At 38.3% G+C, this 121,114-nt stretch overlaps 6 protein-coding genes across 12 annotated transcripts; 2 read left to right on the top strand and 4 right to left on the bottom strand.

Moving 5' to 3' along the window:
• The first annotated feature begins 12,028 nt into the window (after positions 1–12,028).
• Positions 12,029–15,040, top strand: LOC132132394 (prolactin-releasing peptide receptor-like). The gene is made up of 2 exons (XM_059544758.1): positions 12,029–12,486; positions 13,594–15,040. Exons 1-2 carry the CDS (start codon positions 12,029–12,031, stop codon positions 14,228–14,230), a joined length of 1,095 nt encoding a protein of 364 aa, XP_059400741.1. The 3' UTR covers positions 14,231–15,040.
• Positions 15,041–27,659: 12,619 nt separating this feature from the next.
• On the bottom strand, positions 27,660–31,083 carry brf2 (BRF2 RNA polymerase III transcription initiation factor subunit). Its single transcript, XM_059544910.1, has 6 exons — positions 30,929–31,083; positions 30,653–30,808; positions 30,499–30,558; positions 29,056–29,377; positions 28,798–28,975; positions 27,660–28,404 (listed from the first exon to the last, which is right to left on the bottom strand). Exons 2-6 carry the CDS (start codon positions 30,798–30,800, stop codon positions 27,790–27,792), a joined length of 1,323 nt encoding a protein of 440 aa, XP_059400893.1. The 5' UTR covers positions 30,801–30,808; positions 30,929–31,083; the 3' UTR covers positions 27,660–27,789.
• A 983-nt stretch (positions 31,084–32,066) lies between these two features.
• On the bottom strand, positions 32,067–49,089 carry rab11fip1b (RAB11 family interacting protein 1 (class I) b). Of its 2 annotated transcripts, XM_059544980.1 has the most exons (6): positions 48,589–49,089; positions 41,512–41,939; positions 38,465–40,328; positions 35,541–36,833; positions 33,073–33,184; positions 32,067–32,937 (listed from the first exon to the last, which is right to left on the bottom strand). In XM_059544980.1, exons 1-6 carry the CDS (start codon positions 48,936–48,938, stop codon positions 32,731–32,733), a joined length of 4,254 nt encoding a protein of 1,417 aa, XP_059400963.1. In that variant the 5' UTR covers positions 48,939–49,089; the 3' UTR covers positions 32,067–32,730. The 2 variants fall into 2 exon arrangements, with proteins under 2 accessions (XP_059400963.1, XP_059400964.1); XM_059544981.1 differs by lacking the exon at positions 35,541–36,833 and having other exon boundaries at positions 48,589–49,084.
• Positions 49,090–55,509: 6,420 nt separating this feature from the next.
• On the bottom strand, positions 55,510–64,417 carry gpat4 (glycerol-3-phosphate acyltransferase 4). 2 transcript variants are annotated; one of them, XM_059544281.1, is made up of 13 exons: positions 64,260–64,417; positions 63,322–63,841; positions 60,083–60,152; positions 59,727–60,009; positions 58,370–58,444; positions 57,906–57,995; positions 57,694–57,787; positions 57,490–57,605; positions 57,341–57,396; positions 57,161–57,246; positions 56,946–57,074; positions 56,366–56,445; positions 55,510–56,274 (listed from the first exon to the last, which is right to left on the bottom strand). In XM_059544281.1, exons 2-13 carry the CDS (start codon positions 63,487–63,489, stop codon positions 56,166–56,168), a joined length of 1,356 nt encoding a protein of 451 aa, XP_059400264.1. In that variant the 5' UTR covers positions 63,490–63,841; positions 64,260–64,417; the 3' UTR covers positions 55,510–56,165. The 2 variants fall into 2 exon arrangements, with proteins under 2 accessions (XP_059400264.1, XP_059400265.1); XM_059544282.1 differs by lacking the exon at positions 64,260–64,417 and adding an exon at positions 60,316–62,151 and having other exon boundaries at positions 63,322–63,461.
• Positions 64,418–65,081: 664 nt separating this feature from the next.
• LOC132132708 (calcium-binding protein 1-like) lies at positions 65,082–88,242 on the bottom strand. Of its 5 annotated transcripts, XM_059545196.1 has the most exons (8): positions 78,312–79,150; positions 72,184–72,343; positions 70,477–70,507; positions 69,711–69,854; positions 69,313–69,422; positions 68,160–68,234; positions 68,004–68,076; positions 65,082–66,131 (listed from the first exon to the last, which is right to left on the bottom strand). In XM_059545196.1, exons 2-8 carry the CDS (start codon positions 72,244–72,246, stop codon positions 66,106–66,108), a joined length of 522 nt encoding a protein of 173 aa, XP_059401179.1. In that variant the 5' UTR covers positions 72,247–72,343; positions 78,312–79,150; the 3' UTR covers positions 65,082–66,105. The 5 variants fall into 5 exon arrangements, 4 of the variants coding, with proteins under 4 accessions (XP_059401179.1, XP_059401177.1, XP_059401178.1 ...); XR_009429065.1 differs by lacking the exons at positions 72,184–72,343; positions 78,312–79,150 and adding an exon at positions 87,521–88,242 and having other exon boundaries at positions 69,308–69,422; XM_059545194.1 differs by lacking the exons at positions 72,184–72,343; positions 78,312–79,150 and adding an exon at positions 87,521–88,239.
• A 10,163-nt stretch (positions 88,243–98,405) lies between these two features.
• LOC132132597 (glutathione hydrolase 5 proenzyme-like) lies at positions 98,406–110,629 on the top strand. Its single transcript, XM_059545031.1, has 12 exons — positions 98,406–98,612; positions 102,895–103,022; positions 103,421–103,516; positions 104,673–104,868; positions 105,548–105,705; positions 105,823–105,969; positions 106,063–106,193; positions 106,609–106,790; positions 107,332–107,423; positions 107,511–107,617; positions 109,900–110,010; positions 110,225–110,629. Exons 1-12 carry the CDS (start codon positions 98,452–98,454, stop codon positions 110,375–110,377), a joined length of 1,662 nt encoding a protein of 553 aa, XP_059401014.1. The 5' UTR covers positions 98,406–98,451; the 3' UTR covers positions 110,378–110,629.
• The last annotated feature ends 10,485 nt before the right edge of the window (positions 110,630–121,114 follow it).

Consider the following 121,114-nt stretch of genomic DNA (forward strand, 5'->3'; position numbering starts at 1 on the left):
GGACCTAATCCATGCTGGTCGCTGAGGAAATACATCAACTTTGCACTGTGGATCGCCAATATGCACTGGATAGCTGGCCAATCAGAGAACACCTCGCTTTTCAGAAAAATTGACACTTTTTAGAAGGCGGGGCAAAGAGGAGAAACAATAATGTACAGTATGTGGGAAATAATGTTTTTTTTTTTACCTTAAACCACATAAACACATTTCATTACACCAAATAATGTTCTTTTTAGCAGTATCATGTGACCCCTTTAATGTGTTTCTTCTTGAGCCACTTCTTTGTTGCCTTGGCAGTATGTTTCGGGTCATTGTTATGCTAGAAGACCCATCCATGACCCATCTTCAGTGTTCTGGCTGAGGGAAGGATGTTCTCGTTCCAGATTTTACAGTATATGGCCCCATTCACCCGTCATGGTCCATTCACTCATTTGCTTTATGACTGGGGTCCCAACTGCCTTAAGATCATTAACAAGCTCCTCCTGTGCAGTTTGGGGCTGATGCCTCACCTTTCGTATGATCATCCTTTCCCCATGAGGCAAGATCTTGCACGGAGCTCCAGACCAAGGCTGTCACAGTGTCTGGGTTGTGTTCCCTGGGTTTTCCACTAGATGTCCCCCTTTCCCACGGTGTCTGTCACTTTATGAACCTTCTGTTCCCTTATTTGGTCACCTTCCTCCTTGTTTGGGTTAATTGATTAGTCCCCACCTGTCTCCAGTTCCCTCATTACCTTCTGTGTATTTATACCCGGTCTGTCTGAGTATGTGTCACGGAGTCCTTGTTGAATGTTTATTCATGTCCGTCAGTTCGTGCCCTTGCCTTGTCTTCTTGTTTAGTTTATGTTTTGGATGGATATTTCCTATTGACCCCTGCCTGGACTGTTTATGCTATTTGGATTACCCTTTAATAAAAGACTTTCCTGCTATTGGTTCTCTCTCTGTGGTTTCCTGTATCACCGAATGCTGACAGATAGACTCCGTCACTGCAAGAACCAGCGGGATGTCTTTTTCCCGTTCCCCAGCCAGGATGGCGGAGCGGAGAGCAAGGTATCTCCGGTTAACCGCCCTCCGCCAAGAAGGCAATGAGGTGGGTGCCCTGGCACAGGTGTTTTGGTCCCTGGCCGAGGGCATGGGGTACAATGATGCGGCTTTGAAGGACTACTTCAACGGCGGGCTGGATGATCCAGTGTCTCAGGAGGAGATGGCACATTTAGAGACACTGGAATTCTGGGAGTTTGTGTACTATGTGCAGCATCGGCTTCTGTGGGATTCACCAGCCACTCCTGTCTCTTCCGGCGGGGTGGTCGCCAGCCCAGCACCACAGCTCAAGATGGCCGCCAATCCAGCGCCACAGCACAAGATGGCTGCCAGCCCAGCACCACAACACAAGATGGCCACTGGTCCAGAGCCACGGCCCAAGATGGCCGCTCATCCAGAGTCCTGGACCAAGATGGCCGCCAATCCAGCGCCACTACACAAGATGGCCGCCAATCCAGCGCCACTACACAAGATGGCCACCAGCCCAGCACTACAGCACAAAATGGCCGCTAACCCAGCGCCAATGCCCAAGATGGCCACCGATCCAGAGCCACGGTCAAAGATGGCCGCCCGTCCAGAGTTATGGCCCAAGATGGCCGTCAATCCAGCGCCACAGCACAAGATGGTCGCCAGCCCAGCACCACAGTACTGGATGGCCGCCTGTCCAGAGTCAGGACCCAAGATGGATGCTTGCCTAGCGCCGCTGCATGAGATTACAGTCACAGCTGACCCTCCGGAGTCGAGTCAGGCTCCTGTTGATCCCCCAGCGTCGAGTCAGGTTCCAGTGGACCCTCCAGAGTCGAGTCGGGTTCCAGTGGACCCTCCAGAGTCGAGTCGGGTTCCAGTGGACCCTCCAGAGTCGAGTCGGGTTCCAGTGGACCCTCCAGAGTCGAGTCGGGTTCCAGTGGACCCTCCAGAGTCGAGTCGGGTTCCAGTGGACCCTCCAGAGTCGAGTCGGGTTCCAGTGGACCCTCCAGAGTCGAGTCGGGTTCCAGTGGACCCTCCAGAGTCGAGTCGGGTTCCAGTGGACCCTCCAGAGTCGAGTCGGGTTCCTGTTGACCCTCCAGAGTCGAGTCGGGTTCCTGTTGACCCTCCAGAGTCGAGTCGGGTTCCTGTTGACCCTCCAGAGTCGAGTCGGGTTCCTGTTGACCCTCCAGAGTCGAGTCGGGTTCCTGTTGACCCTCCAGAGTCGAGTCGGGTTCCTGTTGACCCTCCAGAGTCGAGTCGGGTTCCTGTTGACCCTCCAGAGTCGAGTCGGGTTCCTGTTGACCCTCCAGAGTCGAGTCGGGTTCCTGTTGACCCTCCAGAGTCGAGTCGGGTTCCATTTGACCCTCCAGAGTCGAGTCGGGTTCCATTTGACCCTCCAGAGTCGAGTCGGGTTCCATTTGACCCTCCAGAGTCGAGTCGGGTTCCATTTGACCCTCCAGAGTCGAGTCAGGTGTTCGTGGACCCTTCAGAGTCAGGGCTAGTCACCGATGATCCTCCAGAGTCAGGGCTAGTCACCGCTGACCTTCCAGAGTCAGGGCTAGTCACCGCTGACCTTCCAGAGTCAGGGCTAGTCACCGCTGACCTTCCAGAGTCAGGGCTAGGTACCATGGACTTTCCAGAGACAAGGCTGGTCACCGTTAACCTTTCAGAGTCAAGTCAAGTCACTGGTGATCTTCAAGGACTGTTTACCCCTTTTGGATTGCCCCTCAATAAACATCGTACCTGCATTTGGATCTCTCCTGTGTTTCTTGTATCACCGTACGTGACAAAGGCTGAATGATGGTTGTTTTGCATTTCTTCCATTTATAAATAATCGCACCAACAATTGTCTCTTTCTCACCAACCTCCTATAACCTTGTGCAGATTTAATCTTGTCTCTGGCATCCTTTGACATCCACCCCAGATCTTTGGTCTTGTCCATGGTGGTGGGAGAGGTAGGAATGGAAGATACAGATTGTGTAGACAGATGTCTTATACACCTAAAGAGCTGACATAAGGAGTAACTTTTTAAAGTGATAGGACTAATCTGTGATCCACATGGGCACTTAACCAATCTGTGGGAGCCAGAATTCTTGTTTGTTGGTCGGGGATCAAATACTTATTTCACTCACAGAAATGCAACTCAATTTCTATCCCTTTATTTTATGTATTTTTTTCTGGATTCTTTGGTTGATATTCTGTCTCTATCTGTTACAATGAACCTACCATAAAAATGAAGACTCTTAATTTCTTTGTAAATGGGCAAACTTACAAAATCAGCAGGGGATCAAATAAATATTTCTCCCATTGTATATAGATACTGTTGGTGTCACAAGTTTACACAGCCCTTGCAGAATCTACAAACTGTTAATAAAAATTGCATGTTATTTTTTATTTAGTGTTATCCTTAATAAGCTATTTCAAATAAAAGATTTACTCCAAGACAAAATAAAATTTATACTTGATTCTTAATACTTTGTTTTAATAATATACTGTGAAATTGTTCACTAAGTCCCTTGATTTTCCTGAACAGTTAAACTGCACACTGGTCCTGCAAATTCTTTGGTTTACCGGCATATTTTCCATATTTTAACCCTTTCCAACAGTGCCTGTATGTTTGTGAGATCCATCTTTTCACACTGAGGGATTCATACACAAAAAGATCAAACATTCACTGGTTATCAAGAAGAAAACACGATGCATTAATAGCCAGGGGTGAAAACTATTTGAATTTCAATTATTATAATTTAAATGATTCTTCTTAACATTCTGCAGGTTATGCAATGTGAGCCTATGACCACAACTGTATATACATACAGAGAGAGAGATTGAGTGAATAATTTCAGTAAATTTATAACCAACAACAACCACTTAAAAAAAGCATTCAATACTCCATCTTCAGCAAAGACAGATATAGAGCACAGATGGCACCTCCATCACTAAACCTGCCTTGAATTCAGTCAATGTCAAAACAATACTTCTTCATTTGCTATTTTTGCATACGTGTGCCTGTTTCACTGATGTGTGTGTTCTTCAAATAGCACACATGCCTACTACACTACAAAGACACGGGAGGATAACAAGCACAGCTGCTGCAAAAGTAGTGCAGATTCATCAGGACAACAGAGAGAGAGCCCTCATAGTAGTTTAAAAGACTTTTCTCATTGTCACTTCAATGCAAAAACCTTCAGATCATCCATTCAGACTCTTCAGGAATTAAGAAAGCAGGAGCTGAGATGAATGATGTATGTGGAACAATAGAGGAAGGCACTTTTAGCATCCAGGTATAATCTGTTATCATGATGGGTACAAGCAGAAAAACATCAAGACCACAGTTATTGTCAATTATTACTGCTTTCTTTACCTCTTAATAATAAATACACTACTAAACCATAGAAGTATACGATTATTCAGAACTGAATTTCAATTGATAAAAGACTTTTGAATCAACAGTGCAATATATATATATATATGTATAAATATATATATATACGATTAGAAATTTCGTAAACACTTTGCTGAAGCATATAAATTCGGCCTGATAGTGCACTTAAAGGGAAAATGTAATATGTTTTTATCTACAATTAAAGTAGCTTTAATTGACTGCAGATATTCTAGACTCCTTCCTAGCTCTAAAAATAGTATATTATAAGGCTGGAGTGTGAACCCGTAGAGCTCTAAACTTCAAACATATTCTTGTGAGTACCTGGTTGCGATTTAACGAAAGAGCCAATGGGGAAAGATTATACCAAAAAAATATTTCACCTTTCAATTTAAGGATCTTTCATAATCTTTAATCAAAATACACCAGATTTAAGGCAAATCTGTCATTGTATGTGAGAGAGAAAGCGTCAAAGTTACCCTCAGGCCGTCCAAGATGTAGATGTGTAGATGAGTCTGTTTCTTCTTCAGATTTTGTAAAATGTTACATTCCATCACTTGCTCACCAATGAATACATTCTGAGGGCACCCATTCACTGCATAGGATATTGTGACATCTCTCAGATTGAAAATGATACAACAGGGGGAAAATTAGGGCAGGATTTGATTTTATTCAATAGGAACTGAATCACAATAAGTGGGCTATATATGAAAGCCTGCTCATTATGATTGAAGACATTACATGCATGGATGAACTGTTCGTAAAAACACAGTGCATTTAAAAAGTTCCTCATCAAATTCATCATGTTCTGCTCCATTTAAATGCTTTTTACGTCTTCAAAACTGCTTAGAAAAGCTGAGAGAAAAGGCTTAAACAGGCTAACCTCAAAACAGTTTGCCATTCAAAACCACGAATGAAAGGCCTTCCGTTTATGGGACAGCAAACAGTAATGGGGCTTCATACTGAGAAAAACTAACTCTTTCAGAATGTGAAAGTCCATCAGCAGTCAAAATAGATTTACAACACAACAGCAGCTGAAAATGTTCATGAATGCATGTACACCCAGTGCAGCACTGTTCATGGTTCGCTGGAAGTAGAACATCATCCTCGTCTTGAAGATCTTGACAAACACATCTTAGCGAGGGGGCTTTGCAGGATGATAAGTTTCATTCACACTAATTTTCGTTTGGACAAATTGACAGTGAAGGAAAATCTTCCCTTGAAGGCATGTTCTTCCAAAACTGAAGAAAAGACTTGCAGGTTACACAGATTTTGAACTACACGAGGGTGAATATTATATTTTGCTTTCACAGAGAAAACACTCCATATGCTCTGTACAAACATCACAAATGAATGAATCTGTTTTGAAGGTCTATCCATGCAAGCTGAACGCATGATGTGGCATTCAGAGTGCATAAAATACAGACATTCATTTTATGTGATCATTTCCCATAGCAACATGCAAAAGGCAGATTAGTGAACACTATTAACAAGATTTCAGCATCCACAGAGATGCTTTCGGATTTTTAGAGACCTTTAATCGGATTCTCAACTGTGACAACGATCTTACAAACAGAGATGGGAGGCAAGCAAAAGACAGAATATAAGAATGAAGTGAAGTAAAAATAGAGATGGTCGTCATGAGAAATAGAATTATGTTGTGACGTAGAGAGAAGCTGGGAACTGTGGTCACTAAAAAGCAGAAAGGATGGATGTTTTGTGAGAAGGAGAGTTAAAAAGCATGATTTAAATGTACCATCTTACAACAGAGCTGACGCCATGGATTTATGTGTCCAAAATGATTTGTCATCCTTTGGCATCTTCCATAGAAAATGTTCTGCTACATAACGACATAGCAAATAAAAGCCATTAACAACCAGAGAAGACAGCTGCTATTGCCAGGCAAACAGTTCTTGGACAGCAGGACCGTAATTGGCTTGAGCATGTGGAAGCCATCGAGCCCTGATCAAATAAATCTAAATGAAAAGCCAAAGTCACATTGATTCAATAACAATGATAAATGTCAATTGATTTTTACTGCACATATTTAATTTAAATTGCAGAAATAATCATGAGTCCCCTCAGACTCTGTAATCAGACTTTTGTCTATCCATCTACAGTATTTATCCATCCGACTGTCAATCCATCCAAAAAAAAAAAAAACATAATTCTATATGCATTTTAAAAAGGCTGTACAAAGAAGTACACACAGAAACTGCTAATGCAAATAGAGGGCCTCTTTCAGTCTGAGGTCTGCATATGTAGCACTGGAGTATTATGGAAATATACTAATGCATTCTACATAGCAGTCTATGAATCATATTCCACAAAACACAGAAAAACATATCTGCTTGTCCTCTTTTGGGAACATGTTTGGAAGCTGTACATGTATTGCCTTTTAAATACATGCAAATCACATTCAAGTAGAGAATATTTTGTGTAAACTTATTAAAATTAAAAAACTAACAGCTTCAAAAAACAAATTTGACTAAAGCATATTGCAAAAAACCATTTAAGTCATAAATATTATGTGCCGAAAGAGACCAAAATCCTTCAGTAGTCAACTTTGCACCCAAAAGTGTCACATACACGACTCTCAAATAATGTAGCCTAATATAAATTAGAGAATGTGTATCTGTTCTAAATGGGATGAAGGCTGTAAATAGTGTGCCAATTTAAAATTCACTTGCTTGAGTAGAAGCGTGTCCCTTGTTTATTATAATAATATGCAGACCAATATGATATTAATTCAGCTTGCAGTAACGCCACTCGCTGATGACGTCAGGTGCCACATTATGTTTTCCCCTAAAGCCCTTCCAGTTCTGATATATGAAATGTCCACAGACAAAGATGCACAAAGAGCTTTTCTCTGAATGTCAGAGCTGTGCAGCTCGCTTCAATTGTTTTGTTTATCTCTTCATTACCAGCATGCACTGCAGCAGTGGGAAAATTTCTGTCAAAAAGGACGAGCCAGAGACATCAGACCAGAGAAGATGCTCGGTGTAGATCATTAAGATAACTCATTAAAACATAGCAGACCAAGAAACAATCAGAGCAAAGAATAAAATGTAATAAAAGCACTTGCGACAAATCAAGTCTCAAAAGCCAAGCAAATGATGATAGTATGCCACTAAATGGTGGTGTAAATTAGATTGAATGTTTTTATAGGTCATTACTATTCATCAGAGCAGGTGTTTGCCTGACAGGTGCTTGTTATTGGCAGCACAAAAGAGCTGATTTCTGATCCTCAGGCCATGAATGCTCATCATTTAAAACTAAGCATAAAAGTACAGAAAATTAATGCAAGCTCATTAGTTTGCCTTATTACGTTGACCTCTGGGCTTGTATCAAATTAGCATTTTTCCAATTTTACTTATATGGATGGTGTTTTGAGTCACTGCTTACTATTTAATGCTTATCTGTCCCAAAGGACTAGTTCAACTTTACCCCAGAGTTAAAATTTGCTCATTTATTTACTCACCCTAATGTCATTCCAAACGTTGATGTTTTCTTTCTTCACTAAAGTAGATGAAGAGGTTAGCCTCTGTCCATATTGATCACTATCAATCAGTGTTAAGACAGCTTCATGAGAAAGGTAATCGACAGCAACTCGATGACGTAGGCTAATCATTGAAAGCTAATCAACATTTTTTTTTTTAGCGACTCTGCTGGAAAGTAACATAAGAAATGAACTAGCCCTGAACATTTTGTGATAAAAGCAATTTCCTCATATGTACAACAGACATATATGGGTGATTCTCCACCTATGGTACTTTTTGGACCTGGACATTTTCAGAAAATTAAACATTTTTTATTAAAATATTACTGCAATAATTTGTTTCCCCAGTATGCCTAGATACCTGCCCTGAAGTTGGCTGTACTGATTTTTATGAAATAATAAGTTTGTTTTTTTTTTGTTTTTTTTTCCAGACATCGCAAAATAAATTGTCATTTCCACAACCGAACAAAAACATGTGTTTTCAACCAAAAATGCTGAAATATTTGTAGTTATAAATATATTGGGTTACACATTACACTTGCATCTTTCCAAATTGTAAATTGATTTATTTCTCTGAAATGCAACTGTTAAGATTTTACAAAGTTAACACCAAAATAACGCTGAACTCTAAGCCACTGAAACCTTTCATTCATATTTCTGACATTTTCAAATCTGATATTTTTCAACTCATATACGTATCCTTTACCCTTAACTACTAAATAATCACCACCGCCACCATCATTACCTTAACTTTAATATTATTATTTTTTTATTTTTTACCAAAAAATATTTATAGTTGTGGAAATGACAAGGGAAAGGCGGGTTATGGTGAAAATAACATTTCAGATATAAAACCTGTAGTAGAATTATAAATGAGGGAAATGCAAATGTGAGTTATGACATTGATTAATCTCAAATTCAAGTTTGAAGTTTATTCTTATTTTTATTTCAAACAGGGATAGTGTATTGATGAACATCTGGCCTAACAACAGTAAAAATAAAAAAGATAACTCATTCCATGTGTCAAAAATTATTTGAAACAAAAACAATATCATAAACACAATCATCCTCATGTTTTTATAAAAAATAAAAATTATAATTTGTGTGAAAATGTTTCACCACTCCCTGAACCAGAGCAGTGTATATGGGCCAAGGTTCAATCACAGATGAACAGGTGAACCCAAGGGACAAGTGTTCAACATATCTATCTCTGTCTTTCCCTAGCATATTTAATTGAATCAGATTTTAGCCTTTCCCTGAATAGTCTGGACTTCTTTGCTGGTGTTTTGGGAAGAACGTCAGAGAAACAGTCAGATTTTGTTGTAAACAATAAAATATCTCAATTTAAAACATTCTCTGACATTATATGTAAAGTTTATGTGTTTACACTATACTTTTAGTACTATACTCGCAGTATTTCTCATATTTACCTTGATATATCTCCAATTTATTAACCTCTGCTCGGACCATTCTTTCATTCAGCCATGAGGTTTCCTCTGGAGCGTAAGTTACTATGGTTACTGAGTATACACATCTAGAGCACCGAGCCTGGGATTGCATTTAATGCAGAGGTGTGGAAATGACAGTGAACCCAAGGAAGTGTTCAACATGTTTAAAATATGTCAAATTGAAAGGAAATATATATATAAAAGTGTATATGAAAAAAGTGTAAATGTTTTTTAGTTTTTTTTATATCTGTCAAGGACAGAAAAAGTACCATAGTTGGAGAATCATATATGTAGGAAATTTTGACTTCAATGTCGGTCGACGTCAGTTTAGGGTGGTCGAGGTTCGTCTCGCGCAACCGTATTGGAGCCACTACTTTACATTAAAGAGTTACGTTACTTAAACTATCAATCAGAGTTTTTTTTTTTTTTTTTTTTTGTGGTGAGTGATATCTAATTTTATTGCTGGGCTGTTGCTGATTTGTAAGATTATTACTCGATAATGCGGTTTAATTTTATGAAATTATGACTTGTGCATTGAGATTGTTTTTATTTCACGAGTATATCCTGCCCATATTTATACTGCTTTAGCAAGGTCCCCGCAAAGGCACTGTCCATTACTTCCTCACGAGCGTAACTTTCTCTGACTAATTACTGAGTAGCATAGATAGATATATAGATATTTTATTTTGCCTCAGTTAAGGGGATTAGAGCCTTAAACCCCACCCAATTCTCCTATTCGAACGGTTTTCACTGACTCAGGGTGACAGAAGTTGAGCTTCAGTTTGCATGAGTAAAGCGGGGGACAGTTGTGAAACACTTGTTACTGCAGCACGTTCGTCTCCCGCTGATGCGTGTGGTTTGCTTGCCGGAGACGGAGCGCTGCGCGCGTCAGATGCGCCCCGGCGCGCCGTTTGGAAACACTCGGCGCACCGCACCGGAGAAAAAGGTGCATTCACACACTTCTCAGAGGCAGGAGTATCGCTTTATATTAGGTAATGTAACAATTTTATATTCCAAGCTAAATATCCTGGTAGGCTACTGATCATTTTACTATACATCGGATTTGTATATTTCTACAATTAATCAAAGGATATATAACAGTATGCATTTATTATGAGTTCTGCATGTAGGCAACATGCTATCCAGGGTGACAAAAGCTAAGCACCTGTTAAATTTTGCAGCTTGTGTGTGCTATTAATGAGATTTATAACGATTATGCTAAATCTGTTTTAATACCCTACGCAGAAGTTACTTAAGGCTCAGAAAAAGAAAAAAAAAACAGAACAAAACTGACACTTGGGTGGTACTCTTTAAAAATATATACACGCAAGCTATTATTATGTTCTTTTAAAGTTAATGCATGGGTCTTCGGGGTACTAATATATCATTTGGAGATAAATAAGGTTTTGTACCTTAGGGTAACGCCTTACGCCTTACCTTTTTTCCTGAGTGTTGAGAGGTCATTTGGGAAGCTTTAAGGATGTAACTGAAGACTTTATTTCTGAATAGAGAATAATTTTCTATTATCAGTATAATATTCTGCTCTTCCAGAGTTAATTAACACGTATGGTTTAGAGAATAAATGGGTTTATTTATGGTACTGCATACTTACTTCCACAGAGAACATAATTATCCTGTCTGGACCTTTTCAGATAGATAAGGCATGACCTTTATTCTGATGTATTTTGTCAAGTGGCTTTTTATCCACTGTCCCCATTAGCAGATTATATGCGATGAGATGCTGGCCTTATGAATATGATGACATTACAAACTTGTGTTAAGTCTTTAGGAATTTTTAATGAACTCCAGATGTATGAAATGCATGAATTTGAAATGTATGAATCTTATAAATTAAAAGATCTTAAAACCTGAGTGGAAAAGGAATATTACACAATGTTTGAAGGAGGGCATTTTATGAAACGGCAAAATTTCACCTTTGCAAAACTGAACTCAGAATGACTGGCATTTAAATTGCATACATTTATTTTATTTTTTTTTTACATTTGCACAAATTACATGATTGCAACATTTGAATTAGGGAGTGCATACCTGCTAAGTTTGACATTTATCCTTCTTATTTGCCTGACATTGATAAACTTAAACATTTATATTTCATCTCCCTAAAATACACAGAAGTAGTTCCTACTGAGGAATCCCAAATTTCATAGTGCAACTTCAATAGACACAATTCATAATTCTTACCATACAATGCTTAAAAGGGGGGGATTTTATAAAACTGCAAAGTTTCATGTTTGCAAAATTGAACTCAGCAAAACGCATGAAAAGAATGCCAAATTTTGAAATGAGTGGCATTTAAGGTAAATAAAAAGTCTTTTGTATTTGCACAAATAACATGAGTACAATGTGAGTTTAATCAGCGTTTAAGGTTTGACATTCATAATTCTTGACAGTGAAGGTACACTGGCTCTGTGGAAAAATACATCACTGCAGGCAAAGAATTCTGTGTTTTAAAATCCCTGGATGCTGGGAAAAAGTCAACAAAGACATATCTTAAGATCTTTGTTTTCTGAAGTCGCTGTCATACAGGTACATTAAAGCATTTCAACTCACAACTGAACAGTTATGTAACAGAGTATTCAAGACTGAGCGAGAAAAAATGTAAAAGTTTAAGAAGTCACCACTGAAAAGCCCACTCCGATCAACTGTTAATCGGACTATCACACATTAACCAGCGATGTCCTTTGTGTTTTCGTCCAGCAGGTGGAGACAGGAGCGTTGTGATCAAAGTATGGAGGGCTCTGGCTTGCAAGGTGGAGAAGAGCCTTTGGTGGTCCAAAACGCCACGGCCCCTCACAACTATCCCTTTGCAGACGTCGCCCTGCTGCAGACCTTCAAGCCGCTTATCATCCCCTGTTATGTTCTTGTGCTGCTGGTGGGCGTCTTTGGCAACTACCTTCTGATCTACGTCATCTGCCGCTCGAGGAAGATGCACAACGTCACCAACTTCTTCATCGGCAATCTGGCCTTCTCAGACATGCTGATGTGCGTGACCTGCGTTCCCTTCACGCTGGCCTACGCCTTCAACCCTCACGGGTGGACGTTTGGGCGCTTCATGTGCTACCTGGTGTTCCTGATCCAGCCCGTCACTGTATACGTGTCCGTTTTCACCCTCACGGCTATTGCGGTTGACAGGCAAGTGCAAGCACCTGACCCGCTAATGATCTCCCTAATGGCTCACACCATTACGAGACGCAGATATCAAAGCTCAGTGTGGTTGAACTGGGTCAGAACACTTGAGATGAAAGGATGTCCAAGGATGTGCACTGAATGATGATTTTGAAAAGGTTTTGGACTTTTTTTATGTTGAATGTCTTTGGAGATCATTAGATGTTTGGCTGGAAGTGATGTTTTTAGGAAGTGAATACTGCAATTTGAAACTATACGATCACTCTATTTCCAATCGCTTTGATTTTATGTTGACAAAATATATTTTTTTATTACTTTCTTAACTCAAAAAATCTATTATATTTATATATTTATACCCCATAAAGTGATTTTTTTTTCATGACAATTTGTGCCTGCATTTCCTTATTACCACAATTCATTTAATTTTTGAATTTGAATTTATGCATTTTATTATTCTATTACTGATACTAAAACGTAAAATGAGGTAAAAGTACTTAATGCTAAAGAAATTATATATATATATATATATATATATATATATATATATATATAATTTATATAATTAATGTGTGTGTATATATATATATATATATATATATATACATAAAAATTTAAATACAAAAAATGTATGCAAAACAAAAAATAAATAATTAAAACTTTTTAATATAGTATAAAATGCTATATTAATTCTATGTAAATAGAAAATGTAAATTATTTTTATTTAAAATAAGTAAATTATGAGAATTATTTATGCATTAGTCTATTAATGAGAATATTATTTTTTAAACCCTAACATTCAAAAAGTAAAATCTCTAGATGAATGTAATAAGAATTTGAAAATATGTGTTTTCATTATTATATGCTTTGATATGGGGATAATATTTGACAGAAAAATAAAAAATATTACAGCAACTGTTAATTCTGTTGAGAATTAAAAAAAAAATTATATGAATGAGAAATTATTTATTCCACATGATTTTGAGATGAATTTTTAAGAATGAAAAAAAATATTTTCATGTTGTAAAATATCTTGATTTTGGGCTAATATTTCAACGGAAAATCATTTAATAATATAATATATAACAATGCTGAAATCTGTGTGTGTTGTAACAGGTACTATGCTACTGTGCACCCTTTGAAGAAGCGAATCTCAATGGCGGCCTGCTCTTACGTGCTGTCTGGGATCTGGCTGCTGTCGTGCGTGCTGGTCGCCCCCGCTGTGGCCCACACGTATCATGTGGAGTTCAGAGACGAGGGTCTGACCATCTGCGAGGAGTTCTGGTTGGGCCAGGAGACGCAGCGACTGGTGTACGCCTACAGCACGCTGCTACTGACCTACATCCTGCCTTTATCTGCAGTCTGCGTCTCTTACCTCTGCATCTCCGTTAAACTCCGCAACTGTGTGGCCCCCGGACACCGAACACGTGACCAGGCCGAGGCCCAGCGGGGGCGCAAGCGGAAGATCTTCAGGCTGGTGTCTCTCGTTGTGGCAGCGTTCGGAGTCTGCTGGCTGCCCATCCACGTGTTCAACATCCTGCGCGACATCGACATCCACCTCATCAACAAGCGTCATTTTCTGCTGATCCAGCTGCTGTGTCATCTCTGTGCCATGAGCTCGTCCTGCTGCAACCCGTTCTTGTACGCGTGGCTTCACGATCGTTTCCGCGCAGAGCTGCGCAAGATGTTCACCTGCCACCGTCGCATCGGTATACCGGCCAACCACTGCGCCATGGCGAGCGTCGTGCTATGATGTAACTGTTGGCTTCAGAAAGGCTGAAAACACATGAAGTGCAATTTAAGATCTATAAATGGCCCACGAAATGTACATAAAATAAACATGTGGGTGCAAACAGCTAGAACTGATTGAAACACTTGTGTAATTAAGGGACTGCAAATGCTAACTTAAATGATTCATTATGTGTAATTCATGGAAATGATTCATTGCTATTTGCTGAAATAAAACAGATGATGGTAACCTTCATGTTGGGCTATTCTCAGAGTGCTCAAAGAATCCCACAAGTGTTACATGAGGTGGCATTCGCAACCCATTTTGTTTCCTGAATGTGATGTTTTATGAGTCAATATTGTCCATCAGGACTGATTGAATGGTGAAAATTGTCTCTATATGAAAAGTGGAGATGTTGGTGACCTTAATTTAAAAAGGAAATGTAAGAGTCTGTGCAAGATATTCTATTTTGAGAGTTATTACAAAAGAATATGTTTTACTTGGAATCACGCAGAATAAATCCAGAAACCTGCATTAAAGAACTTAAGAGGGTGAGTTTTGATTTCATGTTAACTCCATTAATGACTGTTTTTTGGCATTTACTTTTCCATTAGCAGTTTCCTGCTTATGAATGATGGATCAAGAGGATGTTGTGATCATTCGGTACACTAGAGCTATATGAGTGTGTAGTGCAATATGTGAAGCCTCACGTGATAATCAAAGACGTCAAAGTCTGATTCATAATGAAGGGAAGAGCCTAGGTGCAGGCATATGAGTCAAACACACACGCATAAAAACAGAGAACAAAAATCATCTGTACTTTGAGGAGAACGCTTCTGTTTTTTCTGTAATTACTGCATGCTATTCATTAAAAAAGATTTAAATTTAATCAATTGGTGTTTTGGTGATTTTTTGATTTACTGTACAGTCGTGGCCAAAAGTTTTGAGAATTACATAAATATTGGAAATTGGAAAAGTTGCTGCTTAAGTTTTTATAATAGCAATTTGCATATACTCCAGAATGTTATGAAGAGTGATCAGATGAATTGCATAGTCCTTCTTTGCCATGAAAATTAACTTAATCCCAAAAAAACCTTTCCACTGCATTTCATTGCTGTCATTAAAGGACCTGCTGAGATCATTTCAGTAATCGTCTTGTTAACTCAGGTGAGAATGTTGACGAGCACAAGGCTGGAGATCATTATGTCAGGCTGATTGGGTTAGAATGGCAGACTTGACATGTTAAAAGGAGGGTGATGCTTGAAATCATTGTTCTTCCATTGTTAACCATGGTGACCTGCAAAGAAACGCGTGCAGCCATCATTGCGTTGCATAAAAATGGCTTCACAGGCAAGGATATTGTGGCTACTAAGATTGCACCTAAATCAACAATTTATAGGATCATCGAGAACTTCAAGGAAAGAGGTTCAATTCTTGTAAAGAAGGCTTCAGGGCGTCCAAGAAAGTCCAACAAGCGCCAGGATCGTCTCCTAAAGAGGATTCAGCTGCGGGATCGGAGTGCCACCAGTGCAGAGCTTGCTCAGGAATGGCAGGTGTGAGCGCATCTGCACGCACAGTGAGGCCAAGACTTTTGAAGAACTTCTCTCCAAAAAAAAAAAACATCAGGGACAGATTGATCTTCTGCAGAAAGTATAGTGAATGGACTGCTGAGGACTGGGGCAAAGTCATATTCTCCGATGAAGCCCCTTTCCGATTGTTTGGGGCATCTGGAAAAAGGCTTGTCTGGAGAAGAAAAGGTGAGCGCTACCATCAGTCCTGTGTCATAACAACAGTTAAAGCATCCTGACACCATTCATGTGTGGGGTTGCTTCTCATCCAAGGGAGTGGGCTCACTCACAGTTCTGCCCAAAATCACAGCCATGAATAAAGAATGGTACCAAAACACCCTCCAACAGCAACTTCTTCCAACAATCCAACAACAGTTTGGTGAAGAACAATGCATTTTCCAGCACGATGGAGCACCGTGCCATAAGACAAAAGTGAGAACTAAGTGGCTCGGGGACCAGAATGTTGAAATTTTGGGTCCATGGCCTGGAAACTCCCCAGATCTTAATCCCATTGAGAACTTGTGGTCAATCCTCAAGAGGCGGGTGGACAGACAAAAACCCACTAATTCTGACAAACTCCAAGAAGTGATTATGAAAGAATGGGTTGCTATCAGTCAGGTTTTGGCCCAGAAGTTGATTGAGAGCATGCCCAGTCGAATTGCAGAGGTCCTGAAAAAGAAGGGCCAACACTGCAAATACTGACTCTTTGCATAAATGTCATGTAATTGTCGATAAAAGCCTTTGAAACGTATGAAGTGCTTGTAATTATATTTCAGTACATCACAGAAACAACTGAAACAAAGTTTTCTGAAAGCAAACTTTTTGAAAACTAATATTTATGTAATTCTCAAAACTTTTGGCCACGACTGTATACTGTTCAAAAGTTTGAGATCAGTACGAAAAGTCTCTTATGCTCAAGTCTTTTGTTTGATCAAAAATACAGTAAAAACATGAAAATTTTATACAATTTAAAATAGCTGAGTTATATCTTGATATATTTTAAAATGTCATTATTCCTGATGCAAAGCTGAATTTTCAGCATCATTAAGCTAGTCTTCTGTGTCACATGATCCTTCAGAAATCATTATGCTGATCAGGTGTTCAAGAAACAGGTTTTATCGATGCCCTGCTTAATATTTTTGAGTAAACCGTGATACAGTTGTTTCAGGATTCTATGATGAATAAAAGGTTAAAAACAACAGCATTCATTTGAAACAGAAATACTGGTAACACTTTACAATAAGGTTCAATAGACTAATTACAGTATTTATTCATCTTTGTTAATAAAAATAGAGTAGTTCATTGTTAGTTCACAGTGCTAATGTTAACAAGTCAACTTTTGATTTTAATACTGAATAAGTAAATGTTGAAATTAACCTTAACTAAGATTAATAGATACTGTAGAAGTGTTGTTCACTCTTAGTTCATGTTAACTAAAAAAATGTTAATTAAATTAACCTTTTTGTAAAGTGTTCCGAGATCTTTTAAAAATGTCTTTGCTGTCAGGTTTTATTCTGCATCCAAACTTAACATTAACTGCCAAAAGCATGTTCATTCATGCCCTTTCTTTGGAATAAATGCCGGTTAAATTGATAGGCCTATTCTGCTATTATTGCAATGACATTCAAACATTTTGAAGTGGTCGATACCTTGTGTAAATGCATCAGACATCAGAATGCAAGTACTCGACTGGGCTCCTTAAACCCATCAGCTCTAGTGTAGGACTATACAAATATGATAAATGATCGTGACCGCCTTCGTCGAGATCACACACCTGCGGGACACATTACTGCCTCAAGCACACAGCACGTGCTACTAATAATGCCGTCACGAACATGACGCGAGCACTCTGCATTAACAATATCAACGATCTCGGAAAAGAACGTTCATGGAATGATATATCCACAAGGACTATGTGTTAAAGAAAATCAGTTTGTTTTGGACACGGACTTCAGAAGCTGCAATTTACTTGTAAAGCCGCAGGCATCGATCAAATAATATGAAGTTACACGCTCCTGACATGATTATAAATAACTTGGAAACACGGATATTCATAACAGCCCTGCATCTTGAAATTAAAAACCGCATAATATTACCTAAATAAATAATACAAATTTAAAAAGTTTCATAATTTTCTACTCATCTGCAGAATGTTAAAAAAAAATATATGTAGAAAAATACTCAATTTAATGTCAAAGAACTTAAGTTTTTTATTATGTATTAATCTATATCTAGATGTATTAAAACACCCACAGATGTAACAGAAAACGTGCATTTTTTTTGTCTCTAGCCATAATTCTAAAGTTTTTCTGGTGATAAAATAAGACTTTTTCACCTTACAAACGGTTGTCAAAAGCAAAAAAAAACTACTACAAAGTGCATTTTTTGGTAGAAAGTGACACAACAGATAATGTGTGTAATCAGCATCCCAACATTATACAAGTATTGAATATCATTAAGGAAATATTATACAGGAATAACAGTGGTGTACCCCGATTTCTGATCTCTGCCACGTGTACATTTGCTACGTGCTCAAAAGCACAAGACAGTCTGTTCCAGAGGCCCTAACTGGCTGTCACAGACTTTAGAAGACTTCTGCAAGAAGATATAAATATGAAGATAGATGCGCTGTAATTTTCCATTAGCTGAATGTAGCCTGTGGGCTGGGTTAGGATTGGGATCCTTTAGTTCACTCTCTTTCCCTGACGCTTTACTTTCATGTTTAATTACATCACTAATTTGGGAGTGGAGTAGGTATTTAGTAAACCACTTAATGTGATAGAAGCCGGCTTATATATAAGCCTTAGACTGGAACCGTGTCAATTTACTGCTGGTTCTGGTGTGGTGAACCAGTGATTTCAAGGGCTGTGTTTGAGTGTTCAGGTACGTTCATAAGCGTTTTCCTTGTTTGACGTTTTCACTGGGGTTAAGTTACCAAGCGACTGTTTGTTCTAATAGTGAGCAGATGAGCCGACGCTGACTGAGCTGCGGTGCAACATTGTTTCCCTGTGAGACCGTGAATGGGCGAGCGAACTATGGCAAAGTAATGCCAAACGACTTCCGTGGTTAACAAGTGTCGACTGGATACCACGATTATAGTGGGATGTTTACATCCAATTTAGTGCTTTCTATTTCACTGTTAATGCTACGACAGGTATGTTTAATTTCCCTTCGTTGTTTTAACATATGTATATAGGAGGGTATTTGTTTTATATGCTTGGTATATGAAGACCGTTCAATGCAATATTGACCAACTTTTGTTTGAGGCTATTTTATCATGTAATGTGTGAAGATTACATCTAAAACGTGAGTTGTATTGAATGTGAATCATGATCAACCAAATATTCTTAATGGTGTGGTTGTGCTTACAGACCTGTACAGCTACACCTGAGTTGCTGGCTGCTGTTCTCCATATTGTGTGATTTGATTGTGTGGTGCGGCTTATAGTATATATTCTATTTTCATTTCTTTTGCTGTTTGTTTTTTTTTTTTTTCCTCTAGCCTTTTGGCGATATGTAATTGTATGTCACAGGCTAGAGTGGTTTTATTTACTTTCTTTTTTTTTTTTTTTCATTTATTCCCAATTCTTTTGTTTATTTTTTTTGTAAACGGCCTCTGTGTGGGTGGAGCCAGGGTAGTGCAAGAGACTTCACTGTAAAGTGGGTTTTTGTTCTTTTCTTTCTTTTTTTTTTTTCTAAGACCTTTGCAGTGTAGTGTGAACCTTAATGTCTCTTAACCATACTTATTAGTGCTGTGAGTTTGCGGTGTGTAGACGTTGAGCTCTAGTGTGTACTACTTATAAGGCTCTGTGCCTCTGTCCACTGGTGGTAGTGAGAACTTGGCCTTCTCTTAGTGCTTTCTCAAACCGCTCTACTGGCTCCCATGCTGATGATTTGTTGACTTTTTTTAGTTATATTTATTTTGTTTGACTTATTTATTTTTGTTTACATTTAGGCCAACCAACACCTTCAACTATTAATAAAGATTGTATTTTTATACTTTTCTACGAACCTGTGTTTGTACCTTTTATTGGGGCAGAGTTCTCCTTGCTCTGACACTAGATACCAGCTAAACTCAAGAGGTGGCGTAGTCAGTTGTAGAATTAGGGGGCGCCACATCTTGGCGTAGTCGGCAGGGTTATTTTTAAGTGTTGTTGGCCATACGGAGCAGCACCGTGTGTGTGTGTGTGTGTGTGTGTGTGTGTGTGGAGAACAGCAGCTTGCAGCATGATGGACTCGGACAACGCCGGTGGAGGATTGGAAGTGCAGCTGCAGCAATTGCAAGAGCGCGTAGCCCAGCTCCAAGCTGAAAATGAGAGACTGTCAGGTGCACAAGGAAGCGACGCTGGCGTGAGTGGTTCCCTGCCAGTACGAAGAGAGCAGGCCGTATATCTGCCCAGAGAGAGACGGTGCTCTAAATTCTCCGGCTCTGTAACAGCTGGGTCACTTTCTGTTGAAGAGTGGAGTGAAGAAGCACAGAGTTGCATTAGGTCGAGGTACATGTCTGATTTAGAAAAAGCAATGTTTTTGTATGACCATTTAGAGGGCGAAGCCCGAAGTGAGATTAAATACCGACCTGTAGCTGTAAGGGAAAACCCTACAGAAATAATTTTAGTGTTAAAAGAGGTATATGGATGTTCTAAGTCATATGTATATTTGCAGCAGCGTTTCTTTGATAGAAAACGAGAAAATGAGTCATTATTTGAGTTTTCCCATGCATTAATGGAGCTTATGGAAAAGGTGAAACAATCCAAGGGGGATTCAATTACTAATCCGGACATAGTGTTAAGGGATCAATTTTGTGAGTGTGCGAGATCACATGCTGCGAAGGGAACTTAAAAGGCTGGTACGGGCTGATGGGCATTTGTCTCTCTTGGATGTAAGACGGGAGGCCACTAGATGGGTAGAAGAGGGTCAGACAAGTCATGACCGGATTCACCGTGTACTGGGGCGTAGTAGTGAAACATTTTATGTCTCGGTGTGACTCCACTGTTGCTCAACCCTCTGAAATGGCAGAGTTAAAGGAGATGGTTTTAAAGCAGCAAGCCCAACTAGATATGCTGGTCCAACATTTGGGACAGTCTACTGGTAAACCTTACGCCCCTCAGTTAAATAGGGAAGGCCGTTTTAAACGTGCTCCTAATGGTCAGCCTATCTGTATAAGATGTGATCGACCTGGACATATAGCCCGGTATTGTCAATCTGCCCCTAGCAACAGTAGACCTATCTCTCACACGTTATCGGATTCCATCAGTCAGCCAGCGCCCCTTGCAAGTAGTTCTAATAGCCAGCTGGGAAACTAGAACCCCCCAGTGTGCAGAGCCGCACACTGGGAGGGGAGGTTTCTGGCTCTGTATGTCCTTCCGTTCTTGGACAGTTAGTGGGGAAATGCCCTGTGTTGAGTGTGGTAATGGGAGGTGTGGCAGTTCCTTGTTTAATTGACACCGGATCAATTGTTACAACTGTAACTGAGAATTTTTTTTAGTAAGCATTTTAGCAATTTACAGAGGAAAGATTGCAAGTGGTTAGGCCTTAAGGCAGCTAATGGGCTAGACATACCTTACACTGGTTATATTGAGTTGGATGTGGTCGTTTTAGGACCGTGCATTCCGGGAAGGGGGATATTGATTGTCAGGGATCCACCAAATGGAGCCCTTCAAGATCGCAAGGTAGCTACCCCGGGCATATTGGGTATGAACGTACTTTCAGAGTGTTATAGAGTTCTCTTTGAGCAGCATGGTTCACAGCTCTTCCACTCCCCTCCAGTTAAGTCGGCGGCCCCAGCAGCTCTACGGGCCCTGCGACATTGTGAGATGGTCCAGACCCTCTTCAACGCCCCCAAGCCATTTAAGGTTAAAGTCCAGGGGAAGTCTCCGGTCCGCATTGGGGCCGGTGCCTTGACTATGGTTCCAGTTACATGCCCTCAGCTGGAGACCGTTGAGTTCCTGCTCGAGCCGCTAGGTCTTGAAGATGGACAACTGCCTGAAGGTCTTCTGGTGTCTCCTACCCTGGTCTCTGCCAAAAAAGGCCTGTTGTATGCCCCTGTAGTCAATGTTGGGTGTACGGAAGTGTGGCTTTCTCCCCGTCGTGTCGTTGGGACTGTGCAAGCAGTAGTGGCAACCTCAGTTGGAAACAAATCTGTCGCCATTGAGCCCTCATGGGAAGAGTGTTGTGCTTATGTCTCTACTCGGGAGGCAGTCACTTGTTCAAGTGTCTTTGAATCTGTTCTCCCTGACCTTGAGGGGCTGACTCCACAGCAGGTTGTCCAAGCCAAGACCCTCTTTGCCCGGTATGAAAATATTTTCTCCAAGGGTGATGGAGATTTGGGATGTACCTCCCTGATTGCTCATGAGATTCCGTTGGTTGACGATGCTCCAGTCCGTCAGCCCTACCGACGAATTCCGCCCTCTCAGTATGAAACCGTGAAGGCACACATCCAACAACTTTTAGAGAGCCAAGTTATAAGAGAAAGCAGCAGCCCGTACTCTTCTCCCATCGTCTTGGTAACAAAGAAAGATGGGAGCCTTCGCCTTTGTGTGGATTACCGGCAGTTGAACTCCAAGACCCGTTGTGACGCCTACCCTCTTCCCAGGATAGAAGAGTCTTTAGATGCCCTGTCTGGGGCTAGGTGGTTTTCCACCCTTGATCTCGCAAGTGGGTATAACCAAGTCCCAGTGGCAGATAAAGATAAGTCGAAGACTGCCTTTTGCACCCTGTTTGGCCTCTTTGAGTTCAATAGGATGCCATTCGGGCTCTGCAATGCTCCAGGCACCTTCCAGCGCCTTATGGAGCGCATGTTTGGAGATTGCCGTCATAAATCAGTTCTCCTGTACCTTGATGATGTGATTGTATTCTCCACTACTGTGGAACAACATCTTGAGCGACTAGGAGAAGTGTTTGCTCGGCTTGAAAATCAGAACCTGAAAGTCAAGTTGTCTAAGTGTCGATTCTTCCAGCATCAAGTGAGCTATTTGGGGCATGTGGTCTCTGCTGAGGGGGTGGCCACTGACCCTGCAAAGATCGAGGTGGTAAGGGAGTGGCGGCGTCCAGGCCACCTGGCTGAATTGAGATCTTTTCTTGGCTTTGCAAGCTATTATCGGCAGTTTGTGGAAGGCTTCTCCAAGCTTTCAGCCCCATTGCACCATCTTGTCGGGAGGCTCAGCGGACCACGGCGGAAGGGGAAGACTCCTCCAGTTCCTTTAACAACAGCATGGGATGATGGTTGTGAAAATGCTTTTCGGTCTTTGAAGGAGAGACTTACCTCTGCCCCAGTCTTGGCCTATGCTGACTTTAGAAAGCCCTTCATTGTGGAAGTAGATGCCAGCCATGGGGGTTTGGGGGCGGTTCTCTCTCAAGAGTATGATGGGAAGGTTCGCCCGATCGCTTTTGCTAGTCGAGGGTTGAAACCCAACAAGAGAAATATGGAGAATTATAGCTCCATGAAGCTTGAACTTCTCGCACTGAAATGGGCAGTGACAGAAAAGTATAGAGAATACCTGCTGGGGAATCATTTTTCCATTCTGACAGATAATAATCCTCTGAGCCATCTGCAGACAGCTAAGCTGGGGGCAACTGAACAGCGGTGGGCCGCCCAACTTGCATCTCTTAACTTCACTATCAAATACCGCCCAGGGAAGAACAACCAAAATGCTGATGCATTATCCCGGCAATACCTGGACCGTTTTGCTGTTGGGACAGACGTCCCCTTGCTGGGAGCCCTGGCTGGGATGGGCCAGCCACCTGCCGTCGAGGGTCACTGTGGAGAAGTGGTGGCGCTGCCTGGCCGTACGCCTCAGGACCTAAGCCTGCTGCAAGAGGCTGATCCAGTCATCGGGCCGGTACGTAAATGCCATCAAGTAGGGCGACATCCAGGAGCGGAGGAGCGGGAGTTGCTGTCTCGCTCCAGCAGGGCACTGCTGCGTCAATGGAACCGCCTAGTTGAGAAGGAAAGGGTATTGTACCGCCTCATTCATTCCCCAGGTGGAGGCCCGGAGACACTCCAGCTGCTGCTCCCCCAGTGCTTGCAGGAAGAAGTCCTCCGTAGTGTCCATGATTATCAGGGGCACCAGGGCACCGAGAGGACCCTCCAGCTTCTACGGAGCCGGTGCTTTTGGCCGAATATGACCAGGGATGCTGAAAGGTGGTGCCAACGATGTCAAAGGTGTGTACTGGGGAAGGCTGTCCAGCCCAAGGTTTGTGTCTACTGGGGCACACTGCAGGCTACCCATCCAAATGAGATGTTGGCTATCGACTTCACAGTTTTGGAACCTGCAAGTGATGGTCGGGAGAATGTTTTGATCTTGACCGATATCTTTACGAAGTACTCTCAAGCCTTTCCCACCAAGGACCAAAGGGCCTCCACTGTGGCCAACGTGCTGGTCCAGCAGTGGTTCCATCGTTTTGGTCCCTCTGCCCGTATCTATTCTGACCAGGGGCGGAACTTTGAAAGCATGCTGATTCAACAACTTTGTCAGATGTATGGCATCCAGAAGAGTAGAACCACCCCTTACCACCCCCAAGGCAATGGACAGTGTGAAAGATTTAACCGTACTTTACACGACCTGTTGCGCCCCCTGCCCTCAGCCAATAAACGACACTGGCCCCGCCATTTGCCGCAGCTGACCTTTTCCTACAATACGACACCCCACCAGACTACCGGGCATACCCCATATTATCTCATGTTTGGTAACCACCCGAGATTACCCGTGGATTTGGCAACCTGGAGGATTGGATCCAGAAACATCAACAGAGTATGCGGATGACGCAGGAGCATGTCCGGCAGAGATCAGATGAGTTGATACATCCACGAAACCAGAGCCACAATGACAAGGTGAATGACCCTGGACTTGAAGAGGGGAGGCTGGTGTACTTGCGTAATCATGTGCCTGGACAGAACAAGATCCAAGACCATTGGAACTCTGCTGTGTTTCGGGTACTACGGAGTCCCTCTGGGACTGGAACGGTATACACTGTGGCCCCTAGAGATGGAGAAGGACCAGTCCGGCAGGTGCACCGGTCCGAGTTGAGGGCTGTTCCGGAGGAGTTACCGTCAATGGCAGAGGCGGCCACTCCTTCCATGAGACGGGCTGACTTCTCTGCCAACTCCACGATCAGGGAAGAGGAAGGGCAGGAAGATGTGGTCATTTTTCATCCTGAGGAGATCCAGGAGGCCCTAGATTCACCCAGTTCCCTCGCTCCTGCTGAAGTGGAGGCTATACCTGAAGACGTAACCATGACTCTGCGAAGCTCTGTTAGATCTACAGCAGGCCAGCATCCTAACCCCTACCGGCTCCCTCGAGCCGTTTCCGCTGGGAATGAGGAGGGGATACTTCCAAGAGGTGATGACCAGAGTATTGGAGTGTGAATTGCCATTGTCGGGCCGCCGATTCACTTGGAGGGGGGTGGAATGTAGCCTGTGGGCTGGGTTAGGATTGGGATCCTTTAGTTCACTCTCTTTCCCTGACGCTTTACTTTCATGTTTAATTACATCACTAATTTGGGGGTGGAGTAGGTATTTAGTAAATCACTTAATGTGATTGAAGCCGGCTTATATATATAGACTCCTGGGGTCCTTAGACTGGAACCGTGTCAATTTACTGCTGGTTCTGGTGTGGTGAACCAGTGATTTCAAGGGCTGTGTTTGAGTGTTCAGGTACGTTCATAAGCGTTTTCCTTGTTTGACGTTTTCACTGGGGTTAAGTTACCAAGCGACTGTTTGTTCTAATAGTGAGCAGATGAGCCGACGCTGACTGAGCTGCGGTGCAACATTGTTTCCCTGTGAGACCGTGAATGGGCGAGCGAACTATGGCAAAGTAATGCCAAACGACTTCCGTGGTTAACAAGTGTCGACTGGATACCACGATTACAGTGGGATGTTTACATCCAATTTAGTGCTTTCTATTTCACTGTTAATGCTACGACAGGTATGTTTAATTTCCCTTCGTTGTTTTAACATATATGTATATAGGAGGGTATTTGTTTTATATGCTTGGTATATGAAGACCGTTCAATGCAATATTGACCACCTTTTGTTTGAGGCTATTTTATCATGTAATTTGTGAAGATTACATCTAAAACGTGAGTTGTATTGAATGTGAATCATGATCAACCAAATATTCTTAATGGTGTGGTTGTGCTTACAGACCTGTACAGCTACACCTGAGTTGCTGGCTGCTGTTCTCCATATTGTGTGATTTGATTGTGTGGTGCGGCTTATAGTATATATTCTATTTTAATTTCTTTTGCTGTTGTTTGTTTTTTTTTTTTTTTTTTTCCTCTAGCCTTTTGGCGATATGTAATTGTATGTCACAGGCTAGAGTGGTTTTATTAACTTTTTTTTTTTTTTTTTTTTTTTCATTTGTATTTCATTTATTCCCAATTCTTTTGTTGTTTATTTTTTTTGTAAACTGCCTCTGTGTGGGTGGAGCCAGGGTAGTGCAAGAGACTTTTTTTTTCTCAAGAGGTTTTTGTTCTTTTTTTTTTTTTTTTTTTTTTTTTTTTTTTTTTTTTTTTTTTTTTAAGACCTTTTGCAGTGCTGTGTAGTGTGAACCTTAATGTCTCTTAACCACACTTATTAGTGCTGTGAGTTTGCGGTGTGTAGACGTTGAGCTCTAGTGTGTACTACTTATAAGGCTCTGTCCACTGGTGGCAGTGAGAACTTGGCCTTCTCTTAGTGCTTTCTCAAACCGCTCTACCGGCTCCCATGCTGATGATTTGTTGACTTTTAGTTATATTTATTTTGTTTGACTTATTTATTTTTGTTTACATTTAGGCCAACCAACACCTTCAACTATTTATTAATAAAGATTGTATTTTTATACTTTTCTACGAACCTGTGTTTGTACCTTTTTATTGGGGCAGAGTTCTCCTTGCTCTGACACTAGATACCAGCTAAACTCAAGGGGTGGCATAGTCAGTTGTAGAATTAGTGGGCGCCACATAAACAAAATGTTTATATTTTGAGCTTTATGATTTTGTATGTCTGAATATTAGTTCCACAATGTTGTTTTAGAGCTATTTGTGATTTCAATATGTCTGGGTTTAGTTCCACATGTCTGTATCTATAATTATATTTAATCCTTTTGAGTTTTGATGTATTTTGCAACCCTGTATTCAATTCAGCTGATCATAACAACCTTGATCTTATGATGACCTTCTAAAATGTGGAAGTGAAACTGGTCTGCAAGGCTCTCCGGTACTTTGGAATAGATAAGCATGAGATCAGCGTTTTTTGCATCTTATCTGAGACGTGGCTGCAGAGACGTGGCTCCGGTTAGATCACGAGGCTTATTGTTTTGACAGAGGTCTTGAGAGTATAAGAGCTAGGCAATTTTCACCCCTCCCTTCAGCTCTGACTGAGTTCAGGCTATGGCTCTACCTGACTGAACTCTGGTTCTCTCATCTGGTTTCTCATCTTTATCTTCTCCTAGAATTTTGGGCTCACTTGAATACTTTGAACTTCTTACAGGTTTATTTAAATTAGATACCTATAACTTTTGGATTTGATAATTTAACTTTGAATTTTAATACTTTGACTTGTATTATTTTGACTTTTGATATACAAGTTCTTACATGCTTTGTATTTTGAAATACATTTTGGACAGTTTGATTACTTTTGAATATTATAATCCTTTGTATTAACCTTAATTGGGCAACATCCATCATATATGGATTGCTTTTAACACCATATTAATTTTGGGATTTGTATTTTCTATATTTGAAGCTGATTTTAATACTTACTAATCTGTTTGCAAGTTATGAGTTGTATTCTCATTGCCTATATTCTTTGAATAAATTTGCATACTAAAATACCACCCACCGTCTGACTTGGATTGAAAGTAAATTTTTTGCATCAAACAGAAATAACTGAAATGTACCAGTTCAAGCAAAAAAATGATTTTTATTAACAACGAACAGAACTAATCCAAAAAAACCATGAAATAAAATCAATGTAACGAAAAACTGACTGTATCAGGAAATCGGCAGTAATTATTTATATGTAAACAACAGCACAAAATCATGTCTTTTTCTTTAGCTCCTTCCGAACATTTAGATACATTTCAATTTCATCCTGGGAGCGAATGTATGACTCAATTTCGCTGTCCGATATCTCTTCATCTCCAGTCACTTCCGGCTGCGGAGCGTCAACCCTCTGCCGCTTGCGATTCTTCACACATGGGGGTAAAAACAAGTGCCTTTTACTCCAGTGGTTTGGTGGCAGCTGACCATCTGTAGCTTCTTCATCAGGAGGATTCTCACACCCGGCCTGATCAGGATCCATGAGCTCAGCGGTCTTTGAACAATGTGAATCGGAGCGGTCAGAATCTGATCGCTCATTGTCACACGCTGTCGTTTGTGCAGTTTGGGACTCATTTTGCAGCTGTTGTTCGTGGTTACTAACGGCCCTCATGAGTAAAGCTCTGTGGTTCTTCAGGATGTCATCCACCAGTGTGACCACAGTGTTGGGCTCCACCGTGCCACCCCTCAGCCACGGCAGCGCTCGGCCCAGCTTACACAGCACGTCCCGCAGCTCTTTCAGCCGCTTCACCACCGAATCTCTGCTCCTGTGCCATGATTGTTCCGGCGCTTTTCCGATCTTGCAGAACTTAATAAAGGTGTATTTCATGCGGACCTGCAAATATGATGCATTCTATAATACAGGGTACATTTCATGTCCACTGATAAAAACACAAATACAAGACCAGCATCATGTGATACTGGTTTCTTCTGCAGTGGACAATTGTGAACACACTATGGTAACTGTTCTATATTTTATCTCCAATGACTTCTTGTCAAGAAGTATATACACTGGCCATCAACTATATTGGAAATTGCTGTGGTTGGCAATGATTACTGGCTGCTCAAGAAACATTTATGTTGAAAGCAGTTGTGCGGTCTATTCTTTGCTTAGAAAGCACTTTTTTTTTTTTACTTTTGCAAACTGCAGATTGACCAGAAATGTCTCACTTTCAGTGTCAATCACTGAATTGACACATTTATTTGAATATTAGGCTACGTCTCTCACCTTAGGATTTAGCGACTGCCAGGCCAGATACACTGCTGCAAACAGGAGGGGCAGAGGCTGGCGGCCCGTCACTATCCAGGCATCAGCGGCTAGTTCGATCAAAGCAGAAGTCCTGTCCACCAGCCGTTGGGGGGGTTCAGCAAACACCTCATCCACCTGTTGAGGACCCAGCTTGAAACTACAAAAACACCGCAAGTGAACAATCAGATTTTTAAATCAACTAAAATATTGTGCAAGTCATAAAAGCGTTAGACATACTCATAGCAGAAGCTTTCCAGCAAGTCCATGATGCCCACAGTGTTGATTTCAATGTTCAGAGCCTTTGTAAACTCCCGATAAACAGCGCCCAGTGCTGCATTGTCCACCCCTAACAGGTAACCAATTGTTCCCATGGCAACAGGCCAGTTGCACTGGCGGCAGACAGAGAGTACACAACAGCCTCCCAAGATCTCTTTCTTGGATAAGGTCACAAAGATGAAGTTCGGGTGGTTGTAAGCACGCTCAAAGAGACTCACCACTGCCGACTCCATGTCACTGGATAATCGGAGGATACGACACAGCGCACGGACCCGAGAAAAACCTGGAGAGAGAGGAACATTGTAAACTGACAAAAACATTTCGGGAAATTTCATAACTGAAATAAAACCAAATATTAAATAAAAACTGTCTGGATGTAAACTTTAGCGTTTGAAGTAATAGTTTCACCTAAAAAAGAAAATTTGCTGAAAATGTATTTAACCTCAGGCCATCCAAGATTTAGATGAGTTTGAGAAATTTAGCATTGAATCACTTCCTCACCAATGAATCCTCTGCAGTGAATGGGTGCCGTCAGAATGAAAATATAACTCCGAATTAATCATTAACATGTTTTTAACTTCAAACTGTTGCTTCAGACTTAAATACGGTCCTCGATCTATAATATTGCTTTCTCTATTGAAAAAGTCATATCACCTGAATCAGGAGAGAAATATGCACAGACCAAACACTGTTTGCAAGTGAAAACAGTTCAAAACATGTCTAAAGAAATATGTTGCAGTGGATATGATGTGAGAGGACAACAGAAGATGGACTTTTTCCCTGGAGGAAGCATCATTATGGATAATGGACTCGTATCTTGGCCAGAAGAGAGGGTTTAAAAATTAAAACATCTTAATCAGTTGGTTTCTTACAAAAGAGCAGTTTTCCATTTCACAAGACATAAACTGATGGACTGGAGTAGTGTGGATTACTTGTGGATTATTGTGATGTTTTTAGCAGCTGTTTGGCCTCTCATTCTGACCGCATCCATTCACTGCAGAGCATCCATTGGTGAGCAAGTAATGGAATGCTACATTTTTTCAAATCTGTTCAGAAGAAAAATTCATCTGCATCTTGGATGGCTTGAGGGTGAATTTCTGTGTGTGTGTGTGTGTGTGTGTGTGTGTATATATATATATATATATATATATATATATATATATATATAAATAAATTTACAGAAGTACATAAACTTAAAAATATAAAAACAGATGCTAATTCAAAATATTTTATAAATACTATAATTGTACAAAAGTAATAAAAAAATAACACTGTGACATACTCAAGAATACCAGAAAGAGACATTTTATAATAAAGAACCCAATCACTGAACCTGACAGCAAGCTCCAAACATTTTAAGAACTGTTAACTAGTTTGTTAAATATTATGAGCTGTTGATCTTACCAGCAATTAGATTTCTACAGGGTTTCTTTATCGCCTCTGTGGAAGCATGATAGGGCACAGCTGGACAAAACAAAAAAAGCAGATGTCAAACCAGCAGTTTTCAAGCAGACTGAATTAAGATCAGTTGAAAGCGAAGTGTCCCGTGCTTGGTTACCTCTGCCCTGGGTCTCATCGCTCACTGTGGTGGTCAGATGTCCCTCAGAGACCACTGACCCACAGTCCACACACACCCACTGCCTCTGAGAGTACAGATCATCCTCCACCACATTAGATGAGCCACACTCGGGACAGCTGCTCGGCATACCTGCAACTACAGGCCACCATCAGACGCTCAATATGTAATGTGGAATTAATGAAAGAGGGTCATACTGTTCAGCAATTGTCAACACAAACAGACAACGTATAGTATTAAAATATTTGGGGATCTTACTGTTGGCAGTTGATCCTCAAATGGTCGGTGGAATATTACTATGATAGACAATCAGTACGGGTCCTTTCTGTTGCGCACAAACGACTGAAAGCGGCTTCTCTCGTCTCTTCTTGCGACATGTGTACGTTTGTTTTTATCGCCGCCGCGGCGCTTCCTGATGACGTTTTGGTCCGGACGGAAACGGGACCATCAGTAAAAGTTCCATAACAATAAGTTCCTAGTACTGGGGGAAAAATAGAAATAATAAAAACACACATGTCCAATATGTAAAGCCATTAATTATTAATTGTCAAATCAAGGGACTATTACAAAATGAATGATGCAAACATATTCAAATATGATACACTTTCAACATTTGCTGTAAAGCAGCTCAAAAGATAACAGTTATTCAGCTTGAAAGTTCACTGTTGTTTCAGAATTAGATTCGATTCAATAACTTTAAAATTCATCAATTATAAAACAAGTTCAATTCAGCTCGTGCCGTCATTCAGCACGAGTCTGTTCAATGGTTCAATGTTTATTATTTAGTTCGATGTAGCAACATTCGTAGGCTCTAGGCGGCGAAAGATAGCGAGGCTGTAGCGAATTACAATATCATTTTCTAGAAATTTCTGACTTAATGTTTATAAATATTTTTGTAGTTGGAAATGTTTTATTGTTAGTTAAAGACAAGTTCCCATGTGAACCATAGTGTCCACAAAAATGTTTTATAAAATAACTAAGATAAACAACACAATACAACTGTGTATATTAGTGGAAACTACAGTTACCATGATATTTTCCACCCCAAAAATATCATGAGACTAACTAGGTATTGTTACTTATGTAAACCCCATAACAATTAATATGGGGTCTCCTTCAAACCGTGAAGCTTCCACATTTAATCCTTTCATTATGACAGTGGAGGCTATAACCTCCAAGTGATAAGAAACTGACACCATGGTCAATTTCATTGTGTTAATGTTTTTTTTTTTTTTTCAATCCTTCCTCAATCTTACAAGGACAGCAGCATGTAAACATTGTCAGGAAGGCTGAGAAGACAGCCTGCATACGCAGCGTCTGACATTCCCTTAATGCTTGTTTAAAGAATAATGCTTAAAAGCTTAACTTATATACTGAAAAATACACACAGACGCAATGTTGTGACGCTGGCCTTTGTAGAGCCACGCCTGTGACATTCTTTATTTCAAAAGCAGAGAATAATAAAGCTTTCAGTTGACATGACAAAAGGCATAACATACAAATGATCACATAGCCTTCTTTATTTATAGATGAACTGATTATTTTAAAGTGCTTAATTGAAAAGGAAACAATGTATTAATACAGAGATCTGTCTACAAAATATTTTACAGCTTTGTAATACATATAAAAAAAAAATTAAGAATATATGTAGTGCTATTTTGTTCAATTATATAACACGTGGGTTGCGTCCATCGAACGCTTTGACCAAAATATTGAATAGATGATGTATATAACACTAATTCAAATAGGAAAAAAAATGGAGCGTAAAAACCTTTGGAGATAATACTTAACATGATTTATTTCAACATGTACAAGAATGCATCAGTCACATGGTTAGGTGGATCTGAAGTAAGCCAAACAACAAACATTCATGTCGTCACCATTGTGTCCAAGACATCAGGTATACACCCTGATCTTCAGCGCACTAGTGTGTGTGTGCAGTTATAGCTACTGGCTTTAGTGAAAGCCTCTGTGATTTACCCACAACCTTGTACTGTTGTTCATCCCATATTTGTGATTGCAGTGCAGATTAAAGACATACCAGTCTGCTACAAAAGTACTCAAACTGACTTCTTCATGGAGCTCAAGGACATTAAGATGTTGGGGCTATCCTCCATGACACGCACCAGAAGATTGTCTATATAAAGCTCCAGTTCCCCAATCTTAGCATCCTTCTGAGAAAGCTGCTGCTTCTGCTTTTCCAACAAGTTAATGAGTTCTTCATAGGTTAGCTGGGAGTACGGCCCATTCCCTTTAGTCTCTGGGGCCTGAAAGATAGTTGAACACAAACAGCATGCTTAAAAGTCAGCTGACAGGAATAACATCTTAAAGAGACATATTTTGATTCAAAACATAGTAAATGGCTACACATTACTTTAAGAAAAAAAGAAAGCTCACGCTACCTTCATCTTGACTTGTATGCCATCTGTAATTTTAGCAGATCTGGAACCTTCTTGGGTCTCTCTGAGGTCTGGTTGCTTGTCAGTGGTGCTCAGGGGTTTCACTGCATGGGGCCTGAAAAGAGAAAGAGCTGTATAAGACTTCAAGGCAGATCCGGGATTTCAAGGGTGGAATACAAAGCAGTCAATCGCAGAACTCTGCCAGAAGACATAATTTTGATATAATCCTTTCTTAAAAAAAAAAAAATGAGAGAGAGAGAAAGGGTGACGAATACATCCTGTCCTAAATTTTTGGACTTCAAAGAACATTGGAGGGAAAATTGATGCCTTTATTTTCAAAAATGAAAGTATTCATATCTGTGGTTTTCAATTATCGGATAATGGTTTCAGAATTAATGGAAAAATCAAAATGTTCACACTGGGAAATTAAACACCCCATCTATACGATCTGAAACTCTGAAAAGACAAGTTTAAACCATTGCAAACCATGTTCTTCAGAAAGAACAGTTATGTGGAAAGTCCCAACAATGAGTAATCTAGGGTCCATTGTGTAATACAACGTAAACAGATGCACGTATGTTCATGAACAATCAAGCAATACATTACATGAACTGGTGGTCACAAGTTGTGACATAACAACCACTGAAACTTATACGACCCTACCTTTTATTCTTTTAATCAATCTCATAAGTAGTAAGTAACAATTAAGACAGGACAGCAGTCAAATTCTTCTAATTAAAACAGCTAACCAGTAAATTAAGGTGTCCAATATTGATAGAAGCTAGGGCTGTGCGATTAATTGAAATTGTCATAAAATCACGATTTGGGTGTGGGCGATTTCTAAATCACTTTATAGCACGATTTTCCACGACCCCGACCTCCCGCAGTATGCTATCTAATCCAATCAGAATGCAGCGTGCCTAAATGGAGCGCGAGAATAGAACAGACTGGGCATATGCCTACGTAACTCCAGGTTCACACACACTTTCTGTGGTGGGTATTTTTTTCAGAGCCCATGTTAACGGATCAGAGCGTTCACACTGCATGTGGTAAAAGATATGAAAGATGTGAACAGAAAAGGTTAGAAATAGAAAGGTGCTAAAATATTTTATATCAATCACATGAGCATAGAGAGAGTGCACAGAACACAGTTTTAGCTAGATGAGAGACACATTTTAAGTGCGCGCACTTTTTCCGGGCCAGAGCAGCATGTATCGGAGCATGCGTGTCTGGTTTTGTGACAAAGAAAATCTGCATGCGAGCGGAGAGATTCGCTCTTGCGCATTATTTTAATGTGCTTTCGCATTACAATAATGCACTCTCGCAGCTGCTTCTGCACCGCATACACATACTGTATATGCACTGCAAACGGAGTACGTGTGAACCTGTATAATGTATAACAAATATATTTGAACACCTGAGGCACCGCTACATTAAGCTCGATGACCATTACATGGCAAAAAAGAAAAAAAAATTCCCTGGACACGGGATTTATTTATTTATTTTTTGCTATATGCCTAGACATTTTGTCACAGCTTTACTTAGTGATTTTTTGGACTTATGTCTGTTCTAGAGACATGTTACAACTTTTTGATAAAGCTCTAATTGGTTTTCTTTTGGAAAAATGTTTCCAATTTATACTGAATACATTTATGACTGTAAAGTCTGTGTCAAAATCATAATTAAAATCGAAATCGCAAAATTGATGAAATCGCTATAGATTTTTTTTGTTCATATCGCACAGCCCTAATAGAAATCCAGGCCAAATAGACTGCACTGACCATTGGTACCAGTGGTTTCAACAATTTACTTTATCCTACAATGCTTTTGAGAAATGGTGTGTATGGGAAAGTTGAAGCCAAACTCTGCAGAACAGTGGCCCTCCAGGAGCAGGATTGAACACTACTGAGGTTGTAGATCTAGATGAACATCATGTCATGTAATTAATATTTATGACCAAAGTTGGTGAGTTTAATAAATTTTCCCTACTTTTCAGATCATTCTTAAACCACTGTCCACGGAAAATGAGTGATTCAAAATGACAAAATCAACAGGAACACTTCACAGTTATTCTAACAGGAACCTACGGGCAACTGCTACTTTGCTACTGCTATGAAGTGTGTTCAACTGTGGATGAACGAGTTAAACATATGCACAGTACTACATAGTGGACTCTTCAGTCTCAACATTTTACCTTCCTTGTCCATTCCAAGTATACTTTGGCCTTAGAATACTACAGAAACACTAAGAGAGCCTTTATTATTTAGCCTGTGAATACAGGTCATGGATATGCCTTTCAGTGGAATTGGTAAAAAGGAAGACGTTTGGGAAATGGATACTGCAAGAGGATTACTTAAAACTTTTACAACCTCTAAAAATTCAAGAACTACTACTGGAAAGCTAACAGCAACCTACCGTCAACTTCTGCTACTACATCTAAGGGTCTGTAGAAGTTCAATGCATGGCCTCACCTGCAGGGTTTGAAGGCAGGATCACCTGCTCTCTCACTTTCACTCCCATTTTTCTGCCCAGTGAGGGGCTGAACTTCAATAGGTGACACTCGGACAGGCGGGAGAGGCCGCTGCCCTGACCCATGACTTGCTTCCATTCTCAGAAGAGGGAGAACTTGACTGGAGGTTGAAGATGACTTCACCAGGGATTCAGTAAAACAAGAAGTTGACTTGCTACTATTAATAGTTAGTGACTTGTCTTGATCTTGTATGTTGGGTTGACTAGTTGAGTTCAATGCAGCTTCTGGTTGCTGGCCGGATGCTAATTTGGCAGGAGGCAATGGGGCCCAACTCTTCTTTTTGAACATACCACTCTCAAGCAAAACATTTTCAGTATTCTTAGGATCATTCACATTGCAGAGAACCTTTCCAATGAGTGGATCAGACCTAGAAGGTGCGTCTTCTCCAAGACAGACTAGTTTATACTTTGCTGGTAAATCTATTGAGGAAAGGTCATCAGAGTGCACAGGCTCGGGTTTTGTAGAAGGCTCTTCAGATGCAAGAAGATCATCAAGCTTGTCAGTCGACTCATCTAGTTGATCAATGCAAGAGATTGAGGCAGCAATGGTTTCGTGTCCAGTCAAATGGAAATTACTTATTGCTAGGTTGTTGGGTTCTGTTTCAGATGCAGATGTCTTGCAACATTTTGACTGTAATAAAGGCTTTGGAGCTGGTCCCTTGTTGTGTTTAGTTGTTTTGACCTCAGTAAATATAAAAGGGTTGGTTTCTTGTCTGTTACTGGGATGACCCTGGCTAAGATTTGTTAAACTGGTGTTCCCAGAGTTGACTGTATCAGAGGTCCTAGACTCATCTTGCAAAACTGGTCGCATTTTATTAGTCTGGTCTTTTTCCTGGAATCTAGTGGTTCTCTGTTCTCCGGTATGAAGAGGTGTAGTAGATTGGACTGCATGTCCATTTTGCACTTCTTGCTTGTTCTTTGGTGGTAAAGGTGCAGGACGTTTGTCCCGTTGTAAACTGCAGGAATCCGAGTCTCCATCGCCCTCAGATCCTCTAGATAGAAAAGCTTGTGTGGCTTCAGGAATTGGTGGTGCTCTTGGAGGGATGTCTGTTTTTCCCATCTGCGTCTTGTTCAGGGGAGGCATTGGTGCACGTCGTTTTTTATCTGACCTTTCTGCGGTGTCTCCGAAATTAACAACTTTCTCAGTGTTTCCACTATCAACATCAGAGTCATCTAAGAATGGATTGGTGTTTGGGATAGATGCTTGCGAAAAGAAGATTCCAGAAACAGAATAACTGAAGAAACAGGATAATGAAAGGGAACATTAAACTCAATCAAACACATCTGCTAAATATCGAAATAAATTGGCAAGCAAGTTAAAGCCACTTCGCTTTGGTCAACAACCATGAAAACCACTGAAAGGACACTTTAAGTCATTAAAACTGACCGTTTACTTTCATAAAACATGCTCCTGTGTTATTGAGCAAATGTTATCAATATCCATAAACTTTTTAAAGGGATAGTTAACATCAAAATTTAAATTCTGTCATCATTTACTCATCCTCATGTCATTCCAAACTGTCTGGATTAAGTTGATGGACATTTATTACTTTCAAGCAATAAAGATTTCTGAGAGAAACGTGTAAAAAACTTCCCTACTTTAACTGCTGCCTTAAAGAGATAATTGGTTTAAATTTAAAGAGCCACCCACAAATCATGCCATTTGCTCTCCAGTCTCCTACACATTCCAGAACTGTTTAATGAAGCCCTCAATTGCATGAGTCAGAGAAAAGGAACTGCCTGATCAGCTGTTTTCCAGGGAAACAGATTTCTCCAGTTTCCCCTGGGTTAGAGCTCAATCAAGTACCACACAAGCACTAACACAATGAAGGTTAGAGACCTTATAAATAACTGTCAGCATTAATGCATCTCAGCAGAAATAAACAGATAAGACCATGGTAAGAAAGACTCTTCATTCATATTTGGTTAAGAGTTACTCAGATTAGTCGCATGATAATAATCTTCAGAAAATATTTTGAGAAAAACAAAATGTTAATGTGAATTATCCTTACTTTGAGTCCTTGAAAACGTTTCAAAAGAACAGAATTTCATGTCAGATGTTTTTTTGGACTTGTACAGACACGCACTCATACCAACACACACAGTCTACTGCATATTTCATTATAGTGTCAAATGTTCTTACATGATGGCGTTAATCATGAAAGCATGGTGTTATGGGCGCTACCGCACTGAAACAGAGTTAGTCTAAGCATACTACAGAAACACTGAGAGACAGTTCCATGCCTTTAATATTCAAGCTGTGATCATGGGTCATGGATTTGCCTTCCAGCAGAATTGGTAAAAAAGCAGACATTTGGAGAATGATTTGAAACAGCTTTGAGAAATGATGAAAGTATGAGTTACAGTATGAAGAACGTTGAGAGTTCTTAAGAGTTGCAAAGAGGTTTAGAGTCAGCCGAATGTCTGTCAAGCCACAAACTTCATGAAAAAGAAGTGTTTCCTTTTGGTTCTGATTGGTACACTGAAGATAAAAGCATTCAAATGACTGGTCAAGTGTGCTTGTTTATATACAGATTTTTTTTTTTAAGTGGCCCACAGTGACATCCCAATTGCCCAAAATCTGACCCACGTAGCCATGCTGTATATTAAATATCAAAAGATGTTCCGAGTGGCTGATTTTAACACCTCACACAGCATTTGGCTTTCATTGAGAACAGATAAATTAACAAGTTGCCATGTTGTGTTTTGGGGCCTAATTCATGTAACACATGCATTTTTTTCCATTCTTAGCCAACAGCTAGTTTCACTTACAATTTACATTAAAAATAGTTTATGTTTCATGAATGAGGCCAAATGGATGTAATTTAAAAACACAAACTTCTGAGATTTCAGGAAAGACACTGACCTTGGCTTGACTGCAGAGACTTTGGTGGACTGATTGAGGGCTTCAGTTTGAGAAACTGTGGGATTGGTGTAACTCTCATCGAATGAGAGAGGATCTTCAAAGGGATTGGCAGATGGGATGTAGTCCGGGTTAATCTCATCAGGGGCTTTTTTACTCTTATTCAGTCGAGCACTCCTGGGTTTCACCACAGGCCGCTGTTCTTTCTCTTCCTTCTGTCTCTCCATTTCTACTTTCTCTTGCCTGATTCTCTCCTGGTCTGCTTTCTCTTTCAGCTTCCTCTTCTCCTCCTCTTCCTCAGCCTTTTTTCGCGCCTGCTCCTCTCTCATCCTTTCTTCCATTTTCTTGTTCTCAAGCTCCAGCTTCTCTTTTTCCAAATGTAACCTTTCTTTTGCTCTTCTTTCTTTCTGCTCAGACAGTCTTCTCTCTTCTTCCTCTATCCTTTTCCTCTTTTCCTCTGCTTCCAACTTTTCCTTTTCCTTTTGTAGTCTTTCCTCTTCTTCAGTGCGTCTTCTTTGCATCTCGATCATTCTTGTCTCTTCTTCTTTCCGCAACTTTTCATTCTCAAGTCTCTCTTCCTCCATTCTCCTCTGTTCTTCTTCCTTCCTAGCCTTTTCCTCTTCCTCCATTCTATTCCTTTTCTCCTCTTTGATCCTCTCCTCCTCAGCTCTCCTTTCCTCTTCCTGTTTGTTCTTTATTCTGATCATTTCTTCCTGCTCAAGCCTTTTTCTTTCTCTATCCTCTGCCTCAATTCTTCTCCTTTCCTCTTCCTGTTTCCTCTCCTCTTCTCTCTCTATCCTCTTTATTTCCTCCTCTCTTTCAATCCTTTTCCTCTCCTCTTCCTCTCTTTCCAACCGTTTCATCTCCTCTTCCCTCTCCAATCTCTTTTTTTCCTCAATCCGTTTCATCTCCTCTTCCCTCTCTATCCTCTTTCTTTCCTCCTCTCTTTCAATCAGTTTCCGCTCCTCTTCCTTCTCTATCCTCTTTCTTTCTTCCTCTCTCTCAATCCTTTTCCTCTCCTCTTCCTTCTCCAATCTCTTTTTTTCCTCAATCTGTTTCATCTCCTCTTCCCTTTCTATCCTCTTTCTTTCCTCCTCTCTTTCAATCAGTTTCCGCTCCTCTTCCTTCTCTATCCTCTTTCTTTCTTCCTCTCTCTCAATCCTTTTCCTCTCCTCTTCCTTCTCCAATCTCTTTTTTTCCTCAATCTGTTTCATCTCCTCTTCCCTTTCTATCCTCTTTCTTTCCTCGTCTCTCTCAATCCTTTTCCTCTCCTCTTCCTCTCTTTCCAAATGTTTCCTCTCCTCTTCCCTTTCCAATCTCTTTTTTCCCTCAAACCGTTTCCTCTCCTCTTCCCTTTCTATCCTCTTTCTTTCCTCCTCTCTCTCCATCTGTTTCCTCTCCTCTTCCCTTGCTATCCTCTTTCTTTCCTCCTCTCTTTCAATCAGTTTCCGCTCCTCTTCCTTCTCTATCCTCTTTCTTTCTTCCTCTCTCTCAATCCTTTTCCTCTCCTCTTCCTCTCTTTCTAATCTTTTCCTCTCCTCTTCCCTCTCCAATCTCTTTTTTTCCTCAATCTGTTTCATTTCCTCTTCCTTCTCTATCCTCTTTCTTTCTTCCTCTGAGGTACTGGAGGTTTTCCTGTCATGACCTCTGCGCAGGTCCTCCATGGATCCGTGGCCTGAGCTGTTCAGGCTGAAGGTGGAACCAGCCCTGGATCCTCTGCTCTCTGGTTCTTCTGTGTAGACGTGACTGCCGTTGATGCACACGTTGCTCTGCACCATGCCCAGTCCAAGAGAGCCGGTGCCCTGGGAAACCTTGCTGTCAGAGCTTTCGGTCCGCTTGTGCTTCAGAAATTTAAATTTCTTTTTGCCTTTGAAGATAAAAAAAAGAGAGGAAATTACAATAATACTACACTTTTGAAATTTTGCACCAGTTATCAGTTTTGGCAGACCCTACCTTCTGCTAATTATGTAGGGATGCACAATATATGGGTACTATAGTGATTATCCGTTTACATTTCTGGAGATTTGTGTGGTTTATTAGCAATTTATTAGTTGGTATGGGATATTTAATTTTTACATACAGTATAGACTACCTTTATCATCATCTAATACTAACTTAAAATCAGTGTTATTTTAGTATAACTGAGATACTATTATGTTTTGAATAAGGTTTTATTTTATTTTAATATGTTTTAGCAATTTTGTAATTTAGTAATTGTGTTTTGGTACAAATCTGTTTTTGGTACAAATCTTTTTTTTTGTTTTGTTTTTTTTTTGTTTTGTTTATTATTTATTTATTTATTTTTATTTCAGTTAAGTTATTTCAGCCATAAAGTAAAAAATAAATAAACAAAAAATAGAAATATTGCCTTGGCGACTGGCCTTTTATATTTTCTATATATAAAATTATTTTATTTTATTTCAGATAGTTGTTTTTATTTTAAATCTTTTTTAATTGTTTAAGTTTACTATAATAACCCTGCTTAAAATGAATTTTTGAAAATACCAATAAATTTAATAACATTGTCATATATAATATAAAAATTAAGCTCAAAATAAATATCTATTTCTCATACTATACTTTATAATTTTGTGATGCTAAAATTCACTTTAAATATGAATTTTGCGTATTAGTGATTTATTTTTAATTTATATATACAAAATACCAGCCATTTATCAGTTATCAGACATAACATGATAATCAATTCTCAGCTTACTGGGACGAGCCTTTTATTTTTTTTTATTTTAAGTGTCGTGGGCAAATGTTCGTGTTTTACATTTTAAATTAATAAATATGATTCCAACTTCAGCCAAATCAGACTAAACCAGTATAATTAATATCAGAAGGTTTCAATATTTACATTGCATTTAGCAGATATATTTATATATACATATATTTATTAGTTCACGATTTCTCTGGTGCTCAAACCCAGGACTTTGGCATCACTAGCATCATAGTGTATTGATTGACCTGCAGGAACAATATGGTAGCCAACATATCATCTATCCCTAATATTGAAAATATTACAGCAATAAATAGTGTTGTGATACCTTCAGGAGACTCTACATTTAGGCCAGAAGATCTGCTCAGACTGATGGCCGAGTCTTTTTCAGGCAGGGTGGCGAGCGTGGACATGGACTGGGAAATGTTACGCTGCAGAGAGGGCTTGGGTTTGAAAAGAGATTTGAGTTTATTCTTCTTTTTGGCTCCAGGTGTGGAGTCAGGTTCTTCTTCTCCCTCGCTGTCAGTCAGTACCTGGCTGACTGAAGGCACAATGGCAGAAGCAGAATCCGACATCCCATCTTTCTTTTTCCCTTTCAGCTTATCTTTAAGCTTCCCAAGCCGTGAGCGTGACTTGTCCTGCCCGGAGAGGTCGTACATGCTGGCCGTCATGTTGTTCTTCATAAACTGAATGTCTAGGAGTACCTCACCCCTGTCTTTATCAGCCTTCCCCGTCTTGCCCATCAATTTGAACCATCTGTATGAAAGCAAATAGCACAGGATGTTTAGTTTCAAGCATTTTGAGTTTCCCTAAGCACCTCCCTCATCAAAGAAAAGAAAGCCAGAGGCAAAACCGAGATAAAAGATATGAGATTATGTTGTGACATGTAGTTACACTTTGCAAAATTGGTTAGAACTGCAATAATGACAAGGTTGTTGTGCGCTCAAAGCCATGGGATCCCAAAGTCCAAGTAAATAGTTTCACAGGATTGTTGACATTCCTCAACGGCTATAAACCAGAACAGCACATGACGGTTCAATGACCGCGACACGGCCTTATCATAACTCAGGGACACTATTGGAGAACAATGACTTCATGTTCTAAAACAAACATCCACTGTGTGGGGGGGGGGGGGGGAGACTCGAATGAATGAGAGAAAAACACACATTTTCCCTTTAGACATCAATAAAATAGGTCCATCAATCTAAAAAGGCCAAAATATAACTCGCAGCCTTCAGCAAGCTGTTTCTTAGCTACAGAGAGAGATGTATCATGTTGTTTTCCAGCTAAATGTTGTAGGAAATGACTGTCGGGCTAACATGCCTGTAAGGAACAACAAACTTAAATCCATAAAAAATGGAAGAGGAATAAGATGAGGACAAAAGGGTGCGGTAACTCCATGCAGGACTCATTTCATGGAAACTTATGTTTGCAGTAGCGTTTGGCTGCGAGAATGGAGTGGGTGGCTTAGAAAGGCAATTTTGAGAATGCCACAATACTGACACCCGGGGCAGAAAACACAAATTGGCAGATTAGGGTCAGGTTTGAGAGGGATAAATGGAAATTCACTAAAACCTTATAAGCCAAACTTGTTTCAAACTAGACTTTAAGAATTGCAGAAAAAAAAAAATGGCATAATGTGCCTGACATAACGGCTTGGAGATAAAATTAAATTTAATTAAAACAACACAAGATCCTAACTCTGCAGTTTCACGTGATTGTTGACATTACTCCACGGTTATAAACCAGAATACCCTGCGCTTTAATGATCAAGTCTCAAGGACACTAGAGAATAACAACAACTTCAGGGTCTAAAACACACATCTACTTAGTAGGACAAAGGACAAAAGGCTTGAATGAGTGCCAGTAGAAATTAAAATCCATTAAATCTAAAAAAATATAAAATATAAAATGTGATACATAGCTAAACAAAAAATATTAGTGATATATTTGAGTATCGAAAAATGTTGAGATACAACGGTCTTGTTTTCTTCTTAAGCTTGACATATCAGAACCTAGAAAATCTCAATACAGTAACCATTAACAGTCTTGTTTCTCAACCAGTCCCTTCAACAGAAGCTGCTACTTCAGTGTTTATGCTGACAGAAAGTGCTCTGGACACAGTGAGTAATGCAGTGCTAATGCTACAGAGAAAATAACATGTTGGGCTTGTGTTTAAATGACTTTGTGGCTGTCTGCTAAATAATACTGCAATGAGTCTAAAGCTAAATATAGCAACACACCCTGGGACAATTAGCGAATGATTCCTGCTGCCCGTCTACGCCTCAATAACATTTAGCACCATTACAAGGCACATATTACGTCAGAGAATAACAAACTAACTAGCGGAGATAAACAATACAGCAAAAAGCAACTCAATTTCGTCTGTAATATTTATTTTCTCTGCAATGGCTTTTTTCAAAGAGATCATAACAGACCTTTAATGCTGCTAAGCAGAAGTGAAACAAGAAGCAATAAAAGTATTGTTTTGCACTAAATTAACAAAGAACCTAATGGTTTTTATGCACCAACTTAAAATATATAAACAGCCATATTCACCTATGTGGTCAAAATTTTACATAAACATTTACATAAACTCCAAAATGTTAATTATTGTACCTAAATAACAAGGGACTCATGAACAACTATCACACGCACAAAAAACGAAAGAATCAAGCATATGTAAACTTATAAACAAGGTCATTTTCATACATTCAACTATGATTTTCTCTTGTGGACTATATGTAAACATCTTTTACAGTATCTGAAATATCTTACTCAGGTCAGTACTAAATAAGAAATAACATGCATTTTGTATGATCCCTCTTATGACTATGAGTCACACTGAAGGCATCAAGGGCTATTTGACCAAGAAGGAGAGTGATGGGGTGCTGCACCAGATGACCTGGCCTCCACAGTCACCGGACCTGAACCCAATCGAGATGGTTTAGGGGTGAGCTGGACCGCAGACAGAAGGCAAAAGGGCCAACAAGTGCTAAGCATCTCTCGGGGAACTCCTTCAAGACTGTTGGAAGACCATTTCAGGTGACTACCTCTTGAAGCTCATCAAGAGAATGCCAAGAGTGTGCAAAGCAGTAATCAAAGCAAAAGGTGGCTACTTTGAAGAACCTACAATATGACATATTTTCAGTTTTTTCACACTTTTTTGTTATGTATATAATTCCATATATAATTCCACATGTGTTAATTCATAGTTTTGATGCCTTCAGTGCGAATCTACAATTTTCATAGTCATGAAAATAAAGAAAACTCTTTGAATGAAAAGGAGTGTCCAAACTTTTGGTCTGTACTGTGTATGTATATATATATATACATATACATATACATATACATATATAGCCAAAAGAATATTATTGAAAATTCTCTAAATATTTTAATCACCAGGCTTTGAATATGATGCTTGACCACATTTGAACAATTACATTCAAACAATCTACAATTCGACATGGTAGAGTTTTTAGACTTTACTAACCATTAAACTGAGTCTGAATAACTGCAATCAGTGTGTAAAATAGAAGTGGTTAAAGGGCTGGTAACCTGAAAGTTGCTGAATCAAATCCTGGAAGGAGTGAACCATAAGCGCAATTATGCCTTCCAACAATTAAAGCTGTTAAACCACATTTTTTTTTCTTTTGCTAATTACACAATGACAAGAGAAATAGCCCTGCAGGGGGGGGGGGGGGGGGGGGGGGGGGTGTTCATTTGACATGACGTGTTCGGACAACACCTCAAACCCGTGGAAATTCACTGATGCAAACAAGCAGCTTCTGCTGTGATGTCACTCAGAAGTTACATTGCAGTTCTGGTCAGAGGAGGGAAGTTGCAACAGGGTGTTGCCGGGTTTGAGAGGAGTTTTAGACAAGCTTGACAAGCCTTTATATACAAAATATTACCCTATCATGAACATCTGCTTTTTATTTATTTATTTATTTTTATTAAAAGTCTGCTTAAATGCTTCTATTTATTGGAAAGAAAGGAAAAAAATTATGTTAGGCCTTATTTTGTACCATATTAGTAGAAAGTGTCAGTTAGATAAAAAAAGAAGACTTTAATAAGCAAAGTTCTTAAAACTCATCTGTTTCGCCTTGTAAGATCCTCAATAACAGCGGTTCCCTGACAGGAAGTGAAGGCAGCATCAGATGAATCAGCACTGGATGTTTCATTGTTCCAATGTGTCTCTCAGCAGCTTAACTTCCTGCATGTGCCAGCGCACTGATAAGTGTGTTATGTGACAGGACTGTTTTATCACACACAGCAGCGCAGGAACCTTTCTTAAGCTCAACCTTATAGAGTTTCAATTCAGTTGCTGTAAGATATTCAACAAAATATGTGTGAAGTTTAGATAATTGGACGCATTTCTATCATGTGACATAACAACATGGGATTTTGTTGATTCTTCCAGCTGCCAGAACATTACTTTTGATAACATGAAGGATTCAATATTCAAGTTCACATAATATTGAATTGTTTCTGCTGATATAAAAGACGTTGGATTTAACACTATATAATGTAAACTTTGTTGGTTGATGGTTCAGAGCAGACAGGTGACATGCTCCCATTCTGCCTCGAATCAGGAAAGAGCTCCTGATAACGTATCAGCACAAGGTCACGCTCGATCAATCTCTTCTGTATTAGCATGAGGCGTTTAGCATATTTTAGGCACATCCTCTGAAGCGTCCTCTGTATGTGTGACTGAGAGAGAGAAAGTGTTTTCTCGACTTTGAAGTCTGAAGCAGTTGACAAGCCTTGACTTTATGCCATGCTAAGAGAAATGGAGTTATCAGGCAATGCATGTCACGTACGTCAAAGCCTAAGAGAGAACTGGGGCACAAACAGAACAATCAGACGCCAGAAAAGGGATGTTAGATATTTAACCTTCTCCAAAATACGGTTTTGTTTAAATGACTGCACAATATAACAGAGGAAATTTGAGTGGAAGAAAAAAAAGTGCACAAAGGGGTGTGAGTTAAATGCACAAATCTAATATTAAGGTTCTGAGGGTTGTTAATATGAATACACTATACTGTTCAATAGTTTGGGATATGTAAGATTGTTTTATGTCTTTAAAAAGGAGTCTCTTGTGTTTAACAAGGCTGCATTTATTCGATAAAAAATATGGTAAAAACTATATATATTATTTTATACATTATTACAATTTAAAATAACTGTTATTTGATCAAGAATATAGGGAAAATAGCTATGTTTTAATATTTTATTTTATATATAATTACAATTTAAAATAACTGTTTTCTATTTTAATATTTTATTCCTGTGATACAAAGCTGAATTTTCAGCATCATTACTCTAGTCTTCAGTGTCACATGATCCTTCAGAAACTTGTAAAGAAACATTTCTTCTTATCAAAGCTGAAAACTGAAAACTAAGCTGAGCTTAGTAATATTACCATTATACTATTTTCAGGTTTCTTTGATGAATAGAGAAAGAAGAGCATTAATTTGAAATTATATATCATAAATGTCTTAACTGTCATTTTTGATCAATTTAATGCACTTTTGCCAAATAAAAGTATTAATTCTTTTTTTTTTTACTCACTGTGACCCTGACCTTTTGAACTTCACAAAGCAACACTGTAACACGAAATATTATTAATTACAAGAATTTATTTTTAGATAAATTACAATTTCAATTGGTTACGGTAAAAGAACCAGGAACTAGTTCTGGGAGCAATAGAAATGAGAAAATACTGATATGAAGATCAGGGAAATTGACGACAATATAGGAGAAGAACAGGAAGTAATTAGTCTTCTGATTCATCCAATGCAGAAAGAATGAATCGGCTCCATGGAAATTAGAACAATACTCTGAGTTCAACAGAAGCTTAATCGATGTGGCATAATGTTGACTGATTACCACAAACAAAACAAACACACACATACACACACACACACACACACTAATATGGGTTACACTTAGGCTACAATAAAAGTGAATGGTGGTAACAAAATGAAAATTGAAAGATTGGTTCAAATGACCAAGCTGCTCCTAACGTAAAAAGAGTGACATCACATTAAAGTGATCTCTTCTAGTGATAAAACCCTGGTGATGTCAACCACAAGACTGTCAATCTTACACACACCCCCGGCGAGATCACACTTCAAAAATCACCATCAGAACTGCCGATTCTTTTTCTAAGAAACACAGAGGTCCAGTTTCATATGAGAGTCGGCTTACTTAAAGAGCCTTGAATCAGTTTCCGGTTCCTCTGACCCTGGAGACCAGCAGCCCACACGGTTACAGCACAAGATATGACTTACTTAGCATAATAGGCTCTATCACTTGACAACAAGAAATGTCTCAGTCAGACCCAAAAAAAAAAAAAACCCAGGAGCTGAGCTCTCTAGTGGCCTAGTTCATTAGAAAACAGCTTTCATTCTGACTCAACCGTCATTCTACTCTATAAGCTAAACTTGTAGAGTAAAAATAATTATTCGGCAGAAGGCCAGACAAGCACTGGCTGTCTTTGTGCATGAGACTGAATTAGATCTTTGAAATGAAAATGACCAGGCAGGTTCTAATAAAAAACTCTGAGCATTTACAAGCAAACAATGGAAGTCATTCAGAGAGCAGGTGAAGAAACACAAGCTCTTCAAAACCAAGGTCAGAATGCTTTGAAGGATTTATGTGATACTTTGTAAATTGTAGTCGAAAAAAAACTTTGCTTACTGAGAGGGGAACATAACACTGATGTTACAATGATGTCTAGAAGTAAACTAATTTATTCATGAAGTCTGTGAATAATGTAGACTGTGTGATCCTGGATTACAGTGAGATGGAATAACCACCCGATCCAGTCAAACAGATTTGCACTGACCTTTAACAAACATTCCAAAGGAAAGCTAATTGAATTTCATTAAAATAAGATGGAAGACAAGAGGAATTTAAACGATATTTGATTTTGTTTGTTTTTTATCGTATAACAATTGCCTCCGAATTACATTAGGAATCTGATCCTTAAGAAAACATCTGTAAAAACTCAATAATGAGGCATTTGTGGAGGCCTGTGACGTCTCTGGTTGAGGGAAAAAATACCAGCCTGGTCCTTTCGGTCTACCATGAGCAAATCCAAAAACATTTGAAGCTCAGTTCATTCTTTCCACATAAGGAAGTTGTGATGCCATCTTTCAGCACAGAAGTATTCTAGTAGAAGTGTCCAAACTCTTATAAGAAGCTGAGTAAAGTCAGATGCACTTGAGAAGGGCCTTTATGTTTTGCCAAACATATATATATATATAATTTATATTTGAGGACCAGAACTGTTGCATATAAATAAATTAAACATGAGGCTACAATTTGTGTGTGTGTGTGTGTGTGTGTGTGTGTGTATACATATATAATGTTTATATAATGTATAATTTTCACTCACTCTGTTTTATTACGGGATTTATTGTCTTGGAGTTCCAGGAGGTTGATGGTCGCCTGTCCGAGCACTTTATCGGGTCCCATCAGAGCCCGGTGCATCACACACACCTGTAGGGTGCAGCGCTCCGCGTTACTGGGGTGAAAGAGCGGCAGGTCGAACGCGGCCTCCTCTTTCCACACCGGTGCGACGGTTTTCTCCGCCACCGAGGTGGAGAACTTATCCTTGGCCACCTGCATGACGGCGTACGAGTCGTTAGTGCCATTCTTCCCTTTGGTCCGCAAACCCCTCGCCTGAAGCACCGTTACCTGGACGCTGGTGGGGAACCACTGCTGGCTTTGCTCTGCCAGAGACATTTCTATGAAAACCCAACCCGTTTCAGTTTGGGCTGAAAAGACAACAGGACGCGCGAGCTGTCTTACCCAGCGAGAAGTTTCAACGTGTCAAAGGTCCGTTAATGTCTCGCTGGAAAAGTTTCACCTTATCCAGTGAAGCAACAAGTGAGCGTCACTCTAAAGCCACGCCCACAGTCAGCGGCGCGTGGGCGTGGCCTGCTGTAACGCACCGAACAGAGCGGAAGATTAAAGAGTTAGTTCACCCAAATATGCAAAACAGGCCATAAATTACTCACCCTCAAGGTATCCTATGGGTATATGACTTTCTTCTTTCAGACGAATCCAGTCGGTGTTATATAAAACATTTTCTTTGATCTTTCAAGCTGTTTAATGGCACTCAGCAGGGATTTCAGTGCTTCATTCCAAAAGAACCAAAATAAAAAAAAGTCGATTTAAAAAAAAAGTGTCTCACAAGGCTCAGGGGGTGAACAAAGGCCTCCTGTAGCAATCGATGTGTTTTTGTAAGAAAAATAACCATATTTAAAACATAATAATCAATTTAATCCAGCTTGCTCTCACTGTTGTACACAGAAACTCCAAAAAAGTTCTGGACAGATGACATATGAGGCCGACTTAAAAAATACACATAAATACACACACATATTACATTTCACTGACATAACAAGGCCTAAATACTAAAACTCACATACTGAGTGCATAGTGACCTGTATAACAATAATAATAATAATGATTTTAAGTGAAAGTCATGACATTTGCCAATTATGGTTACCCATACTCAGAATTGGTGCTCTGCATCTAACCCATCCAAGTGCACACACACAGCAGTGAGAAGTGAACACACACCCAGAGCAGTGGGCCGCTATAGATCCAGCACCCGGGGGTTCAGTGCCATAGAGAGTAGAAGAGATCACTGTTCAATAACTTCCTCCCACCTACAACTCCTGCCAGCACCGGGACTCAAACCAGCGACCTTCTGGTAACTAGTCCGACTGTCTAACCATTAGACCACAGCTGCCCCTTATAATAGCAATTCTATGATGCTCCTTTCAATTATGACTATTTATTAGAGATGTGTAATTAAAATGTCCCATGACTAAATTTAGACATTAGAGAACTGTAGCTCTGTGGCACTAAGCTACAATTATACTCTAATTGTCATGCTGGCAGTGACAAGTTCTAAATGTTCATTAAAAAAGAGAACACACATTTGTCCTTTTATTGCAAAAGAGTTTTAAATCTAAAAAGACTGTGATGTAATTTCTGCAAATAACACAGTCGTCACTCTGATATAAAGCAAACCAACGGAAATGAGGAATGTAACATACTTGAAACACTTCCAACCATTTTATAAAAAATATGTAAAATGACCTAAAACAGAGGCAGATTAGACAAAAAAAGCATGCTTGTGGGAATCATACCACTGTCTTCTATTTAAAGCTTAAATTGAAGTCCTTAAATGAATTAACACCTGTTTATTACTGGGAATCTCCTTTGAAACAATCTGTATTATATAAAGTGCAATAGAAATAAATTTGACTTGTTTCATAATTCATAATTGTGAATCAATCTGTTTTTCCACAGCCAGTTAAACAAAACACCAGGTATTAACACAAAGTCACCATCATTCATTAATGATGAATCTCCATTGTCATTTAAGGTTTTAAAATAAATATGATGTGAACAAGCCCCATGTTCCTTCATAAGGATAATGTGAGTTTGTATTGTTCCTGAAACCTGTCATTCAAGGCCTTCATAGTTCTGCATGGGGAGTGGAAGTCAACAGGGCACATCCCTTTAACAACTCTCTGTCACTGTATTCCTTTACATAATGCAATTAGGTCAGACTGCAGGCTACTCAGGTGAATTGCTATTCATGCCACAGCAGTAAAATAAAAAATAGACATCTACATTATGTTATGGAATACTCTTTTTTTCTGTGTTATAGCTGTGGGATGCATTCCAGTGATGTCATCTCTTTCGCAAAATTACAGACATTAACTGAAAGCATATTTTCATCATGCAGCTACAGCTCAGTCACAAACTGTAGGTATTCAATTATTGGAACGCAATAGTGAAACATGAGAAAACACTGCCCTCTAGAGAGGACTTACAACTCATGCAATAATGAAATAACTGCCAAAAATCTAAAATTCATTCTGCAGAAGATATTTTGAAGAATGTTGGTAACAAAAAATGGTTGGAGGTCCCATTGACTTCCATAGTATGGACAAAAAATACTAGGGAAGGAACCAACACTGTTTAGTTACCAACATTCTTTAAAATATATCTTCATTTGTGTTCTATATAGAAAAAAGAAAGTAACATGCTGTTTTGGAATGACTTTATATGTGAATAATGACAGAATTTTCATTTTTTGGCAGGATTTCAGTGTGTTATTCACATAAAGCTATCAGAAGTTTTATTATGCTTTTATGGTTTTTCTTTGTCCTTTTTGATAATCCTGGACACCATCCACTTTCATTAATTAGAGGGGTAATTTGTCCTTTTTTATTGCATCGAGTAAAATAAGGCAGAATTTTTAGGGGAATTATATGTTTGCAACTATTATAAAAGTTTTAAAGGAATTGCATTTTTATAAGCATCATTAAAAAACATGACCATGAAATACACTTAATCAAAACCAATGCTATTATAGTTATATTATAGAAAAATATTTTTGTTACTTGAAATAAAATAAACATTAACTGGAATAAAATATTTAAAAAATTTCAATTTCACCTAGTTGGCAAGGCAAATTTCCCATTTTAATTTTGTTTAACTTTGTATACTAATTTAACTAAAGCTGAAATGCAATACAAAATATATAGACATATATAGAATACAAGAAATACAAAACAAGTTTCCTTTAATAGTAAATAAACCAGTATATATATTGAAGGATTCTTACACAATGATGTAACCGCATCTCTCACAAGTGCACTATGCTGGACTGCTCTTCCTGTACAATTCATTTATTTTAGGGATTTGAATGCATGAATGAATATAAAAGTCCCTCTTGCAATATTCTGAAAGTGTAGGACTGTCTGGACTGCTGAGGTTGAACTGGTCTTCTCCTGATTCTCATCAGCTCTGCAGGGTCAGCAAGCCCATAGCTCCAAACTAGATCATTAAAACTTACCCTGAGACAAGAGAAAAAAACAGTAATGTGAGTTCAACAGGAATGAGAGAAAATAGCATGGGCTATGCTTGGAAGAAATTAAACGGATTAAAACATTTATAATGTTACATACGATTTTGATTTCAAATGCATGCTTTTCTTTATCTCCTGAAAAAAATGTATCAAGATTTCCACTAAGACATTAATATAAAACTTACAAATATTAAATAACTGTAAAATTCATAAAAGTGAGTAAAGCTTCTTGAGCACCAAATCAGCATATTCATTATTCAGCATAATCATGTGACACTGAAGACTGGAGTAATGATGATGAAAATACAGCTTTAACATCACAGGAATAAATTACATTTTATCATTTAGAAAACTACAATGTTAACCACTACAAACTATGGATTTTTTTATTTTATTTTTATAGTATGGCTACAAAGTGAATTATACAGAAAATAGTACATTAGTATTTTAAACATGATACTGTTATTACTTTTTCTTGGCAGATTCGCATGCCGCTGTTTGGATACAGTCAGATAAAGTGTTTTAGTGGACTCCTGCAACCAAAAAAAATATATTTTTGATTTTTTTAACTAAAACTAAAACCATAAAATAAATAAAAATTCCTAGAAATAAAATAAAATTAACTGAAGTAATAGCACTTTTATTTAGCTAGTTTTCAATGCAATATTTCTCAATGTTGTTTAAAACTAAAATGTAAAACTTAAAAAGAGTAAGCAATATTACTAAAACCTTATCTAACGTTAAAATCAAAATATAAAAATAAATGAAAAAATATATCTATATCAATAATACTTAAATGTCACTGCCAATAAAACAAGGGATTTAATTATAAAATATTTCTTCAGATTAGGCTTCTTTTTGTTTTTTTACTGGACCACAAGATGGCAGCAAAACCTTTAAAAGACTTAAACATTAGGTTGTCCATTTTATGATATTAAGCTAAATGTATAAACCTGAATTCAAGCCAAACATCACTAAAATATAAAATTACTACTGCATGTTTCCACATATGGTGTTGCTTCAGCTGCTCTGGGCTGTAGTTTCTCTCCAGTGGGGTTCTCAAACAAATGAACAATGAGAAACACATGTGAAGTTGTTTGAAGACATCTCAGTGTGGTTCTGGTGCACTAACCTCTTGGACTGATGGCTTTGCTTTGGCCAGACAGAGGGGTCCTGGGTTGAAAAGAACAGCAGGAAGTTTCAACACACAAAACAGGATTGTTTTTACTAGTTTTATTCAAACAAACTGAATGGGCCTTTACTGTAGCAACATTAAACATTAATATTATGTTCACAAAGAGCTGGTCAGTTAACTGTTTGAATAATTAACCAAATTAACAGGAAGTCTTGGAAAGAGGTCACCGCAGCCCTGTATGATGTCAGTTTTTGCAGGTGTGTAAGATAATAAGAAACTTATTCAGAGTTTACACATAACATACTAATATGCTTTTATTATCCAAATCCGTTAAAGGATTTTTAGGCTGCATTAATTAGGTAAACCGGAACCAGAAACACTTCCCATAACACCCTATGTACTTGCTACATCATTAGAAGAATGGCATCTATGCTAATATTTGTCTGTTTCTCTCTTGTTCCGAGGTCACCGTGGCCACCAGATCCAGTCTATGTCCAGATCAGAGGGTCACTACAGTCACCCGGATCCAGTACGTATCCAGACCAGATGGTGGATCAGCACCTAGAAAGGACCTCTACTGCCCTGAAAGACAGCGAAGACCAGGACAACTAGAGCCCCAGATACAGCACCAGGACAAGACCACAGGAAACAGATGATTCTTCTGCACAATCTGACTTTGCTGCAGCCTGGAATTGAACTACTGGTTTCGTCTGGTCAGAGGAGAACTGGCCCCCCAACTGAGCCTGGTTTTTCCCAGGGTTTTTTTCTCCATTCTGTTTCGGTTCCTTGCCGCTGTCGCCTCTGGCTTGCTTAGTTGGGGACACTTCATCTACAGCGATATCGTTGACTTGATTGCAAATAAATGCACAGACACTATTTAACTGAACAGAGATGACATAACTGAATCCAATGATGAACTGCCTTTATCATTTTGCATTATTGACACTGTTTTCCTAATGAATGTTGTTCAGTTGCTTTGACGCAATGTATTTTGTTTAAAGCGCTATATAAATAAAGGTGACTTTGACTGACCTTTCAATCAGAAGCCACAACTCATGTTCAGATGTCTTCATTTTGTTCTGAGCCTCTCTCTATATTCAACATAGCTCCAGTGTCCTGACCATCAGTTTAGTGTCCCTCACCTGCAGTCCAGCATCATCTGCTCGGCTACCTTCACAAACCTGACAAAACACACTACGATAAGTCCTCACAGCTCCTTAACACACCATAAACCAAAGGCATCAAGACAATCTTATTTTAAACAATTTCGATATTTTGTTCATAAGAAAATGTATGCCAAATATCTTCAACTCATCTTTAATACAATCAGGGTTCTCCAGAAGTTTCTTCCTTCATACAAAACACCCATGTGAGTGGACCTGTCAAATTCACTCGAAATGCCATCTGTCTGTCACAAGCTTTCAATGTGAATGCCCTTTCAGAACAGCAACACTGGTTTGTGTTTAGGAAGGCTAAAGCGGTCAGTCGTGTATTTATATGAACTTCCTCTGAAGGTTAGAGATAGAGGCTCTGTGTGTCTGGAGTCAACACCATCTATGAACACCTGCACACAATGTTCTCAGCTGATTGTAGCTTCTGGTAAATAGAAGACCCCAGATAAATGTAAGAAGCATTACGAAAATAAATGTACGTTTTGTAAACTGAAAATAACCAATTAGGTGGGTGCTGACGCACTTATTAAGGCGGGAAGGTGTCAAGTGCACGCTCGTGGCTGCCTGGTAAACATACCAATAGCCGCTCGCTCGCTGTATCAGACAGTACATGGATAAAACATAATTACAGTCATTATTTGTCACGTTATTACGTTCAGACGGAACTCGTTTCCTGTTTTTCTAGGCTCGAGTGTTCGACCATTACTTTTCGCGCTCTCTCAAGTCTTGTCACGGTGTTCTAAAAACGCGCCGTTCAAGTTAAAAATGGTATATCTCTTTAAAAGCGCTCCTCTTTTTTATTCCACTATAATTGATATATATATATACCACCTTTTAAATCTTTAAAATAAATAATTGCAACGTTTTACCTTGAAATTCTGACTTTTATTCTCGCAGTTCTGAGTTTATTACACAACAAAAAACACAAAGCTTGTGATATTAACTTTTTTTTTTAAATGAATTAACAACTATTACAATTATTTCCCCCAACACAGAATATAAATAAAATAAATAATAAAATTATGAAAATTATTAAATAATTGCAACTTAACTCACAGTTTTGACTTTTTTCCTCACAGCTGCGACTTTATATCTTCCAATTGGCACAAAAAAGTGCCAGTACTCTTTCCTAAATGGTTAGGTATTAACATTTCGATAATGTTTGAAAAATGTCTAAAAGTACAAATTAAAAAGTAGATGTCACATTGTTTAAAAAACATTAAAAAAAAAAAAACAGACCGAAGAGCACATTATAGAGGCAGCCATGAGGAGATGAATGTTGAGCAGCTAAACACGTAACGGACATTATTCTTCATGGCTCTACCAACACTAAAGTTCTACGCACACGATCCTTTCACTTTTTCCTGTGTTTTTTTTTTTTTTTTCAAGCTTAAATAAATTACTTCAAACTCTTCCACTCTTTCTTCTCCTTGGACATCATGCATTATAGTATCAGAGCACAAATATTCAAAACTGTAACAGACTGTGTAAATATGCCATATGTAACTCTCACTCTAAACTGAAATCATAGACCAAGAATTGAATGCCAGAGACAATCGTGCAATGATGCAAAAGCTCCTGAGGCGCAGCAGTGATCTGAGGGTCTGGATGCACCATTTTCCCATCAACTCCCAATGACTTCATCAGTTCAGCTCGAGCAGGTTCATGAAGGGGCCAGTGTAGGGCCGCACGGCATCCGCTGAGGTTCCAGGCTCTCGCCGTGAGCACATAGCAGCACGTGTTGAAGTCAAGAAGACAGCTGCATCCCTTCACGAGCGACTGCGGTCTTCACTGCTGCCCACTAAAACCTTGCTGTAAAGTTTCTGCTGCTCCTCCTTGAAAACTTCTTTGACTTTCCCTCGTTTTAAACCACCATCCCTGTGAACATGCAAGAACACAAAAGCTTTGAGCTTCGTTTCATTTTAAAATGTCAAAGAGTGTGTTTGACACTCTTTAAAGAGGAACTCACCACAATAAGTCTGCCAGTCCTCCCTTTCTAGCGATGGCTGCTTTGACCCTATTAGCAAACTGTACAGCGTCCTCCCCTTCCTGTAAAAATAAGAAAATAAATTAAAACTCACCTAAATATAGTGACAGGATGACCAAAAAAACACTATTTACAAGTTTAGGGTTGTGAAATTGTAAATGCTTCTCATAGAAGCTCACCAAGACTGCATTTATTTGATTCAAAATACAATAAAAACAGTACAATTTAGTTTTTAACATTTTAAAAGATCTATTCATGTGATGCAAAGCTGAATTTTCAGCATCATTACTTCAGTCTTTGGTGTCACAGGATTCTTCAGAAATAATTCTAATATGCTGATTTGCTGCTCAAGAAATCTTGGATTAATAGAAAGTTCAAAGGAACAACATTTATTTGAAATTTTCACATTATAAATTACTTTACTGTCACTTCTAATCAATTTAATGCATCCTTGCTCAATAAAAGTATTATTTTCTTATAAAATCTTACTGACCCATCAATCTTTTGAACAGCAGTGAATATATAATGAAATCTACGTCTCATTCAAAGCTTCACCACTCACCATACGGCTCATTGGTGGAAGGTACCAGACGCTACACACAATGGCCCAGCTGCTCATCATGTGCAGCAGGTAGTTCACCATCCCAAACTTGCTACTGTTCCAGAACGCATCACCAAAACGAGGGTCATACTGCCAAAATAACAGTCAAAAGTCATGTAAAAACACTTTATCAACATCAAAGACAGCATATAACAGAAAACAGAGTCTGTTCTCACTTTTATTGCCACAGGGTAAACTTTGCAGCCGATCTCAAAGCTTCCCTTCTTGAACATCATGACTGAAGTGTTGTTTATACAAGTTCCTTTAGAATAAAAAAAAAAAAGTGTATTTATGCCATATATTTCATTGATATACTTCAGTATGAAATGGTAATAAGCAAGATTTCTAACACTTACCCTCTGGGAATATGAGGATAGGCAGTTTGCTTTCGTCTGCAACATGGTCACTTAATCTAAAAAAAGTAATACGTTTGTGACAAACAGAAATGATCAAAACGTAATAGCAAATTGGAGGAGGTAAATACATCAAGGAAATGCAATGTTACCGTTTGGCCACTAGGTGTCGGTCCTTCACTTCAGACCTCTCAAACCAGATGTGAGGACAGGCCTTGACCATCGCCCTCTGAATGACCCCCATCAGACCGCCATGGACCTGACCCACCTGATCCACAGAGAGAGACAGAGTTAATGCACATATTACATTCAATATCAACACTGAACCGAAATCATCAACACAAACATCACACTACCATAGCGTAGCACCCGTCACTGGCCAGGATGATGACATCGATAGGCGAGGTGTGATTGGCCACGCAGATTCCTCCGTTTTTGGGTTTATTCTCACTTGAAGCCAAAAGAAAAAGAGAAAATACTAAGAAATATGGAAAATAAAACCACACAACAGGCATATACATGTAGTAGTGTTTAATATTGCCATATGGTAGTGTTTATGTGTCAGTACCTGTCATGGTAGGTGATGATGGCTGTGAGGGCTCTTACACAGATCCGGTAACACATCAGATGAACCTTGTCACTGAGATAATTCTTTATTCTGCACATTAGAGCACAGACATCAGTGTTAATATACACATTTACATACCGAAAGAGATCAATTTATTCTTGTGATGTAGAGCTGATTTTTCAGCATCATTACTATAGACTTCAGTGTCACATGATGCTTCAGAAATCCTTATAATATGCTCATCTGGTGCTAAAGAAATATTTTTTTCTTATTATCAATGTTGAAAACACTTGATGTGTAATATTTTTGTGGAAACATTTATCTCTCAGGATTCTTTAATGAATAGAATGATCACAAGTACATTTATTTACAGAGCACAACTGAGCCAAACTGGTGCATCATAGGACAGACAGACATAGTCTACTGTGATGTTTTAAATCACAACACAACAGCTTCAGACATACCTTCCGTTTGGAAACAGTCCAACAACTGATGTCAGAACCACGAGAAGACCGACACCGGTGAAAGCAAGCGTGACCCTGTTAAGAGCAACAACAGCAAATGTTAAAAGCAAAATCTAATAAAGATAGTTGCTTAGCATAATCACTGCACAAATATTATGTCTGCATTAGACTAAATAGTGAAGCTTACGAACAGCGCCAGGTGACTTGCACATTTCTTCAGCATAGTTCTTTTAAATAAAAATATAAGGTGTCAGTTTAACCTTGAGCACTTAGCATTTGGCACCTGAAAGCCTTAAAACTGCTGATGGTTTAAAATAGCTGACAGTTTAAAACCGCTGTCTTGCATCGGATTTTAAGGTTTGGCTATTTCTCACTGAAATACACTACACATTCGTTTCAGACATAATCCAGACCAAATATTAAAACACTAGGCCAGTGGTTCCCAACCTTTTTCAACTCGCGGCCCACACAACCTAACACATATGTTTGCACGGCCCACTGCAAAAAAATTAACTGGCCCCTAATTTTAACTATTCTTGGTTTAATCACTTAGTACTCAGAAGCTAGATTGTTAACTGTCTTTATTGAATGAACTGGAAATGAACAGAAAATAACTCTGCAAAAATATCTAAGATAAATTGGCAGTTTATTCTTAAACCAATCAGCGAGCTCGAATAGTGGAAGCATAGTTAAAGCTTAATACTTATTTTTTCTTATTTAGTTATATATATATATATATATATATATGAAATGATGTTATTGTGTTATGACTTAAACATTTTTACATATATGAACAATATTATTATTTCTTTTAATAGTAATTGGCAGCCCACCCTCAATACCACCGCGACCCACTAGGGGGCCGCGGCCTACAGGTTGAAAACCACTGCACTAGGCGTTACATACTTGCTGAATTTGTAAATAGTTACAGAAAAAACTGGGCATTTTAGACTAAACTGAGAATCACACACAAACACACACTAAAATGTTTGATATCTTCCAACCGGATGAAATTAAAAGAAAAAAAATTATACACAACATTTTGTGAAATCTATCAACTCCAAAAGACTGGCTCTGACTGTTTGTTTTGCTGAAAGTCAGAGCCAGTCTGCAGATTTTGGAGTTGATAGATTTCACAAAATGTTGTGTAGTACATATAATTTTTTCTTTCAGGGACAAATCTGTGCAAATTTGTCTCAAGTCTGATCTATCTGCTAGTATGTCATTAAGAAGGAACAGGAATACATAAGCTTTTATGAGTCAGCTCAACTCCTTTTAAGAGATTACCAATTTCAAGTACCACCAATCATATCCATCTACAAAGCATTCATGCAGTATCCACAGATCTTCCTCTCACCTGAGTGGGAGCAGAATCCCATAGCGGATGAGCACTCCCACCCCCCAGAGTGCCGTGAGCCTGGTGCTGATGTGGTGGAAGTTGTAGTTGCTTCGGGTCAGCAGGTTCCAGGACTCCAGCTCCTCTGCCGTGAAGCGTTTGGTCACCTCGTCATCGACGATGCTCTCCACACCTCGCCGGCAGAAATAGAAGATGTCAGACATGTCAAACTCAGGCTCCGCACCACCACGCCTCATTTCCTGGATCTCCTGTTCAAGGGACACTGGCTCTTTAGCAATAATCCCTGGAGAAAAAAAGAGCAGGGTTATGATGATGTTAAAGATATGTTGGTGGCAATGATCTTTTTAGTGTTTCACCATTGCTGTAGGGTTTGTAGAGATGCTGATTCTTCTCTTTGGCTCCTCGCTCCATTCTTAAGGTCGCCCACTGAAAGCAGAAATAGTCCAACAAATTAAGTAAATTGCAAACTGTAATAGTTCAGCACAGTATCCTGGCGTGTGCACAGTCATATCGCATTAAAAAGCCTTAAAACAGTAATAATATCTTTCTAACTGTGGTATTTCCACAATTTAAAGGAGCAAATACTTACTGAATCGTTTCATCATGTTCTGGTGATGGATGATCGGTTCCTTATGGAATTACATTACATGAGTCATGACATCTTAATTGAATCACTTAATCATCCTCTTGTAAACACCATGTTATATATCCCCAAGGCAGGCTGGACTCCAGACCCCACGAGAGCTCATACAGCTGTCATGAGGACGGGGAAACAAACAACATTCAAGCGGTAAACAGCCTTTAGGGAGTCAATCCCACAGATTCACAGGCAGCCGCCCAAAACACCAGTAGGGAGGAGAACACAACGGCTGATCCATGCGTCTTCACTAGAACCTGGAGCTCAGCCACTGACAGTAACACCGACCTAATTTGAACCAGTTCTTTTCAATGATTCACAAAACATCTGTCAATTACTAACAATGAAACCTTTAAAACCTCTTTTAAACAAGCAATAAACAACATTTAACCAAATATTTACTTAAAACGCAGTTTCTAGGGGCACTTGACCCAAACGAATCAGTTCAGATTGAAACGAACATGCTAAAAGAACCCGTCTGTCTTAAACATGCTGCTGCTGCATCATACTAAACTGAATACAGCGTTTCTGCATAGGTTTCAAAAACTAATTTAAGATGTACAACCTTTTTTAAGATTAAAATTATAGAGTTGCCCATGAACAAATTTATACAGCCCCAAAATAAACCATGAATACCAGATTTTATTACCACTAATACTTCAATAAATACAATTTATATGTTGATCGATACTGTATTTTGCTGATAGGAAAATAATGTGTTTAAAGAAAAAGTTAAAAATATTTTTTTGCCAATACTAGTCTTTATAATTAATGCGTTAAATAAAATGCTTCGTTAAAGGCCCACAACAAAGCAACAAGGGTTAATGTTGTATTAAATGCCAGATATACTTGTGTAACCAAAATCCTAATAATATCCAGATTTTATGCATTTTTTAATGAATGTGTTTTGAACATTTTATGAACCAATTCTTTTGAGTCAATTGCTCCAAAAAAGTGCATTTTAATTAAATACTGAGTGAGATTTATTTTTAAGACTTGTTAAAGACCCACAGAAACCCTGTAAATGTTTTCTATGTTTAGCCTTGTTTATCTATACATGCACATGTATGTACACGTGTACACACAACATCTGATGTTGCTGTTACTGCATCTGAATTTTCCCTTAGGGATCATTAATGTGGATTAGTCAAGCAAGGACAGCAGCTGAGCACTGAGTGTGGAAAGATGTCCATGCACTGTGTGAAAGTAAACAGTGACTCTCGCAGGCGCTGATGATGCTGTGACTCTGGGAGATGCGGAAGCGAAGGTCAGGATAGGGAAAGAGTGAACAGTCAAGCTGCTTGTCAGACTAAATCTCGCTACCCTGTTCAGGGTCACCAGACAGAAGAGTACGGAGAAGTTAGTCACTGGAAAAAAGCCATCTGGAGTTTCTTAGGGAGTCTGGAGAGGGTCGGACCGAGTGACTACATCAGTCCAGATGGATGAGAGGAGAGTGGCACCATAAGAGACCATCAGAATTTATTTTAGGTCATACACATAGCTCTTACTGGCATGCATTATGCAAAAAAAATATTACAAAAATTAAAAACATTTAGGGACTTCAGGATTTGATTTTAATTTAGAAAAACACATTGTGATTTAAAAAAAATATTCTTGAGGCATCTCAATTACAGAGCATTGGTGGAAAATCTTTTTAGCATTAAAGCATGCATTAGACCTAGTGATTTGGTTAACGCTATCCAAAGTAAGTAAAATCTTTGATACTTTGTTGTCAGTTCCAAAATGAGAATCTTCAAGCATCAAGAACAGGACACTGTTTCTCCATTTCTGTGTGGAAACATGCAATATGATTTCAGCAAAGTTAAAAATAAATAAAATAATGTTTAAATATATATATTATTCCAATATTCCAGTTAGGGCTGGGCGATATGGCAAAAAAAAAATAACTCTTGATTTTATTTTTAGAACGTTTGACCCGATTTTAACTAGTCAACTTGAAAATGTTACTACAACATGATTCAAGTAAATAAATTTCTATTTCAAGTGCACCACACATGAAGTTGTCAACATGGTGTAAATGTTAAACAAATCACTTAAATATCTTTGCAAAAAAGATGCATGAACTACAACCACATCTTGTACAAACTTGTCTTATACAGGTCAGAATAATACAAGGAAAATGCTTAAAAAAAAAAAGTCAGGGTAATTCAAAATGACTGAAAATATAACACCATAGTTTTTTCAATGTTAACATGGACGTGTTTGACTGTTGCACTCACTTCTCTTGCAGCATCTCATGCATAAAAAAGGCATTCTAAAAACGCAGTGTTCAAGATAAAATAAGTCCTGCATTTTTTTCCTATTCCACTGCCCACGTCACATCTTTGTCAACACAAAAGTGCATTCAGTGTGAATGGCACCTAGTGATATATTCTACTTCTGGTCCTTCACAGATAGGTACACAGTGGTAGATTAACATTTAGCGACTTTTTTAGACTTCCATCTTCACAAATTCAAACAAAGGGTAGCATTTTGATTTTTTGAAGCAAAAATATTTTTCATCTCGTGCTTAATTAAACAGACTAACACCCACTGGAGGAAACAAGTTTCTAAAACTGGCACCTCTACAAATAACTCTGAAAAGACCCAAACTAACAGAGTCCTGCAACAATGCATGTTGTCCATAAAGTTTTGAATATGAAAGAATGTGTGACAGCACAGGATAAAATGAGGCAAAGTCAAATGACAGCCAGACCCTCCAGACTCACTAATTCAGTCAATCATGAATCTGTGTTCTATTTTGAGCCTTAGTGAACGGAAAGAGTGCTGACTGCAAAAGTAGTAAAAACACACCTGAAAGACTCCCTGAATGACCTCCCAACTTATATTACACTGCACCACAGACAGAGCATCAAACCTGCTTTCCACAGCTTCAGATATTCTTGAGTAATTTAATTACTGTAAAATGACAGATATACTCAACATCAACTCACTCACCTCAAAAAGCTTGATGAGGGACTTCATATACAGTCTGCGGATCCCAAAGGACACACCGAAGATTGCAGGTACGATGATGAACACCAGAAGAAGGGTGAACCACACCGTGAAGGAGATGCCCAGGAGCATACAGATCAGGCTATCGAAAGGGAAGAGGTAGGACTCCATCTTGACCACAATGTGGAGACCGGACGATTCAAAGGAGACAAAACTACCTAAACACAGACTGCTGGACTCCTCTGATATGCTTCAATTTCAGAAGCCTACGCTGAAACACAGCTTTCATGGGCATGTAGGGAAAAATATAATTTATGCATGAAACAAAAGGATGAATATCCACTGAATAACCACTATAGACATCTCAGCGGGACACATCAAGGTTAAGAAAACCCAGAATGGGACTATGCATAAGCATAAATATCCAATCCTTCCTGCTTTTACAGTCTCTTGGGAGGAATATTGTGCTTCAGTGATCCATGTGAAACGGTCTCAGTTCAGTCCACTGCCATTTCTGTTATATCTAGAAAAACAGTAAAGAAAAACAATATGCATATGAAGTTTTCAATTTAGCTCAAAATAAAGGACTTACATAAAATATTCAGACATTCTTTGCTAAATAAAATGATACATGCCCTTTTAGATTAATTATTTAAACCAGAATTAGATTCTAAATAATGAAATGTGTTGATAGACACTATTAAATATCTATATATAACACTCTAAACATATTCTTCTTTTTAATTTCTGAGATGCATTTAGATTTATATCTAAAATGCATCATAAATTGATTAAAACTGTGGTTGAATGAATATGAAACGGTGTTTGTTATACAGATGTGAATGACTGGATGCTAAAGGGCTAATCCCTAGCTTCTCTTTTAATCACGTAATTAATCCGCCAAACGTCTTTAAATGTATGAAACCCGTTGTTACACTGACCTTTTCAAGGACGATGTCGTTTAAAAGCTCATTTGTCTTCTCAATATAACAGTTATTTTTACATTCGAGCATCGTGAGACGCTGCTGTTGTTGTCGTGATTATACAACAAGTTTAAGCGCATCAGCAGCGGCGCGAGGCACTGCTGCCGCGACTTCCGCTTCCGGTGGGCTCGGCTGCTACTGCTGATCTCCGAGCAGCTGTTCGATCAACGGTCGCGTTTCAGAAACGAATAGCTGATTCCAGAACAGCGGCGTCTGAATTATCAATTATATTTTGTTAAAAATATCATTTTGTTAAAATCATTATGCTTAGATTTTTTACATATCCATTAGTCCATAACATAAAAATAAATTATTATGCGTAAAAATAATAATACAAAATAATTTATTGTAATATTTAATATTAATTTCAATTTTACATTTAATTTCGATATTATATTAATTTATTTAAATTATTTTGAATTAATAACAATTATTTATTTAGATTAAATTAAATTGTTTTTATTTTGTCTTATGGTGTAATTTTCACCCAAAATTAAAATTTAGCCCCAAAATAAACAGACAACAGTGCGAGTGAAGAGCAGCCTTGAGATAAAATGAATCACGTGATGTGTGAATTTGTCAAATGGTGTAAAAATTGTGAAAATATTATTTAATTGTGTGCATTTAGGATGCACGAAATACTAGTGATGTGCTGGAAATGTTCATGTCATATCATGTTCTTACCTTCAGTCAAGGTGGATATGTGATTCAGTAATACAATTGCTTCGTTATTTTCATTTTTTTAGTCACAGTGTTTTAAGAATATTAAAACAGAAACTGTTTTATTGCACAACTCTTTAATGAAATCTACACTCTACAAAAAGTTGTTTTGGCATGCATAGAATAACTCAGGTAAGACAAACTTGAAAACACGCAAATAAGACACAAGAAAACCAATCCAACCTCTCACGCTCACATTCACTCACACAAATAATGAATTAAGATCAAAGATGCTCATTTGACTGTTAACTAAACTTACCACATTTAAATACATGACAAAACTACACAAAGTGTGCTTATAAGTTTATGCTACTCAGCTGTGTTGACTCAAATGAATCAGCACTAGCAGTCATGCAAGACAGTGTGCAAACAAGAGCAGTTTAATGTTTTCTTTATGGCAAATCTTTCTCTACATTTCAAAAATATGTCCACTCATACAGTAGTGCATAGGTCCGATGTACTGTACAATAATAGCAAATGACTGATAGCAAAGTTTTCCAGCATTTCCCAGTATATTGATATACAAAATAAAATCTTTGTGTGTAATAATCAATCATAGGCTACTGTAAAACAACCAGAGTCTTTTAAAGGGAAACTACACACACACATCTCTCTGTACTTAAATATTTATAAATAGCTTAAATATGAAACAGCAATGTTATTGCAATTCATCTGATGCTCTCTATTGTTACAAAGTAGATGTGAGATGCCAGTAAATGAAAGTACTGGATATTTTAATATTTGAGTTTTATCAGTTTTGAATGGTTTCTCTCGGGGCATATTTTTTGCATCAGACACTTTGCAGGCTTTGATAAAGGTTAAAAACCCGTTACGCAAATATATTTCAGGGATTACAGTATTTATATTAGAGTCTTCCTCTCATCCCCACTGTTCTGGCTTCTGGGTTTATGGAGGGTTATAGTGCAGTTCTTTCATTTGTGCTTTGAGGTCAGAGGTCATGTTCCAGAAGTTCCTCTTGTGAGGCTGCTCCCGTTTCCTCCTAATTTTTCCTCTCCTTCATCCTCCTCTATTCATGTTGGAGCACTAGAGATCCAGTTTTTCATGTGGTTTGTCTACCTTTCCTCTAGCGTGACATCATTCGCACAAATTCTGAAAGAAGAAAGACCAGAAATTGTTTTATTTAAATATTCACTTATCAACACTATAACAGTGGTTCCCCACTGGTTTTGCTAAAGAACTCAGCTTTTACACTGGACATCAAGAGGCGACCCAACACGGTATCACAAATTATACACTTGTGTCAATATATTTATTGCACACAAATATATAAAATTTCTTAAAAAACAGAATACAATCCTTAAAAATTGTATGTATGAAATAATACATTATTTAAATATTATGTTATACAAATATTATGCTTAGGTTTGTTTTACTTACATTTAAAATTAACAGACCACTTTTCTCTTTTACACTTTTTTCTTTCCTATTTTGAATTATTACACATGAAACAATTATTTAATTCTTAAAATATTTTTGTTAGTTAACCATTTTGAATAAAATTAACACACACACACACATATATATATATATATATATATATATATATATATATATATATATACGGTTTCATCGGGCGCACGCGCCTGGACCAAAGTTAACTTCCGGTCTGTGTTGTGTATATTGGTCTGCCTAGCGGTGCCGTCTACAAACGCAGTTAAAGTCAAGGTGATGAGTAGACTGAAGTTGGGCTCAGGTGGTTGTGCTGTGGGATGTGTCCCATACATTTATTTATTTTTGGAGACTCGCCACAATTTTAAAACTGATCGATTTTCAAAAAGGCTTCGTTGAATAAACATGAGTAACGTTACATACTGCACGTTTAATAATAATAATTCCGTACATTTATATGTTTCAATATCAAAACGAGGTACAGGTGTTTTTATATCGCTGTATTTCTGAAGGAAGACTTGCATGTTATATGTCTGATAAAGCAGCGTGTGAGGGTACCAGCTCTGCTTTGAGTACAGCTGTTACTGGGGAAATTTCTCGCGCTTTATGTCTGTGCTTTAAAACATCTCCTGCTGGCAAAGAATGAATTAGCATTTTCATTAAGTCCTCCTGATCCACGCAGCAAACATATTTTGTTTGTTATCAAAAAATATCTACTCTAGAGGGACTTGGCTGTTGTTATTGATTCTATTTGGAAGTCTACCGGAAGTTAAGTTAGGTCCGCAAAAGCGCGCATGCGCAGTAACATTTGTTTATGTTGTTACCGTTGAAACCATCTATATATATATATATTTGTTTTTTTTTTCATTCTGTTACTGACAATCCCTTACATTTTGAGTTTCATGCAAATACATACTATACAACAATGGGATGTTCCACTGTCACACCTCCAGTCATCAGCAAGAATAACAGTGCCAGCTATTTTTGTCCTTCCTGTTTTCATGCTCTTTTTGAGCATGGTTAATCTGAGAGGTGAAATAATCCTGTGGTTAAGAGATAATCTGGTTGACAGCTTTACTACTGTCACTTTACCACCTTCACGAGGATGAGATTCAAGCTAAACTGTGGGACACACAGCGGCTCACAGCAATCAAGTGTTATAGATTTCTTACATCAAAAAAGTAATTTTCCATCTTCTCTGTTGTTTCAATAAATGTTCTGGTTAGACTGAAGAGTTTAGATATATATCATATGGTATCATATATATCATATGGTTGATTGCAATAATTTTGAGAACAAAATTAAAACAAAAAAATTATAAAATTCAAGATTAAACCCTGGAATTATTGCTTCCCATAATAAAGTTTTTACTGCAGATTCCAAAATATGGACAAGAGACACGGAGGGAACATGAATGTAATATTTTTTTGGATTATTGTGGACAGATCATTGCGATCATTTTTCCCCATGCTGCATAAAAAGATTTACTACACCTAGAACAGTAAAAAAGACACTGCAGCATTAAATTAGCATTACTAATTAGCAAAGCAAAATCAACACAAGGTGGCTCACCTTCAAAGTCCACGTGCCCGTCTCCATTTAAATCGATATCCCGCAGAATGTCCTCCAGATCTCTGTGACCCACCTGAGGGAATAGTAATCAATAAAACGATGAAGGGAGAATTGGATGAGGGCTAAAATGCTTTTTAGCAAAGTAACTAACAGCACCTGCTGGCCCAGCAGTTTCTTCATGGCCTCTCTTAGTTCTGCTGTACTGATCTGACCGTCTCCGTTGGTGTCAAACTGAGAGAAAGGGAACAAAAGAAGAGAGGTAAGAGGTTTAAATCAATTCAAGCATTTTCCTGCTCTTCCTGACAGTTTTGGGCAGTTTTTTTTCTATGTTTTACAATGAAAGCATGAAATGAAATGTGCATTTGAGCCGAGAACAACTGTACAGTGTCTAATGTTATTTCTTCATCCATATTTACAGTTTATTTTTTGCTGTTTTATTTATGTGCTGTTTTCATTCACTTAACATGTCTCCATTGTTAATTGAAATTAAATCGAAATTGCAATATGGCTTTGATTTGGTAGTGCAATTATCAAATCCCAAAGGTTGTATTAAATAAATCTATAAATAAATATATGTGCTGCATGTTTTATTAGTATAGTAATTTTACAGTTACAGTAATGTAATATAAAATTATTATTGTTATATTATTTTTAATTTGACTGTTTTTCTTGTTTTATATTTAAGTAATTATTTAGGAATAAAACGAATACCCTTATTATTATTATAATTATTATAATTATTATAATTATTATTATATAGCCATATTGATATATTTTGGACAAATTGTGCAGCCCTACAAACTAGCACAGCAAACCTGGAATTTTTTAAAAATCGCATTTAAAAAGAACTCTTTCCCAAAAAATTGCAACTTACCTTTTTGAAAGTGTCACTATTAATTGCAATAAAATATAAACTGTGATATGGCTTAGTGCAATTATCAAATCAGAAAAGCTGTAATTTAATAAATAATATTTGCTGTGTGTTTTATTTGAATTGTAATGTTACAGTTGTGATGCAAAATAAAAATGATGCTGAAATTATTTTTCTTAAATACTCAGTTTTTACTTTACAGTAAATTATTACAATTGTAAAAAAAAATCAGATAATAAGAATTATTATTATTATTATTATTATTATTATTATTATTATATAGGCATACTGATATACAGTATAATCACAAATTTTGGACAAATTGTGCAAGCATAAACAAGCATAGATATTTTTCAAATCTCATTTTAAATTGCAAGAAGTTTAATTTAATTTAATTTAATTTAATATAATTTCCCAAATCATGCAGCCCTACCTCACCTCTTTGAAAGCATCTCTCAATTCCTTTACTCCGATCATATCTGCCGTCTCAGCCAGAAGTTTGGGGCCCATCAACTCCACAAAGTCCTCAAAGTCCACATGTCCTCCCACTATAAGACATAGGACACAAGCTGTTACAGAACTCTTACAAAAAAGGGAGCTTCCTGAGCTTTCACAAAGGTTCCATTATGAACCTGAAACATCCATTTAAACATTCCACTGCACAAATGTTTCTTTAGATTATTGCAATTTTCTTCAGAAAAAGACGGTCCTTTTAGGAACTGATCAATGAAAGGTTCTTTGGGGAATCCAAAACGGTTCTTCTATGGCATCACTTTTGGAACAAACAGAGCCATATACATTTCTAAGTAAATGTTGAACAAAACATGTTGATTTACAGTTCATGTTGATCTGCTGGCTCAGTTCGATGAGCTCCATCTCAGTGGGCATGTATCCCATGGTTCTCATGCAGTTGCCCAGGTCTTTGCAGCCAATGAAACCATCTTTGTCTTTATCAAACTCTTTAAAGGCTTCTCGTAGCTCTGCAAAGACAGAAATCAGGAAATAAAAGGACAGTTGAATGTGAATCAGGGATTATGAAAAGAGAATATTAAATAGTACAATTATGTTTCCCTCATGCACTTTGCTTTCAAAACAATTTTGAAGACAATTACAAAGCACTTACAAACCACAACAATGCATCTCTGAAACACTTGTAACTAAATGCTTCATTGCAAACACAATGAAATTTTTTTTTCTATTCACAATGAAATAAAAGCTCTTCAAATTAAAATGGACAGCTGACACAGAGTGTGCTAGGAAATGTTGTAGTGAGCATTTGCACACATTGATGTGATCAAAACTCTAAAGCATTCTGCAGACTTCAGTTTAATATCAGAAACTCTAAACACTGCATGTTTACTATGGAGGGCTTCTGTTTATTATACCTTTGATAACCATATTTTAAAATGTATTCCTATGATGCAACGGTGAATTTTCAGCATCATTACTCAGGTCTTCAGTGTCACATGATCCTTCAGAAATCATTCTAATATGCAGATTTGCTGCTTATGAAACATTTCTGATTACTGTCAATGTTTAAAACAGTTGCGGTGCTTAATATTCTTGTGGAAACTATGATACTAGCAACGAGGTAGAACTTACCATCCATTTCCTCTGGTCTCAGCTCTCTGTTCTGCAACAAAATAAACAATGTAATCACCGACAATACAGACTAATTTGTGCAGTTTTGTTCCATTAATGACACAAGTCAGCTGGCGTTCTCTTCCTACTCTAAAGAATACAGTCATTTAATTTTATGCACTATTTCCTGCTAGAAAGAAACTCATTACAGCATTAGGATCACAATGGCACATGTAAACTAATACACCCAACCTCTTCAGGGCTTTTTCCCCTGTCTCTAAAGGAATTAATGTCTGGTTTTTAAATTCGATCTTCCCATTTGGATTAAGTCGTTTTGGAACGGCACATATAAACTCAGGATTGATCTCTCATAATCAGCTCAAGCTGTTAGTCTCTTTGATGCCAGCATTCCCTGCTAACACATCTCCTCAAACACAAGTGCAAGCATGGCTCACCTCCAAACACTCTCTGAGCTCCTGCAGAAGAACTCAATCACGTGAGCCTGGCCCAAGTCCCCTGCAGAGGCTAATAAAGGCAGATCCCTGCAGTTCGAACATAAACCCAAGCATGTAGCACTGCTTCTATATGAACATCTGCAAAATGCCTGTTTTTGAGAAGAACAGCCTTGAAGATGCATCAGTGCTTCAATATATATATATTCACAGCTCAGGTAAAAATTATTTCTTTTGCTGCAGTTCTGAAGATTCAACAGCGGGGAAACACTGTTGCTGAAATGCAGTGCAAGATTTCTTATATAGGTCCTATTTATCATAATCTTTAACAAACTGTCCTGTGGAGTGACAAATATTTACAATTTAAGAACAAATCTCATATGTAGTCTCTAAGTGAGCTCATAAAAGCTGCTTGCATTATACAACCATACAAGAAGACGAAGTGAAGAAGTCATGCGATGTGTGGCCAAGTATGGTGTCCCATATTTGTAATTGGTGCTCTGCATTTAACCCATCTAAGTGCACACACACAGCAGAAGAAGAAGTAGGCAGCCATTTTTGCTGCAGTGCCCAGGGAGCAGTTGGTGGTTCGGAGCCTTGTTTAAAGGGATAGTTCACACAAAAATGAAGCTTCTTTCATCATTTACTCACCCTCGTGCTGTTCCAAACCTGTATGAGTTGCTTTCTTATGTTGAACATAAAATAAGATATTTTGAAGAATGCTGGTAATCAATTGGTTCCCATTGACTTCCATAGTATTTATTTTTCTACTTTCGAACTATCCCTTTAAGAATCTGACCTCAGTCCTAATATTGAGGGTGGAAGAGAGCACTGTACATTCACTGTACCCCACCTACAATCCCTTGCGGCACTGAGACTCAAACCTACTGTACAACCTTTGGGTTACAAGTCCGACTCACTAACCATTAGGCCACGAATGCAATGTCAAAGAATAGAGTAATATTTTTGTATAAACTCTTCATAGAAATTGTATACCAATTTTCATACAAATTTCATTATAAATCAATAATCATTTTTTTTTAAATTGTTTAAAAATATAAAGTCAGTCAGTCAATACAGCAAAATAAACTCTTCCATGATAATGCAAGACTTTATTTAGTGATGATAACTGTACTTTACCTCCTTCATAATGTGATATTCAATGCATATAGTCTGTTGCTCTGAATTCTGAAATTTCCACTTACAAGATTCTGCAAGTGAGAACTTGTGTTTTTTTTCAGCATATGTGTGTGTAGATGTGTATGTCCGGACTTACGTACAGCCTGCCGGCTCTGAGCGAAGCCCTTGCGGAGGAAGATGCAGGCAGGCCCGAGTACATTGTGCATGTATGTTGAGTTCTGAGTCAAGGCCGCGAGGGCCACTCCAGATGTCACTCCGTCACATGATTGCACTGCTTTGTAGCTGCGCTTCCGGTCCTGAGTGTGGCCGTCATGTCCCAGCAGTCCCAAACAAGTAAGTGAAGAGGGAACGTGGGGTAAAGACACAATTAGAAACTACACGGACGTCTGAAGGACACACTGGATGGACGGGTTAGTCAGTCAATTCAGTCAGCCGTCAGGTCAATCGATTGGTTCTTTCTGTTATGTACTTCTATTCCAGACAGGGAGAAAACAAAGCTGAGCTCTGCCTTCAGACTTTGTGCTTAATGTAATTTACCCAAGTACAAAGTGTTCAGGTTTCACTTTCTCTCTTTTTCACTTCCTGATTATAAGAGGAAGGTTTATTTAGCACCGATGCAACATAAATGTGAAAGAGTAAGTGCAGTAGGTGTGTAATCAGTGTTTGGTGTTTTGTAATGGTCCGTTCAAATCGTGCTGGAAAAGATCATCTTCATGAGTTACGAGTTGATGGTTAAATGTATTTTGGTCACACAAGACTAACTCCTCATAAACCTGCTATATAGGTATTTTCTTGCAAGGTTTATTGCTATATTTCATCTCTAGTGCACAAAATGTGCAAAAAAAAAACGAAATTAGCCCACAACATTCATAATTACAACATTTTAATCATATTTTTCAGATTATATGAACGTAGTAGCACCCTATGAGTTAATAATAAACTTTTGAACAAATAAATTAATGAGTAAAGAAATTAATGCATTAATGATTCAAAGTTCCTATCTTAAAGTGTACAAAAAATCAATAAATTCGAATCGCAAGGATCAGAATAATATATATTTGGATGCCAGAGATATCGGGTCACAATATCCCACATCTGCGATTGCAAGAAATGTAGCATTAGGGCAGGGGTAGGCAAGTTCGGTCCTAGAGAGCTGCAGACCTGCAGAGTTCAGCTTTAACCCTAATCAAACACACCTGAACAAGCTCATCAATCCATTCAGGATTACTAAAGTACAGGCAGGTGAGTTTTTTTTTCAGGGTTGGAGCTAGTGCTGCAACGACGCGTCGACGTCATCGATTACGTCGACTACAAAAATATGCCGACGTGCGTGAAATGCGTCGACGCGTCACACTGTTTACATCTCGCGTAATGGCATACTGGGAATGGAGAAAGTTGCATTCTATCACAAAAACAGAGACCACTGTTATCAAAAGTATGGAATACTTTAAACAGAGGCCAAATAAAATGGCCCTTTGTTCCCTTTGCAAAACCGATATGGTGTACCACGGCAGCACAAATGCGATGCACGAGCACCTCAGAGGAAAACATCCTGGCGCAAGAGCGCTCTCCGGTGTTATGGTTTAACTGGTTACCGTGTGATCTGGGGACCGACCAACTTCCTGATTCAGGTCTCTGCTGCAGATGTGATGGAACGACCGCAGCAGATTCGGCGATTCTAAAAGCACAAACTGATGTGATATTATTAAGTGTAAACGCAGACTTGTTCATTGCATGATTCTGATATTCTTGTAAAGATTACAAGTTATTGGTATGATCACCCGTAGCGGCTGAAGTAAGGATAAAATAAAACAAAGCAAGTCTGTGTTGGTGCGGGTTTCGAACACGCGTTAGGGGCGTTCACATATCGTGCCTAAAAACGCGTGGAAAACGCTAGTTGTGCCGCTTTCTCCTTCTTTCCAAAGCTCTCGGGCAGTTGCGCCTCTGGGGCGTCTGCTGTTGCTAAGCAACCATGACGTGCTCTCTCCATGAAGACGCGGAAATTCCAGCAAAGGATAAGTGGATTTGCAGCACTAAAAATCGCTTGCAGTAGCTCTGTTAATAAATTTATTTCAAAATGGCAATCCATATACAGCTATGATCAGCAGTTCCTTCATCTTAGCTGAGCTTTCAACGTTGTTACGGGAAAGGATGAAGCTGATTAGTTAGTTCTTGTCACATGACCTGCGGTGCGCTTGCGGCATTCTGAAAAGTTGAGATGTTTTTAACTCGATGCAGTGCGGACGCGCCTGTTTTCGCATGCGCGTCGCGACCGCGTCGCTTGAGTGCGCATTCCCGCACGCCTACATTGGAAATAACGAACTAGATAAATGATTAAATGAACTTGTGAATATGTGAACTGCCCCTTAAAAGACAGCGCACCGCGAGGCAACAGTCACAAACCACCGAGCTACCCCGAATCAGCTCCAGATCTCTGGAAACCATGCTAAACCATAGCAGAACCCTCACTCCATTTTATGGTTTGTGTAAAGAACATTTCATGACGTCTCAGACAACTGTAAATTTATGGCTACTGTGGTTTAATTATAAGCGCTATCGTAAACTCATATTTACCATGAATTTTAAATTAATTTTAAATTTAAAATAATTTTCTTTGCCTCTATTTTAGTATACTGTAAAAACTTCAACCACATTGGTTGTAAATGAATAAAGGTGTAAATATTATATTAGAAGTTGTACTTACTCTTTGTAAAGTTATCCAAAGGATTCATTAGCTAATCAAAAAAGAACATTAGATTAATTATTTATTGTAGTAAAAATAATCGTTAGGGTAGTCGACAGAAAAAAATAATCGTTAAGCCTGGTTCACACGGGACGATTTTAAAATTGTCGGCCGATTTTCCAAACCTGAGAGACCCCACACACGGCGATAAAAAAAATCACGGCTCTAACAGTTTTGGTCATACAGTGTGTGGTGTGCAGCCACACGGCAAAATCAACACATCACACACGAACCGATTTGACACCCGAGCATTCCCAGGTCAGACGGGAAGTCTCGCAAAATCCCTCGAGATCAAACGTGACTTCAGAGTAAACAATCATGGCGGACGAAGAGGATGCAGTGGCCATAGTTTGTGCTTTGTTTGTAACCGGAAAAAAAAACATAAGAAAAACAAGAAAAGGCAATGGTCAAAGAAGTGGAGACAAAGTCCTCCATCTCCGACGTCCACCGGACTTTCTGGTGCGCCATGCCGCCGGCTGTTTTGATTTTGTTTCCCGGTACTTCCTCGCCACCTCGTCACCTCGCTTTCTGATTGGCTACACGCCACAGTCCACAGGCTGCGTGATCGTTTGTCCTCGGGGGACACCACACACGAGAAGAAATCGGGCCAAATAAATCCAACATGTTGGATATCCCCGATTTGACATCGGAACGGTCCCGACATCCTTCCGAGCAGAGGAGAGCAGTCTTAACACACCACACACGGCAGGAATATCTGATCAGATTATTTTACGATAATCGGAGCATCCTTAAGATTGTCGGAAGGTGTCAATCGGGGCTAAAATCGGCCTAATTATCCTGCCGTGTGAACCAGGCTTAATTTGCAGCTCTAGTTGGAGCTGAACTGTGCAGGACTGTGGCTCTCTAGGACCGAACTTGCCTACCCCTGCATTAGGGCGATGGTTATTTGACAGGAATGTTGTTCCAAGACCAACAAGGGCTGTTGAGCCAGGAACATGTCCTACTTGGGTAAATCACATCGAGCCAGACTTTGCCCTCTATTCTTTCTTCCCTCTCAGCAACTGACAGAACCTTTAAGATCAGATATCAGTCAAAATGAATAATTCATCCACTTTCATACTTGCGGCGCACTGCCGCAATACTATGCCATTTGATTGCTGCCATGAAAACAAATGATCAAACTGCGCTTAAGATGGTTTTAAAAGCAAATCCAAGGTTCTCGGCTTGTTCTCACAAATGAAACTCACTATCTTTAGCATTTTGATCAATGGAGGGCGAAGATGTGGGAGTCATTATATGAGAGTAGATCCTCAAATAACCTAAAAGGTTAGTATGTTTTGAAAACGTAAAACTGCTCATGTTTAGATGAGGGCTAATCAGGATTAGAATGAAACCAGTCAGCCAACACATTATAACGACCAATAAGCAGACAGGCAGGGCAGAGGAGGTGAAGAGTGTGTGGAATATCACTCACAAACACATAAAGAGCATCTCCCAAATTAAACATAGACCAATGGGTTAATTAAAGAGAGAGCCGACGTCATCTCACAATAGAGCACTTACTTAGAATCAGCTTCTGAGATGTTCTGAAACCATAAACATCTAAACTGACCCTGTTTACTTCCTTAATGTATAATCCTGGTCTTGTTTTGTGAAATTCAGTGTTCCACATTATTCAAAAGAAAAATAATTTTCTTTTGCTCCATCCCAGTTTGCATACCGTCCATCCTAAATAGTTTGAATTAGAAGTAGTTTGTCCCAAACTGTAGTATATTTAAATGAGTATTCCAAAGATACCGAATGGTTTACTATTTCCGGTGAAAATTTTAAGTGCAGATCCATCTATGAAATGCAGATCCATGGCTAATATTGCCCATAATCCATTGTGCTTTGGAGGAAGATACAGTTCAGTACTACAAACACAAATGAAAAGTGTAAAAAAAAAAAAAAAAACTATGAACATGGTTAATTTACAAGACCTATGGTTAAGTAGAGAGGTTTAGATTAAGGAGTTTGAGTGATTAATAAACAGCATCTAATCAATGTGCCACTTCTTTTCTCTCCTATATGATAGAAAGAATTGTAGTACATTAATGTTAACTAAAACTAAATTGTTGACTAATTGTAACTAAAATTGAAATATACAAAAAATAAATATATAAAAATGTTAAAATAAATACAACAATAATAGTATACAATTAATACTAAAAGGTTTACAGTAACAGGTTGCTTAATGCAACAGAGCGCTCTTAATTTTATGGTAGTATGTCTAAAACTTCTACCTCTCTTCTGCTACACATTCAAAAAATAAAATTTTTCACAAAGTAAGAGTACTGTACATATTTTATTGTATATATATATATATGACATATTGGGATGCAGCATTTGTAACTTTTCATCAAAATTTAATAACTTGCTTCGCCTCTGAAACAACTTTCCTTTCAGATCCCAAACCCCTTATTTATTCAATTACTCCCCTCCACACTCGCTTACTTTTTACAATCCAATCAGTTTCTGTCATACATTTTTCTATTTGAATATCCTGTTTTACTTGCAAATACAGGTTACTTAAGTAAGACAAGTTTTTACGTTGACATCAAATTGATTTTATTGACATAAAGTATCATATTCTTGCTTTTTTATATCAGCTTTCCCACCCTGTCTTCTGTTCCTGTTGTCCTGTCCAACCACATGCATCTAAAATAATCTGCATCCGACTGGTGGACAAGATTGAGGTATACATGCACAAACACACAGTAGCAGTTTCATTTGGCCTCATATACCGAATCTAGCCATGAGCCTGATCTTCTATGATGGTATAGGTAAAGCCTTAATAATGTAATGGCAGCATGATGCATGCACATATGTGTCTTTGCAGACATCTCCTCTCTCACATGACCTTCACACTCCATCTGTTGCCAAGGCTTTAAGGTGCCAGCTCATACGTTCTTCAGAAAAAAAAAGAAACAAAAAATCCTGTGCCATTGGGCACACCGGGGGAGGAGATCTTAGCAGGTGACAGCGCTAATCCTTGAGTGCATGCATCCCAAGACATCTAAGGCTGATTGACAAGAACTTCAGAGAACTTTCAGAAGCTACTTTAAATTTGTCATTGTCAAGAACTTTAAGATTTACTCTCATTAAATGCAGGTACATTAAGGCAGCATGATCTAGCATATCATTAAAAGTATTCATTCACAAACACATCTGACAACTTCCATGGTCAAAGATGGCAAGGAAACACCTGATGCAATATGATTTACATTATAGGTTACAGGTTTTTGCTAATCCAGATTGCTTACTTTAGGTTTTCAAGAAAATACAACAGCTAGTAGTCTCCACTAGCATGCACAAACTCAAAAAAAAAAAAAAAACAATTTCACTCAGTCCAGAGTGTTCTTTAAGAATTACCATGATAGTACTGAATACAGTTGTGTAGTGGAATTCAGAGCATGGCTATTAAACTTGTCTCTGACAGTCCATGCAACACAGTCCAAGTCCGGGTCGAGTCTGTATACCACACACACACACACTCTCAGCTATCAGAAAGAGCATCTTACCTTCTTGGAGAAATTCTTAAGCGGCGATTTAACGCAGTTTCCCATAGTAAAGTCCCTTCTGCTAATTTTACGCACTTGAGAGTCAATGCAGCCGCTTGCAAATGTGTGTGAGCATCCACATGTCTCCATGCATGGATTACGGATGGTGAGATAAAGTCTGCAGGCTTATCTTCTAGGAAAGATGGATTTTAGGGAAAGGATGTAGATGATCCAAGGGTGGGGATGCAGGACATCAGGGTGACGGGAAGGGAGGAGTGACGGAATAGATGGAGGGATCAGATAAAGGAGACATGTTTCTCAGTGTGAAGGGCTGCTCAGAAGAGAAAAGCCAAGATTGCTTGTTCACTTGCTTGCACTCTCTCTCTCTTTCCCTTTCACCCTCCCTTCGTTTTCCCCACCGTCTCTTTCACTCACTTCCCTCCCTCTTTCTCTCTCTCCCTCTCTCTCAGCTGCTCATTTTTAAAGCCATCCATCCAAACAAGGCAAAAACAGACAAAGAGGCTCGCACGGACATGCGTATCACCTTCCCCCGAGCAAGATGCTGAAGACACTAATCCAAAAACACACACTGGCGAGCGAGTGTATGAAAACAGTCGATTACATACATACGGATGTGAGGCTATAGAGATAAAAATACCCACACTTGGCATGTAGTTATGCCACCCAGCAACGAGGGCCAGCGTTCAAATCAAAGACACAAAAGCTCCATGGGAAGAGGTGAGGTTGGGTCACACCAGGCACGGATGCGCCAAGGCTGCCAAATCACAGCATCCCATCCAAAGGCCACGGCAGGTAATTAGGGGAGGACAGGAAGCCCTTCCCAGAATTCACCTGCTGAGCTGGCACTTGCCCACACAGCCCGATCGTTTCCTGTTTAGGCCACTCTCACCTCAGTCTCTCCTTTTTTAGAGAAAAAAAAATCAGATCTCGAGAGGGATAGTTCACACAATAATACAATTCTGTCCTTATTCAAATACCCCTTATTGTCAACCTGTATGACCCTCTTTCTTCTGTGGAACATAAAAGAAAATATTTTAAGAAATGTCTTAATGTTTTTTTGTCCATGCAATGGAAGACAATGGTCACCAAAACTGTTGGATTTCCAGCATTCTTCCAAATATCTTCTTTTATTTTCCACAGAAGAAAGGAAACCACACAGGTTACACACAATGTCTTTTTTAAACCATCCCTTTAAAATCTTGAATGTTTTTCCTGGACAGCAGTGAGATGAAATCGAGAGCAAATGGAGAATTTTTGGCATGACGATAAAAAAATGTACATTTGTGAAAGTATTTGCTGATTTAGTTTTATAAAAGAAAGCGAAGCATGCTTAATTAGTTTTTTGTCCCAGTAGTTTTCCATTGTACTGGATGTTTGGTGACATTTGAAGCATCAACCTCTTTGCCAATATATCGTTATTGGCATCAAAAGTTTATTCAGTTATCAGTTGTTGGCAAAAATGTGGCAAACTCTGAGAGGAGATTTCAATAGAAATTATAGTGATGTTTATTTTGACATGTAACATGCATTGTTCTAGAATAATGTAGCAAATGATTTATGCAAATTAGATGACAGCACAAACACACCCACTATTCCAACATATACATATACATATATATATATATATATATATATATATATATATATATATATATATATATATATATATATATATATATATATATATATATATATATATATATATATATATTTCAAGTTAAATGACTAAATACATTTAAACATTCTGGTATTTTTATGCCATTAAGATACTTTTTCCCCCATTATTTTGTTAATCTTTTGTCTTTTTTTATATTGCCTTATTGTAATTGTGTTTTCAGCAATAAAAATGCTCCTCTCCATCATATAATCATTATTTAATGAATCACAGAGGTTGGGATCACTACTGCCCTCTTTCTGCAGGCTATAATTACACAATATTAATTGTGTTTTGTAAATAAGGTGCAATCTATCATAAACCTAATGTTTGCGCTTAAACAAACAACCATTTTTATAATATGCACTGATATTTAGATGTATTTAGCAACTGAATAAGCTGTATGGTTGTTAGTGAATGACATGCAAGTGATTGTTAGTGACCATATTTAGTTCATGCGTAAAATAAATTCTCTTCAACCTCCCTGCAGATTAAAATATGTAATTCGATTCACATAAAATTTGTAGCTCTGTATGTCAATACTTGTTTCATTTGTTTTCGAATTACATTTCTCTTAGGGGTTTTTATGAGATGCCCCGGTTCCATGAGAACTCCTTAGCAATGAAAAGCAACCTTTGAAGACATCAGTTTTCCTCTGCATCATCGATATCTCTGTTGTAAGCACATTTAACATCCCTGATTAATTCTCAGCTGCTTTATTGGGTTTTGTCATGTTTGGCTGCTCTCTCTCTCTCTCTCTCTCTCTCTCTCTCACTGTCGGTGAGGATGATTCATCTAGCTGAAGCCAGTCTCTTCACCGGAGGCTCATTGTAAACTTCAGAATACATCAGAAATCAGAGCCAGGAGCCGTCCTCTCTCATAATGTCAACTCAGCAAGAGCACACGCACCAGCAGTGGAGAAACACACTCGTATATATACATACGTGCTCAGAGTGGCTCGCAACACTGTGCTGAAATCACAGTACAATCATCTTGGCCCCTAAATGCTGTGATTACACAATTGTTATGGTAATTAATTAGATTCTCTTAATTTAAAATGTCTTGACCGTCATCATAACTGCATTTTAATAGTCACATCTGCATAAAATCCACACCTGAAGTAATTTAAACTGAATAAAAACACCTCAAAAAGTATTAAGATGCATGATGTATAGTGTTTCTGGTCCTAGTTATATTTTGGGGTTTTTTTTTTTTTTTTTTTTTTTTTACATTTAAAAGGTTTTCATTTTAATTCTCATTTAATATAAACACATTTTTTACAAGCTTTTTTCTATTTTATTAGTTTTTCTTAAATATTACTATTTAGGTAAAAAAAGATTTTTTAGTTATTTCATTAGTAATTTTAATGCTTCAACTTTTCAGTTAATTGCCAGCGTTTCTAATTTTTGTTTAGTTCTGTTTTCATCTAATATTTATATGTATTTTATTTTAGCTTTACTTCACATTTTAGCTTTATGTATATTAATGTTTTTAATAGTTTTAATTATAATAATCCCAAAAAATTGTATCTGCAATACTATCAGTCGTAATAGATTTGGTGATCAACATTTTTATAGGCCTATTTTACACAAAAATGATCTAAAAATACAAAATAATTGTATTAATTTTATAAGACCAAAGTCATGTGACAGCAATGTAACATACTATTGTTTAATATTTAGTAACATACAATTTTTTGATAGTTTGATTTGAATATTTCCAAATTCAAATGATTTGTGCAGTTATCCACATCATTTTTCCATATACTCATACTGTATGTCAACAGTTGGTGTAATTTTTTTCTATATTGGTGTGAATCTCTCAACATGTCAAGATTATCAAAATCAAATGTTCAGCAAAATGCTCATATCTTAGTATTAAGATTTTGTGACATTACATTTTATTTTATTTTTTAAAATAAATTTTAGATTTTTAATTAATTTTGTTTGTTTGTTTCTATTATAATTTTATAAAAACATAATTTTTTATTTTATATTATGTAATATTTTTTATTATATTTTATGAATTCATTTTTTCTTTTCTATTTTTGGGGTGAAATGTGACCTGCATATTGTGAGAATCATCTTTTTTATTTCTCCTGAGAAATAAACATGAGTGAGAACTGGATAAAGTCTCTTGAGCTATGAAAGCTGAAGCTCAGAGCAATAACATGTTCCTCCAGGATGTACTGAGGAAGGAATTTCAAGGTCTATTCTCTCTCTCCCTCTCGATTACACAGACTGAGAAAGGCTTAGAAATTCTGCATTTCCTCCCCTGCAATTGGCGAATAAAAAAATACACACACATCGGCTTCTATAAATAGCACAGGACTTTGAAATTGTATGGAAGACAGAAATGACGTGGAATTTGCATCTCGCTTATTCACATATCCTCTGAGTACCCTGCCCATTTAAGCCTGGTTCTCTGTTTGCCTTCCACCCTCCCTCTTGTTCTCTATATCTGTCCCCTCCTCAATCCCTTGCAAGGTCGGTGTGACCCAAGTGGGCTGGAGAGGGAGGCGGGAGCCTCTGAAAGCTCCAGAAAAAGCCCGAAGAATGAGCGCAAATGGAACCAAACTAGTGAGAGGCAGCGGTAAAGTGGTTCTGCATCACCTGAGTGTTGTGTATTTCTTACATAATACATAAAGGTCTCTCATGCTTCATTCCTCCCTGCACCTTCATATCCTCATCTCCTCCATAAATCCATTAGTTTGGCACCAGCAGGGAGGAAGGATGCGAGTGACACAATGTCATTTTGTTAGTAGTAGCAGTGTATCTCTGCCAAAGCCAGAGAGCCTGAGACGGGCAACCCCTGCTGGCAGAGCAAAGGCATTGATCTGAAATCTCACTGCAGTGAAAACAGTGATTTAAAGAAACTGTGTTTTTGATGCACGCAGCACATCTTCAAAAGTGGGTTAGTGGCATAACTCGTTGTTAGTACACCTAAGCCAGGTCAAGTGATGCCAGTGTTATGATATTAATCTCTTCTGCCTGAAGAGAAAGAGAGAGAGTAAGAAGAATATTGTGAGCAGACTTCTGCGATACACAGCGTCTGAAAATAATCTGACAAGGAAACTGACCAGAATGAGATGTTGTGGAAAATATATGCTTGAAGTTTAAAAACACCTGCTCTAAAATTAGATAACACTAATTCAGTAAATCATTTAAAGGACTTCAGTTTTGCATGCATCCCATTAATGAGTTTATAATTGGACTAATGGCTCAATCGAACTAAGAAGTCTCCATGTAAAGAAATCTCAGAAGGGGTGGTGTAGAGCTGAAATAATCTGATCAATATGAAAGAATCAAACACTTTCTCAATTGGATACAAAAATACATCTAGCGCACAAGAGCAATGCCATAACGCATATGTGTTTTCCATCATAAAAACTGACATATTTATGTCTCAAGTCCTATAAGCAGGTCAGTAGAGTATTTGCAAACAAATCTGATTGGATTCATTCCCATTGACGAGATTAGTGCATGCAGACATACCTACTGAAAAATGAAAAAAAGTGAATGTTATAGAGCCCTCAGTAAAATAATGTTTTGGTTAAGGAATATAAATGCTGTTTGTGTGCATTCTTGCATGCATGCCAGTTCAGTCAGAAACAATAAATATGCTTTTAGAAATCTATTTTATCTACAAGAGTATAGAATTCATTAGGTTACATAATGAAAATTAGTAAATGTTGAGAGTATGTCGGTTCATAATATAGTCACAGTGAAATTTATATATATATTTTTTTTTTTATCTTTTTTTCCACATTTCTACTATTTTTGAGTTGCACTGACTTGTATATTTAGTAAATTGTAGCATCCCAGTATAACAGTGTTAATAGTTCTGATTGGCTGCTTATGTTGCAAAGAATTGTGTAGGTGCTATTTGTTCTAACCTTCTTGCAGAAATGTAGAACCTTTAATGGGATGGTTTTGTAAAACATTATATAAGTTTCTTAAGAGTGAATCTTGTTCTTTGTTAATTCCATGATAAATGTTTCTGTTTCAGGACCCACTGTTCTTTTCTTCTCCTATATTTCTTCAAATTAGGAATGGGCAATACTGCTTATTTTGTTTTTGAAATGATACCAATACTTTTAATGGCCATAATACCCCAGACTTCATCTGTCACGTGATGAATGAAAGACTCGAAGACTCATGAGATGAACTAATGAATTTTCTTTCTGGCTCAGACTGCATTGACTGAAACAGGTGAACTAGACTAATTCCAGTACAGAACCTATAGAATTTTGTGCATGCGTGACTGAATGAATCACTCACCGAGACGACTCGTTCTTCCCGAGTCACATTAAAGATCCGTTTAAAATGAACGAATCGTCTAAGGACGTATTTGTTTTTGTTTTCTCCCCGTTTCTCTCTCTACTCCTTTACTTTCCCTAAACAGGAGGTAAGGGCTGCCACCTGATTCCAATGATTGGTGATCTGATGGGATTGCAGGAGGAGAGGAAGCCCTGAGGTTTTAAGCAGCACCATTGCACAGCACAAGCTGTGTGTGTGGAGGCTGTATCGTGAGGATTCTGTTCTCAACCCAGAAAGCTTTAGTTGGTTTGCTTGAGATTTTGAGAAGGTGCTAAATTAGGCTCATTTGTGTTCCATTAAAAATGTACAAAGTAATAAGACTCGTTCAGTTCAATGAAAGAGACATTTTAATTTAGAGCCATATCTACCTAAATAAACTTTTTCATGCTTAAATGATTCATTGCATTTGGTATCTTTAGCCCTTCATTCTAAAACAAAACCATTTCTAAATCCAAAATGTTCTTTAAGTAGATATGTATCTAAATTGAACCTTCTTTTAAGAGTGTGTATATTTAACACACTGCTTGCATATTTAAAACTATGGTTGATTTTATAATTAAAATCACACGTATCAATCTGATGATCAGTTTAAAACTAATGTGCAAACAGATATGGATATGTTTTGACATGTACATTTAGATCAGTCTCGACAAGGTGATGAGCTACGCTCGAATCCGCTCTTCAGTTTCACGGTTTCAAACCCAACGTGTCAGGTAGCTTATGGATTTGAATTTTTTCACACCAGCACAAAAGACAGCTTTCCCTTTCCTCTTTAATCAGGTCTTGAGCTGCTATATTTAGCGCCTGCTGGCGGAGAATGATTTCTGTAGGGATTGTATGCAGGCCTAGATGTTACATAAGGAAATATGAAACACAGCATTTGAGGAATATCAATCCACTATGAGGAAAAAATAGACACGGCGGCACTATAAATACATCAGCGTCTCCCTTCACAGTAAGATGCAGGGCTTTTGCATGCGAGCAGAGCTCATGCATGCTCGAACATGTTGTATGACTTTGCAATCGTGTGACGCGTCAGTCACAGCTGAATGTTCTTTCAAGAAACATGCATGATTTTAACTTTTTTTGCACAGGTCTAACATTGAGCGGTTGTGACAAAATGACCGTGTGACTTTTACAAGCCAAATACTAATGATGCCTGGGAGGTGCTTGAAGCTGAGCAAAAGTGTCAAATCTGGGACCAACTCAACCTCGTTCCTGGTAATACTGAATCTTAAGTTTTCAACTGTTAGAAAAGACAGATATAGTGACAGAATAGGCATCTTGTGACATTTTCAGGTGTACAGTAGGTCTCAAAAAAGGCTTTGTGGTAACAATGTGTATTGTGTTCCCCCAATATACTGTGCATTCTCTCACATAACAATTGTGTTTTCATCACATCTCATATTTTTTACCATTACTATGACCCTTATAGTGGTTTCTGTAGTACGAACTGGAAAGACAAAAAAAGTTGTGGGACTACCCAAGTGTGTGAGAAGTGTTAATTTGTTTGTTTGCATTTGTAAAAAAAAAAAATGCTAAAAGGTGCTATTTCAGCCATAGGGTTGAGGCTTGGGTTAGATTTAGTTTGTTGTAAATATAATTAATTTTATATAAAATGATTTTAAGCCTATGGTATGTCCTCATTTTGATCGCTAGATAAATGTGTGCCTTTCTGTGTCTTTGACCCACTGAAGCTTTAACCTGAATTTGGAGGCGTTATTTCTGTAGCACATTTTTCAGGATGGCTATTTATTGTCCTTCAGAGAAAGAAAGCAGCAGGAGAAAGTGGCATCAAATTACAGTGAAGAAAATAATTATGGTGCATAAACATGTTATAGGTGTTAAAGGTGTAACACGCAATGTAGAGATATGGCCCAATGCACTACTTTTCCCCCTTACATTGCATCATATGAGAGTGTATGTGGAAAAACTCTAAAAAGTCGTATCATATTTTAATAGTTGTTTAACTAGAGACTCAAAAATGATGCTCAGATTACACCACATATGCGCTTACAAACTTCTCATTTTACTACATAAAATACATATCAGTTATCCATCAGTCATTTAACATTACTATGGCTTTCTATTTGACAGCAAAGGGTCAAATCAAGCAGTCTGACCAGCATCTGACTCCTAAGCAGGCTTTGTTTGGTCTGTGAACTCTGACCTGAACCTGGCACATCTGAGACTTGTGTTTCACTTTAATCTTCAAATCCTCATGCATAATTCAGTTTTATCATCATTATCTGATCATAGAGAGATCATATCCCTGAATACACGTGCTCTCCAATTACACATTATTCAAAATGTCTTCTATGAGGCACTGAAATGCACATTGAAATTTCATAAACCATCTTTCATCAGGGCTGCATTAGGTTATAACATTTAGCTGATACTTTTATAGTGACTCAAAACTTATTACATTTCTGTTTCGTTTTTGGAAAGCTCTAAATGTCAAACTATAAACTCTGTTTGGTTTTCTGTTTCATACTCCACTGGCCACCTGTTGAGTCTAATTCATTTTAAAAAATAAAATCAAAATTTCAGTAATAATACATTGTGTGACCAAATTTGTGTTAACATAATATAAACATATTTGGAATAATATCTACACTCTTTTACAAAGGGCATAATTATTCCTAATGAAGACGTTATTTAGTGAATCCAGTGGTTTTATGGTTCAGTCTTCCCAGCATGCATCGAGGCAGAAATAATAATTATGGTTTGACAGTTTGCCAGATTGTTTTACACTGTTGTTGTTGTTGTTGTCATGTTTAGTCATTTATTGTGAAGTTGATTCACAGTTCATTAGTTGATTGTTACCCTACTGTGGTGTGACAACAAAATAGCTAAATCTATTTTTAATTATTTAGTTTATTAATAATTGTATGACTTCATAGATAGATAGATATATAGATAGATAGTTTTTTAATTATTATATTTAAAAAAAATCTTGGTCCATCCATGGACACTTCATATATGTACTTTGGTTGTGCCATAGGAGATGAAGCACATAATATTGAACAATTTTAAACCATCTAACTCATTTTTTATTATTCACTTTTTGATTGAAACTTGCTCAATCAAATATTGACTACTCTGTTGCCATTATATTTTTGAGTAGATACTGCATCATTAGTGTACTTCAAAAATGTAGCCAACTGTAAGTCACTTAAGATACAAGAATCAAATAATCGACTTAGTATCATAGTAGGCTACAGTAGTCACCCTACCTGACCAAAGACTGATTTGACAATGGGATGCAGGTCTGCATCACGCGCGCCGCTGTAGGCGCTCGCTCCCCCGGGGGCGCGCGTGCTGCTGGGCTGAGGAGCTGGAGGTGGACTGGAGGTGAGGCTTTGATTCGAGCCCGTCCGATGCTTGTCCTTCGTTTCAAAGAACAGCGCGGCTTCGTCCGAGCGCTTCGAGAGGGATGAAGTCGGCGAGGGCGTCCGGCTGGTGCGGGGATTCCCGTGGAGTTGGCCCGGAGGGTCAATGGTGTTGTGGCGTCGTGACGGTTTGCAGTGTTCCGGTCCATCCTGATGATTTTGGATCTTCTCAGCTTTTCGGCCGTGATTAGGTTGGCACAGGGGTCTCCGGGCGGTGGCATCACACTCATCGGTCCAGCACGAGTCCTCGCCTCCGCCTCCCGCGTACCGGTGCCCGTTGTGGTGGCTCGCGGGGTTCGCGCGGACTCTCCGGTTCGTTTTGATTAGGGATGTGGTGGATTCGCTTTTTGGAAGATAGGCGCTCATCTTGACCCCAACAAACTCGTGAAGTTGTACAGTTCGGTCAGATATCTCAGCCTGAATATTTCAGCGTGTCGTCGTTCAGGTGTGAATCGCTCCGGTGGAAGCTGAGTCAAGGACTTTATAGAGCACGAGAGCATCGCACAGGTCGCTCGCGCAGAGTTTGTTCGGTCCCTCGTGACCCCATTGAGCGCGCGTTGCCACCAAAATTCAGCATGAACAAGTGAATCTCTCTCTCTCTTTCTCTCTCAGGATGAAAAGTTACGTCAAACTGCCTCGAGAAACCATTGAAGAATAAATGGACGTCAAAATATTAATGACGGTGTGACGTGACTTGTGCGCAGGTGAATTGAATGTGGTGACAGGAAAATTACAACAAATGATGAGCATATTCCATCTTATCTGTGAAAATTATTAAATTGCTCGAAATGTTAAGGTTATATATACTAAACCATTTGTTTTGCTTAAATTATGAATATAACAGAAATAAAATTAAAACAAAACAAGTTACTTTTTAAATATCTGAGATTACACTACAAATGTATTTACTGCTATAAAAAAACACATTATTTGTGCAGTAACACAACTGAAGAAAAAAAATTGAAGAAAAAAATCTGTTCACAAATTTAATTACATTGTGGCCAGATCTGTTGTTGGAACCAAGAGATTCAATACAAAAAAACACTTTGAGCCATATATTCATGGGTCAAAACATGACATCCTTTGTTCTGGCTAGAGAACTGCTTATCATGCTTGTTTCTGAAGGACAGTCACATGCGGTGAGTTTTGATGGACACCGCAGTCAGTCTGAAGAGACTGTACTCTATCTTTACAGAATTTAAACGTCTTTCACATTTAATGACTTGTTTCCATGCAGATTCAAGATGTGTGAGCTATACATAATGGATGCAGGTTGGCTGAGATGTTTCCTGTTCAAACAAACAGGACCATTGTAGAGTCCCATCTGGTTGCTTGCATTCCTTCTGTCTCAGAGCAGTGTGTAGGGTGTTCAGTGCATTATGGACCCCAAAAACTTCATTCCACTGCGTGTGACTAAACAGTGTGTGAGATGTTGGAAAGCAGAGCTTCTGCCACACACAGTCTCCTGGGACTTTATGTTCACTGACATCTGTGTCTCCGTCTCACTCGCTCCAGGGAAAGATGGAATCTTTCGCTTCATCTAACCATCTCTTGCTCCGCATCACTTCCTCCAACTTCCTTTTTGATTGGCGTGACTCCCCTGGTCTCACTGTAACTCCTAGAACACAAAAATAAAGGTGCTCCAAGATGCCATAGAATAACCTTTTGTCTAAATGGTTCAATAAAGAACCTTTCTGTTCCACTAAAGGTTCTTTGTGGTGAAAGAAGGTGCTTCATATTATCAAAAGCTAAGAAAGAGATGGTCCTTTAAAGAACCATTGACTGAATGGTTCTTTGTGGAACCAAAAATTGTTCTTCTATGGCATCGCTTGAAGAACCTTTTGAAGCACCTTTATTTTTAAGAGTTTACTGTGACTTTTGGGATATTTTGATTTAGCTTGAGTTGTGTTTAACTTTTATATTCAGCAAAAAATTATGAATTTTTAGTTTCTTAAAAGAGATATTCCCCTCCCATCTCTCTGTCTGCAGCAGGGGACACTAAAGCCCCAGGGTTCAATCTGGCCTATTTGCATTCAAGGGAGCAAAAGAGAGAAAAAAATCAAGATGTGTTTTCATCTCACACTCCAGTAAACAGAAAAACAGACTTTGTTTCTTGCAAAATCATCACACTTATCAGATGGGTAGGTATTTTATATGATAATCAGTGGTGTTTGAAAGAGGTTTTAAACAAATATTTGACCTTAAAGTATTAGACTTTGGGCTCATACATTTCCTTGAAACAATTGAAACTATGTTATAGTACCTGAGCCTCTAAAGATTAAAATATAGATTTGTGAATTTTGAATTTGGTCCAGTAAATTTTCACTTAGAAGATCAGAACAGACAGAACACAACAGTAAATAGATCTACCTGAAATTCATACACAGCCCTTTTTTCTTCAGGAAATGCAAAAAAAAAAAAAAATACTTAGCCTTGCTATTTAGTTTTTAGTTACACAGTTACATTACTATTCAAAAGTTTGTGGTTGGTAATGTTTTTCAAATAAGTCTCTTGTGCTGCACTTATTTGACCAAAAATACAAAATTGTCTTCTTTTTAATATATTTTAGTCCAATTACACAAGTCTTGTTTCACAGTACAAATCAATTTTATGTGCAATTTTAGAGAGTTTGACTCCTAACCCTAGGGTTGTGGGTTTGAATCCCGGGCCAGCAAAAACACTTAGGTGCCCTTGAGCAAGGCACTGAACCCTCCCTGGGCACTGCAGCATAAATGGCTGCCCACTGGTGCGTGTGTGTGTGTGTGTGTGTGTGCATTTAACTTTGGATGGGTTAAATGCAGAGCATGAATTCTGAGTATGGGTCACATCACTTAAGGAAGGTCTTTAGAGGATCACTAAAAGGGACTATCTTTACTAAATAAAATTTATGAGGAGAATAAAAACAACAAATAATGATCACACAGTATGCAATATCAAGATTCAAAGACATCAGGTAGTATCAGAAACATGTTAACGGGAAGGAGGATGCAATTCGTTTTCTGTAGCAGTGCTTAAATGAGCCTGTGGTCAAAATAGTAGTTGAGACTAAAGTACTAGTTGTTCCACTTGATAACATTTAGGCTAAAATTTCAGGTGCTCATCTTACAGGTGCTGTCTCTGATGGCTCAATTCCCTCAGCACATTTTCCAGACTTTCCGGTTTGCAATACGCTAGGTTTGTTTACTTCATCAACTGTTAAGAAATTCTTAACAAAACACTGCAGGGTGTTCAACTGAAAAACTATGACCAAGGCACTTACCAGATTGGTGATTTCTGTGCTCTTTTCAGGAACGATGTTGTCAGTCAACTATCTGGCCACAGCTCACCCTCTTGAATAACCCCTGTCTATTGGCACTGTTTGCTGGTTCTGAAACATTCATAAGATGGCTTAATAATTGAACAGTCAGTAGCTTGATACCCATGAGTTTTTGATGGACTGAATGTTATACACTTCTGCTTTTGTATAAACACATCATTGGAGCTAAGTTCAGCCAAATATTAAGGCATCATTAGCCAAATAGCTTCACAAAGGCACAATGTGCTGCTTAATGAGCTTTATAAACAAATTAGTGAATATTAGTCCTAAGGCATTAATGAAGTTGTCCCAGTTGCACAAATGAAACATTATACAACATAAGTGTGTGTAAACCAGAATTCCAGTGGAACAGTGTCTTAGTTTCACTGAGATACTATTATAGATTTTATTCATATTTTGAAATAGTTTTTTTTTTTTTTTCTAATTTATTTTGATTTTAAGTTAAAGTTTAAGTAATTTTGTTGTCTGCTATTGCAATTTCTTTAAATATGTCTGTATAGTTTTTATGAATTTTTTATTCATTTCATTTTTAGATATTTTAGTACGCCGAGTTAAGCTAACTTAAAACATATATTGAAAAAATGTTGCCTTGCAAGTAATTGAAATGAAAATGTTTTTCATTTTTATTTTACTTCATTGTAGTTAATGTAATAATCATATTAGGATTGATTCTAAATTATGATTCCATTAGAAATTTTGACAAGGGTGAATTGGTCAGATTTGGACTCAAATGCTTCGAGTTCACAAATCTTATTGCATTCCATACAATGTAGACTGCAATGCATTTTCTCTGTTCTTATTTTTTTTTTTTTACCCCATCCCTGTGTATGCAGCGCTGACTCCGATGAATGAAGATAGTTTTGGAAACCATTCATGCTTGAGTGGAGGAGAGATGTGCTCTTGGTTTATGTGATTTTTAATTCGACTGTCTGCCCCCTAGTGCATTATATCGCTATCTAATCCCCCTCCTTAAAAACAAGCAAGGCTAAAACCTTTGAATGCACATGTTCCCTAATGAGGAAGACACAAGCTAATGCAGTAGCCAAAACAAATCTGGTCTTGTTTCCTTATAGAGGTAATGAAAAAGGCATTATAAATGCAAATGCAAAAAAAAGCATAACATGTTCTGAAGGGTTATTGCTGGGAAAGCAGGATGGGGGTTTTGCATGACGCAAAGGGCATGGAATAATTATAAATTCTATTTATGGAAGCACAAAGATGGAAGCCTCTCATACAGCAGTTCCGAAACCTCCCTTTGGTTTTTTGTTGTCAATTAATCAATTCAGGTCTAATGTGATAACTCTAACAGGCAGAGGATCCTAATGAGCTTGAAGCTCTCCGTCGACATCGTGGCTGTTAAACAGCGCTCGTGATGTGGCCTAAAACCAGTATCTTTCTGCATTTAAGAGTTAAAGGGATAGTTCACCCTCCCAAAAGATATTTACTCACCCTCATCGTGTCTGAAAACCATGACATTCTTTTGACTTTCTTTCTGTTCTTGAGCAAATAATGTTGAAAACTGCTGATGCATGTCCATGCAGGCTGTCAAGAAAAAAAAGAAAAGAAAAAAAAGTAGAAGTTAAACTGCGGTTGTCACAAAACAAATTACCAAATTTCAAAATGTCATCAACAAAAGCAACCGTGTAAAACAATAAACATAAATAAAAATAATAATAAACCATATGTACTATATAGTTTAGTAGATTTTATTTAACTTTATTTTATTTTATTTTATTTTATTTTAGATTTTATAAAAAATATTTATCATTGAAAAATACCCAAGTAAACTCTAATTCTAAGGTGTTATACCTTGGCATCAATAATTGAGAACTATAAATCAATATACAGTAGATATAACAAATTCCACTGTAAAAAATGTATTAAACGTATCTGAACTAACAATTAAAAAAATTACTTTTTGGACGCAAGCAGAACTCAAAAAACAAAAAACAATAATAATAATAATAATAATAATACAGATAATATTTTACAATATGATCATCTTTTTGTTATATATACTTTTAATTTAGAGCTTTCATTCCAACATGCTTGAATTTAAGTACAAATGTTGAGTATCCCTGAACTTACTTATTGGATGTAGAAAATAAAAACTCCTTAGTGAACACAAACGAGCGTAAATTGTTACAAAATTATAATTGAGGGTGAACTATTCCTTAGAGAAATTTTCTCAGACAAAATATAATCTTTCAAAGATTAGTGATTCAAAAAGAGCATATATCTTTCTCAATTAGAATACACACATAGTGAATGGAAGTGAGTTGGGAGCAGACAGATTCATTCTCATGTTGGGTTCTACCTGAGGGTGAATGCTGTGCTGAAGGTGAGGTCATTTTATTTACAGCGAGGATGAACTAGGCCATGCTGCTTTTTAAAGAGCACATGTGCTACATATGGCGTGACCTGTAAGTGTACTTGTGTGTGAGTCTGAAGGAGAAAGAGAGAGGATAGAGATATCAGATTTTCTCAATGACCCATATCAGGGTGCTGTTGCAGGCATCGGTTTGCACTCAAGCAGTTAGGGAGCAAATCCCCTCATGGTTTAACCATTAGAGCAAATGATGTGAACGTGATACCCAACACTTCTGAACTGCTAGTGCACCCTCGTTTCATTAGGTTCTGTACAAATGCATCTATACACAACATGAATTTATAAACAAACCCCAATTGGGAAAAAAAACTGACGTTATGTAAGGTGTAATGCACTTCATCTTTTTAAATATCAATGAAAGGACTATATTTGCTTACTTGTAAGACTAAGAACCACATACTTTGATCTTTTTAGATACGGACAATACAAACACAGTGTATTAACATACAGGCATCTGTTTCTCACTGAGAGAAGATGTGGGAAAGTTTCTTTCTCACCTATACAAGTAATAACATTTAAAAAATGTTAGATGATCAACAATGTCCTTATTTTCATTCTTAAAGTGAAAGTTTTTTTTATCTGTAAGGTGATTAGTTTCAGTGATTAGATGTTGGACTGGTGCCTTGAATGTGAGAGAACATTACAGCGTGGAGTTTTTCAACCGGTGTGCATCATATCTGAAGTAAGTGGTTTACCATTGGGTTTAGGTTTCCTGAATAAATTCTATGAAATTGAGTAACTGCATAAATTAATGTTAGACATTTATCTGATAATCAGATAAGAGAGACAAGATAGTCCCCAAAATGAGTCTATCATACACTCCTGTGCTAATAATTCACACAGTGCAGTCAAATTATTATGAGTAAAACTAGGTCAAAATAAACTCAATGTTATGTGAATTATCACTTCTGCCTCTAATAAGCATTAGATGACATTTCTGCTGAACAAAAAAGATATATTTTGATAACAAAACATTTTCTGTCCCCGTTGACTTGCATTGTATTTTTTTCCTATGCAATAGAAGGCAATGGGAATTGAAACAGACAATTCTTCTAAATATCGTCTTATGTGTTTCACAGACGAAGAAAGTCATGTTTGGAATGACGAGAGGGAGAATTTTCCGTTTTGGGTGAACTATGCCTTTAAAGGAAAAAAACTTTATCTCAAGTTTCCTTCTTACAATAAATAAGAAAGAAAAAAATGAAACAATAGTCATAAATTATGTCATAAATGACAAAACGGATGAAATGCATCATTTTTGTCAGTGAAAAAACTCCCAGACCACTTCTGCCCTCTTCTGTCCGCCAGAGGAACATTGTCTCATTGTGTTCATATGTGAGACTCAGCTCAGACTCAGGGTTTCAACATACAGTGTAGTTTCTTTATCTTCCTCAACTAGCTTCACGAGCTCCGTGGATTTAAGCTTCTTTATCTGTGCAAAGGAGGTTGTTTGCTGTCAGCTCAAAGTTACAATTCCAGAATCAGCTGTATTTCCTGTGAATAGATGAGGTTTAAAATGTTTGCCTGCTTTGACATTTGATTTGTCAGAGTTTAACATAAGCTTGATCAAATAAGGTTCTCAGAGTGCTGAGGAATATCAGAACTGAGCAGACTGAATCAAATCAGATTTTCAGTAAAACATCACTCTTGCTCATGCTATATTGCTTAAAGGGACAGTTTACTAAAAAATAAATATCTGTCATTATTTTGTTACAAACTTTATATTTTCTATCTGGAAAAGACAAAAGAAGATATTTTGCAACACCATTGACCAAAAAAATTCCAATTCATGCTTCAGAGAAGAAACAAAATTATATGGGTTTGGAAATACAAGATGATGAGTAAATGATGACACAGTTTTGGGGTGTATAGACTACACAAACCAGAGTATTTGGACAGCTCAACCTGTCATCTGTCTGGTGTTCAAATGAAGTTTAGCTCTGTTACAGATTTGCTGGAAATTGCGTAAAATGTTGATCTTGAAGAAACTGTTTTTCTAGCCAACTCTTTGGCAACAGATGATTTAGTTTCTCATGAACTGTTATAACAGTCACCATATCACTTATCTTTATCTTTTAACTGGCTGTACAGAAAATCACTCATCGCAAGATAAACGCTCATATCTATCATTCTGATCTTTATCTTTACCACAATTTACAAAACACACTTTGGGACTTTCTAGATGCTGTTTACACAACTAATAATTAGGTAAAATGGTCAGGAAAACAGAATTTATTTATTAGTAGTTTTTCCCAACACGATGATGGATTGCAAGAAATATTCCCTCACACTTACTGTATATATACTGTTTAAAGATAAGTTTTTTTGTTACATATCCAAACCCAGATCTTTCTAGTACCTTCCACTTCACTGTTTCTCTCAGATGTCTGTGTCTTTTCACAGGAACATACACAGATGTGGCAAGTGTGGCAAGAATCAAAATAATTGCTTTCAGTTCAAGGAACAAACAAATACTTTCATCCTTTATATAACACACTAGCATTACACAGTATGATTTGTCCAACAAACACATTTCAAATAAGTCTAATATTAAATAAAAACTGTTTTCAGTTTACATTTATTTATGAAAAAAATTCCAGTTAGAATCAAAAATGGCTTTCCAGACTTTATTCTTGTGTTCTTTAGAAAAACATATGCAGTGGTGCAAGAACCTAGAAAACGATACACACATTTGAAAATATTGATATTTTGCATCTCCAGAGAACCAACTCAAGATACCTTTAACTTCAGCAAAATAATAATAATAATAATAATAAAGAAATAAATACATTTTTGAATTATTGAGTACTTTAGTAAGGATCTTTAAAGCACCAGAACATTGATGCTTTGCTTAGTAACTCTAAAAGTACCTTTCAAAACATCTTTTTATTTCTAATCCAAAGCTTTATTTCTAAAGGAATAGTTCACCCGAAAATGAAAATGTGCTTAAAACCTACTCACCAAAAGGCCATCCAAGATGTAGATGACTCTCTTCCTTTATCAGATTTTGAGAAATTTTGCATTACATCACTTGCTTAGTGGACTCTGCAGTGAATGGGTGCCGTCAGAATGAGAGTCTAAACATCTGATAAAAACATCACAATAATCCACAAGTAATCCACACCACTCCAATCCATGTGAAGTGAAACAAATCCAACATTAAGCCATTTTTTACTTCAAATAATTGCTTCCAGCTAAAATATGAATCCTTATTTCATATTTTTATATAAACATATATTTATTTATCTGATCAAGTAAAGAAGAGCTTATTTGTTTATTCAGGAGGAACCGAGCTTTGGGACATAACTTGCTTTCCTCTGTATGGGGCGAAAGAGGTTCACACAATGTAAAAGCTCATGCTATTAATGTTTTCTCGATAAAGGGAAGTAAAAACACATTTCTTCACTTTTACGTTATGCTTATAACTTAAAGACCTTCCAAGGAAGTAGCAGGAAAGCATCTGTATAGTGTATAGAGATAATTTGAAGAAGAGGCAGTTCTGAAAAAATAAAAAAATACAGTAAATAGTTAAAAATCTTTCTGAATTCATTCAATTCTGTGTGTCTTCTCTATCGACTGCTGTTTATTTCTCCAGGTTAAAAAAGAAAGGACTCAAAGGTCCTTGTGGACTTGTGACAAACTCTTGCCAGTATTTGTTTTTCTAATGTGATCAAACTCACCTAACAACTTTTAATGTTATGGTTGTCATCTTTCAAGATAGATAAGTAGATTGTGATGAGTTGACTGAAGTGAGTTCACCGACTGGTCTTGCCAAAAATGAGTGCAGTATGAGAAACCGTTGAGATGAAATTCTAAGGGAGATGTATAAAAGATTACAGGAAACTTTCTAACGAATCACACTTCCATTACTGAGATATTAAAGATAGAAAGTTTCTAATAGGCTATTAACTTACTATTTCTAAAGGTTGATAGCAAATTTCTGTTCATATACTTATCCTTATTTGTTAACGATCTCTAATGGAATAAAAACTGATAAATCAGAATTCAGAAAGAGATTTATTACCAAGTATGTTACACAAGGAAATTGACTTGGGGGCAGGAGTTTCCAGTGCAGAAGAAAGTATGGAAATAGTGCAAATCTAGTACAGACATGAAGAGTAGAGGTTGAATATAACTTTAAGGATAAACAGAAAATTAAATAATGCACTATACAGAAGTAGCCTATAAATATAAATAAATAAAAACATGTAATTGTTTAAATGAATGTACAGATGTACAATGTACAATTTTCGAATTCTATGCATAAATATGTCAGTTACGATGGACAGTGTACAGTTATGAATGTTTTAATTGTTAAGGCTGATTATATGAACGATTAAAACATTAGGTGAACAAATAAACATTACCCAGTGAGGTGCAAATACAAACTAACGTCATTTTTAATTACTTATTATATTTGGTTGGTACTGACTTAATTCGAGAGTTGAAAACAACAAAAAAGAAAAAAATAATAATAAGACAGAACTCAGCACAAATCATACATTTTAGATGTCAACGACAGTGTCCCGTAGGCTACTGGCGTTTCTTGTCAAGTTTGACATGTATTTATGTACTGTGGTATTTATTTAATGAAATACATAGTTCTGACTCTAAATTCTAAGTTGATAAACGCTCAGGAAGTTGTAAACAAGATAAATATATTGCACATGCGTCACCGCATATTCGCGAATTCCACTGACAACCACAAACATATTAACTGTTTTTTTTCACCTGATTAATGATACATTATAAATGTAAACATTTTTAAAACTTTTTAAAACCATAGCCGCAGTTTTATAACAGCAAGGGGCTTCATAAAAGTCACAGTAACTCTCGTCTCTCTTGTTTCATGGACTCTTTCGAATGGCATTTCGTGTTCTTCTCTCACACTTCACTGTGCATTTACTGTATTCTCTCTAGTAAGTTTATGAACTACCACAACCTTTTCAGTTTTGTGTAAACGCGACCTAAAGTTACTGAGTCGCGTGACTCTTCTCCGCCCCCTGCACTCAAAGTCAGTGAGCAGCGCGCGCGTCTCATTCTACCTGCTGAACTCGCGCTGCTCACAGCATGGCTAAATCTCAGTCGAGACGCTGCTGCTTCTGCATACTCGCTTTAGTGTGCCTTGTTGTAATTATCTGCCTTTGCATCATTTTAACCACCAAACCGAGATGCGCGTTCACGCACGGCGCTGTTTCCGCGGACTCTGCCAGGTGCTCCAACATCGGCAGGTAAGAAGACATACGCGTTATGCTAATTAATATCTGAACCACAAGCATGGGAAATATTATATTGAAGTAACACTGACTTTCAGTTCTGTACAACACAGCTGTATTACAAGTTAAGAGAGTAAAACTGCATGTCAATAAAATAGTGTAATATAAAGACCTAATGTTATAAGTATTTCAAACAGTAATTAACAATAAACAACTTAACAACGTAGATAGACGATAAATTCAAGAGATTAGATAATGCAGCGTTGCACAGATGGTGATGCACTTGAGTTTGGATACATTTGTACTGATAGATCTTATAGATTTAGAATAACTATAATTATGAAGTGATATAATTATGACATGACAATTACCAAAAAGGAGAATGTAAAATGAGTCTGTCCAGACTATAAAATAGTGGTTGACATTTGATCATTAACATTCTGTGTTAAATATTTTCTGCAACCATTTAAACCCTCTGAGTGATGCTGTACCATATGCAAGATCTTTTGTTCTGAGCACTGATTAAACTAACAAGAGCCATGGCACTATGGCAGCCAAGACCTCCTGCCAGTCAAAACTGGATCAACCAGCTTCACAGAGCCCTGTGGAGAAGTCATGCTCTTAGAATGGCACAATTTTTGTCCCACGTCCATGTTTCCTGCAATTTGTGCCAAACATACAGAGCATTTCCTTGTTCACTGTGTGAAGTCTTTTTTGACCGTATTCCAAGAACTTGGCTTTGGTGTTCCATCTGTGATCACAATTTAACCTGCTCTAAAAAGATACAGAGAGAAGTTTGTCTATCCTGGATAGAGGACGCATTGTCCTCTTCTGGATTAATGTCATGAGATGCTTGGAACTCATTTGACAATTTTTGTTTCAAATAAATAACATCTGAATTTGAAAGAAGTAAAGAAAATTCAGTTTCCACAGACACCCTCGTTAGGCACAAACACTGCCTGTCACATCAATATCCCAAAGAGGTTGTTTCTAAAAGAGCTTTTTTTCATGTCTGGCATGATTTTAATGCTGATTACATAAGGCGTGCACAGTCGTTGACGGAGCTCAATTAAAGCTGTTCATCTGTATTCAGCCCCTACAGGGATCAAGTAAATACTTTTGCTTGCTCATGCAGACCATGGCAAGCTTTTTACTTGCTTTGCCAGTTTATAAGGTGCTTTCTTTAGATGTTTTATTGTACTATTTTTTATCTACTTTCATTAGCAGTTACTACATTTAACAATTTCGGGTCAAAAATTAATCTGAACTTCTAGCATTAAGTCAATGTGACTTACAATAAAGGACCATAAGCAATTTGTCAGAGAGCCAACAATATGTATAGTGAAAGTGAAAGTGAAGTGACATTCAGCCAAGTATGGTGACCCATACTCGGAATTTGTGCTCTGCGTTTAACCCATCCGAAATGCACACACACAGAGCAGTGAACACACACACACACACTGTGAGCACACACCCGGAGCAGTGGGCAGCCATTTATGCTGCGGCGCCCGGGGAGCAGTTGGGGGTTCGATGCCTTGCTCAAGGGCACCTAAGTCGTGGTACTGAGGGTGGAGAGAGAACTGTACATGCACTCCCCCCACCCACAATTCCTGCCGGCCCGGGACTCAAACTCACTCACTCACTCAACTCTCTAACCATTAGGCCACGACTTCCCAAACAATGGTAGAGTAGAGTAGAGTATACAATGGTAGAGTAGAGGTGTAATGCAGAAAAGAATATATGATAAAAAACGTGTTTTATTTTATTTTTTTACTTGTGGAAGAGGTTGTGATAGTGACAGTAAATCAGGGGTGCGTTTCCCAAAAGCATCGTTAGCCAATTATGGTCGCAAGTTCCATCATTACCAACAACAATCTGGAGTTTCTTAAAGCAAAGTTTAAAAGCTCTTGGGCACATAAGCAAGCTATCATGCTGTACAATTCCAGCTTATTGGACCAGTGAGGAACAGGGAGGTTCTGGAACAACAAGACTCCTCTTGTGCAGACCATAACTGGCATTTGTAGGAATGACGTTTGCTTTCCGTATGTTCTCTTTTCTCTCTAGGGCAGATGATTTAAGTATTAAAGGGAAATTTGTTATTTCTTTTATATGGGAATTTCCTTTCTTGCCTTTTTTGTTGTTTTGTTGCTGCTGTATAACATTACCACTTTAACACTGTAACACTGATCTGATCTTTAATCTCAGCTTTCAAATTTAACAACACTGAATTGATGTCTTCTTAACCGCTTTGTTGACTTCAAAAATGCACATACCGTCACAATCTGATAATATGGTTTAAAGGATCATTTATTATCATGAATATGAGTATACATCATTATTTGATTGATGGCCATTGTTGTATCACTTAACACTGATATGAAGACTGTAGTATTCTAAAAGAAGTATTCTTATGTTTCACCCGTTTGATTTGTTGCATCACTGCCTTTGAAATATCTCACATTTCCTTTTATCAGTTCAGGACATCCTGTAACATGATTGAGATCATCCTTTGCGGTGTATTACCCTATTATCCCAAAATATTTGCTGCGTGTAGAGACACAAAAAAACCCTATAGTGCTTAAAATACAAGAGGTTACTGATAACTGAAACACTGATCTTGGAAAAAGCTAGATTTTTCAGGATCCAGCGCAATTGTGCATGTGTGTGTGTGTGTCTGTGTGAATGAAGGCTGGAGCTCCTCAAGGTTCATTGAGAAGTATCACTTTCTCCTCTGGCTCAGACTTGCCTCAAGATCCTCATTTTTCATATTGACGCAAACACAAAGAAACAATGATTTATTCACAGCAAATGTGTTCGTGAATTTGTCACATACCCCCAAAACCCTATGTATAATGTTGTTTAAAAAAAAAAAAAAACAACACTTGAATGAATTCATTAATTCATTCAACTTTATTTCCAGACTCAAGGTACATTAGCAAAAACACAGAATACACTCTTAAAAATGAATGTGCTTCACGATACCATATACTGTACATCAAATGTTTAATTAAAGCCAGAAAATATTGTACTATTGCCTTACAGAATAGAGCATGTGCACTGCTCCACCTTGGTGTTTGTTTTTTTTTTTTAGCAAGATCCTCATACAATCATTGAGACCTGAAACTTACATAGTCTCTCTTTTTTCTAACTTAACCCACAAGGGAGCAGTATAAAAATATGTACAATATGCTCTAAAAGGTTTAGCTTTACCTTTATCAGAACAGATATAAAGTTTTCTCCCCTATATATTTGCTTGAGCATATAACATACGATGTTGCCTAATACATATCATCATCATCGTCATCATCATCATCATCATCACTCATTTCATTGTTAATTATATGGCCCAAATATTTCATCTCGGTACATACATTTAATACTTGCGCTGATAAATAGGAATCTGGGAAATTAAAATGTCTATGTTTTTTTGGTTCTGCATATCACGGCACCACTCTTTTTAGTGCTATATTGCACACCATATCTAATCTCATAATCAGAGCAGATATTTAGCAGCTGTAGAAATATCATCAGCATACCTATAGTGATTGACTATGGTATAACCAAGAATACATCCAGTCTTACAGTCAATAACAACAAAAACAGTCTCACAATTTATTCATATTGACATTAAAAAGGGCTGGTGAAAGTAGACCTCCTTGCCGCACTCCATTACTTACTCTAAATTAATCTTTACGCACAATTACTACACTTTATATGCATACTTCGATTAGTGTACCATCAATATGTAAAAATTCTAAACATACTATTGAATATGCCCCTTTGTCTTAGTTTACTGAACAACTTTATCAAATTAAATTATTAACTACTGTGCATCAGTCCCTATCCCCTATGCTGTCACTGACTGGCAGGCCAGGGCATTTATATAACCTGCATATACAGTTCAAGTGCATTCAGCGGCAGCAGCCTGCTCCATCATAGATTCACCAGATCTGGAGGCAGCTGTGTTTTCCCTCAATGCTCTCACTTTGTGTGGCTCATAATATCAACCCACAACAGAGCCTTCAGATCACAGCTCCGGTCTGTACTTCTCCGTCACATTATTGAGCGCTCACTTTAAATGAACTGTAGGCCTATCTATTGTTCATAGTGTCAGTCAAGCTTTTCTTTAACCTGCTGTTTCTCCCTTGTAGGCATTTAAATGCTCACACAGTGAATCCAAACCATACCCTCCTTTATAACTTGTGTCTAGTCACCTCTCCACATTGAACACTGCTATCAATGATCGCATTAGCGTGTGTAGATCTTCGGTGTCTTAGCGGGTGTCTTCTGTTCACAGGGACATATTGCTTGAGGGGGGCTCAGCGGTGGACGCAGCCATCGCAGCTCTGCTCTGCACTAGTTTGGTCAACCCACAGAGCATGGGCTTGGGTGGAGGTGCCATCTTTACCGTTATGGACAAAACTGGTACGTATATGCATTGTAGTTGCATTAAAAAACACTATACAAGTAAATGGAAATATGAATACTATCGTTTTTTTGTGTTGTCTTGTGATTGAAGTGATTTCATTCGAATTTCGAACTAACATATCTATTCTCCCCTTTACATGAGCAATTCAGAACACGTCATTCACTTTATTTTGACTATGAATTTTAACTTTTCAAGTGTAATCCAGTACAGCTATATAAGTTCTAGAGGTTTTGCGGAAAGCTAGACTTACCTGTTAGTTTACTGTTTAAACAGTTTTCTTTATAGAGACAAAGAAAAATATACATGATGTAAATAACGAGGATAGATAATAACACTGTTTTGGAAAATAAAATCTGCATAAACCAAATGGTTTAGGGAGTCCTCTTTTTTCAAGGCAAAGTGAAAATCATCAGCTCAAGAGAAACAGTCCCAAAAGATGTCCAAGCAGATCTGCTGAATAGGTGTCCGAAAACCACTCCATTAGCTCCAGGTAAAGTTCTTTCACATGAAAGCAGGTTCAATTATTCATTAGCCTCTCATTTAGACAGGAAGTAAAAATCACCCAAAAGTGCATCCAAATGTTACATCATGTAATCAATCTAATGTCATTCCAACCCCAAATTATTTTCTTTCTTCCATTAAAAACTGGTGACTTTTATTTTTTTTGCAGTTTAACTATATAAATCACCATTCCATTTTCTTGGTATGAAAAACAAGCTTGGAAATTCTGCTTTTCAGTTTCACGGAAGAAGGAAAATAATAAGTTGCATGTGTAAACAATGACACATATTTTTGGATTAAACATGTCATTTGGAAATACACTATAGAAAGTACAATGGAACATTGTGCGTAGAAATGGGGAATTCTGTCTTAAGGGGAATTATGTACCTAAGTGGACTTGTTTTGCTTGTTTCTAATTCTTAATCTACTTCCTGGACAGTTAAAATGTCATTTTGACTGATGATAGTCACTATTGCCAAACATTTTTACCCAGAATGCCAGAGCTAAATTCTGCTGTTGACAAATTTTGTGTAGTTTTCTTACTGTTCACATGCTGTCCATGCACAAAATTGCAACTTTTTTCTTACTAGACAAAATAGATTATTTTTTCCCCCAAAAGCTATTGTTTATGTAATTTGGAAAAGGACGAAACTCACTATGTTTTTCTTTGTAATGCAATAACTGACAACAAAATAAAAAAAAATTGTAAACTGGAAATAATCTGATTTGGCAGTGTACAGTTTTTCTTTAAAGGGCTTTTCTTATTTTTGTTTCAGACCAGTATGACTCAATTTGATTTTCCTTATTGTTCATAATTAATAGTGTATTAGATTGATGCCTAACCATAATATTAAACATTGGCCCATAACCGACTAGCAACAAAAATGCAAATTTTGCACTGGCAAACTTAATTTAGAGCTTCAGAAAAATACAAAATCAAGTTTAAATTTATTTTCCAAAAAATGTTACTCCTACAATATAATTTGTTAATGCATTTATTTAATAAAAAAATCCAGTAAAAACAGTATTATAGTGAAATGTTATTACAGTAAAACATTTTGTATTTATTTTATTCCTGTGATGCAAATCAGAATTTTCCAAAATGACTGACTGTTTTATGTTTTATCTGTCCATGCGCCTCACAGGAAGTCACTGGATAGGTGTACCAGGAGAACTCCGTGGCTACGAAAGGGCTCATCAGTTGTATGGAAAGCTGCCCTGGGCCAAACTATTTGAGCCCTCTATCAAGCTGGCCCGAGAGGGCTTTCCCATGCCATCCTACCTCGCTTATTTCTTGCAGAACAAATTAATCAAAATGCTGATTAATGGCACTGAACTCAGGTAATGTATCTTCTCCAAACAAACACATACACACTACCGTGTACATTACTGTTTGTTATGACTGTCATCTCAATGCAATCGTTTATTTAAGGGCACAAGTATGATGAACTTTGACGCGCATTCCTGACAATCAATGTCAAAGAAGTAGGTTATGACTTCGCTGCAGGCAAACTGCAGGAAATATAAGACCTCTTTTATTGTTGTGTAATAAGAAACTTTCTGCTGCATGAATCAAAGTAGCATTGAGACTGTCTCTAGATTTCTATTAAATACCATTTGTGTTTATTTTAAATCATAATTTGCTGAATGACACTGTAACTCACTATGTGTTTGGACAATTTTACTGTATTTTTGCTCAGATTAATTCAACTCTGGTGAGCATTAGAGGTTTATTTCAAAAACATTATTATATAAACATATATAAATTAGATAAATAATAAATATTATATAAACATATATCTCAGTGTTTAAATCGAAACATTTTTTGTATTTAAATATTTTTATTTTATTTCTTGATTTAATAAATGTTAAATTTATTGATGTATTTTTTCACTATTATTATTTTAGGGTGAAATATGACCCAGACATGTTCTTGGCCAGTTTCATCACATTGTGTTTCACCTGGCTGCATGTTACTTGAGTTGCTTTCTGTCATGGTTTTATATATTTTTTTTTTTAGTGAACTGTTTTACACAAACATGACAGCTCATCAACCAAGGGACACCCTCAAGTTCCCTCAGCTGGCAGAAACCATGGAAACTATCGCCACAGAAGGGGCCGATGCCTTTTACACTGGAAAAATCGCCAAGGACTTAATCCAGGATGTACAACATAGAAGTACTGTTTGTATATAAATGGCAGTCGCTGTAATCAGAACAGATGTAGTACTTCTGAAATACACCGTCTTTTGGCAGGTGTTCTTGTTTACACACAGTTCACCTTTGGTTTTTCCAGATGGAGTGTTATCGTTAGAAGATCTGAGCACTTGTCGGGTCAGAGTCAGTGACGCGTGGTCAGTTCAACTTGGGCAATACAAGATGCACTTCCCTCCTCCACCGGCAGGGGGAGCGATACTCAGCTTTATCCTCAAACTAATGCATGGTAGGAATAGATCACAAAAGAAAGAACAACTATGTCAGCTATACTGAATCAGTTCTTACTTATAAATATTAAACCTCCCTTTGTTTTTCTCAGGGTTTGGGCTTTCTCCAGCCTCCAACCAAGGAGACCAGAAAACCCTGACTTTGCATCGGTTCCTTGAGGCGGTTAAGTTTGCCAATGGACAAAAGCACAACTTCAAAGACCCCAAGTTTGACTCTACAGATGTATGGATACAACTTCATTTAACATATTGTGGTACTTGTGGTACTTAAATCAAAATGACATGATTTTCCGTCTGGAACATTCCTTTAAAAACATTAACACAACAGCAGAGTTTCTCATGTGCTTCGTTTTGTTATATTTGCTATTTTTGGCAGTAGTAAGCATAATATCTCTAGACATCAATTGTAGGGTTTGAGTAAATACTATTAAAGGCCGGATGTTATTTCTCATGAAGGCCACACAAATTCAAGCAATATTTGTTAACGAAGCATGCATATGAAAATATTAGATTTAATTTAGCAACGTTCTAAATAATTCCACTCCTGGCAAATGATGACCAGACTAAACTGAATACATTTGTCTGGGAAGATATTATACTTGATTTAATCATGTTTTTCTTGTGCTCCGTGAACTCAGATGGAGTACATCAAAAATGAGAAGTTCATTAAGCATATCAAGGCTTTGATCACTGACGGCTCCACACACAACGCCTCTTACTACAACATCACACCGTCAGTCGACAGCTTTGGCACCACGCATGTTTCAGTGATGGCAGCAGATGGCAGTGCAGTGTCAGTCACCAGCACCATCAACCACATGTGAGACACATTTACAACATATGCTCAGCAGAGTAACAAATCCTACAATCCAAAATTGAAAGGGATAGTATTTGAATGTGTGTGTGTGTGTGTGTGTGTGTGTGTGTGTGTTCTTGTTTTTGTGACAATCAGGACACAACTCTCTATAATGACGTGGGTATGACACAGGTATTACAAGGAGAGGGTGACTTATGAAGACATAACCCATGTCCCCATTTTTCAAAAAGCTTATAAACCATACAGAATTAGTTTTTTGAGAAAGTAAAAATGCACAAAGATTCCTGTGAGGGTTAGGTTTAGGGGTAGGGTTGGTGAAGGGCGATAGAATATACAGTTTCTACAATATAAAATCCATTACGCCTATGGGATGTCCCCACATACACAAAACGTATGTGTGTGTGTGTGTGTGTGTGTGTGTGTGTGTGTGTGTGTGTGTGTGTGTGTGTGTGTGTGTGTGTGTGTGTGAAACAAACGTGTGTGTGTGTGTGTGAATTTTGTTGAGATTTATAAAAACTTATAATTTTATATCTTCTGTCTTCAGGTTTGGGTCAACTGTTTACTCTCCTAAAACTGGTATCATCCTCAACAACGAGCTAGTTGACTTCTGCGGCCGAGCAGTTTCTGTCACACCAGGTGAAGATCCTTCTCCAAATATATCTTTTTAGATTTTGCATGTTTTGAAACGTCTTGTCACCTTATTGTCTGTTTTTTTCTCTCCAGGCGAGCAGCCTCCCTCCTCCATGGCTCCTACCATCCTGCAGTCCCAGGAGAAGACTCTGGTGATTGGTGGATCAGGAGGAAGTTACATCACCACAGCTATGGCCCTTGTGAGTCAAACTCAACTTGAAATTAAACAAGTTATTAGTTATATCAATGTTCTGCCTATGTTTGTGAACTACACAGCTCACAAAAATACATCTACTGCATCTACTTCAGTATTCATCTGCTGATTTAGTTATTGTAGTAACTGTTGAAATTATTTTATTTTCCAACTATTTTATAAGTCTAAAACGGTTTGGTTTTGAAATCTTTTATTAAAATAATAATTTGCTCCACCTCTTCTCATTGAATATCCCGGTTCTCCAATAAAATACTCAGAATCCAGTCAGTATTGACTTTAAAATCATATTTTTGTTTAGGCGATTACATATACAGTATCTTTCAGTAAAAAAAAGTTACTTTAAAGTTTTCTGATACTCTATAAATATTTCATATGTGTACTAAAATGATTGCCTGTGGTCGTCAACATCATCCCACAGAACAGTACAGAAATATCCTGTTGAAAAGAACCTAATTTAGTTTAATTATTTTATTTACATTTTAATCAAAACATTTTCATCATCTATTTTAATCATCTATTTCAACTATTATTTTGATTGAATTTAAATTTCCAACATAATGTCCATTTTCACTTTTTATAGCATATCCATGTAATTACTCTCTATAAAAAGTTTTTGTAATCTTTTATCGAAATATAATAACTTGCTCTACCTCTTCTCCTTGAGTATCCAGTTTCACCCTGAAAAAGTGTCAATATTGACTATAAAAAAATATATTTTAAAAGCAATTTCAGGAATTTTCCAATAATTTTTTTTTTTATATTAGCATAAAAATTGTCACCCATTTACAGTGTATAAACTATGCATTAAAAATGATTGTCTGGGGTAGTGTTGTCACGATACCAAAATTATTGTTTCGATACCGATACCTAGTCAAGAATTGCGATTTCGATACTTTTTCGATACTTTTCCTGAAAAGGGAAAATACACTCTCAAATATCATTGATGTGCTTTATTTTAAAACCGGGACAACATTCTAATCATATAACACACTAATAAATGAACATATGAACAGCAGATATATTAAACAATGTTTCTGAACTCAGAAGATTAAATGTGCTCGCTCATGCAGCCTAGTTATACACAGGTCGGTTTTTTTCCAACCCGCGGGTCCCACTTTTATGAAATAATTTGGCCCGCCCCAGCCCGCAAATAAAGTAAAATTTCTTTACCCGCCCCGACCCGCGCATCGGGGACATCACGGAAGATACGTTGCTACTAGACTCATATTTCTTGTTCACTGAAGTTCCTCCCTCCACAGCAGCGCGCGAGCTCGGCGCTATTACCAGCGCATGCGCAGCTCGTGAACTGCTCTGTGAACGGTTTCATCCTGTCAAAGAGTTACTCAAGATGTGACGGAGCATGTGATTTGTTGAATGTAGTGAATCCATACGCCCTTCACTGAATGAGATCGAGAGATCTTCTCATTTGTGAACGAGCTGAATGAACTGATACATCTCGTTTATGAACGAAATTAATGAGTATACAGGGTCAGTGAGCCAAGCATGTAAATCTCGATCAGCAATCAGCAGATACAAAGCGCAGTTATAGGTGCTGTGCAGATACGCTCGTTTTCATAATTAGCATACAGAACATAAGTCCACATTTAATCCCCTTGGTCAGACAGTTCATATATAATATTCACATAATGTGAATATTATATATGAACTGTCTGACCAAACAATTAAAATGTTAATTATGCAAGAAAACCTCGTGCTTTGTTCATCTGAACAACTTATTTAAACTATTTAATGCAATTTTACACACATTTTAGTAAAGCCAAATCAGTTTAGTAAAGCCAATAATGCAGCCATCTCGCTGTAGTGCTTTTTTGCTGCTTGCGTGAGGAGAAAACACACAGACGTCCATAGGGAGGCACTGGAAGCGTGCGTTGCACACACCAACATGAAATACGTCTCTTACTAATCTGGAACGCAGTCATTTTTTGAAGTACTAATAAATTTAGGAATCGTGACGATTTTAATTTCCGAGAATCGCGATACTTTTGAAGTATCGGTGCACCGTGCATCACTAGTCTGGGGTGGTCGACAGAATGCCACAGACGCAGTACATAGATATTCTGCTGCAAAGAACCAAATTTAGTTTAAATGTATTCGAATTTGTAACAAAACTGTTTAATTAAACATACAATTTTCTGCATTAAAAACGATTGTCTGTGGTATTCGTCAACATGCCACAGATGCAGTACAGAGATATCCAGCTGAAAATAACAAATCTTCTTTCTTTTCCTGTTTTTTTTTCTATTTCAGTCTATTATGAACCACTTGTGGTTTGGGATGAACCTTAACAAATCTATCACTGAAAAAATAGTATTTGTGAGCTCCAGCAACAATGTCCTTTTTGAGAATGGATACATCAAAGTAAGTCCTTTGGAATGTAGACCCACTCTAACATTATGATGTCACCATGAATCACAGTCCCATAATTGCATGTTGTTAGTTTGGCTGAACTGATTGTAATTGCTCTTACTTTCTCTTGAAATGCCCCTGGTCACTGGTTATAATCATCATTTTATGAAACAGTTAATCAAATTGACTTGTAAGTAGTAACATTTGGTTCTTTTATTCTTCTCAGTCAGCTATCGAGGCAATGAAAGCAATAGGACACAATGTGACGGAAAAAAACATTTACCCATTTTTTAATGTGGTCAACGGTATCTCGAAAGAAGGCCAGTGCATCAGTGCCGTATCTGACGCCAGGAAGCACGGCGAGACAGCGGGATACTGACCCTGTGTCTGTTTGTGCTGTCAGCTGTTAGAGATTGGTGTGGTGATTCATCAGGCCCAGGAGGAAGTGAGGGTGGAAACAAAGGGTCAGCACTCCCTTTCAGCGACACCTGTAGACACCATAAATTCAAACACAGGGTGATTTGCGCAATGGTGTGCATTTATCAGTCAATTTCCATTTTTGGACTCTTACAAACAAGAGTTACAGAAAGATTTGAGTACATGTAAATATGTTTTTTGTGTCAGGGAGACCGGGGCTTGCATCTCAAAAACACAGGGATTTATTCAGGAAAGAGTCAACTAAATAATGAAGGTAGATCATACATCTCTATTTTAAAAAAATAAATCCCTAAAAGGTTGAGTTGGAATAGTTTGCAAGAGCTATTAGAAACACAACAGAGTCAGCACATGTATTTTCTTGTTTCGTGATTGGTGTGAATGATGACATTTAATATTCCAGATAACATCTGTAGTCTCATTTAAACACTTGTTAGCCACTGCCTTTTTCAAGACAAGTTCAAGTTTTAAAAAAAATCACAAGTGCCCTTTAAGTGAATTTCGTATCCTCATAGAAAAAAAATAGTAATTATATATATATATATAAAAAAAAAAAAACAGACTTCAAGACAATAGAACTGGAAGTTCTATAATGTGTTTTAAACCTTGTTTTGTAGCCTATAAAAATACATCATCCCAACAGCACTTTGTATGTTTGCCAGAATATTAGCATGATATTTTTCTATATGATACTTTTAACCTTTTTGCTGATCATATTTTTGTTTGGTGGGGGGTGGGGTGACTGTTGTTATTTTGTTTGTGTGTGTGTGTGTGTGTGTGTGTGTGTGTGTGTGTGTGTGTGTGTGTGTGTGTGTGTGTGACTTTTTAAAAAAATTATGGACTGTATTTTTTTCTGGCCAGTAATTATGGAATTGTTAATTAGCTTTTTTGTAGCCAAATCCATGTGCAAAAACTGTCAGCAAACACATTTTCAGGTTTAGTACAAAGAAGCACTTAACATCATCCAGCACTGTTTCCTATAAGAAAAAGTAACTTGAGGTCAGTGTTTTTTTAATGCACAAATATATTACTGAATCTATTCCATTTTTAAAGTTGTTAATGTAAATGTTGTTTTATTAAAAAAATCGAAATGTGAATGTCAACAAACTAAATGAGACACTGCAATCATGAAATTACTTTAGCAATTATTGTTTTACTTGTTTATGTTTTCTACTTTTCGTATGCTCTTTTTATATTTTCCATAACTGTATTTTTATAAACAACGTTTTTTAATAGCATACGTTGGTTGAACTTAAATCAGAAATATTTTCTACTTTTCAACTATTTTATATAGTTTACTGGAGCTGTTGACGTTGATATTCAGCATATTCACCATGTCCCATGATGCACCAGAGGACTACAGAATATGACATATTAACTGAAAAAGTGTATTTTTCACTTCGTACGTCACAATAAATAATTTCTAATGTCTTTGAAATTAGTCTTTTATTTGACTTTTATTCTCAAAGAAAATGGTTGATGTTTCAGCTTTACCCCCTCGCTCTCGCTGTCCAGGCACAGAGAAGTTATAGTCCACAAAGCGTAATGTGATTAAATTCAGTTGTAGGTGTGTTCTTAGTGAGCTGAATGCAAACGGCTTTCCCTCGGAGGGAATAGATATTCATTATTAAAGCATGCAAATTATCCTCATTCATGCAACTCCCACTATGAGGCAGGAGGCACACTGAGGGAAGAATTTCTCTTGTTCTCGATACTCGAGTTAATCACGAATCATAATTCTTACCTCATTTTTGTTGTTTCTTGCTCAAAACAGTCACAAACGTAGTTTTTCTTCAGCATTTTCCATCCTCTGTGAAATAGAGCATCACAGTCCCGCCCACAGGCGGTGCCGGAAGTAAAAATTCAATACAATTTCTGCATTGACATTTGGGAAATAAGCCATAAAAACGTAACCATACATGGTAGACTTAAAACCAGCTATGGCTGTACTAAGCGATAGTATATGCTCATATAAACGCCAAAAGTTCATGGGGCACTAAACTTGTTTTGAGATAAATGCCTTTTATTCGCGATGTCTTGGATAAGTACTTCGTTACCCACAATCCTGAACAATCCCACAATCCCACAGTGATGCATCTGATTGGTGGAACTCGTGTAACTGTCTGGTTAAACCCCGCGAAGGTCCATGAAGACTGAAGATCATTAATAAAAAAATTAAATAAAATAAAAACCTGTTGCGTTTTTGCACGGTAGACTTATCAGTGCAGTCATGTGCTCCTTGGCTGCCATGATGGCTTTTTTCAAGGAGGAAAACAAGTGTTCAAATGGGTGAAAACCACCTTAGATAGGGTCATGTAACGTTAGTTGAGTGTAGCGTGTCCGAGGGTCAGCTTGTGGGTTTTGTAAGGGCCAGCATGAGGGACAAGACCTACAAAGTTTTGGTGAGTTTTGCAGGGAGGTTGGTAATGTTAGTTAGCATTATCGTCCACTTTAGCTAGGCTACTGTAGCCTTCATACGGTATGAGTCATATCAAGCATTTTATGATGCCACTGTCAAAACAATATTTAACCTAGGCATACCTTTTTGTCCATTTAATGAACATTTGTGAAATGGCAACGACATGTGTTGACTACTGAGCGGTGATTGCAGTCAGGTACAAAGCACTGCACCATGTTGCTGACATTATCGTTAACCGCTTTCAAACACGACCGTCGTCAGATTTGGAAGTCGCTCAAAACTCTCGTTCGCGGTTGTGGCTTCAGTCGAATTCAGTGAGGCGCGGTGGTTTATGGGATGAGTAGTTCCTTCGCTCGAAATGAAAATATGTACACAGTCTTGTACCTTTGACTTTTTTCTCTTACTTTTTTCACTCTAAATTATATGTTGTATGCTTATGAGTTCAGCCGTAGCTGGTTATACTCAGACATGCTCTAAAACTCTTTAGATACGGATTTTTCCGAAAGTCAATGGGAGAAATGAATGGGAAATTTACTTCCGGCACCAAAGCTCTCTCAGGCTGTGGGTGGGACTGTGATGCTCTATAACGGTACGTGTCCACACTGGTGCGAAAAACTCCTGCTTGAAACGCTCTATGGACAACGTTGCCGCTTTGGGGGCGTCTACAAAATGTATTTACAGCAAGTGCAGCGAGTCGATGATTTTTAGTACACTCGCGGACAACAAATTCAGCTACCCCAACATACACGCACCCTTTCAACTAAAAAGATGCAAACTTTAATTTCATAGTTTCAAGTGTTTAATATATTTTAATTATTCCAGCCAGTCTAGCAATAGTAGCCCAGTCAGAAAAAGAGGCTGTGAGGAATTTTAGAAAAGTGCTTCAATGTATTGCAGCTGAAGAGACATCTTTATTTAAATAAATAAATACATGTTGTAAGACCTTTATACAGTGACTGCTATTGAAAAGACTGTAAATATACCCACCACAGCCATGTTTTAATTGATGCTAAATGAAATACAGCGTTTAATCTTACTAAGGTCTTTGAAAGTACACAAATGGCTTTTAGTAACTAATTTAAAAAATAGTAATATATAACAATGGGACATAAGTGCAATAATTTATTCCCCAAGTTTTCCCAAAACTAGTTCAGCACTTGGGTCGCTGTATGTTAATATGCTCAGGTGACATCACAACTAGTTTGATAATGTTAAGGTGTGGTTAGCCTTATTCGAATTGGCACAATATAGGGTGAAAAATTTATTGACATTGATTTCATAACAGGTTGAAGAAAGCTACTTGGTTTGAAAGTGACTTGTGAACTGTGAGCTTCATGCATACTAATTACACTGTTGATATCAATAATAGACAATGGATCTTTTTTTGGTTACATTTAGACTGAGGTGAATAACATTTACTCAATATTATTTGCCATAACCTTGCAATTTGTTGACTGGATGTGAATGCAGTGGACACCAGCTGTCCTCAACTGCCATAAAATCATTAGCAGACCAGTGTCTGAACCTACAGTCTGGGGCTGTAAAGTCTCAAGCTGTTCCACCTCAAAAATTAGACTAAAAGTCTGGGCTGTACTCTGGGCTAAATGGTGGTGCCGTTTTAGCAACGGGTGCCATGTGACAGGGCTTTATTGTCAGCCCCTAGGGAGGACCAGGAACAGTGAAAGAGCCTGACCTTTTCCTAGCAGCACGAACCCAACAGCTCTCAAAGCCACCTGACGGAAAGAAACACCCCCGAAAAGCACAAGACAAAGCTAAAGTATTGGCAAATGAAGAATCAGGGACTCAAAACATGTCCGTGTACTTGTGCAGAGTTTGCTCTATGAAAACATGATCTAAACAGACTTCACAACATGACCTTTAATAACAGCTATAAGCCGCTATAATAATGATAAGCTTTGAACTTCTGTTTAAAGTGCAAATCAGCTTTCCTTTCTGGAGCACAGAGGCTGAAAAATCCCGCGTCTGGCATCACAACTGTGAGTTATTGAAATAAATGGGTCACACAGGCCACAAAAATTTAGACATTTTGGCATTTGATGGCTGTAAACAAGAAAAAGCTTACCAATTTATGTGTTTTTATCGGTTTGACCAAGGTATTAAGGGATTATCAGTAATTTTCATAATTCATTTTGCTAGTTCAGTTTCGATAATACAGTAACAATTAATAATAAATCGCTAATTGTTAGCCAAATAACGACATTGTTTTATACAGTGTATATTTTTTAGACTTGAATAATTCCTTGAATAATGTTGGAGAGCAAATTGTTTCAGGTCCTACTGACTTCCATTGTATGGGGAAAAAAATACTATAGAAGCTAAGGGGACCTGAAACTGTTCTGTTACCAACATTCTTCAAAATATCTTCTTTTGTGTTCCACAGAAGAATGAATCCATAGAGGTTTGGAGTGACAGAACTGTTATTTTGGGTTGACTCAACCTTTAATCTAATAAACTGAACATACATTCTATCACTTACTTTCTACAGTTTAGTACAAGTTTAGATGTCTAATTAATGCCTGTTTATGTGATTTTTCTCTGTCCCCTACAACTTTAGTATTAATGATGCTGCTTGATGTTAGGCCGGTGCACATACTCGTGGGACATTAAAACGAGCATTTCAACTCTTGTTCACACTTCAGCTCTTATAAGAAGCTTGATTAAAACTTCCTCCCCTGAGATGCTCCTGCTAAGTCTTGAAAAAAAATGATCTTGCCAGGATTTAAATCTCAGTATGGACAGTATTAATTCTAGAAAGTTCATAATCGGCATCACAACATGGTTATTTGCAGGAATAAATACCACCTAGCTGTAACATGATATGTAAAGATTTTAATTAACTGATGCCATTGGATGAAACATCCGAAAAATGATGTTGTGTTTCCACCTTGAGTGTACCTGAATTTGTTTTATTCTTCTTTAACTGAATATGGAGTGTGCTGAGATCAACATTGCTAGGATCTCTGATGGAGGCACTTGGTTGTTTCAGAGCAGCATGAGGAGAAAGTGTCCTCAGGGTCTTGAAAGTATCATCTTCATTGCCTCCAGCTGGACCGGAGACTCGGATCGCTGAGTCTGATGTCAGCACCCAGCTGCATATCCTCCCTTACAGAGGTCTGACTCAGTGCTGAGGCCAGCACTGTACCGCACCATGGCCTGAACCACTGCGCCCATGGACTTCAACACCTCTATTACATGGTTCTTTGCAGCAAGACCCTCCAAAATGGCCTGTGGGTTGATAGTGAGTGGGTTGTGCTTAGCTGAAACCACATGTGTATTCAGAATAACCAAAGAAAATATCAAGAAAATATCCGGGTGATGTTTCACACCAACATTTAAAAGAAACTGTGGTCACCATAATTGAATTTTAGAGCAAAATGTGACCGTAGATAAGTGGTTGCCACATGTACAGTTTATCTATCTCTGTCGCAGATGAGGGATTAAAATGTGATAAATGCAGCGAAATAGTTAGGCTGACAGAGAAGATTTCAGAATTAGAGACACGCATCCAAACTTTAATTGAGGACAGTAAGAATGTTAGGGCTCTAGATACGGCTTTGGATGCGTCTAGCTCAGGGATTCCTGTACATTGTCCGGTTCCGGCAACAGAGCCCCTGCAGCAGGGCAACTGGGTGACAGTGAGGCAGCGTAGTCGTGGGTCAAAACACCGCTCTTCTGTACTGATCAAAACATTATACAGGTTCTCCCCACTCAGTGATGCACCCACTGAGAAACCTGATGAAAGTGCTCTAGTTATTGGTGATTCTATTGTACGGAACGTGAATATAGAGACACCAGCCACCATAGTCAAATGTTTACCGGGAGCCAGAGCGCCTGACATCTTGGCAAATTTAAAAATGCTGGCTAATGCTAAATGTAAATACAGTAAGATTGTTATTCATGCCGGCGCTAATGATGTTCGACTTCGCCAGTCGGAGATCACTAAAAATAACCTTAAAGAGGTGTGTGAACTTGCAAGCACGATGTCAGACACTGTAATATGCTCTGGTCCCCTCCCTGCTTACCGTGGTGACGAGATGCATAGCAGATTGTCATCACTCAATGGCTGGATGTCTAAGTGGTGCCCACAGAATAACATAGGTTTCATAGACAATTGGACGAGCTTTTGGGGCAGACCTGGCCTGTTGAAAAGAGATGGTATTCATCCCTCCTGGGGTGGCGCCACTCTTCTCTCTAGAAATATGGCAGATAGTCTTAGTGTTTATACTTGACTAACTGGGGCCCAGGTCAGGAAGAAGACAGACTGGCTAAACCGACCATCTGCTAGCTGCTTCACGTCACAGAGGTCAGCTAATTCTCAGCACATAGGCCGTGTTTCCACCGAAATTACCCGGAACATTTGTACCAGGAACTTTTTTTCCCAGGAACTTTTATCCCCCCAGACCTGTTGCTTTCTGCGTTTCCACCGCGGTGTAAAGTACCGGGAAGATTAGGCAAATAGACTGGTGACGTAGGTCTGCGCGCGTTTCTCAATACAAAGTACGCTGATTTTGGATGTGCATCCTCCTCGGTAGTTCAGACTTTGTGCATTCGTCTCGGGAGTGTGATGTCCGCGACGACGCAAGTCCAGTAAATCTGCAAACAGCAGCGTACTTCATAACTTCAGTCAGCTGACCATGGCTACTGCAATTTTCCTCTCTGTATATTTACAATAAAACGAAATAGGATATCAAATACCACTGCCTCCTTTCGTTTTCATTTTAACATTATAACAGCTGCAGAAATGTACTTAGTTCAGGGATATGTGTATATACAGCCATTACAATGAAACAAAATATTATATAAATTTGCCTTTTTTATTTTCATTTTAACATATAGATAAATTGAATACAGACCAAAGAAAACCTGTTAGATTTACCCCGCAGCTGAATTATATTTTATGTTTAACCACTAAAGAGACATCAGAGCCAGCGGCACATATCAGAAGGTCTAGACGAGGTGAGGCTGCTTCTCGGCGGATAGATGATCACTGAGCTCCCGCTGATTGCGTGGAGCTGACCGTCTCTGAGATCGGCGATACACATTTTTAAATAGGCGCTGTCTTTATAAATAAACCACAGATTTGAGTTTTAAACAACTACATTCTCGCCTGAAATACTTTTAAAATTAAATTTCATTACACAATATCAGTAATATTTTGAAAATGTTGATCCGAATAAATGGTGGTTGAACTCAACCAATGCTGCGTGAACTCAACCAATCAGCATGTTTAGCGCCCAAGTCCCGCCCCCGAAAGTTCCGGAACTTTGAAAAAGTACCACCTCGCCAGCAGGGACTTTCTGAGGGGCATTTTTTACCCAGAACTTTATTTAGTTCCTGGTTCCTGCGGTGGAAGCACACAGAGTACCAGGCCAAAGTCCCTAGTTCCTGGGTAAAGTTCCTGCGTTGGAACCGCGGCAATAGAGACTCTTTCACCTAGATATCACACTATAGAGACTGTGTGTGTTCCCCGAACTAGAAAATACAAAAAACGTCCAAACCAAGTTAAGATTATCAATTTAATTGAGGTTCAACAAATAAAAAACAGATGCAATATGGAAAAACAAATGATAAAGCTTGGCTTATTGAATATCAGATCCCTTTCTACGAAAACACTTTTTGTAAATAATATGATCACTGATCATAATATAGATGTGCTCTGTTTGACAGAAACCTGGCTAAAACCTGATGATTACATTATTTTAAATGAGTCCACCCCCCAAGATTACTGTTATAAACATGAGCCGCGTCTAAAAGGCAAAGGGGGAGGTGTTGCTTCAATTTATAACAACGTTTTCAGGATTTCTCAGAGGGCAGGCTTCAAGTATAACTCGTTTGAAGTAATGGTGCTTCATATAACATTATCCAGAGAAACAAGATGTTAATGATATGAATTAACAAATGTTAATGATAAATCCCCTGTTATGTTTGTACTGGCTACTGTATACAGGCCACCAGGGCACCATACAGACTTTATTAAAGAGTGATTTTACATCCGAGTTAGTTCTGGCTGCAGATAAAGTTTTAATAGTTGGTGATTTTAATATACATGTTGATACTGAAAAAGATGCATTGGGATCAGCATTTATAGACATTCTGAACTCTATTGGGGTTAGACAACACGTTTCAGGACCTACTCATTGTCGAAATCATACTCTAGATTTAATACTGTCACATGGAATTGATGTTGATAGTATTGAAATCATGCAGCCAAGTGATGATATCTCAGATCATTATTTAGTTTTGCGCAAACTTCATATAGCCAAAATTGTAAATTCTACTTCTTATTACAAGTATGGTAGAACCACCACTTCTACCACAAAAGACTGCTTTTTAAGTTATCTTCCTGATGAATCCAAATTCCTTAGCATATCCAAAACCTCAGAACAACTTGATGATGTAACAAAAACTATGGGCTCTCTCTTTTCTAGCACTTTAAATACAATTTCCTCTTTACTGTCACAGTGTCTGGGTTGTGTTCCCTGGGTATCCACTAGGTGTCCTCAGTTCCCACGGTGTTTATCATATTATCACTTCCTGTCTCCTTATTTGGTCACCTTCCTCCTTGTTTAGTTAATTGATTGTTCCCCACCTGTCTCCTGTTTCCCCATTATCCTTTTGTGTATTTATACCTGGTCTGTCTGAGTCTTTGTCACGGAGTCCGTGTTTTATGATTGATACTTCCCAGAGTCTGCTCTTCCCATGTGTTCTTGTTTCTATGTGTTTGGATTTTCTGGTTTTGACCCTGCCTGGACTGTTTACCCCTTTGGATTTGCCCTTGTAATAAATCTCACACCTGCAATTGGATCTCTCCTGTGTTTCTTGTATCACCGTACGAGACAGAACGACTCAGTCATGCCTAGATCCAGCGGTGTGGGATTTCGAATCTGTTCCCCAGCCACCATGGAGGAACGGAGGGGGAGACTCCGAAACTTAACCACCCTTCGTCAAAGGGGGAGTGAGGTGGGTGGTCTGGCACAATTGTTTTGGACCATGGCAGTCGGATTAGGGTATAATGACGCAGCAATGAAAGACTTATTTAATGATTGCCTGGATGACCCTTTGCCTCAATGGGAGATGAAGGGGTTGGAGATCCTGGACTTTTGGGGGTTTACCCATTACCTGCGCCATCGTGCTCAGTGGGATGCAGCAACCACACCTGAGTCTCCAGACAAGATGGCCGCCAGCCCAGCGCCACAGCACAAAATGGCCGCCAGCCCAGAGCCACAGCACAAGATGGCCGCCAGCTCAGAGCCACAGCACAAGATGGCCACCAGCCCAGCGCCACAGCACAAGATGGCCAGCAGCTTAGAGCCACAGCACAAGATGGCCGCCAGCCCAGCGCCACAGCACAAGATGGCCGACTCAACGCCTGAGTCTCCAGACAAGGTGCCACCGACTCGCCATCATAGAGGGCGGAGGAGGAGGAGACAGGCGTCTACCGTTCCTCAAGGTCCGGAGAACGTTCCCGAGCGGGCCGCTGCCATCCAGGAGGACGTTCCCGAGCGGACCGCTGCCATCCAGGAGGACGTTTCCGAGCGGGCCGCTGCCGTCCAGGAGGACGTTCCCGAGCAGGCCGTCGTCGTCCCCGAGGCAGTTACCAATGCTGTTCCGGAGGCCGAGGCGGTGCCCAATGCCGTTCCCGAGGCGGTGCCCGAGGCCGTTCCCGAGGCGGTGCCCGATGCCGTTCCCGAGGCCGTTCCCGAGGCAGTGCCCGATGCCGTTCCCGAGGCGGTGCCCAATGCCGTTCCCGAGGCCGTTCCCGAGGCGGTGCCCGATGCGGTGCCCGATGCCGTTCCCGAGGCCGTTCCCGAGGCCGAGGCGGTGCCCGATGCCGTTCCCGAGGCCGAGGCGGTGCCCGATGCCGTTCCCGAGGCCGAGGCGGTGCCCGATGCCGTTCCGGAGGCCGATGGCGTTCCGGAGGCCGAGGCGGTGCCCAAGGTCGCTCCCGATGCGGCGCCCGAGGCCGCTCCCAAGGCCGTTACTGAGGCAGTGCCCGAAACCGTTCCATAGGCGGTGCCCGAAGCCGAGGCGTCTCACGTCTCCACAGGCAGTCCAAGGTCAAGTCAGGTGCCCATTGACTTTCCAGAGTTGAGTCAGTTCCCGGTTGACCCTCCAGAGTCGAGTCAGGTGTTCATGGACCCTCCTGAGTCAGGGTTAGTCACCGTCGACCATCTAGAGTCAGGGCTAGTTCCTGTTGACCTTCCAGAGTCGAGTCAGGTTTCAGTGAACTCTCCAGAGTCG

Source organism: Carassius carassius, chromosome 49, assembly GCF_963082965.1.
Source record: "Carassius carassius chromosome 49, fCarCar2.1, whole genome shotgun sequence".
NCBI classification, from domain to species: domain Eukaryota; kingdom Metazoa; phylum Chordata; class Actinopteri; order Cypriniformes; family Cyprinidae; genus Carassius; species Carassius carassius.

Bases quoted from the DNA above. Each gene is read 5' to 3' on its own strand.
- LOC132132394 (XM_059544758.1), top strand. From the start codon at position 12,029: ATGTCCTTTGTGTTTTCGTCCAGCAGGTGGAGACAGGAGCGTTGTGAT. The intron at 12,487-13,593 runs GCAAGTGCAAGC...GTGTTGTAACAG, and splicing joins ACGGCTATTGCGGTTGACAG to GTACTATGCTACTGTGCACC.
- brf2 (XM_059544910.1), bottom strand. From the start codon at position 30,800: ATGCCGAGCAGCTGTCCCGAGTGTGGCTCATCTAATGTGGTGGAGGAT. The intron at 30,559-30,652 runs GTAACCAAGCAC...TGTTTTGTCCAG, and splicing joins CGATGAGACCCAGGGCAGAG to CTGTGCCCTATCATGCTTCC. The intron at 28,976-29,055 runs GTATGTCTAACG...GTGTTTTTGTAG, and splicing joins CTGGAAAGCTTCTGCTATGA to TTTCAAGCTGGGTCCTCAAC.
- rab11fip1b (XM_059544980.1), bottom strand. From the start codon at position 48,938: ATGTCTCTGGCAGAGCAAAGCCAGCAGTGGTTCCCCACCAGCGTCCAG. The intron at 41,940-48,588 runs GTGAGTGAAAAT...GCTTTCATACAG, and splicing joins AAATCCCGTAATAAAACAGA to ATGGTTCAAATTGATGGGCA. The intron at 36,834-38,464 runs GTCAGTGTCTTT...CTGTTTCTTCAG, and splicing joins GTCTCTGCAGTCAAGCCAAG to TTATTCTGTTTCTGGAATCT.
- gpat4 (XM_059544281.1), bottom strand. From the start codon at position 63,489: ATGGAGTCCTACCTCTTCCCTTTCGATAGCCTGATCTGTATGCTCCTG. The intron at 60,010-60,082 runs GTGAAACACTAA...TTTTTTCTCCAG, and splicing joins CTACAAACCCTACAGCAATG to GGATTATTGCTAAAGAGCCA. The intron at 56,275-56,365 runs GTGAGTTCCTCT...GCATGTTCACAG, and splicing joins GGACTGGCAGACTTATTGTG to GGATGGTGGTTTAAAACGAG.
- LOC132132708 (XM_059545194.1), bottom strand. From the start codon at position 88,042: ATGAGCGCCTATCTTCCAAAAAGCGAATCCACCACATCCCTAATCAAA. The intron at 69,855-70,476 runs GTAAGTTCTACC...CTGTCTTTGCAG, and splicing joins GAGACCAGAGGAAATGGATG to AGCTACGAGAAGCCTTTAAA. The intron at 68,077-68,159 runs GTGCTGTTAGTT...CTATTCCCTCAG, and splicing joins AGAAACTGCTGGGCCAGCAG to GTGGGTCACAGAGATCTGGA.
- LOC132132597 (XM_059545031.1), top strand. From the start codon at position 98,452: ATGGCTAAATCTCAGTCGAGACGCTGCTGCTTCTGCATACTCGCTTTA. The intron at 106,791-107,331 runs GTGAGACACATT...TTCTGTCTTCAG, and splicing joins ACCAGCACCATCAACCACAT to GTTTGGGTCAACTGTTTACT. The intron at 107,424-107,510 runs GTGAAGATCCTT...TTTTCTCTCCAG, and splicing joins AGCAGTTTCTGTCACACCAG to GCGAGCAGCCTCCCTCCTCC.